This window comes from Chaetodon trifascialis, chromosome 2 (genome assembly GCF_039877785.1).
Source record: "Chaetodon trifascialis isolate fChaTrf1 chromosome 2, fChaTrf1.hap1, whole genome shotgun sequence".
Lineage (NCBI taxonomy): Eukaryota > Metazoa > Chordata > Actinopteri > Chaetodontiformes > Chaetodontidae > Chaetodon > Chaetodon trifascialis.
Window position 1 is genome coordinate 18,987,056 of NC_092057.1, and position 143,856 is coordinate 19,130,911.

The window sequence follows — 143,856 nt, forward strand, 5'->3', positions numbered from 1 at the left end:
AGGATACAAGAGTCTGTGTCTTACGAACAATGACGCTGAGGAGCAGTTTGCTTTCAAGGCTATGACACGTGGAATTATTCCAGATGTGAAGGTTTGGTATCACGTAGTGAAACAATATTTGTGTGTGTGTGTGTGTGTGTGTGTGTGTGTGTGTGTGTGTGTGTGTGTGTGTGTGTGTGTGTGTGTGTGTGTGTGTGTGTGTGTGTGCGTGTGCGTGTGCGTGTGTGTGTCAGGCTCCAGCTTTCCTAGATATACTGAGCCAATTCAGGGAAAGTCAATGTCCAATTTTCCCACAATGTAATGAGAGTCCAGCATGAAAAATAACATGCTAAATTTTTAATTCTCATAGTAAATGATTCCCTTTGCCTCTAACTTACAAAACTCTTCAACATCACCCATAATTTAAAAAAAAAAAAAGTTGCCTGAGATTTAACCAAATCTTCAAACAGATGTCATTATTTAACCATCACTGCACAGCAGGATGATTATTTTTCACAGATATCTAATATTTCTTGTTTTTATCCTCATGTCCCAAACCAAAAAGGTCATGTCGACCAGTCATTAGTTTAGTTCAGTGTTTCTCACTTCCGGTCCTTGGGCCCCCCTGCCCTGCATGTTTTAGATGGTTCCTGCTCCAACACACCTGATTCAAATGAGTGGCTCGTTATCAGGCCACTGCAGAGCTTGACGACGAACCGATCATTTGAATCAGGTGTGGTGGAGGAGGGAAACATCTTGAAACATGCAGGGTAGGGGGGCCTGAGGACCAGAAGTGAGAAACACTGGCTTAGTTGTGGGCATTAGTCACAGCTTTAATTAATGGTACATTGGTATGTTTGTAATCCTGGTTTTTAAGCATTCATTGCCATTTTCCCTTCAGGGTGTTTGTTTTATTTTTCTCTATTTTTCTTTTTATTTCTGCAGCTAATTACTAAAAATGTTGGTAGTGGCAGTTGAGGCAATTTGTTGAATGAGGTGACTCACACACGGCCCTTACAATAACGCACCACATGTATTTTTACTAGCACTTTCAGTAAGCTGTACATTTCTGAGCCTGTTTCAAGTGTCTAAGCAATAATAGTTGAATGTCTTATTCTTTAATTTCCTTTTGAAGTTTGGACTCTGAAGTGCTGTCAAGCTAATTCTTGAGAGGGTGCATTGAAGATGGCAGTTAAGAAGTGAAGCACAGATATTTAAAACTCAATAATTAAAACAGCTAAGTCACAGTGAGATACTTTGCTCCTTGAAATGTCGAGATGAATTTATAGCGGCTTTGCTTTGACTGCAGCTGCTATTTGGCTTTTCTCAACTGAAAGTTTGCCAATCTTCTAAATGAATTCACAAATTCTGCCAAAACAGGCTGAAACTATTACAATCACACAGTTGTTGAAGGCAGAATGAATGAGATTAGTGGGTTGCCGTTCGTAAACACAAATATTCAATGGTGGCCTCAGCTCAACAGCTCCTCTTGGATGCACGCTGCTCATCATCTGGCACCTAGTTGCTATGTAGAGTCCCGCCCTCTCACTCTGCACCCGGTTACTGGCTTGGTGCTACATACCCACTGCTCCAAGGTCCTGAACACAGCAAAACAAGAAAATAAAGGGAAGAGGGTAGATATACAGACACAGCCAAACGTTTTGTGGGTCATAAGTGATGATTGACAGGAATTATTTTTGCATGAGTCTACACATCGTTTTTTTAGGACAGCCCTACTCATTCTGTGTTTAAAATAACACACTGTAGCCAATACAGTGTAGCTGGAGATTTGTGCTATTAGCAGCTGAGCTCCCCTGAACTGACAAAGTGACAACTGTGGCTTTAAACTAAATACATGAAGGCATTCATGGCTCACTCTATAGTGTTGTTCACACTCAAACTGTGTGCAGCACTCCCTCTCTGTTTTTGACAGTGGATGGATGGAAAAAGTCACCTTGTGTAGCCTAGTTGTTTCTTCATCTGTAATCTCTAAATCTAAATGAAAACATTTAGATGCTGGCCAGAGCAAATCATTTCCATATTTTCAGTGCATTTTCCTGAGTGCTTGTCCAATTAAAGACAGGTCAAAGCTGAGTCAGCCATTCAGACATCGCAGATAATCATGGATAAACTGACTTGTATTCTGTTTTTCTTTGAGGATAAAGCAGTCGAGAACAGTTTATTTGTGAGATCGATGCTGTGTTTTAATAGGGTTTGAAGTTCTGTATCTATTTTTTATTTTATTTTATTTCTTTTGGCTTTTTAGCTCAATCCAGTTGTGGCCACATACACACAAAGTTTACTCTGACAAACTGAGCACTGTTGTTGAGTGTTGACACAATTTTTGTGAAATATGGATTGAAGATGTTTTTATATGCAATTTTTCTACATTAAAAAATCTGTATATTTGTGGATACACGCAGAACTCTGTGTGTGTGTGTGTGTGTGTGTGTGTGTGTGTGTGTGTGTGTGTGTGTGTGTGTGTGTGTGTGTGTGTGTGTGCGTGCGTGCGTGCGTGTGTGTCAGAGAGAGAGAAAGAGAATAAGAAAGCGTATTGTTCCTGACATCATGCCTGTGGGGTGTAGTGATTTAGGAATAAGAGGCCGAGCTATTTAACTGAACTCACATGCAACGTATTCCATGTTTTGCATAAGGGTGTAAGTCTGCTTTCACTGTAAAACAACAGTTTCTGCCTGAACTGTCTCCTGTACATGATGGTATATTGTTTTTATTTTTCAATACAATAAATAAAAAGGTACTATTTATGACTATGGCCTTCAGTCACTAATTACTAATGAAATTAGTGAGTCACTGAGTTTTGGTGTGACTATAAAGTTTTACTGTACATGAATGAATTTAAGTATAATTAAAGTATGACTTTAATGAAGTAGGTATAATATTTGCCTCTGAAATGCAGCAAAACAGAATTAAGTGCAGTACTTACTCTGTATGTACTTATGTGTATATATGTGTGCCGTTGATTAATCAATTTGTTCATTGCCGGAAAATTGACTGATGGTTAAATTCCTTACAGATTCAAAACTGAGAATTTGCTTCTTTTCTTTATCATTTATAAAAATTGCTGAATTTCTTTGGGTTTTAGACTGTAGTTTGTAAAAAGAAATCTCTTTTAAGGAGGACATAACAGTCATTTTTCCACTATTTTCTGACATTTCTAGATGAAGCAATCAACCAATTAATCAAGTAGATAATCACAATATTAAACCTGCAACAAATGGTATCTTGTGGGAGCTTGGGTGCAAGACAAACATGCTGTGAATACAACACTGACAAATCATCATGCATACATGGCGTCAAACAGCTACCGTTCACACATTCAGCACTTAGGGAGCAACATTACTGTAGCTCAGCTTAGCTCAGCTTTTGGTCTCCACTAACTTCCGAACTAAATGTTCCTCTATATTCCCCAGCTAACTGTGTTCATGTGTCTGTTTGGTGCTGAGCTGTGGGTCGTCAGAGCTATTTCAGCGAAACAGGTATAGACCAGACAGCGAAGCAATGAGCTGAAACTCATTCGTTCTCTAAAGCCAGAGGGGAGCTCCAGAAACAGGCCATAATTCTTTAAGGGTAATCACAACAAGTGACCCCCTGTCATTTTGTTTTCATAAAAATAACAATTACAGCCAGTTAAATCAACATTTAAAAATAATAATTAGCTGCACCCCTAACTCGCTCTGCACCACTGGTTTAAAAGTCATTTACATTATATAGGAAAGCACTATCAACAACTTTGCAGCTGTTTTTTTGGCTTTGTTTTGGCAGAGACTGCAGCCCATAATCCAGTTCATGTTTCAAATACAACAAATCTCTTGATTACTTTTTACTGCTCTTAGTAGCCCTAAAAGAATTAGGATGCAAAGTGTTTCGAGGAGCCATACAAGAACAGGGATGCAGAAAATGAAGCCCAGCGGATCTGGAAAATGCAGCATCAGTATCGCCTGGGAGAGATCGCACATCTCCTGCAGGCACACACACAAGCACACACAGCAATTAGACTGCTATTGTGGCTGCTGCTGCTCAGTTCAACTGAGGTAAAGATTGGTGTTGAGGTTGGCCAGTAGCAAGTAATTAGTAGTGCTGAAGTGCAGGAGAGAAATAGTGGTAACATGTAGAGAGTGTGTGGATTTTACATGAAAGTTAATTTGAGAGCTCACTTCAACTTTGCACTGCTACAGTCCCTCCACCAGTCACTTCCTTCCTCATGAGCAGCTGTCCCGCTTCATTGTCAACGAGGTGCTAAATTTGTGTTTTTCTGGTATCTAATGATGGATGCCTGAAATGACTTCACTCATATGTTGTCAGGAGCTGCTTTGGCTATGCTGTGTCCCTCATGAGGCACATATTCAAGGACTGAACGATCGTTAAGTGGCTGTTTTTAAATGCATACATAATTGCAAAATGATGCAAGTTAGTTATGTTGGCAGCGTTCTCCTCCTTTAACTCCCACAGTTGCTCGAAAACGGCCTCATCAGTTGCGTCAGGCTGTCTTGGTCTCCTGCTGGGAGAACTGGAGGATTAAGGCGATGACAAAGGCTAAGAGGATGTGGTCGTTGTTGGGGATGCAGTGTTGGGAGGCGGGGGGGTACCAGCAGCGTCTGCTGGGCCTCAACTCTCAAAATGACAGCTGTTTCTCCTCATCCTGCTCTTCCATGTCCCTGCAAATGACGGAGTCATTCTAGACTTCCGATACATTTCCTTCAACTGATAAAGCCTAGTGCCATGAAATTAGCTTTCAGTATTTTTTGAATTGTTCCAATTCAACAGAGTTCAGCAACACAACATAGTTTCAGCTGCCAGACAAAAGGTGCAATGCGGGAAACCCTAATTATTGTGGTTTAACTGAAATGCAAGTACAGTTTTTTGTCATGATGATGTTCAAAGCAGCTTCTTTGTCAAAAGTTTGTTAAAGAAAATATGAATAATACTCCACAGAACATCTTTAAATGGAGTGAGTGTGAGTAATGGTGTCAGGTAGATCAGCTGATGAGCTAGTCTGAATTGCGCTAATGACTTGCTTTTTGTGGAACACAGCATTCCCCTTAAACTGAGGAGATTTTCATGGTACATCCCTGCAGAATGTCACTGATCTCACATCATCCCACCCAATAACATCCAGCTCTGATACTCTATGGTCAGCTGCAAGACTGGGAAAGTTCTTCATTGCATTCACTTTGTGTTAACACCTCCGTCACATCAATTGTTTTAAAACTGTCAAGGCTACAGTGTCAGTAGAAAAGTTTATGTGAGAGTACAACAGCATACTTGCCCAGAGACATTTTGTTGCAAAGAAGGCCTGCAAACGTAGTTCAGTAAAACACACTCAGCAAATGAACACCATTATGCATGCACACAAGTGATTTCTACCTCCCACAGATGTGCAGACTGCTATCGAATTTGACAGATTATGGATTTCAGAGGTTGAGTGTAAAACACTCTACAAGTTGCCCCATCACCCATGGGTCACTCAGTATGCCTATAACTATTACTTTAGCAGCAATCCATTCTATTGTGCAGTGTTTCCACAACTCTTTGTTTATGCATGGCTATGTGTCTCAGTTACTGTCATGACTTTTGATGAGAACGTCTGTAGGTGTGTCAGTCCTCCACTGTGCTTCAGATTGAAACATTTCAACTATCTCATGTATTACCATGAACATTTGTTCAGACATTCATGATTCCCACAAGGATTCATCTTAGTGTCATTGGCGAGCCCCACGATACCTGACGATGTTAAGGCTTAAAGCTATGCATAATTATGGGAATGGCAGGTTCAGCATCCAGGCTTCACTTAGCCCACCTCAGCTCCACCCACGCTCCACCTCTTTGCCCATTTTCGTATTAGCTGGGAGTTTGGGATCAGGAGCTACCAAGATTGGGTCACTGACACTGAGCTTCACAATCGCTCTTCAGAAACCTACAGGTGACATCACGAGACTATGTGGATGTATGCAGTCTATGTACGAACACCACACACATTCACACACACCACAAAGCATTTGGGGACTCAGCAGCTGAAACCAACCACCTGCATGGCCAGACACCAACGAGGGTAAGTAAGGAAATGTTTTCCTTTGTGATTCGGGTGAACTGACCATTTAGACCATCAGTTTAAAATAAGATCTTTTATTACTCCACACTGTGTTATGCGTCCTTGATGTTGGCATAAAACTAAGTATTCAGTATTTGATTTTTTGCTGGTGTAGCAGTGAACTTTAGTGTCCTCAGAGGGAAATTTGTGCTGCTGCTTCAATTGAAAAAAAGAAAAGCATCACAAAAGCAAGAAAACTTTTGACTCGGTGCTCGACATTTGCTCCACATTAGGAACTAATATGTAACATATTGTGGTGAATGTGGGCAGAGTGGAGGATAGTGAGGCATGATTAAAGTCACCAGGAAAAAGAAGGAGGGCATGCGCACATCTGTAGCCTGCTTGTAACTGAGTGGAAGACATCACAGGCTGTGGATAGACAGCGCTATTGTGATAACATGCAAGAATTCTCTTGGTAGATAGTATGGTTTCATGTTAACAGCTAACAGCTACATATCCTGACTGCACAGTTGTTCTTCAAGGGTGATGTACTGAGATACGCAGTCTATCGTTATCAGTCAATCATAAGAAATACTGCCAGCCCTCCTCCTGTCCTCTTACTGCTCTCCTTCATCTTGTCCACCTGCATCACCTTGAAACCGTTTGTCTGTGTTCAGGGGTTCAGCAGAAAGACCAGCGCAAGTTCCCAGAGTAACTGCACATGTAAAGTACTAAAAAAGACAAACTAAGTTAGGGAAACCTAGAGAGAAAGCCCAACGGTGAGCAAGAGCTACTGTAACAGGCTGCCTCTCAAGTTCTGACAAAAGCTATGAGTACTAGACTTGTTGCAAAATGCAGTATATTCCCAATATTCAGAGTAATGCATGAGAAATTGCATCACTCTGCAGCTTAGCAGCTACTTTCTTAGAACTTCCCCAGTAAGAGTATGTGACCATGTCATCTTCATTCTTCAGTCTCAGTCAGGATTGTTGTGGTGTTGCAAGCTTTCAGAAAAAAAAACATTACTGTTGAATAGATCAAGTAGAGGCAGCTTCTGTTTCCATCAGCTGAGGAATATTCTGATCAATCAATCATCAGGGACCACTTGAGGAGTCAAGTCAATTTTATTTATATAGCCCAATACAAATTTGCCTCAAGGGGTTTTATGATCTTTACAGAATACTACACCCTCTGTCCTCCAGACAAGGAAAAAGTCCTAGAAAAAAAAGAGCTGTCTGCTTTAAATCCAAAACTCTGACAAATGGCTCAGCAACAGAAAATGGATGTTATGCCCATTTAGCGACGAGGCTGCAGAAGAGTGTCCGCTGTCTGAAAAGGCCCCCGACTCCCTGTCAGGACACATGAAACACAAGGGGGTGTGTTTCATGCATGTGACATACTGGATGGGTTTTCAGGCACTGAGCTGACCGCAAAGATAATGGAAGCATCTTTTATCATTCACAGCTGTGTCTCTGAAAGTGTCCAATGATGGAACTACACAGCAAATACAGAGAAAGGATGAACCCCGACTGTGAGACTCGCTACCACTGTAATGTCAACAACAGGCCCGCTGTGTGCAGTTCTCCAACCCAAGACACTGCATTATTATTAAAAGAAAATTCCAAATCCTCTCTCCACCACTCATAAAGGTGGCGGTTTTCTTGAACTCAAAATGAGTTTCAGTCCGTTGCGTAAAGGATGAAGGGAATGTTGTTAACAACGAAAGAACCGCAATTACATCAATATTAAATAGTGTGGAAAAATGAGTCACATAAAAAAATGATTTTTTTTAAGTGTTTTTTTTTTAGTTTTTATACAACAGTCTCACTCATTTTCACCTCTTTTGTGTTGTTTTCTACTACAGTTTTTATATGAGCCTGGGCTGAGCGTCTAATCCCTTCTGAAGATTAATGCTGAATTTTTGAAGGCTCACCACCAGATCAGTCTGTTGCACCCTGCTGTCACAGGTGCTGACCAGTGCTTCGGACTAGATTTGTAATTCTACCTACACTGTCAGTCCAGTCTAAGCCTCATCCTCTCTGGAGCATATTCATTCATGATGCGCCTCTTTCCGGTATTAAAGATTCAAGGTTGTAGAGCTCATTTCTGAGCTTCACAGCACAAGCAGTAACGAAAGCTGCTATGTATGCGATGAGAGGGTAAGATAATCTCAACTGATTATTCCCCAATCAGGTGTTATTGCCCCCTGTGATGATGACCTCATCTTCCAAATGCTGATGTTGCTCCGTCATGCCATAAAACTGCCTCTTTGCCAACGAAATAACTGGCGTGCCTTTAACGAGACTTCTTCCGTTTCCCTTTAGTGTCAGTTAGTTTTTCTTTGAGCTCGTCATCTCCTCCTTACTTTCACCCCAGTCTCTTTTTGACTGTATAAACTGAAAGATGAACATCTTCACATCCTGCTAGAAGAATCACTGCTCAGCTTTGATTTGGGGAATATCACTTTCTACCATTTTTAACCATTACTTTGAGAAATTAGATTTATATACAACTAAAATGTATTTAAAGTGAAATCATAGGGCAAACAAAAAACAGTTGTTTGACAGATCCATACAAATTTTAAATATCTCTGTCATAGGATACATATCAAGGATAATATATATTGATATATTAGGCTGTAATGAACAAGAACAACGGTTACATCAGAGTTTCTCATCCTTGATGTCGGGACCCTACAGGGTGCGGTTTGATAAGCAGGTGGGGTAATGGGGGATTTCTAAGACTGACAAACAGCGCGTTCAATTTATTTTTCTCACTTTTAAAAAGGGGTTGAAGTGTATCATCATTTCTGTGTTCGAGCCTTTCAGAGCTTTCTCTGTCCTTTTAAAAATAGAATATAAAAGTAGGTTACTGTGGTGACAACCTAATTGCTGTCATCAAAACTGTTTTGAGACTGTGAAAACTGGCTCACAGGCCACAAAAGGTTGAGAAACCCTGAGTGTCATATTCACTAAGATATTTTATATTTACATGAATGACATATAATTTCTGCATTTTAATTGTACATACTAAAATATAACATAACCTAATATCAATACAATAACATTAACGACACCTCATTGGCATTCTTTTACATATTTGACATATGAGCTTATCCAGCTGTTCATTCATATTTGTGCTTTTGAATTGCAGACTCAGTCGATACTGAAAATGCAAGAATGTCCACTGCTTGACCGATAACCATTTAACTTACTGCAGAGGTTCTTCAGAAGGAAACTCCACAACTTGTGGACGTTTGGGGATGTAAAATCTGTGTAAAAGTCTGTTGAATTTTTACTCGGATTTTACGCTTGTAAAAACGGCTCTTTTTTGCATTAAGATACAGATGCTAAATGTGGTGAGTCAAATTTATAAACAATATTTTGTGAGTAGCAATTTCTGCAGGAGATGCACAAAACCCTGAGCTGTCACAACTCTTATGCATGAGTTTGATATTTTTTGTTTTGTCATCATTATGATCATGACATTGCAGATTCCTGGAGTGTCTGCACCACAAACTACTCACGGCCTAACGTTACACAAAATTTCACTGAACAAGCAAACAGACAAGCAGGACAAAATCCAAATACTAAATCAGCTGAAAGCACAGCTGGAAAAGGTACAGAGAGCAACAAAGGCAAAAGACAGCACAACCTTTTTGCACATCTGTAGGCCTCTACTGTCCGTTGCCTAGTTAAGGTGAATGGCTTTGGATTGGACCAAATTCTACATTTTTAGTTTTACAGTATTCAGAGAAGATAATAATAATAATAATAATAAGAAGAAGAAGAAGAAGAAGAAGAATGACAATAATGATAGTAATAACCCCTGGTTAGAAGTCACCCCCTTCAAAATAAAGCATTTATGCACACGCTTTACATTAGCCTTCTCTGTAGTTAATTACAAAGAGGTGAATGGAGAGTTCCAAATATAACACAAGCTTTGTGTTCTTCAGCTTTTATTATACAGTGAGGAGACAAACAGTCAGTTGGTTGAAAGCCATGGCAGATACATCACTCTCTTTTTTCACAAGACAGGAAAAAAGGTCTGTAGAAGGCTAATGTGTTGAAGGTATGCGTCCTTGTACTTAACATCTTATGATCTAAGACATCATCTCCAGTCTCAATCTCCATCCTTATGTTCTTCAGGGGTTAGAGTCACAGAATTCACAGAATCACAGACAAACACAAGAACAAAGAAGCAAGTGTAACAAAACCTCAGTCTGCTCAAGTCTTTATACACAAACTCTTAATGTTCTTAAAGCTCTCAGCTCGTTTCTCCATCATTCAGTAGCATAGTACTGCACAGTAGATGGTATATTGCACGCATGCACACAGTGACAGTGATTATATTGAATGTGCACAATGATGTGTATCACTTAGTGTATTGTACATAATGTTTGTCACAGTCTCCTTATATTAAACATATTTGTGTTGATGTGTTTATTCAAAATGTACTATTTACTATAATTTTCCATTTTTAAATGCCACCCTGAGCAGCAATTATTTATGACATTTACTCCACAGATAATAACATGACAGCCGGGACCCACTAAAACGTCTAGTTAGAATTTTTACAATACAATGGAAGGAAGGAAAAGTCCCATGTTGAAATGTTGAAAGGACAGATCACTGTTTTTCAACTCGGACCCCTAATTTACATTCATGGATGCCACAGCCTCACCAGTAGTGAGTAGTTTAGACTGAACATAAAGCAGATGTTACAAAGTCAGTGGAAAGCTGTGAGTGAACATAAAAAGATTCACTCTGGCCGGCATGAACTGAGGTGATGATATTACCCTTTAACATAAATGTGTGATTATCCAAACTGTATTAATCTAACTGAAGTCTGAACTCACCTTAAGTATTGAGAGGCCACTCAGACTGCTCCACCCTCTAATTGGTCTTAAACACAATCCAGTAAGACAGTTCTTGCCATAAAAGCTCGCTGGTTATTTTCAAAGGGAAGATCACAGGATTGCGAGACATGAGTATGTTTAACTGAACACTGGCTTTTTGTGGCCACACATATGTACAAGTGTAAATCAGTTAAAAGGATGGTTTGTGGTGATTTCAACAAACAGGCCTGACTATAATGTGAACTTTCCATCTTTGAAAATATGTGTTTTTTGGCAGGTTTTAACTCGATTAAACTGAACTGTGCCCAGGGCCACGAAGAGGCTGCAGCAGCAGTTAGTTTTTCTGCTTATCAGTGATGTTGTGCTTTGCATGATTATGAATGATCAGAAACTTTTTTCAGGTCTTGTTTGAAAAATTGTGAATATATACACATTGTTTGAGTAGAATGGTGATGATGTGCAGGCATTACTGTTCAGAAAATACAGCAAATACTGAAAGTTTGAACATTTTTTGAATGTTTCAGACTCACCTTGAAATGGATTCTTCCTCATCGAGCTGCACACAATACTCCACAGTGATAAAACAATAACAGGTTTTTGGAGTGTTTTGAAAATCTATCGAAATAAAAGACTGACATATCCCACTTACATACGTATTCAGACCCTTCACTTAGTACTTGGTTAAAACACCGCCATCACAGACTTGAGTCTTCTTGGACATGATGCCACAAGCTTGGCACAGCTTTCTTTATGGACATTTCTCCCATTGTTCTTGGCAGAATCATCAAAACTCAACCAGGTGGCATGTGGAGCATCTGTGCAGTCATTTTCAAACCTCTCCAGAGACCTCCTGGCTTCAGGTCTGGACTCTGACTCAGGTCTAGCTAGGCCATTCCAGGACTTTCACAGAATGTTCCTGAAGCCGCTCCTGTGTTTCCTTGGCAGTATGTGTTTGGGTCACTGCTTTTCACTCAGGATTGCGCTGTATTTTTCTGCATCCATCTTTTCCTTTATGCAGTCTGCCAGTCCCTGTTGCAGAAAAACATTCCCATGCATGATGCTGCCACCAGCGTGTTGGACTGCATGGATGGTATGAACAAGATGATGTGCAACAAGCTTGCACAGCAGCAGCAAGCTGTCATGTGCCTTTCAGTGTGAAATGGCTTCCGTCTGATGGTTCTCCTTCTGTACGATTCAATCATCTCCACAAGGGAACCCTGGATTACAATCATAGAGACCAATGTCCTCTTACTTACCAGTCTGACCGAGGCCCTTTATCCCGATTGGTCAGTTTGGCTGACCGGCCAGATCTTCCACACTTCTTCCATTTGAGAATGACTGACTACTGAACTCTTAGGCTTTTTCAGTATCCTTCCTCAGATCTGAGCCTTGATACAATCTTGTCTCACAGGTCAACAGATTTTTTTTCTTTGTCCCCATGCCTTACATAAGCACCAACTGTGAGACCTTATACAGACTTTGTGAGACCGTATATGTGTGTCCTTCCTAATTATGTCCAGTGAATTCAAGTAGGCACTCCGCACACAGAAGTAGTATGCACCAGAGTTCAATTGTTTGTGTCGTGACCCTTTTTTTATACTAGCAATTGAGCTAGTAAATGGGCTATTTCAGTCTTAAATTTTTAACGCATTAACAGAATATTCCAAAAACCTTCCATTGTGGAGCATTGTGTGAAACAAAACTGAAAAATGTACAAAACTTGAAAGGGTCTGGAAACTTTCAGTATGCACTGTACTGTGTATGATTTCTTCTGCTAATGCCCCATTCATTGTGCTTGTCAGTTGCACACTGCATTAAAATTATTATTATTATTTTTTTTTTCTTATTCACTGTGGGGCCACATTGGATGGTATCCTCTCCCCAGAGTATGGCTCTTCCTGCTGAGCCCCTTCAGGTACCATTCTCACACTTACACTGCCGCCATCTGTGGTGCTCGGGTTCACGCGGAACTTTCTATTAACCGGGCGTACGGCCCTGAGGAACTGCCTCTTGAAGGTTTCACTTAGGATAATGTAGAGAAATGGGTTGATGCAACTGTTAGCATAGCCCATGCTAATGGCTATATTGTAGGCATAGGAGAAAGCAAGGCTTGGGTTCTGCACACCTAGGTGGACCAGCTGAAGGATGTAGTAAGGGGCCCAGCAGATGAAGAAAGCCAGGCAGATGGCCACTGCCATCCGCGTCACCTTCCTGGTGCGCACCTTCAAACTCCGTGGAGGCAGCGGTGCCACACTGGTGGACATGTGCTGGAGGATCTTGAAGAACACCAGGCAGATGATGGCTAAAGGTATAGCAAATGCCAAGAAGAACTGGTAAAGTGTAAACCAGTATGTGTCAGTGACTGGGTCAGGCAGAAGGAGAGCACAAGCCACCAGGCCATCTGGGAGAGGCATCAGGCCTGCGTACATCCACACAGGGATGATAGTGAGTAAGGACAGACTCCACACCAGGCCAATGACCAGCGCTGCCACACAAGGTGTGCGGACATAGTTGAAGCGAATGGGATGGACCGTAGCCAAATAACGGTCAAGAGTCATTGCGGTGAGGATATAAGTACTGACAATCTGGCTATTGGAGTCGAGAGCAGTGATGACCGTACACATTGCAGCTCCAAAGTGCCAGGTACCATTGCCAAGCAACTGGTGGATGAGAAATGGCATCCCGAGGAGAAACAGGAGATCTACAATTGACAAATTTAAGATGAAGATGTCCGGAACAGTTTGTCTGGCACGGCACTTGGTCTTCTTCATGATTGTGTAGATGACAATACAGTTCCCTATGATACCCAGAAAGCAGATGATGCCAAAGATGACAGGGAGGATGGCACTGCAGTGACGGACCCCATCTGCAGCTGGAGACAAGAAGCAAAAACACTGAGTAAAATCATACTGTTTTGTACATTGTATTTAATCATGTTGTGAGATATGAAATGTTAGATTGTAATTGTATGTAACACAGTCATTTTGTCCCAATGTATTGGTAAGAGCAGCAGAATCATACTAACTGTATTCTGGTTGTTCATATTAGACAGATCTATTATCAGACATTTTCTGCCTCTTGTTTTTAGGGTGTTGGATAATTACAATGAGGAAATAAGTAATTTGTGTGCATGTATGTCTCCATGTGCGTGTGTGTTTGTTGGCTCTTTCAACACAGCACAAAGCAAAGACATGATGATGATGATGATGATGATGGGGAAAAGATGTAATGATTCATATGCTGTTAGACCTTTACACATGGATAGGTGATAGCACATTTTAAACACAGAGTCACATAAATGTAAAAAAGAAAAAAAAAGTACGTGAAAAAAAAAAAAAAGACAGTTCACTGCAGCCTGAATTTGTGCAATAGTCTATGAAGGCTTGTACAGTTAAAATGGATACAAAACAACTTCAGGAGATAGAAAGAAAAGAAACGAAAGGAGTAAACAAATACATCCATTTGATCTGTGTAGTTTAAACTCATGTTGAATGCAGTTGTGATGCTTGCAAGGTGGTCGACGAGGCTTTAATTAGATTACATGACCAGTGCGCTGCTTGCTCGACCTACCTGTTGTTGAATTCGTGCGTCCGAGAGAAAAATTAGAATCGTATAAAAAATCCATCGGAAAAATCTAAAGTATCCAAGTTCAGGGGGAGCTATTACCAAGTGTTTGCTTTCCAGGAAAAACGCATCTGAAGCAGCATGGAGACAGAATGGTTTTTTTGTTTGTTTTTTTCTTTCAGTGATCCCAGTTATCCCGTTTGAAATAGTTCAATCTTTTCCAGCTCAAGCGTTTAGTTTGACTGTGAGCAGACCGGTGCGCTCTGTGCCTTCAGAGATAATAAAGGCGCTCCGCGGAGAGAGACGGAGAGAGAGCATCTTCCACTCGCAGTCTGTGGCGATCCGTGGAGAGGCTGCGCTGCGGGTGTCAGTCAAGCTGGAGGAAAATCACATCAGATAACTGACAGCCTATTGATGATATTCTCTCCAGAAAATACAGTGTTTGTGCGTAAAAGTGTTTCCTTGGAGACGTTTGACCCAAGTGTATTATTTGCTATAACTAGCTTTTCACATAATGTCCTTGGGGTTCAGAATAACTGTTCAATGCAAGTGTAAAGAGCGCTGATCAGGGGAAAAGAAGTCAGAAGTGTTTTTCTTCCTCTCTCTCTCTCTCTCTCTCTCTCTCTCTCTCGCAACAGGTGTTACTACTTAGCAACAAATGAATTAACGACTTCCTTGCAAATTACTAGCAGGTTTGAATCATCAGCCCCAAACACGCCGTTCCCACTTAGAACCACTAGATGGCCTTGCTGCCACTCATTTGAAGTCCTCACACGTCTCCGTCATGATAATTGAATGTGACTATGACAGGAATTGTGGGTCATAATGGGCTTCTGAAGGAGCCAAAGACTATATATATATATATATATATATATATATATATATATACAGAGAGAGAGAGAGAGAGAGAGAGAGAGAGAGACACACACACACACACACACACACACACACACACACACACACACACACATACATATCTGTCCCTCTGTGTGTATAGCTTCTATATCTTCTTCAAGATTATGCACTCTGTGTGTGTGTGTGTGTGTGTGTGTGTGTGTGTGTGTGTGTGTGTGTGTGTGTGTGTGTGTGTGTGTGCGCGCGCCCGCGCATGTGTGTCCATACCCCTCCACAGGATTATCACATTCTGGGTAGTTTGGCATCCGGTGTAAACAAAACTTGAAAGCTGGCATGCATGCTTGTGTGCAGTTCAATATTTGTAATTGTATTTTAAACACTGTATTTTTGCCCTCCATGAAGAAGGTTGGGAGGATTTTTCAGTGAAATCTTGCTTCATGTACTCAGGATGAGCAGCCTGTGCACTAATGTGAGAATGAGATAAATGTACATGTCATAGATATGTAGATATAATGTAAACTAGTAGAAGTCTGCAGAGTTTTACTTCATTGAAACACCTGATTTGGGAAGTTGTTTTAATGAAGACCTGAGTCAGGAAATGAATAACTTTCTGGAGGATGCTCATACATAAGCAGCCTTTGTTTGCTGATTCTTTTTCAAATCAGGAGAATGTGCGTCACCCACATTTCAGTTTGGGTCTTTATCAGTCAGAGCTCATTTTCTGAGCCTAAAACAACCTAATCTCATCCTTGAACCTCTAATGAATCCCCACACTTTAAAGGTCCAGTTCACACATGGCTGCATCGAACCGTATCACCTGCTCTTTCATTCATTTTCTCGAGCCTTCTGCCACGCTCGAACAGCTTTATGAGGCTGAGGCATTCTGGTGGCCCATACTGGAGTCAAATCTGAATTGCTTCACTTGAAATTGCCTTTTTAGTTCTTTCATCAGCTCCTTTGTTCCCTTTTCTCCATCATGAAGCCCACTTTGCAACAAATTTATTAATTTTCTACACTGTCAATAACGCATGGTGTCATTTTTGGTTTTCCTTCATTTCGTGCAAATCACTGCATATCATTCCTTCACTTGGCTTCGCTCTTGGCTTTGCTGTGTGTTGACGTCTGATCAGGGAGTCTCAGCCCCTTCCTGTTTTTGCATATAAATGCCACTTCTTCACTGAACGGAAGCCTAGTCTCACCAGTATAAATCATTAGATGTCTTCCTCCAGGTGTCTGGACACTGACGGAGTCCCCCAACATCTTTTGTAACCAAATCTGAAATGCACACTGGATCTTTTCCTGATCCTCCCACAATTTTCAAAAGACGTTTTGTTGAAAATTTTTACCTATGATCTTAATCTTTTGTCTGGGGATTTAGCTGACAGTGCTGACGACCCATAGGCCACACATCCATAATATCATCCATTTTCAGACTATCCTTTCCAGCCCTGCAGTCAGACCAAACGTTATTAACAGTCTTGCTCACAGATGTGACCTTCTCTTGTTCCACTACACATTCTCTCATCAAGCCATACTCCCAAAAACAGCAAATGTTTCGACTCCATCAAAAGAAAGTTCCCAACGTTAATCAAGACTGATTTGGAATATCACATATTTAGTATATCTTAATGTTCTAAGCATCATTTAGGCCAATAAACCTGACCAACGGGCTTAAGGATTTGCTTCAAGATGCACTACACAGAAGATTCCTGCTCTGTTTTCTCATGGCCCAACAGCACATAGACTCAAGCATCAGCTGCAGCTGTAAATAACACAGGGCTGATAGCATAGGGGGCACGGTGAATCAGTTTTTTGAGTTGTCTCCTCACAATTGTCTCCTTTTTCAATGTTTCATTTGACTTAACTGAGGCACTGGCTTAGAACTGGAGTTGGTCCCTTGGTGATGCAGTGGCAGCCCAGTTCCTCCTAACACTTTGGATGAGTTAAATGCAGATTTCCCCATGAGGATCAGTAAAAGATTATTTATTTAAAAATCCTTGCAACTGTTTTCTGCTGCCTCATCAGAAGTAACACTGTCAACTCTATCCTGAACAGTTTACTCACATTAGAGCTAAACATTTGTACCCTCATTCAAGCCCTATAGGTTTTCTACATACAAATTCTTTATTTGCAATAATTCAAGTTTCGAATTAAATCTGTAGTTTGCCTAAACCCTCACCAGTTTAGCCCAAAATACCCCGACATAACATCATGGGAGCCAAAAATGTAATTTTTTTTCTAACAATTGAGTTTTGTTTTGCTTCTTCATTGTCAAAAGAATAAGGACACACAATGGGAAGTGTCCAATTTGCATCCCAATGCCTGCAACTACAGCAATGTTTCTCTGAAGGCTGTACTTAACAAATGTTGAATGTAGTGGGAGCTTCGGATTTTTTGAGAGATAGGGAGAAAAAGTCCCATCCAGTATAACATTTTTTCATAACATTTTTTTTTCTTTTTGACTCAGAAGCAGGCTGGAAGCATAGGAAGAGACAGAGGGGAGTATGACTTGTAACAGGGTCCCTGACTGGAGCTTATGTCTTTTTTATTCAGCAAAGTTCACAGTATCCATCTATCCAAAATTAGTCCTAAGTCATTCATATTCAGTGGCCTGGAATAAATGTCTGATTGCATAGTTTTATGACAACTTGACATTTTTGGGGGTTCTGTAATTATAAAATCAAGGATAAACTGTGCAAAGCAGAGAAAGATGATGCACTTTATATTTTAATTCTTAAAAGATACACCAAAATAACACATAAAAAAAAAAAAAAAAATCCAACTTACCCCAATAGGAACAAGTTTCTCAGCAGGTGAGTGAAATGTGTTTGTGCTGCTAAGAACGAAAATAACAACAAAACACAGCAGCAGTGAGACATTTCAGAATAAAATGCCTCCTTTGCTTTGGATAATTAGAGGAACACACTGTGAGCACTTTTCATTTCAACAATTCATTCAGTAGAAAATAGTTGTAATAACCAGCTGCAGACAGATCATCAGGATGCTTCCCTGAAGTCTACCTGTGGAGGTATTCTGGGCAAGTCCCAGTGGAAGCGACCCAGGGGCAGAGCCAGAACACACTTTTTTTTATGTTATTTGAGTTTGGACTACTTTGTATGCAGTTTTGACATGGACTCCCCATTAAATTCCTCTCTCCACCCATAATTCCTCTCTCCATCCATAAAAACCATCTATGCTCATCAGAATTACATACAAGTTCTTTCCCTTCACACCTGGAAAATGGCTTACATGTAACTCTACACCTTTGCCTTCATTCACAATGTGTGGATTATGCAACAACAACAAAAAAAAAACTCTGCAACCCATAATTGTGATGTGACTGGCGAGTGAAAACCCTTTCTTACTAAGATAGTAGGCGCAGGATGTGCTGCTATAGGGTGGATTATAGAGATGGGAAAGATCATAATCAGATACTGATGACTATGTTTTATCTATTGAATGAGGGGTTAATTACTTTGAACGATGGACTTCAGTTCCGGTTGTGTACACTGTGTACATATTTTTTCCTGTGGCTCTGCAGTGAAACCACCACGCATGCTTACCAGCTACTCTTTAACTATTTTATGCTGAGCAGTTTAATATGAAATTATGGAATAAAATGTTACTGAATCACTGCTCGCATCGTCGTTTAGCCTTGCAGGTGCTGTGGTAGAAGACTAACAAAGTGCAGGTTAAGAAAGGGTGGCCATTCTTATCAGCGCTGACATTACAGCAAATAATCGAATAATGATGCGATCAACCTTTTCTTTTTCATGACTTGCAATTTCTATTTTGAAAGTGCTGCACATAAAAACAAAAACACACAATCAAAAAAGATTTCCAAACCTTTCCCACTTCACTCACAACAGAATAGTTTTCTTAGGACGAATGTAAAACAGGAAAAAAGAGAGGATTTCCCTGTCTTGTCGCACACCCTGCATCACATTTGCCTATGGAGACACAAATGAAGTGAACGCTGTCAAAACGCACACGCCCATCGCGCTACTTCCTGAATTGATCTTCTCTCTCTTAAGCTATTGGCTAATTAATGAGCGCGCGCCCTGTAATTGGCAGAATAAAGCGCCAATCACAGAGCTTTCTTCCTCCACATTAACATTCAGTGGGGGCACATTCAACACGGTAAACGCCCCGTTTGCGCTAGTTTATCCACATCCAGAAAGTAAACGAGCCGAGTTTTTTTTTTTTTTTTTTTCGCCGACATTTATTTTTCGTGAAGTGACCTGTCGCTCAGTGTGGGAGAGAAAACGTGTAAAGTTTCAGTGGACTTCCAGCATTGTTTATGCAAGAATAACTGATCCAAACTTCTAAGGCTCTGTCCACTCCTCATTCATCCGTCTTTGAAAGGTGTTTGCAGTTGTTTTCTCCATGGAGGCTGTAGCCATTTTCGACTTTACCGCCACAGCTGACGATGAAATCAGTTTCAAGCGTGGATCAATATTAAAGGTAAATCTGTGATTTGTTTATGCGCCTGGAAGAAACGCTGCATCTCCACCGGATTCTGCTTGCTTTTAGTTTACATTTGACTTATTAATGTTTCCTTCCCGTATTATTTATTATTTATTTAGTATCCTGTAGCTTTGATTTTCTATTTGATTGCTTAATTGTAAACAACACATTTGTCATGCTGTGCGTATACATTGTGTGTTGACCTGCAGAACGCTGGAATGCAATCAACAAGCTTTGCTGGCAGCAAATAGTTTTTTGTGTGCAATGTAATATAATCTTTTTCTCAGATTTGTGTGTTTCAGCCAGTGATCTATGAAATGTGAACGGGCCTGTCGTGGAAGTCCGCTTAAACTTCTGTCTAAACTTTGCAATGCTGCTGAGTTTTTACTTGTCCTCAGAACTTTTCTTTTATCGTGACAGAGAGACAAGGAGTCGCTTGTATCCTCCTGCTTTAATGACCCACTGAGGAAAAGCAGTGGGTGTGTGGATTTTAAAATTTGGCCATTCCCATTTCCCTTCTCTGGGACTCAACAAGTCTCTAATTTGAGGGTCTGTCAGAGCCAGTCTTTCAGCCCAACATCAGTTATGACAGAGTCAGTGTGTAAGAGTGCTGCATCTGTCCAATCAGCCTCATTCAGGCTGATGTGGCTTTGGCCTCAGCATGCTTTGCCCTGATGAAAGCTTTTGCAGTAACATACATTTAAGTTATAGTTAATAAGCCACTGCTGCTTTTCTCTGATTGTTAAAAAGAAAACTGGATCCAACAGTAATGGAAAATAAAATAGAAATCTGTGTGACTCCTTCTGTTGTTGCTATTACACGAAGCTGGAGTCTACGATAGCAAATTTTATCCTTGTGTAGAGTGTTGGGTTCACTGACCAAACAGCTGTTCTTTGTGCTGTGCTGTTGACGTTGCCATTTGTTGAAATAGTGCCTTGGAGTCCAGTGTTCAGCCCTGTTAGATGTAGTAGCATCTGCCTGTTGGCCTGAGATTCACTAATTGTGTGTTATCTGTTTGGTGAAAAAGTCTTAATAATTTGTGTGGTCATGGTCGTCATTCGTAGTTCTCATATTTAAATGACTAAATAAATAATCTGTCACCATGTGAACAATTAAAAGAGAGTCTTGGGCAAAAAACACCTTTTTACTAAAGTCAGACTTTGTTCTAGTAAAACACTAATCACACCCAAATTAGAATATAGACAACACTGCATCTGGGTTTTTAATCCCAGGTCATTTCCCAGTCAGAGTGTCCAGTAGAACGTTGTGTTTTGCAGCTTTGTCCCAGCCACCAAAACAAGTCCAAACGTGCAACTTTATCAGCCACAAATATGCCAAAACTGCATCCATGCTCTGCTTTTCTCTCACTTAAAAGACCAGTGTTTGTGGGATTTAATGACATCAAGTGTTGCAGTTGCAGATTGCAGCCAGCTGAATATACCATGCCTCACCTTCCATGTAAAGAGCTCATTCTAAGGTACTGACAACACAATCATTTTCAGGTGATTATACACTAATGAAAACATAATTATGAATATTCCTGCCAATAGATCCCCCCTTATCCTATGCACTGCACCTTCAAGTCATCTTCAGGGTAGTTGATATTGTAATATATAGTTACTTTGGGTACCTGTTCCACCCACAGTAGGCAGACCAATGCGCCTCAGTCTGTCACTCCATCTGTTATTTAGTAAATTATGGCAGCTGCATTAATTTCAGCAAACAAAATTCTTCATATCCAAACTATTGGTGCCTACTTGACAGACATGTCAGACTGAGGACTAAATATTCATCTTTGTGTGAAGTTTGTGTTTTGTGCAGCGACAGATGGCTTATAAAAGCTTGTCTGACTGTGACCCAGATCTGAGAGCTCCACTCCGTTTCCAGTTGTGTCTGTCAGACGACTCTCATTTTGAACAACTAGTCAGGCCAGATTTCTGGGATGGAGGGTGAAAGGCGGTCGAGGTTAAAAATCAACACAAAGAAAGTAGGAATTATCGGAGCGGCTTCAGCAATGTTGCCTCTCTTGTTCCAAAACTGGATAACAGGCCGCACAGGATTGGGCTGTTTGGTTGTCCCTTTCCTGGATTCATTGGAGGCTTCTGTGTGTGTCCTCTCAATAACCCCATTCAGAGCTGCCTGGTTTGGTTTTGGGCAGCAGTGGATTGTGACTGCCCTCCCATAAATGAGTATTGATGATTTTGTACCATTTGATTCAGTTATTCTCAAGAAAGACCTGAGGTGTGCTACGCCCCAGTCTAGGAGAGCAGGGATGCAACATAAAAGAGTGGAAAAAACAAACTTTGTCTCCAAACCAACAAATGCTCTAAACCACAACTGGGTACAATATTAAATCACAATTTTAGTGTAATTAACAAAAAGAGACCTGATGTACAGGCAAAAATGGTCACATCCAAAACAAAACAAAATAGTGCTAAATATATACAGTGTAACAACCTATAACCCAAAACCCGGAGAAGATCTACAACCCACCACCAAAAACCACACTACTAGAACTAACACTATCACAAAATGCACCAGAGATCTGGGGACAAAGTTCTCAATCCAAAAACGCCAGAAACCACACACGCCACTGCTGTCAAGCCGAGTCTCCCGATGAATGAAAAATCTGCGGTTTAAAACAGGCTGGATGCGACAGCAGGGACCAGTAGGATAGAGACACCACTTGCTGTGTGGAGGAGGGCAGGACCAGCATAGCTGCTAAAAAAAAAAAAAAAAGAGCACACACAAAAACAAGGACCAGACAAAAAGACACCACAGGACCACACAGGACAAACAAACAGTGCAGAAATAATACGGCCAGGGCCGTAACAAGGTGATGCACTTCAATGCATGACTTACTAAGAGGTGTCAAACAGATGAAAAATAATGAATTCCTTGGACTTCCATACTTCATTTGAAGTATTGAGGGGTGTGCCATATATAATAATCATCTTTATGCAATCAAATTTTTAATATGGTACAGAGATATATTGTGATAATAGCAATATTTAAAGCACTGTGATATGTAAGATGCATAGCATAGCATTGCCCAGTCTTTGGCAAGTTGTACAAGCTGTACTTGATATTTATATTTTTGGGAGATACTGCCCACCCCACAGGAGTATTTATCATCATAAAGTGTTTTTTGTTTTTTCTAATCAATCAATCAATCAATCAATCAATCAATCAATCAATCAATCAATCAATCAATCAATCAATCAATCAATCAATCAATCAATCCACTGAAAAGAGGAGATGTTCCATAAAGCAGTTGTAATTAAGGTAAGGATTTTTTTCCCCCCTAGATGACTAAAAAGTTTAGCGGTCTGGAAATCACTGTCTGGCCTCTCAGCACTGCAGCAACAATATTAAGAAAAAATATTTTCCTAGAAAAAGCCAGAAGTGGGCTCTGAAATAATTTCTTTTCTGTCTTTTTTTTCACAATACTGTGAAGCATTGAAGCATTTGTTTTTGCAGAGGTACCCAAATTTCCCAGTCAAAGTAAAGACAGTGATGGTACTCACCCAGCCGAGCTCTTGGGACAGTCCAGACTGTCTTGTGGTGACAGTATGTCATTAAATATTCATTTATATTGAACAATTCAATGGTGCCATCCTGGTCACCATAAAAAGAAAACCAATATACCAGAAATATAAATTGTGTGGCTCAGTCAATACTTCCTTGTTCACTCATGAGATATTCAGCTTTGCTGCAACTTCTGTTTCTGAAGCTTCTGAAAGTCAAAGTCAACGTGAACTTATTGTTTAACTCAAACCATGATCTTTTTCTAAACCTAAAAAGTAGTTTTTATGCACGAACCTAACCAAACTGCGACCATTTTGCAATGTCAACCACGTGTGAGAAAGGCTTCCAGGCAGAAAGGCTGTCTGGCAGGATCATGCAGACACAAAAGAGCCCTACTGTGTCTGCATGAGAGTCCGAGGGATGTGACAGAAATGGTATTTGGTAACCTGGGAATGAGGACGTGTTGGTAGCTTAAGAGAGGTGGTGTTTTTCTATTCCTTTGTGATCAGAGACACAAAAATTCTGCATTAAATTCTTACGGTTCTGTGCTGTGTGAGGATGTCCGTCTCCATTTGTTGTTAGAAGAGACTGCCAAAACAATACAATATACAAAACAATGAACACTGACACAGTTAAAGTTTGCAGTACCTCATTGTTTTAAGCACTCATTGCCTGTACCGCCCAGATTCGGTCCCTGGTCCTTTTGCTGCAAGTCAGTCATACACAGGAACAAAATAGACTCTTAGACTGATGCCTCTGGCACCTCAGTCCAGCACAGCAAAGGAAAACATTATCCCTGATGGCAACAAATGAATGTATTTGATGCCGACACAGACTTCCACCACTGATGGATGGTGTAATCAATGGTGGCAACTTAGCCCTCATCAACAACTACACGCGTCTTGTCAAACTGAAGATGGCACTGCATTAAAAAGAAAACACCACAAGTCTGCACTGATTGGTGCATTGATGTGTGGCTGTAGGTACCCATGAGAAGATTATTTAAAGTCCAGGAAGTCCAGTTTATTACAGTCATAATACGGCACATGAAGGACCACAGGAGTACCTTTCTTAACCATTGTATGAGCAGCCCTTCTGTCTAACGGCTCATTCCTATGTCTGACTGACACCCTTTTACTTTATTATCTTGTGTGAGACCACCTTTACCTGCTTAGGGTTGTCTAAACAGCCAAATTGTTACCTTGTATAAAGGAGACCTGGTCATTATGGCAAAAGTACATTCAGTTACAGGCAGGATGTGAAAACCTTGGACTGTGCAGAGCTTCTGAGTGGTTCCTGTACCTGCCCATTATGATCCACTCTTAGTGTACCACGAGTACAACCTCCTGTTTCTGAAGCACTTAATCAAAGCTTGCACCTGGTGTGGTTTTCCACAGGAGAGGTACATCCAAATCACTTTCAGGCATGTATGGAGTGGGCTGCATACAACGTCAAGGATTTAATTCTGCACTCTAACAGCCACTTTTAGTTGGCACTACTCATTCTTTCTCTGAGGCGAGAGCAAAAAAAGATGAGGAGGGCAGCCGCATTCAGCTGCCAGTTTCCTAGCAAGGATTTCTTTTTGCTTCGGAACATCAGAGATTTTCCTCTTTTGGCCTTGCTGTTGGAAGAGCCGATCAGTTCATAATAAACCAGGTGACTCCATTCCTCTCCTAATGATACGGTTGTAACGCCTGCCTCTCAACACCTGCGAGCACCCAGAATGCTCTCAGCTCTGTCCTAGAATAACAAAGTCACCTCCATCTCATGACACATTTCATTACTGTGAAGCCGTTTAATTCTTATGCTATTGAGTTCTCAATTATAGAGCTGAGGCCGCCATTAAAGCTGGCTTTTGAATCCATGAACAGGTCCAGTGATATTCAATTGTAATGAAGTGAACCATGGATTCTTCAACAAAAGATGACTGTGGACTGAGCAGAAATGAATGGAAACACTGAAAGCAGTGCGAAATAAGTGGTTTAATTGATATTTGGTGAGCAGAAGTCATTCTTCTCTCTCTCTTCTGCTATTAATTTCTTATTGTGTGAAGCAGCAGTGAGTTAAGGGCTGACGTCAAAGACATCTTAAAAAGCAGAACCCTGTCAGGCTATTGGTACAAATTGAGCTTTATCCCTCTTCTGCCTGACAGTCCTGGGAAAAAATCAATAGCGCGTATTAAACTTGAGACAGGTCTTACGAAATTAAACAGTGCTTGAGTGCAGCAGCAGCAGCAGCAGCAGCATAGGAAGGCATGAGACATTCAGTTGCATCAGTATCATCTGTGTTGTGGTTTTGAACTCTGCCAGTGTTTCAGACTTCAGATTTCACTTGAAAGATTGTTGTCAGCATCTTCACTTATGTGTGTTGTGGTAAAGTGGACAGCAGACTTGTTTACTTCTCACCCAGAGGAAGGAGTGAATCATCAAGTGTCACAAGCTGAGAAAATGGCACATCGGTGACTTGAGGTTATGATTGTGGGTTGTCTTGTCCATCTGTTTGAATTGCCATTCACTGTAAATGTGTCATATTTGTATCGAAGATGCAAGGAAGATTTGATGAGTTTCTTGGGGAACATTCATAATTCATCATTTGTGGTGAACACAGATTGCATACACAAAAAAGGTAGAATTTTCTGAAGGGCTGCAGGCTCAGTCGGGTTTACAGGCAGGAGAGCATCCATTTACTTGATGGTGTGGAAACGGACATGTTTTCTGTCCTATCAGACACCTCTTTGCACACGCTGAACAGGGACGGTGTTTCCACTACACTTATTCACTCATGGCAGCGTTCCATTCCTGAAATATGAGGGCTGCAGACCCTTGTTTATAATACTGCATTATTTAACAGAGAGTGTCTTTTTCAGAGAAACAGCAGCATTTGTGGTTTGCTACAACAGCTTATTTAATGACCTGTGTTAATGTTAAGTGTCGGCGTGGGAAGTAGATTTTTGTTGTTAAGGTCAGGATGGTAGATGCTCATCCAAAGTTTTTCACTTTCACATCTGAGTCCAGATTTTTTTTATCACATCTCGCACCAAACAGTAAATGGTGGTTTTCCTTAAAGGCACTGAGTTTTGGTTATTTTTCATTAGAGATATCTTTCTGTGCTGTTTTGTCTGATAAGGTGATGAAGGAGGATGCATCATACGGCCAAGGACTGATGCAACACAGGAACAGATGTGAGTTTTTGCCAACTGGAGTAAAACAGTTGCAGGAGCTACAGCGCACAGTTTGGTTTTAGTTTGTGAGCATGAAAGAAGTGTAGTGATTAAACAAAAAGGTGCTGATGGTGTAATAGCATATTTGGGTAAACTGCTAAATTCTAACCTGTAATGAATATGTGTGAGGCTTTTTCTTTTATGAACCTGTCAAATGGACAAAGACAAGTCAGCATGCGATGTGATCATAGCAAGCTCGCTGTGGCTCAGGGCTGTTTGTTTTTCACCTGAAAACATTTGCGGCAGAAACACTTGAGAGGACGGCGAAATTAGGCACAGAAAACAATCCGGCACAGCCAGGAGTGTTTTTTTGACTCACCCTTTGAAGAAGAGTCACACTGGGTTGAAAGCTGGTTTCACAGGTCCCTCTCTAAAACAAGTGATGTGACCCCATCAAATGACTCGACCTTTTCTAAGTGCACCAACCTGTCAAATCAAACCACGGGCACCACTTAAGTTATACAAACTGGTACAACAATGTCATTCTGTTTGTTCCACCATGTCTTTTCCAAACAAAATAAATGAGTTTTATCAGGGTATATGCGTAGAAAAAACAAAAAAGAAAAACAACTTGTCAGCCTTCTACAATAAGTAAATGCTCCATTTGTTTCGGTTGAAAGACAATTAGAAGCATTTTCTTCTGTCGGCTCCTTTCAGCGGCCCTCTGTATTTAAGGTCAGTGGCATTTGATTTCTCCAGCTGTCATAAACAAAGCCTTGACTGAGATTTGTTTTTATGGTTGTCTTATGCTCTACAGCTTCTAGGTTTTAGATTAAGAAAGGACAAAACCTCTCAGTGGGGACGATCATCATCATCATCATCATCTGCTCTGTAATTAAGAATTTCTCACAGACAGCCTTTCACAAAGTTTGTAAGTTTCTCCGAGCGCTACATCTCACCAAGGCAGTCTGGGAACTTTCTCCATGGGCGATAAAGAAGTAGCCTGTACTGGTTACTGTTTGCTGTATTTCTAAAATGTGACATGTTTACCGTCAATAACATGGTGTCCATTTTCATAAATTGAGTGCAAACAGTGGCAGCTGGCTGCTAAATGCTGGCAGGTAAGGTGCACTTTAGATTACGGTTGAAATCAATACTTTGGGGCTGCACGGTGGCGCAGCAGGTAGTGCGCGTGCCTCACAGCAAGAAGGTTGCCGGTTTGATCCCCGGGTCAGGCAGGGCCTTTCTGTGTGAAGTTTGCATGTTCTTCCCGTGCATGTGTGGGTTCTCTCCGGGCTCTCCGGCTTCCTCCCACAGACCAAAAACATGCTCATTAGATTAATTGATGACTCTAAATTGTCCGTAGGTGTGAGTGTGAATGTTTGTTTGTCCTTGCATGTGGCCTTGCAATCGGCTGGCGACCGGCTCAGGGTGTACCCCGCCTCTCGCCCATTGTAGCTGGGATAGGCTCCAGCCCCCCGCAACCCCGAAAGGGATAGGCGGTATAGATAATGGATGGATGGATGGATCAATATTTTGATGCTTTTTTGATACCACGTGTTTAAAATCATACCGTGTCCATACTTTTGATCGTGTGGAAAGTAGCTATTTAAAAAAAAAAACAACAGATCTAGAATCAGATTTTCAACCCGAGGCTGCACCGTTGAAACACTGAGGAAGACACTCAGCTGACCCTCACCCTGTGGCTGCTAATGTGTTGTATGTGTTGTTTAAAAAAAAAAAAGCCTCCTCTAAGACTTAAATGTCCTTGACAAGCGGGAGGAATTCTGCTCACACATATCTGGTTATGGACCCTGTTTTCCCATGTTTTTTGTGTCCAAGTGACTAATGGAGGCAGCAATTTTTGAATTCTTTTCAGCGTTTAGCGCGAGTGCTGCAGCCGGCAGCCACTGCAATTTAGTCCCTCTGGGTGTTTGCGCACCATCACTGTACGTCCACTTAGTGTTTGTTTTTCTCACTGACAGACTCAGATTGTCATAATAAGCATCTGACAACATCATGGAAAAGATTCCTACAAAGACACGTCTTGTTAAAGAGTAAGATCCCTTCTGTTTAACTGCAAGCAGCCGTTATATCACTCTGGCCGAAGCCACCAGAGTCCATTTTCAGAAACAGTGATTTTATCATCACACTTCATACAAACATGACAGAAACAAAATACAACTTAGTTCATCTTTTCCCTGCTCCAACAATCATCACTAACTCTGGTTTGGTTGCGATAAACTCTTAATTCACCGAATCTGGAGAACAGTGAGAGAGAGGGTGGACATCGGAGAGGCGGAGGGAAACAGCGGCAGAACATTTATTATTTTCACAGGACATTATGACAGGAGAGACAAAAAACAAAACAAAAAAATAATTACTGGTCAATAGAAACAGTTTTTTTGGCTCTTGACCATCATGCAGTGCTGTCAATCCAGCCGCTGTGGCCGTGCTGCTTTTTTCCCCACATTCGAACATTCATTTCACAATCGAATGGATTTATTTTACAATTCGATCATAAATTTGGATTTCGCATTTTGTTCACAGTCCTTATTCACACCTGTACATAGAGCTGTCCACTGGTGATCAGATCACCCAAGATGCATACTAATGCTAGGTGTAAACAGGGCCGTTGTTTCCATCACCGGATCTCAAATGATGTGTGCGTGTGCACAAGCTACAGACATCCTACCAGGGTTGAGAGTAACGCATTACATAATTCCACTTCTTTTGACTGCAATTTAAATCAATAATCCATTTACAGTAAGTGAAATGAATCATAACTTGTGTCTTGAGTGGAAATTGTCGATACATGAAAGCATAGCAGACATAGTCAGCCTATTCCCCGAATTTTCTGGTTTAAGATTGAATGTCACCGATCCTTACGGTGGAACAAGACAGTTCAGGCAACGTGAGCTTTTTTTTCATCATAGTGAGTCTAATGTTTCTAATATAAACAGAAGAAGAGTGTGTTCAGTTGTTATTCTAGTTGTTGCTGCCCTCTGGTGGTTGGAAGTATTTAACTCTGATCACAGCAGTGATAATGGGTACTATTACAGATACAATGTTGTCCCACACTGTGCCACAGCAGCACTGAAATACATATAACTGTGTGTGCATTAATAAGAGAATCAAAGCAGAGTGTTAAAGTTATGTAAAAGATAATTTCCTTTTAACTAATTACTTTTTTATGCAGCAATTGTGAAATAATTATTTTGAGAGAAATGACTATTAACTGTAACTGATAACTAATTTTTCAGTAATTTGTGCAACACTGCAACCCATGTGTCTACGTGTGTCTACGTGTGTGTGTGTGTGTGTGTGTGTGTGTGTGTGTGTGTGTGTGTGTGTGTGTGTGTGTGTGTTTGGTGGCATTTAAACCTGAACACTTTAACAGGGTGCTCCACCATCAGGCATTAAATTAGAGCCTTTTTTCACTTGGACGTCACAGCACTGCTGCGTGCTGTGTTAACTTCTTTGGATAGGTAAAAGGGTTTTGTGTAAAAAGGTCTCCTGTGTAAAACCTCTACTGAATTTGCTTCTGTTTTTAGCATGAACGTTTTGGATGCAAACCACTGTGTAAACCTTGACTGTGTGTGTAACAGCTGACCTACAGCTGTGTCGATGCGTAGCAGAATACAGAACAGCAATTAACCCATCTAATGAAAGCTAGCGCTGCTGGGCCACGTTTGTAAATGCGCTCTCTCACTTTAAAGACTGCCTTCTCGTTTCAGTGGCTGTGTGATGCTGCGGGAGTTTAATTTACTCTAAAGAGGGAATCTGACACACAGCCAGCTGCAGACGACAAACAGAGCAAGAGTACTGATGTTTCTGCCAAATCAGTGCCATTGAACAATATTATTTTAAGATTCAGATGTGAATCTAACACATTTCACACCTGCTTCAGTCACCAGTCAGTTTCCATGTTTCATATATTGAGTCATTACACACCTCAACTTAGAGGCTCGAAAATGTCTTCATGGCTCACTGTTGGTATTTTTCTAGTCGACGCAGCAAAAAGTTTAAGGACTACAGAGTGGGAACCCGAAATTACATTGAACCTATAAATAAAGTGTCACGACATGGTGTCCACATGAAGGAGGATCTGACAGACTGACTGACTGATTTAATGAGATCAACCATTAGCTCCCACTCTGAAACATTTGTGCAAAGCTTCTTGCTGCATTAGAGACAAAATACATACATACATACATACATACATACATACATTCTGATCTGATGTCCCCATTGGCAGGATGACATCTTTGCCTGTGCTTTTCAAAAATGCAAGTAATCCCTGTTGAAAAATTAATGCTAAATGATGCGACAACACAATGGTGAAGGTTTGTTTAGGTTAAATAATGATATATGCATTCATTTATATTCATTGTATTCATTATTGGCCTCGTCTATTTTAGTAAAGCCTTTTCTCTCCCACAAATTAATTAATGATGAACACCGTATGATTTCAAGTGGAACCCTGAACTGACACGCCATGCTAATGAACTCCTGCCAAACAGTCACTAATTACTTACTGTGGGGTCATTATAATGATCAGGTGACACAATGTTTGACCATGAACAAAACATCTCCAATGTTACCAACCGAATTGTCAGACAATAATAGTGAGGACGCTACCTTGGGGTCTCCAGCTACCCACTGAGAGGGTGATTCACGGCTGCAGTTCTGACTTGAACTAATGATGCTAAACGCCCACCACAGGAAAGAGTCGAAAGCATGCAGCGCCACAAAGGACCTCGCGCAGAAGTTAAACCTGCATTAATTGTTTCATAGTTGCAGCGCATTCTAAATAGAAGCAGAAATAAAGAAGTAAAGATAATGATAACAGTTAATTGATAATGGAAAATGTAGAGTGCAGGAATCTTTGCAAAAGTCTGGCTTTACATGTTGGAATGAATGGCTATAATTCCATCCTCATCCTCTGCTGTTTCAAGATCAGTATGTGCATATGCATGGTAACATTTAATTGTGAGCATGCTAACGCACAACCCACAAGACTACTAGTGTGACTGCAGACCCTTAGTCTTGTTTACTTGAAGCGGTAGCATTAGCTCACTCCATTCTTTGACCATCCACCTATTTTCTGCCACTTATCCGGCACCGGGCTGCTGTGGCAGCAGGCTGAGCAAGTTATCCTAGAGATCCGTCTCTCCAGCAGCATCTTCCACCAGGGATCCAAAGGTGCTCCCATGTCTGATGAGATATACCGTGTAATCTCTCCAGTGTGTTCTGGATTTACCCTGAGGTAACAGTTGAGAGAGAGAGAGGACTCGTCATGGAGATGTATGCAGACAGAAGCACTGTTGGTTTTGATTTTGCTTCTTAAAAATACAGAACAGGATCCAACTCCGTATGTGTTCTCAGTACCTATCTCCTCCTCCAGACTCCCCTCCTCTGTCTGTCTGTCTCTTGTTGTCAGTGCTTCTTTGGTAGAATCGCATTTATGAGTTGGACACTGAGCTCAGTCGTTCTCTCATTTGCTCTCCACCACAAGTGTGTCAAAACACTGTGAGCCAACATATATGTCAATTCCTGGCCGTCTCTGAGCCATCACGATCCAAAGCCCTGCAGCGTGACGCTGTATCAAGCTGCAGAGCTGTGGCTCAGACGTGTGTGATGAATGACGGTCCTGCATGATCACCAGTTTAAGCCTCCGGTGTTTCTAATGTGGGGTGTCATCCCTCCAAAGACCCCATCCAACTCATTAGAGCTCCTACATGAGAGACTGGGTGAGTCACCATTTCAGGTGGTCCATAGTGGTCCATAAATGTGTGTGTGTGTGTGTGTGTGTGTGTGTGTGTGTGTGTGTGTGTGTGTGTGTGTGTGTGTGTGTGTGTGTGTGTGTGTGTGTGTGTGCACGCGCTCATTCTAGAATGTATTCAAGTTTAAATTTGGTTCCTACATTTTTAAATGTATTCAGGAAGCTGGCGACACACAAAAGCATCCAATGCAAACACTCATGCACACAGGGAAGTCTTCATTAAGTCGAGCCCATGCCATTACAGAAACTCAGGGGAAATAACCCATTTCAAGACATCTGTTAATCTTTCCGTAGGGCCAGTCTTAGAAATCAAAACCACCCTGTGCGCAGTTGGATGTCATTTTTCAGAAAGAGACGGGCTCTGATATGCACATGATACATGATAATGCTCGCAGGAGCAGACAGGCGTCTCACACACACTCACACACGTGTTACTCAGTGAGACTGCACTGCAGGTAGGCTGTAAACTCAAAAAGTAAACGTGCAAGTGTATTTCATTTAGTGAGTTAAATTTAAACAAGGGTTCAAAAAATAGTAAAGAGATTAACTTATACTGTATATCCGACAATTTCACTCTTCCTACTCTCATGCATCAACATGTTTAAGTTGTATATTCTTCCATGGGGGTGGGGGTGGGTGGGTGTTATCACTGCTGTTTATATAATCCATATTAACACTCACTTAAAATGAAAGTACTGGCACTTACTCTTTAATGATGTGTGGAATCTACCTCACTTCAATGCAGCCTGGAAACTGTACAGGTTACAAACAGCGATCATCATAGCTCATATCTCTTGGCAGAGGATGCTAATGCTGCTTTGTCACAGTGTGTGAGTTGATATGTGTCCATTAAAAGTCAGATACAGAAAGTGAACTCTGTAAAATATTGGCTATATAAACTGTGATGCACTATAGCTCTGTGCTGTTGGAGTTTCATGCACAGTGCTGAACAGGTTGATACGACTTCAATTTGCATCACAGCTGGTGTTGGATCACTCACCCTGACTCCCTGCCAAGTGGAGAAGCACTGAAAATGACTCATTTGAAGAGATGTGCTTTTTTTATTATTGTTTTATTAATAAATTAGCATCTGTGTGAGAAAGAAAGAAAGTAATGTTCAGCATCAATACAGCATAATCCGACCGGCTTTTAAAATGTTAGGCTTTCTTTATGAGCTCTTCCCACACACAACAGAAAATCCTCAGCGTCTTGGTTTAGGGTGTGATGATAGTTGCAGATAGTCAGATACTACTGGATTAGAGTTTGGAGACTCAAGATGAAGCCGTTCGGGTTGTCTGACTTTTTGATGGCCACACAGTGCTCAGGACTGCCTCGCTTTGCCTTCTAGTCTCACAGACACACTCGTCAGAACGACACCTCCAGTGCCAGCAATGATTCAAACTCCAGCAGGGGATCTGGAGTGGAACTGCTGCTGGAATAGGCTGTCTGTTTTGCAATGGCTTTGCAATTCTTAGGAGGTTAAAAATGAACCACCTGTTGGAGCCATCATGTGACATTTTCTTTGTTATTTTCTCTTAGTTTCAGTGTATTTACTTCATCTTCTTTTCTGCAGATTTTGAGTGAAGATTGTGACAAGAACTGGTACAAAGCACACCTGAATGAGAGAGAAGGCTTAATTCCCAAGAACTATGTCACAGTTAAACCACGAAGGTAAATCATTATTATTATTATTTTCATTATTCTTTGTTTTGTCCGGTTTTGTACAGTGTAAGACTGTAGTGACAAATTCCCTTCGCAATTTCTCAGAGAAGCCTGAGGTAGCGCGTTACTTGTGTCTAATGAACAGTCCAAAGCTAAAAGATTTGTGATGATATAAAGCACCAAAAAGCAGCAAATCTTCACATTGGAGAAGCTGGAACCAGAAAATATTTGGCCATTTTTGCTTGATAAATGACGTTATATATATATATGTGTGTGTGTATATACACACACACAAACACACAAACACACACACACACACACAAACACACACACACACACACACACACACACACACACACACACACACACACACACACACACACACACACACACGCAAAGGGTGTTCTAGTTCTATATATGTCTTTCTGTGTCCTATGTTCCCAAGGATCTATATTGAATATATTGACTATTGGCAGTGGGGATTATGGAACCATGAGAACATCGGACCCTGAAAACAGACATGTCCTATTTGTGCCACTCATGTAAAGAGGGAGGACGTGATGTAATAGTGTGGTCAGGAAAAGAAGAAGCATTCAACATGCAACATTCATTTAAGTACTAGCTAAAACACTTCTCAGCAGTGCAACCCAATTCAGCAAATCACTAGTTTGAAACTAGTAGTTAGTCAGAAATCAGAAAAACTTGCTGGTGCAGCCCAATCCAAAAGTCAGTCGTGTCTTGATTTTCCCTCTTAATCATTGTGTTTTGTGTAATATAACCCTGTGAGCAATTCAGGAAACGGACAATTGCAGAGCAGCTTGGTACCATGTTATTAGAGAGGAAGTCATTTGTTTGCTGTGTGGTTTTGACGGTTTATGTTTAATCAGTGACACTCTTAAATATACTGCAGTACTGTAAAATAACCCCAATGAAGACAGACAAAGGAAAAGCCAGCTGCACTTCTGTTAATAGCAAATCTCATAAAAAGACCGATTTCAGCAATGAGTCAGCCCGTCTCTCAATATGTTATGACGTCCTACTCTGTTTGTGACGCTCAGCCCCAAGTCAAATGGTTCCCACTGACTTCTTGAAATCTTTAAAAATGTGGCCCACAATACACATTTTCATTTAATAAAAGAGCTTAATGCTTACAGCTGGGCACTGAGGTTTTCAGCAAGCTTGAACAGGAGTACAAAGTGCATTTTTTGGGGACTGTTTTCGCCCACGGATTTGATGTGCTAGTGAATATTTACAGCAGCAGGATGGTGTGTGTGGAACCGACTCAAAGTAACTTAGCGTCCATGTTGGTGGTAATCAAGGAGTGTCTCGCTGTGCAACAGCGTGGCTCGTTGAGTCGTTTTCAGCAGTTTGTGGGCGAGGTTTTTTGTCAGTATGATCAATTCATTGTTGGTTTTGGTCTTTCAATGGTGTTTATTGACAATAAGAAAAAAATTGAATATCACCTGAAGACCGCAATCCAATTAATCCAAATAACGCACGTGCATAGCTGAACCAAGACATGGAAGATTCAATTTTAGTCATATTACTGAAGTTGATCCAACTCTCTTTGGAGCTTTCACAACGCGTCGTGACACATGTTGTAACTCAAGGCTATCTCAACGCACAGCATCGTGCAAGATCTCCACAAAGATAGACACAAACATATCAAGTGATTATTCATGACATCGAGTACAGCTAGCTGAATGGGAATATGGATGGTATGGCTCTGGAAGAAACCTAACATCCTAATTTAAGGGCTGTTTTCTTTCAGTATTATAGCAGTTTGTGCGAACATAATCAATGTCTTAAAAAAAACACATTAGATTGATAGAAACGTACAAGTAATTACCAGCTCAGAGATCCAGATTCATGTGTTGTGTCTCAAACACACTGGCAGCTTAGGTCAGCCCCAGTAGTTCACCTGGTAGACCACATGATCTAACAAGGCTGAGTCCTTTGTGCAGCGGCCCATCTGTTTCATCCCAAGGTCCTTTGCTGCATGCCATCCTCTCTCTTTCCCTCTCTTTGTCTCTCTCGTCTTTCCTGTCTCACCAGCTTTCACTATCCAAATAAAGCAGTGAAAATAAAAAGACTGTGGAATTTCTAAAGTAATACGACTTTGACATTGTGTTAAGAGTCAGACACAACTAATGAAAAGATAGTAAAAAAAAAGACCAAAAGATTTTCTCTCAAAGGAGTTGCACCCTTGACTGACCTGGATTTTCTTCACAGTAGCAATGCAACGGTACAGCAGTTGAATGAAAAGTCTCACCCGTATTGATGCGACGTTTTGATGGTCCACAACCACTGACACACTGAACAGTAGGAGTGAGCATCAGTGATTGGCCAGTGAAAGCATTCTGTGCTGAGGTGTTTTTTACGGAGACTGACCTTCTATCAAGTCATATCTGTAGTCAAGCACATAAATCAAGTAATGTAATATTAAGAAACTCACTCCTTTGTTAGTGCAGGAGTAGCATTGTCATTGCGAGGGTGTTAGCATGCTGACGTTTACCTGAAAGCACCACTGTTCGTAAGTACAGCCACAGGGCTGCTAACATGGCTGCAGACCCTCAGTCTTGTTAAAAATACAGACATTTCTGATGACTGACCCACATCTGTCAAGCTACAAGCTGTGCTTGCTCCGGGACGGTTAACTTGTCAAGTGACATTCACTCAGCCGCCTCCCACGATCATGTCTGCCTGTAGTGACGGTGCATAAAGAGAAAAAAACTCTCACATCATCTGCTTGGAAACTTGAAGTAAAAGCTGAAAGGCACATTGTTGGCCATGGAAGAAAAACCTTTATTGTACAAGATGGGCAATTACGATAAAAGCTTGAGCTCTCTATAGTCTGAGCTTGACGTTTGAGCTACAGTACTTGTACTGCAGGTACAAGAGCAACTTTCAAATCTGAAAAAGAAAAACTGCCTTTTTGATTGATCTCAGCTGCACTTATCTTTCCTTTGTTGCATGTGGGGCAAATTACAACATATTTTTGCACTGTAACTGCACAGTAACTGCAGCTCTGGTCTGTTCCAGTTATACGTGATATCTGTGCAGGTTGTCTTTCTAATAAAGGGATAACACAAATCCACATTTCAAGGCTACATGCAGTATTAAAGGTGGATGAGGTTGTACCATCAAACTCCTACTCCTAGTCAATGACAGTTTTATAAATAAAGCCAGGTCCTGGCTTCAACATGCAATCTTTACCTCCATAGTATTGCTTGCCAGAGCCATAAAGAGAGTGCAGCAGCCATTTTTTGTTTTTTGGTCACAAACATAGCTGTAAATTCCCATCATCTCACCAGACAAAGCACACATAGCCCAGAAGCAAAAGCAAGAAAATCACTTCTCATAGGAACCTTCATGAAACATTTTCTTTCAGCTTATGTCAAGATGTCATGGAAGTAAGTTTAATTACCAGTTTGTCAGCTACCATCCAAATGCACCTTTGTGTTGGTATATAGAGTGTCTCATTAGTGCACGAGTAGCAGGTTCAGCTTGGCCTTGAGGTCCAACAAAGGACACACCTTCGCAGGCTGTGTCCCTTGAAGAACTCTGCGCCTGAATTGCAGGTCAGCTATGGATCAACAAACAGCACTGGTCAGTGCTTCTGAGGACGCAAAGCAACAGGAAGCTCCAAATCAATAGTTGAGAAGTACAAGAAAACAGGCAACAGGAAGCTATTAGGCTATTCAAGTGCTGTTTACCTGTGAGATGCAATTTTCTGTTTCCATCAAGACAATCCATCCTTACTTCCTCAGGAGTTCGGAGCTGAAATATAATGGCTTTATAAATAGCCGTTTAGAGTTTTATGCTATGTCCGTCTCAGTTCAGTTCTTCTTTGTCCCATAAACTGGATCAAAAATCTAACCTCTGAACATAATAACACACCAGAGTCCAGACTATCCACTGCCTGAAAACCAGTACATTTCAGTAAATTTCATTTAAAATCAGTCTCATTGAGTCGAGTCAGCTCAACTCAGTTCAATTAACTATTAAATTTCCCAGAGGTGTAATTAAAAACTTTTAACTATTTTATTTCCTGTCATCTGTGGGCAGACATAGCGGTTCAGCATAAGCAGCAAACATAGCAGCAAAAAACAAATCATTCTTTTCATGCTAATATAATCAGCTGCCCTTATGAAGAGCAAGAAATTCTGTATTCACTGCAATTTATTTATGGATGTTGACTTTTTCTTATTCTATCAACAAAAACTAGCCTGAACATGTCTATAACTGTCTCATAGGTAGCTGTGAATGTCTGCTTTTTTGTCGTCAGAGGAAGCTACTGTTATTTATTATATATAAATATCATATCGTTTCAACTTTAAGTTACTGGGGTTTTTTGTGCCACTGAATTTTACAGCTGGTTTCACGGGAACATGAGGCGAGTCGAAGCTGAAGAATTCCTGAACAAACAGAGAGTGGACGGTGCCTTCATCATCCGAGAGAGCGAGAGCTCTCCAGGGGATTTCACCCTCTCTGTCAAGTCAGTTGTCATTTCAATTGCTCCTCTGTGAAGGGAATTTTCTGTTGGCTGACACACACACACACACACACACACACACACACACACACACACACACACACACACACACACACACACACACTTTGCTGATATTTCTCACTATTTTTCCCAATGCCACTTCACATGACACCTTCTGAAAAGGCCTGGAGTTTGGGGAAATGCATTTGCATGTTGAAACACAATTCTCTCTTGACTGTTATCATTTACACTGACATAGTTTCCAGAGTACATCTTCAGACGCACTAAAACACATCTTCAGTGATGTATCATGGGGTCATCAGACACCCTCTCCCAGGCAGCCTAGCTGGAGCTAATCAGACTCTGGCTCACTCCATCTTGAGACCCTCTCTGCTGCCTCTGTGCTGTGCTTGATGGCCTGCTTCAAGTTGACACCTGTTGTGCCCAGGAGATGTAATGACGAGGGATCGACCAGCAAATCCTCTGCAGGCAACTTCTATTGCAGGCACCATGGCCTCCACCCTCATCTGTGACACTCACCTATGATAGCGGCCCTCTCCCAGGGCTTTCGGGCAGCAGCTGAGAGTGTGCTCCACTGTCTCCCGAGATCACAGGGAGCAAGGTCTCAACTTTGCCTCAGCGGAAGAGGTTTGAGGGAGTTGGAAGCACATCGTAGACTAACTGGACAAGGAACCTGATACGCTGGGGTTTGGATCACCATAGCTCATAAGAAAATATCCTGTGGTCCAGTGCCTGGTCCCATTGTGTCCAAGCTCCTTGTTGATGCATCCCCACAGCTCTTGTGCCATGCACCTCCTCCACACTGGCTCTCACTTCCTTCCCATCCTGACTCAGTACCTGCAGTGGATACTTTGGGGTCACTGAACTCTATACCGCAGCACATCTCTGGTGTGGGTTACCATGAATTCCTCTGTCACACTGCTAAATAGAAGTGTGAGCTTGTTCTTGCGTCAGTACAGACCTATGCTGCCTAGACTCCTGGGAAACCCCAGCCGCCTGTGGAGTTAATGGGTGCTCTTCCATTAAAGCCCTCAACTGTTGCTGACACTGGGATGTTGTACAATAATAAGGACCACAGGATCTGTGGGAGAATTGCATGCTGGTAGATCCATGCCTTAAGCTTGCATTGATGAATTCAGTATCCTTCAGTGAACTGTTGAATACCTTACCAAGGCTCTTTACCGGCTTCTCTGAGATAGATGGAGTCAGAGTGCCTCCCAAGGAAAAGCGGAACTTGTCAGCCATTTCCTTAGCATTAAGGACGTAGACTTTGCTAGTTTGAAGCTCATCTGTTCCCATGAGATGGGTTTCTCAGCAGCCGTCCCTAACCTGGGACTGATTTTGTTGTCACTGTAAGGTCATCCATAAATACCTGTATTGGTGGCTGGCGGACATCAGATCTGGACAAGAGAGACCTTTGCACTCTGCCTCATACATTCTGTATGGCATACGAGAATTGGAGGAGACGGGGAGGCCACCACCGTGCCACCTTACAACACCTCAGACCCTCGATTTAGATAAGGAACCCCATCCCATCCCACCCACCCCCACCCCCCCCAAAAAAGTTTTTAACAGGGGGAAAGAATGGAAGAAACTTATGGAAGCGCAACAGAGGAGGAGTCGTGCTTACAGAATAGACCATACACATGAATCCATGGCTCGCACTGAACAAAGAAAGCACTGAATTGTCTCTGTCAACACTTAAAAATATGTTAAAAAGATGAATTTAAACATTACCACAGCATCATCTGCCAACTGCTGCTGACAGAGATTTACAGTAGTGTCATAAGTGCTGCCCCAATGAATGGGCTTTAAAAGGCTGCCCTTCCTGCTTTTTAATAAGCGACTTATTACTGTGGTCAAATGTCCAAATTTTCCTTTTCATAAGTGCAACAATGCTAAAGGTCAGACTGGAATTTGCCCCTCAATTATTTCAGTTTCCTTTCAGAGCTTTTTGTGCCTTCATTAGAGGGTTGTTCGAAGAGAGCTGTCAGGAAACAAGGTGAGATACACATGAGGAACGGCATGCAACAAAGGTCTTGGCAGGACTCAAACTAGGGGACATGGTGATTACGTGATCTGTGCCACCATGGTGCAACCAGTCTAAGTGAACATTGACGCATGAAATTGTGAGGCTCTCCAGCGTCCAGCCAGTTTAAAAACAGGTGTGGGCTTTTCCTCTCTTTCCGTAAATACTGATTATTCAAATTCTCACTTATGTAGTTGCATTTAAACAGTGCAAGCGGCAGAGAAGGAGGGTCGCTGCTCGGCTGCAGTGAGTGCAAGGACAGTGACAGACGTCAATGACAGTGGAGCGTCTGATAAGAAGCTGTGTAATGTACAGCTTTGTAAATTCCTTTTCATAGCCGTGCTAACCCCACAGTTTATGCTTACAACCCTACTGATGGTATTTCCTGTCCGCTATGTTTTTCACCATACCACATTATTTCATCAGGTGAAATCTGGTTGAAAACACGTTTGAAAAGGAGAGCGAGGATGCTATCAATCTATCGCCTGAGTGTGACCACATAGGCTTGAGACAGCCGACATTTTGAAAAAAAAAAATAAAAAGCACAGGTGTTATGAAAAACATTAGCAATCGCTCTGTTCTATTCAAGTGTCCCAGTAGGTCATGACAGTGTGCCACGAGCCAGCATGCAAAACACATTTAGATGGAATTCATTTTATTGTTTACACCTGTGCTTTTCCTTCTGTCCTGCTGTGTTCTGTGGAAAAAAGTCAGGCAGCCTACCTGCATGTGTGGAATGTGGAGCATTTTTATCCACTGCACAGAAATTGTTGGTTTTCTGTAGATAAAAGAGCTTGGTCTGTACCAGCTCTACATGGAAAGTGTCCTGAGACAACTTCTGTTGTGATTTGGCGCTATACACATAAAATTGAACTGAATTGAATTGAATTGTAGTGTAAAGACAGGGTGCTGTGTTCACTTTCTCGTCTACCTTGTCCAAGGTGACTTCTCTTTGACAGCTCTGTCAGTCTGACAGCTTGATCATTGACCTTTCAATGTTTTGTCAAAGCAGGCTGTCATTTTCTCCTGCATGTGTGTGATGACAGAATATGAAAAAGACATTTCATTTGAGTTCCGACCTCCCTTGGTCTCGCCGTCAGTTATGATGTAACCTGATGAAAGACATGTTTACACCTGCCAGGGCTTCATTTTCACCTTCTCCCATCCAGTGCAGCCAGAGTTTGAAAACTTGGCTCCTGCATTTTAATGGTAATAAGGTAACTAATAACTGTATTTTCTTAAATTTATTGTTCCCACTTCCTTTTTTGTTCATTTTGGTAGCAAATCAATTTCTTGCCATTTGCTTAATGAATATATTTTATGCATCCCGGTACCCATTGAAAGCTAGATTACAATCTCAATCAGACTTTATAATTACAACAAAGTTAATAATGAGAATATAAAACATGCTAAAGGTGCACAACACTATCTTTAATGTGTGATAAACATTTTGTGAAAATGGTTTTATTCCAGGCAAATTTCTTAAGATCTATTCAAAGAGCAAGCTGTCGGTATGAATGTCCCTTAGAATGCAAGTGTACAAAAAGAAAACTGCATTGAGGGAAGAGAAAAACTTACAGCTGTGCAAAAAAAATCAAATGTGAAATCAGGGCAGGAAAAAGGACTAGTTTTAGGACAAAATCAAGACACCGCTCAGGATGAATAATTTGGGCACCGTCTGGCTATCGTACGGCTCAAGGTAAAGTACAGTGATGTAGAGCTTAAACGCTACAGAGCTCACCAGCAAGATTTTTATGGGAGATTTCAAGACAAACTCTGAAGCTCAGCAAAAGTGTCCGTTATGAGTTGCTTATTGTTGTGTTTTTCTTTTGTTGTTCTGTGCCTGTTTGTTGTTTTTTCCCTCTTCTCCTGTGTCCGCAGGGGAGGTGTGGCCTGGCGGTGCTGCGGGCAGTCAGCGCACCGGAGACTTATTCCCGCTGATTGCACCTGCATTTAAGCAGCAGGGCGGCTTCGCCTCGCTGCCAGATTGTCTATGGTTGTTGCCTGACTTTCCAGCCATTTCTTGTCTTTCCTAGCGTCCTTAGATCTCTAGTTCTTGTCATAGTTGCCTTGTGCAGATTTCTGTTTGCTTCTTAGCGTTTGTAGCATTTTGTTTTCTTGAATTGTTCCCTTGTGGTTCCAACCTTAGTTAGTTATCCTTAGAGTTTGTATGTTTTGCTAACCGCTCGCCACGGTGTAGTCGATAGTTTTAGTTTAGGGCTGATTTTGTGTTAGTTATACTTTGGGATTGTTTTGTTATGTATATGTAGTTTTGTTGGATTGGAGAAACCGTTTGTTTGTCAACGGCTCCCTTGGTTCTAGTGCTGTTTTGTTTCTGCCTTTTTCTTTGGGTCCAATTTAAAACACTCTTGACGTCAAGTCATAACAGTGTCTTGTCGACTCCTTTTTAATCTCTTCCTTCAGAATGTAGTGTGGTCAAGTGTTTCAGAGGTTGTTGACCAAGTAAAAGCCCAGGCCCAGATCATGTAGATAGTTATCTGCTTATCATATGTGCAGAGCAACTAGGTTTGATTATATCTTCCAACTGTTGCTTACTCATCAGAGGGCTCCAGCTCTATAGAAGCAGTCTATTGTGGTGCCAGTTGCTCAGGGTAACCACCCCGGAGCCCTTTACGACTTCAGGCCTGTTGCCTAACTTGCCAGAGGAGAGGTAAAACTGAACCTTTGTCAGTTTGCTTATAAAGACAAGAGGGGTGTGCGAGATGCTACCATCACCTTACTGAGGCTACGTTTACAGGAAACAATCTGAACAGAAAATGCAAAAGTGGCGTTGCGTTCTCACTTTTTATTCCGCATTTAGACGAGTGTTTTTTGGGGGGAAATCAGCATGCATACGGTGATGCAAAAGTGTGTGGATTAGGGACAGGCTCTGGCAGATTGGAGCACACTTTTGCGTTTTTACCCTTTAGACGGGTGGAGTGTATTCAAGATTTCCACTCCTGAGGGGGGGTTTCACTTTTTTGTGTTTTTAAGCCCCAAAAAAACGCTATTGCTGTATAGACGAAAGGCTCATGCAATAAGATATTTTGTCGTTTTCACCTGCAAGCGTTGTGTAAACGGGGCCTTAATCTCTTATATCAGGGCTTCTCAAAGTCTGGACCTCAGTCCGCATGGGGACCAAAAGGCAAGCTACGTCCACCCTGCAGAATATTACTGAATTCAGAAAATGTGTGCATCAAATGTATCTCAACAGTGGAAGAGGCCAGTGTCAGCATTAGAACAAATATCCAAGGGGGGCATGAAACTTATAGCAAGGAGGGCAAGTTGTAATGTGCATAGTGAAAGTGGAACCATGAAGTGGTAAGCTCTCCAGGAGAAGATTTTCAAGGGAAAAAATCACAGAAATAGTATATTCTTGTAGTTTTACTAATAAGCTCATTTAAACACAGGGAGATTTAGGTGTAAATACGCACATTTTATGTTGTATGAAAACTCACTCTTACTCAAAATTTTAGATGCAGCACCCCCGAAAAACCAGGCATTATAAAAACCATCAATTGATAAAAAGATACTGTCTTGCATCAGAAAGCGAGAGGAGAGAGAGAGGAAGCTCAAGCATATCGACAGAAGTGTCGACATGATATAAAAACTTTCTTTGATCACGAAGCCCAATGTTACTCTACAGTTCTGTGGTCTATGAGTGAAGTGTATGAGCTACACTGCGGACTGGAGTCTTTGTTAACAGTGACATACAGACAGGTAGATTCCTGTTATCATGCTCGTCTCCTCTACGAAACATCTGTGTCCTCACTGCTGCATTATTTTAATCTATGATGTAACCCGCATGCAGCCGCTGTCTGTCCCTCTTCATCTCCTTGCAGTTCTCATGCATTAGTTCAGTGTGATTGAGTGTACAGTTGCTGTGGCTGCTTTGACAGTATGTTGGTGTTCAAGTTTGCTGTCTGTTGTAGTGTAAAATGTTCTCAAATTGTTGTCAATAACTTTTAGACCTGAGTTACTATGAGCAAAAAACAGGAACAAGGCACACCGTTTACTATGACGTCATTATGTATACTGACCTTCTCTTACACACAAGGTAACACACTGTCACACAAAGTGTAACAAACTTACACTGATGATGGACAAAAACACTGACATGCTCTCATACAAGTGCCCCCTCTTGGAGCTGAAACTGGAGAGGCCCAGTCCATCCTGACAGAGACCATCAATTAGCTTGCTAGCCCATGGCAACAAGCCTAAAAGTCATAGTTCACCATATCTGCAGAAAGGGATTATTCTCCAACTCCATACTTTCTACTCTCTGGACCCACCATGAAACTGCTCAGCCCCCAGGCTGGACAATCTTTGGAGCCCACAGCAGGTGGCCTGTAAGATAGTGGGGGTACAGTTCAGTAGCTTAAATCACATATCACTAAGCAGGCGCTTAATAAAGCTGTAGCCATTTTCTCCACCTGTACCCACCCCCTCAATTCAGAGTATAAGCTGCCATGTGACCAACACTTAAGCCTCCCTAGTGCCGTGAAAAATAGTTACAAGAATTCCTTTATTCCTGTCTCCATTCAAGCCCTGAATGCTAATGGCTGGAAGTAACTGCTGCTGTGGTTGACTAGACCGTTACCTTAACGATGGCGTTGGGAAACATTATAATAATGAAATAGTGACAGTGACAATTGCACTTTAAAAAAAAACAAAAAAAAAACAAGCTGCAGTACATTATACCTGTAGTGTTGATCTTGCATGTTGGTGTCAGTGTCTACAACTATAGAGATGAGTTGCGTTCTATTGATGGTGATGTTTGTTACATTGATAATTGTTCTGTTGTTAATTGATGTTGACAAAATTCAGTGTACGTTGTCAGTTTTTTCTTTTTATAAAGAAAGTTCTGTTGCTTTACTCACTCGCTTGTACCACAAAAACTCTTCCAGGTTTCTAAAGTGTCATTTTACTCTCATTTTCATCCTCCCCAGGTATGATAGTGGTGTTCAGCACTTTAAGATCTTGCGTGACGGTGCAGGAAATTATTTCTTATGGGTGGTAAAGTTCAGCTCATTAAACGAGCTGGTGGAGTATCATCGCACGTCGTCAGTGTCCCGCAGCCAAACGATCTTTCTTCGCGACATGGAGGAGATGCAGCAGGTCAGATGTGACAAATGTACACACACACACAGGCTGTAAACATCCATATTCATTTCGAACACTGATTGAAAAGGCTCTTGGGATGGTGCATTCATGTACACTTTTCATATATAATGGCATTCACACATTGCAAATGCCATTATAACAGTACTCTGACAAGAATTGATACCGTGTGATATTTAATTATAAATCCCTGCAAAGTTAAAATGACAATGATACCATCAATTGCAAAGGAGATTTGAAAATCATCCATCACTCACTCACTGAATTTGAAGAGGCAGTAATGTCACAGTGCAGGGTTTTAATCCCAAATATTCTGCTTTAATCAGTGAGGCGTTATGTGCCATTTGAAAAATCAGGAATTTATGATGATAACTCACTCTCTGTCTTTTTCTTATGCAGAGTATGTATTGTAGGGCGCTGTTTGACTTTGAGGCCAAGGAGGATGGTGAGCTGAACTTCAAATGTGGAGAGATCATTCAGGTCCTGGATAAGTCTGATGCCAACTGGTGGAAAGGAATGTGCAATGGACAGACTGGCGTCTTCCCCCACAATTATGTCACACACTGTGAGAAGTAACCATGCCTGACGAAACAAAAAGGAACAGAAAGACATCTTGAATTGTGACACAGCAGTGCGACACCACCGCACAGCGAGCCGAGCCGAGTGGGCAGGCGGTTATTCCCCAACTCTGCAAAGGTCAAACATGAAGTAAAGAGGGTTTAGTGAGGGTCTTTTGTGTGGATGAATCATACTGCTAACTGAATTAAACTCTGCTTTGGGATGCTGGATAGGTGTTTCTTTTATTTTTTTTATTGTTATTATCATTATTGTTATTATTATGTAATATAATGTACGGTGTGCTGCATCAGTTTTTAATTATGGGGTCCTTGTTGGGCTTGTATGTTGATTGAATCCATCTTGTCGTCTTGAGCTCCTTTTGTTTTACCAGGAAAAACTGTCTGTGTAATTGTTTGCTTCATTTGATTTTGTGTGCAATACAGAAAGAATTGTATACTACATTTACGTGCAGTAATAAAATGAAACGTCAAATATAATTGGGGGGGGCATTACTTCTTAGTGCATAACATTATATGTAACTGCAATGTAATTGGTGGTGTCACGCAGTCACATATTGCATGAGATTTACATGTGTGGAATGTGTATAAAGTAGATTATACCAGCAGTTTATTCATTGCACAGCATGAATCAACATTTTCTGAGCGGGGTTCCAAGCTGAGATGAGACAGTGTCTGTGGTCCTTTTAAAAAACCTTCTTATCAGACTAATTTGTCTAAATTAATAGATTAGAATTGAATAAACCCCATTAATGTGTCACTCTTCAAAAGATGTCAAAAGACAGACAGTGCTGAGGACCGCTGCAAAAAGTTGTGACGCACACACTCAAAATGTTGCTTGATTGACAACACATTAAAAACGGACTGCGGATCCCTGCTGAGCTGCACCACCACAGGGCCACAATTGACATGAGTGGTCAAGTGCTGACAGGCCGACTGTTCCTGGCAGCAAAGCCATTAAGCCAGAGTATTTACTGAACGGTTCTCGATGTACACTTCTTTTAGACGAGTGGAAATGGAATTACATACAAAATGCATCAGTATTCATCGAGCAGCATCATGATGAACTTTGTCTTCTCTCAAGGCGATGCTGCCGTCCTGATTCAGCCTTGAGCATGTCAGCTCCCTGAGGGGGAAACCTTAACCAGTGACATCAAACACCGGGCGTGTCCGCAGGCCATTATCTATGGGTCTTTGAGTTCATCGCCACCAAGAGACTATAAGACTAAACTACTTAAAACACAGTCAGTGGAACCACATATGAGGAAGGTGTGCAGCAGACCCACAGTGACTCCTGTCGTTGCCATGTGAGACTTCCTACAACTAGGACAAAAGGTTGGAATATGTTTGAAATGAACCACTATGTGCAAAGTCTTGTCCTACAACATATAGAGGGAAAAGTGTTTGTACGTGTTGGGATTTGTCACCCACAAAGGCAGCGTGACGAGCCTGCAGTCAAACAGAGGAGCAAGAAGACACGGCAGTCATCCCAATGAGGTTAATGGCACACACTGTTTCTCCCCAAAGCCATTCATGTGCTGAGATGAAGGCTACATACACAATGCGACAGGAGTAGCTGTGTGAAGAATGAAAAACAGGCAGCTTGAAAGAAAAGTTCAGATCCTGCACACTTTCTCACCTCAGCTCACCCGGCCAGTCACGGCGTAAAGTGGGCATGACTGACTGTACAGAAATTGTTGGACATCCCTCTGAATCCTCCTCCTTTCAGACAATCCGACAAGCACTTCCTGTTCAGCATACAGATGTCTTAAATCCCATTGTGGTGCTTGTGATTAGGCTACACTATATATAGACTAACATATATGATTATTTCTGTTATTGTTGTGGCTGTTATTTTTGTTGCTGCTGCTGCTCTCTCTCTCTCTCTCTCTCTCTCTCTCTCTCTCTCTCTCTCTCTCTCTCTCTCTCTCTCTCTCTCTGTCTTTCCCTCTCTCTCTCTCTCTCTCTCTCTCTCTCTCTCTCTCTCTCTCTGTCTTTCTCTCTCTCTCTCTCTCTCTCTCTCTCTCTGTCTTTCTCTCTCTCTCTCTGTCTTTCTCTCTCTCTCTCTCTGTCTTTCTCTCTCTCTCTCTCTCTCTCTGTCTTTCTCTCTCTCTCTCTCTCTCTCTCTCTCTCTCTCTCTCTCTCTCTGGAGGCGGATGCTGCTGGCTGTGTTTGTGGCTCTCTGTAAATGAAAGAATATGATCTAGACTTGCTCCATGTGAAAAGTGTCTGGAGACAACTTTTGTTGGGATGTGGCTCTATTTAAATGGCAGTGAATTGAAAATTTAACTGCCCGCTGTCTCCTGACTCTTCCGGGAAGCATTTACCAAAACAAAAATGTTTTTTTTTCCCCCCTCACATAACCTCTAATGACAGGAAGATGACTGTGGGCAGAGATGTATTTATATGCACTACATATGTGAAATAAAGGGTAAGAAGTGGTAAAATGTTGTAGAAGAAGTCGTAGGAGCTGAACTACCCAGAGAGCTTCTCCAATTTTTCTCTTTTGCCTTTTGCTGAAAAAAGGCAGAATCAAACTGTGAAAATGCATCTCTGTGCCAAGGGAGTTGCCAGAGCTGGCCTGACAATGGCTGCATCAGTGCTGGAAATCACGACCTGTTGATGTGCTTTGGAGCCATCTGAACAACTGACACAGTCATCCTGGTGATCGTGATCTCGACGAGCTCTGAATATGCAGGAGGAGAGCAAGGGGAGACGAACTCGCAGGACTCCGTTGTGTAAGTGGGAATAACAAAGGCAAAGAGAGTGGATGGACGAGTGTGATTACACGAGGCGAAGATGCTGCTCTGCTAGAATATGAAAGATAAGAGGGGATTCTGCTGCTGATGTGTAGTGAGGAATAGAATAGATGGATGAGTATGACTCACGCCTACAGAGGCAATGGAGGAGAGAGAAGTTTTAGTGGAGGAGTTTGGTGGGGGGGGCTGATGCGGAAGCGGCAGGAAAGCAAAGCTCACCTGACTCAGGTGAAGAAGTCAAAACGTGCCTTTAGCTTCCCGTGGTCAGATGCTGCCTCTGTGGTGAAGTGGTGCAGTGTCAGGAACAAGGCTGGAAAGAAACATACCACAAAACATAGGAGGGCACCAGCATGGCCATCCTCTAAATGATGTCCAGGAAAACTGCCAAAACTGCTTTGTTAGGTTTCGGAAAAGATCTCAGGGCATGTGTTGTGTTGTGAAGTGGGTGTGTTTTGTCAGGGCCAATTGTAGCTTTTTGGGGCCCCCGTTTTGTGAAACTATGGTGGGGGGGTTCCAAACTCTCAAAGGTGATCTGGAGTCATGCATTTAACATTCAAATACATCCATATAAGAAGAATAGAGGCCAGATCTGCAAAGAACTTTTAACATCTTTTTTTCCCTCTACTCTATAAATCAAGGCTCTCAAGTTAACCCCAGCAGTTTAAACCTGCAGAAAAGGATAATAAATGGGAAACACTGGGGCTCCCCTACATCAAGAAACTCCTGAAAACCTAGAGGACATCTGCCAAACGTCCGTAAGTGAGACAAAGCCATGCAATCTGAGAGACTGCAGGTAAACCCTTCTCAATTTAAATGTTAAAAACCTCTGCGATTACGAAAAATATCCTAGAAGATTTTCAACTTTTATATTGTATTTAAGTTTAATGTACTGTATGTAAAATATTTACTTAATCTCTGCCAACTGCTAAAAAAAAAAAGAAAAGCAAGCACAGCAGAAAGGTTGATTGGTGTAGCAGCAGCAGACTGCACAGAGGAAGGAATGTCCTGGCCTGGTAGTTGTGTGTGCCTAAAATTTAATTAGAAACTATTTACCAACCACTAACATGGAAATATGACATCAGCATAAAAGGTATAACATGGTTCATATCGACACATCTCGGCAATGGAGAAATTCCAGACTTTATCGTACTCTATCGTACCAAACATATCAGCGGGTCTACGAACGAGCAATCACCGACTTCCATTTGTCCCACAGCACGTGAAGGCAGCGGACGTCACGCGTTGTTTGTTTTACAGAGCAAATATGGCGGACGATGGAGAGTCGTTGGAGTCCTGGCTCAGTAAGTTTATCCTTGAACTCTGTTTTTGTACGTCGTGTATACATATGAGAGGTGTGCGCTGTTGTGCTGCATAACCGTGGGTGTCAGAAACGTGAGCTGGACTCACATGACATCGCTGAATCTGTGAAGTCTTATGCTAACTCGCCTGTAGTGTCAGAAAGTGGCTAACGCAGACAGCTGCTGGCAGCTACACCGTCGTTAGCCAAAATAAGCTTGGATGTTTGATCGTACTTGTGTGGTGGACTGACAGTCGGCGTGCTAAATTGAAATGTGATTTTTTTCTCTTCCACTGGTGACCCACAGTACGCCTTTGCATTTGCTCCTTGGAGTTAAAAGACGCCGGTTGCAAACACCTCCAGGCGTTATCTAAATCCGAGTTCAAACACTCAAACAGCAACAAACGGGATCAGAGAAGTGTCCGGAGGCACCTGAAGAGAGAACCCATAACGTAAAATAAGTCGAAAACATTTACAATAACTGTCTGAGTTGTTTGTAAGCTGGTCTCGGCATAGATAGAGCTTCAGACTGGAGGGCTGACTTGATCTTGGTCAAGTTCATGCATCACAACAGTCCAGCCTTCCTGACCTTTCCAGGACAGGACAGCCTGTTTTAAGTGGATCTAGTGGCAAAATCATATCTTTCTCTTTTTCAGACAAAGCCACCAACCCGTCCAACAGACAGGAAGATTGGGAGTATATCATGGGATTCTGTGACCAAATCAATAAGGAGCTCGAAGGGTATGGTCACGTTGTTTCAATAAACCCAATCACACCCACCTCATGCTGCTGTGTGTGTCCTCATTGTGTCAACCCGTGGAGCTTATTATGCAGCCTGTTATAAGACAGACTGTGGAATGCTTTTATCATTGACTGTGTGTTGGATTGTCTCTTTCTCTCATATTTTTCAGTCCGCAAATATCCGTTAGACTGTTGGCTCACAAGATTCAGTCACCTCAGGAGTGGGAGGCGACGCAAGCGTTAACGGTCTGTGGGACACACTTTCACTGTGTTTTCATTCAGCGTGAAGAGTTACAATTACAAAGTATTTGTCTCGCTTGTTTTGGTTTTGCAGGTTCTAGAGGCTTGCATGAAGAACTGTGGGCAAAGGTTTCATAACGAAGTTGGAAAATTTAGGTTTTTAAATGAACTAATTAAGGTGGTTTCACCCAAAGTAAGTAATACAAATGTTCAAATACGCTCGAATGAGGATTCGTTTGTTTGAATTGATGCTTGGTGTCATTGTAAGCTGTGCATCTGTTGTTTTTTAGTATCTAGGAGACCGAGTGTCAGAGAAGGTGAAGACCAAAGTGATCGAGATGCTGTACAGTTGGACTGTGTCTCTACCAGATGAAGCAAAAATCTGTGAAGCGTATCAGATGCTGAAGTCGCAGGGTGAGACACCCACCACTTAAAAACTCTTGACAGTTATGACTGTGTTGTGCTAAGTTTGTCACCTTGAAGTCTATAAACAGTCATTTCCACATTAGAATAGCTGTCTGATATCATTTTCCTTTTAGGTATTGTGTCGATGGACCCGGAAATCCCTCTTGATGCCACACTAATACCGTCACCTTCTCCACGACCAAAGAATCCTGTGTTTGATGATGAGAAGAAGAGCAAGGTACGAAGGTTTATACTGGGATGTGATTGGGTGAAAATCGCAACTCGTTTTATCTCAGTGTCAAACACAGATTTTCAGTCAGTTGGTTTATTGGCTTCAGACCCTCCTGCAAATGACTATGAAAGGAATAAGTAGCCATTTTTGGACCGAGCCTTGTTCACTTTCTTTCTGACAGTTAGATAAGAGGACCGATACCACTCTCATATCTGTCCATTAAGTATGAAGTTGCCAGCAGGAGATGGCTAACGTAGGTCACTGCTCTCGGCCAAGAAGCAGTCCAGCTCATAACATGACATAAATCACAGATTGATGTTTTTACTTTGGTGTTCGGAGGGATCAGACAAACCAGATGTAACATCTTAATTAATGAGCGGTAGAGGTGTAGCGCCTGTTTCCACTCTTCCAGTCTATGTCTATTAAGTCTATTAAGCACAATTTATCATCACAAAGAGTGTCTAATTGTGGTGGATGAATAAAGTCTCTGAGAGCGACCACTCTAACGTCTCGGCAGCGGTCCTCCCTGTTCACAGTGAAACAGCTGAAACAGACAGCTGGATAACCTGGAAATGAGAGAAAACGTAAAATGTCCTGGAAACTCTTGTGTTGTCCTGGAAAATGATTTCAGCATCTTCCTATTTTTCTTGAGCTGAGAATGAACTACTAGGCTATCTATCAGCGCGCCCGACAAACAGATAACATTGCCATCCAGAAGGCTAAGTTATGTTCCCCAAGTCACATCAGTTCATGGCACATGCAGGTTGAATAATATTACAAGTGGCTGAAACTCAATGCAAATATTAGTCACCTTCCTTGTGGGGACAAAATGCAGGTCCCCAAATTGTAAATTGTTCAATTTTAGGGTGAAGACTTGGGTTAAGGTTAGGTTAGGGTAGAGGTTGGTGTTTGGCAAGTAGTATTTATAGTTATGGTCAGGATAAGTCTCTAGGAATTGAATGTAATGTGTGTGTGTGTGTGTGTGTGTGTGTGTGTGTGTGTGTGTGTGTGACAGCAAAACATAGCAGCATAGTTTTTTTCCCTCTTCATTTAACTTAGATCCTGTGAAAAATGCTTTTAATGCTCAGAAAAACCCTGATTTTAGTAAATTACATCCACATTTCAGCATTTTTTTTGTGATATTCTGCATTTTCTAGTTGGTTTTGATTCGTTTTCATGATCAAATTCCTCCATTCTGCCTGTGTTGGCTGAAATCTTATATCCGTGTAAGAGAAATTAAACATAATTAAAGAAATCACATAATTAACGAGTGCTCATAGCAGCCCGCTTTCATGCTTTCTGTCATTCTCTAATGTGAGTTTTGATTGCAGAATAGAATGAAGTTTTAAGAATGAAAAGAGGAAGAGAGTCTCTCTTTCCCTCTCTTTCCTCCCTTCCCTCGCTCTTGCATCACTGACCTTGAAGCCCTTGCATGGTGGAATCCCACAGAATGCCTCACTCAAATACCCCACTGCTTACAGCGTATCAAAACAGGTCACGACTGCATGTTTGCTTTGTGTTGACTGCACTTGATCTATGGATGAAGCTTGTTTTTTCAGGGTCTGGGAGCTGGTACGGCTTTGTGGGAAATGAGCTTGAGTGTTCTCTCGCTGATGGTGCTCTCATCTCTTTCCAGAGGTTAGCAGACCTGCTGAAGAGCAAAAAGCCAGAGGATCTGCAAGAGGCCAATCGGCTTATTAAGAACATGGTCAAGGAGGTGTGTCAGCGTCACAATGAAATGGTTACGCTAACTCATCCTCAGTACTGGTGGCTTTCTTCCAGAGGAATTAGAAGCTTATTACTGCACATTTGTCTCAGTTTTCATGTCAAAGTGTCTGTTTAAACTGAATGTTTTTTCTTTTTTTTTAGGATGAGTTAAGAACACAGAAAGCAACAAAGCAAAAAAGCACACTGGAGGCAGTCAACAACAGCGTCAAGCTCCTCAACGAAATGCTCACTCACTTTAGCCCGGAAGACTCCACAGACGGAGACAAGGAGCTCATTAGGGTTCGTTCTCCATGAGATGGGACTCAATTGACCTTTTGAAACAACTTCACGTATTTCTTTGGCATTAATTGGCCTTTCTGGAAACACTGTTGTATTCTTAGTGCAAACCTTGCCCATACAGCCCCAAAGCAGTGTGAAGTGACTCACTGCTGTTTGAATTACCTTGGGGGAAGCAATGAAAAGAGACAAACCAGTCCTTCATTAGGTATCAAGTATGTTTCAGAAGAACTGTGTATGTCAAATTTCCTCATCAAGTTAATACATACACTCCACAAACAGCTCAAAGTAGCTTATTTTAAAGACAAACACAAGGACTCTTCGTGCTGCTGGGATCCTCACCATATGTGGAATAATAACATTTTAGTCTTAACTGACATTTGCTATGTGTGAGGATATTTTTGTTTTATAATATAGCAATACATACACTTTTTGTATAGCACCTTTCAGACCAGAAATGCAGCCTAACAGGCACAGAATGCCTTCATTGTAAAATAAGGAAATGGAAATTAATTTTCCTATGTGATAATCATAAAATGCATAAAAACGTCATTTTTTATTTTATATCTTTATATCTTTTTCTCCCACAGGAGCTGTATGGTGACTGTGACAGGCTCAGACAAACAGTGTTTCAGCTGGCCACTGAGACTGAAGATAATGACAGCAGCCTGGGTAAGAAATCCTCTAATTTGGCCGTGTTTGTTGGAGAGTTTTTCATAAACCCCAGCAGTTGATTTTAGATCTTTGTTTGCTGAAGGGTGTGGGGGAGACACTGATTTTTAAAATAAAACTGCTTTATTCAGTATTTCTGCTGGTTTTAATCATCGGGTGCATTTGGAGGAAGAGGGGGAGATCTCTGTGGACATTTCAGCTCCCTGCAAAACCTCCTGAACAATGAACACTGAAGGAACCCTGAACCAAAAAATAAAAGCGCAATGGTGATTGTTAACACTGAAGACAGCAGCTCCCATGATCCCATGCTTCTTCACAACGTGAACTCTGTGTGCCTTACATTAAAAAAAGAGACATAAAATCATCAATAATAATCAACTCAGGGCCATGATGTTGAAAATAATAGCTTTAAATGTAGATAAGCTTTTCATAGATCACAGCTCTTCAAAGCATTCCAGAGGGTCAGGTCCTCAGTAAATAAAAGCACCTTCATCAGGTCCAGATCTTATTCTGGGTTCAACCAAAAGCCGCTGCGTGAAGGCCTGAGAGGTCTGAGGGGGTGTAGTCAGAAATATACTGGGAACCATGCAGTGCTATAAAAACCAACAGGAGGATTTCAAAGGGAATTCTCTGTTGAATGGGGAGCCAATGAAGTAGTTTAAATGTTTAATCCTGTATGAATTGAAGTCTTCCTATTGAAAGGTTTGATGAAGCAGTGAAAGAGCCCGGATAGCTCAGTCGGTAGAGCATCAGACTTTTAATCTGAGGGTCCAGGGTTCAAGTCCCTGTTCGGGCGATAATGTTTGCTAAATTTCCCTGGTGTGGGATCAATGAAGTCTTATCTTAGAAGAGCACTGCACTAATCTAACCTGTTCAAAATGAATGCATGAATCAGTGTCTCAGTCGTGTGTGAAATGAATCTTTTTACTTTTGACATATTTGATTTTCGTAGTCAAGGTCAGCATCCAGGCTGACACCCAGGTTTCTGTGTGAGAGACCCCTAGTGGCAGAATATTCCACATTGTGTCCCCATGTATTTTTATTCCACCCGTCAGGCTCTCAGCGGTCGCGTCCTCTTTCTTGTGTGCTATTGCCAAACACTGCTGTTGATGCTGATGACGTGCTCTCACTATCCTAATTTAATCTTGAAAAAACTGGGCCATGATTTAAGGAGGCCGTGTACTCACATAAGATTAACATCAGATCTGAATGGCTACTAAAAACATTCTGCTCACACAGTTTCCAAATTTAGCAAACACTGTGGGAAAACTGTTTTTTGTTTTTGTTGTTTCAAAGACCGCATCAGTCTCAGTCTAACCTTTTCAAATGCGCTTATCAGGAGACATCCTGCAGGCCAGCGATGACCTCTCCCATGTCATTAACTCCTATAAGAAGATTGTGGAGGGACAGACCATCAATGGAGAGACTGAAGAAGCACAACAAGCACTGTCATCAATCAGACAAGGTACATTTAACTGGTGCGAGCAGAGAATTGTATATCTGTGTTTTTGCAGCATAATGATAGTAAGTAGGCCATCTGGCTATCCACTTTCCAGCAGATTCTCAGTAAAAGCTTCTATTTTATGTGATTAATACACGTGTAAGTGTACTAAAAGCTCATAGGCAGAGAAATGTCCATAGATCATGCTTGTAAATATGTGCAGTGTGCAAAGAAGACATGAGCCGAGTCTAATCTGAACAACTGACCAGTGAAAACATGGGTGCTGCTGTGAGAGACTGCACCCGAAGATACAGTATGTGAAGATGCGAAACGACTGCAAAACAGTGCATTTACAATGATTTTGCCCCCTGCAAATTGCAGCAAACATTTTCTTACAACATGACACACAAACATTTCTTTTGAGAAACTGTGCCATAGTTGTGGATGGCGGCTGTTCACAGCGAGGTCCGTGATTATCTTGAGCGACTGGGACATTGTGTCTGGAAACAAATGAAACTCTCGAGCTTGTCAGATGTTTCTTTTTGATTTTCCTCTCCGCTACATTGGGATGTGGCAGAGGTCTCACCAAAAGAAAAAAAACAAACAAACCCAGAACAATCCGCACATCTTGGCCACTAGAGAAAACCACTCTGTTTTTGGCTTTGCTTTGTTGTGTGTGTGTGTGTGTGTGTGTGTGTGTGTGTGTGTGTGTGTGTGTGTGTGTGTGTGTGTGTGTGTGTGTGTGTGTGTGTGTTCAGGTGAACTGACACTTTGAAAATGTGCTTGACGGATGGATAACGTTTCTTTGAAGATGAATTTTCTTACTGTCTGTGTTTTTCTCCATCTGACAGGCACCGGCCGCACAGAGGTTCTGATTGACCTGGTGGGTCTGGACATCCAGAGCGTCTCTCCACAGCAACAACCCCCCATGTCGTCCATGTCTATTCCTGCTGACCTGCTGTGTGGGTCTGCTGCCACAGACCCTCAGTCCCCCAGCCCCAGCGCACCCTCTGCAGCGCTCTCACTGCTGGATGAAGAGCTGCTGTCTTTAGGTAACATTATGACTTAGCCAAACAGTTCTGTGCACAGACCTTCATCAGACATCACTCATGGAATCATGGGAAAAATATGTAGACCAATCAGGTTGCTCGACAGACTAACATCACTCATTGAATCAAGCAGGTCTCATGTATGATCACCTCAAGGCACCACAGGACAGTCGTGTAAACATGAAAGCAATTTAACGTCATATACTGAAAAAATATTTAATATGCAGTTCAAATGTACAGAAATGAAGGAAAGCTACCATGCCAAGATAGATACAGAAAAAATGACCCAAATGTTAGTTGGAGCTTAAAAAAAACCATCCTCTGATAAAAATTGCAGACATCTCATAATATTAAATTAAGAAGTAGCTCATCATTCAAACCTCTGGGTCTGCAAAGTGAAGATCTAATCGGCTGCACGACTCTTTAACAGCAAGTAAAGATCGCCGCCTCTGGGCGGCACACTGACCTTTTCAGTACCACAAGTGGGAGAGCACAAGTAATAACACTTTATAGAAAATTGTTTGTGTGAAGATAATGACAAAACTGCTGGTTTTGTGAGCGTTAATCTGTGCACAGCTACTACAATGGTAGTTACCGTTGGGTAAGGGGTTCGCAACTTCTGTTGCATAAGCTGCGTGGGCTTCTGATCAGCGTGAACCAAAAAGTCTTTCAAGTCCCCCGCGTCTGAGTTTTCGTTCAGGAAATGATTTTAATACATGCCAGTGTTTATTTCAATAATGATTTTATCTGAGTGAGGAGAATTAAGTAGTGATGCAAGTCCCAGAAAATGTTTTCAGTTTTTTTTTTCCAACAGTTCCAAGCAGAGTTTTCTCAGTGAAACGTCGTAAAAACCATTCAGTCTATTCAGCAGGGTGCCCTCGCTGGACAAATCTGGCTTTCATGCCTTCAGCTTTCTCTTCTTACTCTGAAAAATGGCTTTTTGGGAGACCTCTTTGGATTGCGGTCCGATGAAAAATGTTTCCCAATAAGAGTTTTGTTTTGTTTTGTTTCTCGGATAGGGTGCTATTGTGTTTTGTTTTGTTTTGTTTTGTTTTGTTTTGTTTTGTTTTGTTTTTTTTGTTTTGTTTTGTTTTTTTTGGGGGGGGTGTTGACCCCCATATTTAGAAAGGCAACTCTGTCCTCACTGTAATCCATTGTTAAATCCAGATTACAGATAAAACTATTCAGTAACTCAGAACTATCGATCAAACAATATATATATATATATATATATATATATACACACACACACACACACACACACACACACACACACACATATATATATATATATATATTTTTTTTTTTTTTATCACTTTATTTATCTTTGGCATGAGAGCTTTTCTTTATTAGTATTTGTGCATTTTAAATTGCATATTAAATGCTTGTCAGTGTCTGAGGTTACAGATTGTTTCATGTTTATAGTGTTGTCCTGTGGTGCCGTGAGGTTATCATATATGAAACTTGTTTGATTCAGTGAGTGATGTTTGATCGCTCCACGTGTGTCAACCTTCGAGGGACAGATCTCCTTTTGTTAAATAACCTAATGAAGGTCTGTGCACTGAATTGTTGTTCTGAATGAAATGTTTGCGAGTGTCGGTGTGACATGTTTGACACACTTGTGTTCATTTACAGGCCTCAGTGAGCCCACTCCTCTTCCAAGTAAATCAACACATGTAAATCTGAGCAATCATTTGCCACCTTTACAGGTATTTAAATTAATTGCACCAATTTATTCTTGTCTCAAGTACTATCTTCATGGTAATAGCAGTGTTTTTATTAACATGTATTCCAGGATTCCAGCCAAGATCTGAGTCTTTTCGACACCACCTCGTCTTCAGTTCCTGCGTTCTCTACATCTTCGCTTTTTCCAGATGCCCTTTCTGTGACAGTAGCCCCAGTTAGTTCATCCAAGTCTTCAGGTACAGCTGCCTCTGCCTTGAGTTTCTCCGGACCTGTGTTCTCCACGCCTCCAGTTTCTGCACAATCTGTCTCAGCCACGTCAGCCATATTCCCACAGACCCTGAGTTCAGCACTGTCCACCACCATCCCAGCTGCTCTTCCTCAGTCGTTCAGCACGGCCTCGCCCGCTCCCTCAGCAACCCCCGTCACTCCACAGCAAGTCTGCACTTTACCTGGAGCGTCCCACTCGCCTTTAACTTCTCTCAGTCACAATCTGCAGGACCTTGCCTTGCTGGATCTGGGCAGTCCTCAAAAGTGAGTGATTCTTGTGCCACGAGGTAAAACTGGGGAGGGAATGTGGATCAAGTGCCAAGATGTCCATCTGTCACACGTAATATCTCGATTGCTGGATCTCAGCACATGATGCATTTTGTAAAAAAAAAAAAAAAAAAAAAAAAAATTCCACCATTTGGCCCTGAATGGGTGTCCAAACACTCAAGTTTAAGGGCACTTCTCTTTTCTGCCATATCAAATTTCAAGTGCATCTCAACCACTAGTTTCCAAATGGCAGATTGATCCGCAGAGTAGCATTAACCTTTGATAGAAAGTCATCCGCGTGTGACCATACAGCCACTTAAACTGCATTGTTTTGAAGAACGAGCTAACCAAGCTGTAACTAAGTAACACCGCTCAGAGCGAATAGTGAATAGAGATTGTGATTCTGATCCTTTTAAAGTGGTTGTGCCAATTGTCGAGCTGCCACTCATTCGAATTTCAGTTCGTGTTTCTTCCATCCTGCTTCTGTTATCAGAATCAGAATTCCTTTATTGATCCCCGTGGGGAAATTGTTTTTGTTGCAGGTGCTCCACACACACACACACACACACACACACACACACACACACACACACACACACACACACACACACACATATATAAAGTGCCACAAAGAAAAAAACTATGTCGTTTAAGGTGAATCATGCGCTCGATTTAATTAACGCGTTTCTACAGACAGGCGGCAACACATCCCACGTCTCAGGGCAAGAGCAACAAGAATGTCATCATATGACATTCGGAGGTGAAAATAAAAGTTAATTAGCTGAGTTCTTCTCTCCATTATATCGCGTGTGTAACTGTTAACATCTGAAGTGGTCACTACAGAGAGCCGTATGTACGGACAAGTCAAAGCGTGGGAAATAACTGTATTTCGAGCGCACGTTTTAGTATCTCGTGCGCATGATATAGTTTTTTTTTTTTTTCTTTGTGGCACTTTAGGGGTTCTGTATAAAACTATATATATATATATATATATATATATATATATATATATATAGAAAAACTATAAGTATACACATAGACAAATAAACAGAGTGTATACAGCAGGATGTGCTTGTATATTTAATTTGGTCAACAGTGAACTGCAGTATAAATATCTTGTTGTTATCAGTGTTTATGTCTGTCATTACAAGTTTAAGCATTTTGGGACCTGTAATGTCAAAGACACTTCAATTAGCCACACAGTGCACCCAGTGTGATGGACTTTGGCAGCTTGCTGGTCAAGAGTGAGGACCTGTTCGCTCTTGCTACCCTGTCTTCCAGGCTCAGTGTCACCTCCTCCATGTCCACGTCACTGCTCCTAGGAGGGACGCAAGGAGGGTCCGCTCCCCCACTTTCCAAGAGTCAGGCAGATGACAGCCCTTTGTTACGCTCTCTGTCCCCCATCCTGCCTCTGAGCCAGGCCAGTCCATGCAAGGGACAAGAGGTGTCCCTGGCCAATGTCTTTGTCCCTTTGGATGCCATCAAGCCAAGTGAGTTCCATGAAATAGGCTCTGTGTTGTTTTTTATGAGTCTTTCACTTGAACTAGTTGCTTTTCATAATTCTATGTAGGAGACTGTGGACAGAAAAATGAGAAAAATATTTGACACAAAGAAGGACATCGAGTCAGATTTCTCCAGACCATTGCTTCTGCTCACTCTGCCGAATTCAGTTGACTGATTCTTCAGAGTCTAGCATCGTGACATGAAATCCTGGTTTTTCATGCTGAAAAAGCAGATGATCCAGGCGGCACCACAGGGGGGACTAATGCTGTTATCAAGTGTTGAAGATGGAAACTAGACTAATGAGACAATTCTGTCTGATATCAGGCAAATGAAGTGGATGATCTCATTTGCCAAAAATTCTAATATAACTTAGATTTTATGCATAGATTGCATTCTATTTATAACAGTTCTACTACATGACAAAGAGGCTTTATATTCTCAACAAAGGTTGTCTAAAACCAAACTGATGCCTGACCTCTGAACGCTCTGTAGTGCAGGTACATAAGTTAACTTCAGTTATCTTCTAGACAGAAAATAACACATTTCTCCTTATTGAGAGTGATTGTGGTTGGAAAACGTCAGACATTACTGCCACTCAGTGGTGACAGTGGCAAACTGAGTGTTATTTTCTTCCGGTACACTTCATATTGAATAGAAACATTTTTATTACTGGCTAAAAGTGATTATCGCAACATGTGCCAAAAGAGGGACGTGCATGGCTTCAGTGCAGATTACATTGGGAACAATAAGAGGTGGCTTTTGATGATGTTCCTGGATGATCTCTGTGGTAACCACCTTTTTCTTTTCCCCTCTGTGTGCTGTATTTAAGGTCAACTGTGTCCTGTGACAGCTTATGACAAAAATGGGGTCCGTGTTCTGCTGCATTTCGCCACCGAGTGTCCAACAGGCAGACCTGATGTACTGGTGATGGTGGCGTCCATGCTTAACACGGCCCCGCTGCCTGTCAGGGACATTGTTCTGCAGGCCGCTGTGCCCAAGGTAAATCCTGCTGTGCCTCTGCGATATAAGTGTCACTGCATGGGAAGCTACATGGTGTGCTTTTATTTTTAGCCATTTTGCTAGATTTGAAGCTCTTTAAATCACACATTTGCCTGAAAATGAAATTTAAGTGGGTTGCTACTTCTATTTAATGTTACATGGATGTCTGTTCTGCCAATTCTTCAGATGATGAAAGTGAGACTGCAACCACCCTCAGGGACAGAGCTGGCTCCTTTTAACCCAATACTTCCCCCTGCTGCCATCACTCAGGTCATGCTGCTTGCCAATCCTCTCAAGGTAGAGCTCAGCCTGTTTTTTTGGTACTCATACATGTATTAATGCATTAAGTCGTGTTAAATGATAGAGTACTTACTTCATTTAGCAGTGCTTTTACCCATGTTTGTATACTCAGGTCATACAATTACCCTTTCTTACAGTCTTGTATGCCAACCACTATGCTTTGAAAGTCACTGACACTGACAATACAAAAGCTTGTGTGTGCTCCAGCTAGCTAACGGAAACTGCTAACCTGAGTGTGTGCATGTGTATGTGTTTTGCAGGAAAAGGTTCGGATGAGATACAAACTGACTTTCATGCTCGGAGAGCAGCCACACACTGAAGTTGGGGAGGTGAATGAGTTTCCACCAGCTGACAGGTGGGGGGCTCTATAGCCCTGACCTGCTCCTTTAAGCTGGCCAGACAAGACTTCTTTAACAGCTGAGTTTGCCAGTGCAGCTCAGAGGTCGAGAGAAAGGGCAGGATTGGAGGGCTTTTAGGGAAAATCTGAAGAATATGATATAAACTTTAATGGACCTTGAAGGAGTTTTTCTGCTTGAGATGGACCACCGATGTAGCCAAAGTCTTGTAGCGTACATCCAACTTAAACTTCACTGCAGTGCCAGAAGATGAAAAAAACTTAAACTTCACTGCAGTGCCAGAAGTGGTCAGTGTGGTGCAGCAGCAAACGGTGTGAAGTTGATGAATGTGGATGACGGTTATGTGGGGAAATCATCAGTAGTGTTAACTATTGCTAAATTATTATTAAGTTTTTATTATTATTGTACAATTTTTCTCTCATTTCAATGTTCATATTTACTTCTGTCCCTCAATCACGTCAGAACTGATTAGAAAAAAAACTTTTAGGTGGCAGACAGTCTTAATATGCAACAAGCACATGTTGAAGAAGAGTGTGAGGCCAGAGTCTTATGAACATGTGACCACAACCTCCACACGATTTGCTGCTGAAGATGTATGATAACAGTGTTTTACACTGAAGGCACTGGACCGAACAAGAGAAGAGCCTCTCTGTGGCTAAATAAGTCACTCACAGATTGGCTCATTAACAGTCGGTTACTCCCAGATGACTACTTCTAACATGCCTCATAATTACTACTGAAATCTTTTACTTGTCCTCTGGGTCACATACTAACTCGCAGCTCAGACTCGTGTAATGCTTTGTAGTCTTTCAGTATTTATTGTCATGAATGTATTATTTATTTTGGTTTGGGGAGGATGGTATCAGATCTGTTCATTTCCCGTATTGCAGTTGACAGCTGTATTCTTCTGCGTCACAGTGAAAAAGGCACAAAGCAGTAGTGGTCTGTCTAAGAGGCTTTAATATTACAAAATATTCAGACAGGCATTTTATATGTGTTACATTATGTAGCAGCGGGTTGGATTCTGATGAATTACATGTTAAGGCTGTGCACTCTTGATAGCATTTTAATATAAAAACCTATTTCCTGTAAGACAGCAGCCTTGCGCCAGAGAGATATCGCATTTTCCTTGGCAGGTACAGCATGACCTAAGGTCAAGGGTCAACAATAAAGGAAGCAGATATAGGTAAAACAGGGATAGGTTATTTCCTCTGAGTCAAATGGAAATGATAATTCTTCGAGTAAGCCTTGAGAAAATGCATCAGTGTGTAATGCATGAGGTTTACCATGTGTTCATCAAAAACTGACTTATTTATTTTTGTCTTTTTGGGGCTATTAGTGCTATACAGAAGATTATCTACATATTTCTTATAAGATTATTTATTTGTCTTAGATTGTTAAATGAACTTGTCATTGCATATTTTCTGAAAAGCTGTTTATGTGCATGAAAAAATAAAGAGTGGGATTGATTTATTTGTATTACAATTTCCGCATGTTTGTGCCTCATTTTTCAGCATCTAAAGACCAACATCAGTGCAGAAGCATATCAACCAGAACAGTGTCAACGTGTATTTTCATTCAATCGTAATCAGATTCTTTGAAGTGGCAATGCCACATTGGGGGAGAAAAAAAGATCAAGAGTCTTTCATTTAACACAGCAAACAAAGCATGAAATGTAGAAGAACACATGCAGCAGAATGATCCCAGTCATTGTTATAGTGTTTGCTACTGGATTGTTAGAGCAGATGCATTCAAGTGCAAGCAGTGTATTATTGTTAAAGCTAGTCAAGTTGAATCGATTTTAACTACTTCATTACTGTTGGATAGGCGAAAAGCTCATCATAGGTTTTACATGTAAAGTCTGTATCTGCAAATTAATTAACCAACTATTGCTGTCCCATAAATGTGGTGAAATGGAAATACAACATATCGCCTTGAAATGTTAATAAGTAGTATGAGATTGAAATACTGTGAAGCACGAGTTCCTCAAAGTAATGGACTTACGTCTTTAGTACAGTGGCTACATTTGAACAGCGCTCAGTTGATCTGGCGCAGCTGTGTCTGCTGCAGCCGACGCAAAGTGGCGCGCCAGTTAGCGCAGCCGCAGAGCAGAACAGGCGCGGACAGACACAGCAGCAGCCATGGCAGACGAGAAACCTAAGGTAAGGAGCTGGTTTTGATCGGGGTTTCTTACAGTGTTTATCTTATCCGTGTGCCGATACTGTACAGATGGCACCGCGAAAAGCCGACCAATGCGTCATAGGTCGCGTTATTACAGAGAAGGCTTAACGGTACAAACCGGAGCCACCGCGTTAGCTAGCTAGCAAGCTTGTGAAGTTAGCATAATAAGCTAACGGGGCTAACATTCTCGGACCCGGTCGCTCTGAAAGAAATGAGCCTTTCTGGCATTTTTTTTAATACAAACAATCAACACTTCTTAAATGCTACCGTCAGTACAAGCGATGCGCCGGTAACACGTAGCGATACGGCCATTGCGTGTCCAGGTAAGGTTAGCGAAAGCCGCTGAAAAGTGAGTAGCTAACGTTGAGAGACAGCAGTGTTCAGCAGCAACGGGCCGCGATGAATTGTTTGAGCAAAACCCGTTAACTGTTTAACTGATCCCATGTTAAATTGTCTATTTATACTCATTATCCGCTAACGCAAATGTCTCTGGATAAGATGGGTTGTTTTTGTCGTGCAAGTTGTTATTTCCATCCTGACTAGGCCGCTGTGCTTTATTATGAGTGGTAGGCCATTGTTAATTGATTTGTTCAAAGCTAATGCTAATGCTAACGCTAACGTTGATGTTGTAATGTTGCTGCTTGTCTGTATTTACTCGGTAAAAACACACCGGTCCTCCGATCTGAGCTCACCAGTGCAGATGTCAGACAGATGTAACTGTGTGACTATTACAACTGTTAAAAACCCAGTTCACACACGTGATGTGAACAGCTTATTATACTTTTGCAGTAAATCATTGAGGTACACATTGCGCTTCATTCCTGCAGAGTGTCTGACCCTGACGGATGGGGTTTTGTGGTTAGGGGCACATGCATGACACATGTTGGAGGCCACATTTTACCAAAGTTCTTGTGTTTCCTTGCATCACTTTTTGAAAGCACCCTTCTACAAACTTTTTCTTTCTTCCAGGAGGGAGTGAAGACGGAGAATAATGAGCACATCAACCTGAAGGTGGCAGGCCAGGATGGCTCAGTGGTGCAGTTCAAGATCAAAAGGCACACTCCTCTCAGCAAACTGATGAAAGCTTATTGTGAACGGCAGGTAAGGCTACTGCACACTTACTATTTCTTCCCAAAAGAAGTGATCTTGAAATTTCCTGTAATGCTAGTTGGATGAGTAGATGGTTTTCAAAACCAGAGAACAGGGACTTGGCTGAGGGATACAGGGTGATGAGGATATTGCTCATCACACTTCTGTTGATCATACTGTCATGAAATACTGACATGTGGCTACTTTGACACGTGTCTTAAAACTATATTTTAAGTAATTTCTGTATTGGCTGGCGATCCAGTCTTTTGGAGTTTGCCGGGCAGTCCAGAGGACCTTTTTTGACTTTTTGCTGGCACTGGGCATCTTCTGTGAAGTGGTCTGCTGGGTCAGCGGCATCTCAGCTGCTGATAGGAAGAGACGTATCAGACTAGTTAAGAAGGCCACCTCTATCTTGAGATGCTCCCTCGGCCCAGTGGAGAGAGAGAGAGAGAGAGAGAGAGAGAGAGAGAGAGAGAGAGAGAGAGAGAGAGAGAGAGAGAGGATTGCTGAGCTATCATCTCTGACAGAGAACATGTCCCACCCCGTGCAGGACACTCTGTCAGCACTGGGCAGCTCCTCCATTGACCCATGATGTGTGAAGGAGAGGTACCGCAGGTCCTTCCTTCCTGCTGCTGTCTGACCTTCCAGTCAACACTGCACCCAGTAGACGACACACACTGGAGCTAGCAAGTTCACACGTGTCCAATAACAGTCCATACTAAACTGGGCAATATCAGTATTTCCCATATTTCCCCAATATTTTCCCATTTGCAATATTTGTGAATTCCACCTCTGTCTGTTTGACTTATTATATTGATTACTTATCATATCTTTGTTCACAGAGCACTTTTTTCAGGGGCTGACACTCTCAGAATCTCAGAAAATGAGGAGAGAAGGACATGGGGACACAAACCTGGAATATTGCTGTTTATTTGAAGCATATTATTTCTCTGTTTGTTCACACAGGGGCTGACAATGAGGCAAATACGATTTCGATTTGATGGGCAGCCAATCAATGAAACAGATACACCCTCGCAGGTAAGGCTACCCCCTCTTGTTCAGCGTACATGTGAGTACTGCAGAGACACTTTTTGCCATCATGGATGGCAGAATGAATGCTAACCTCACAGTATTGCTACCTTTTGACATTGTGCATGACTTAAATTTGACACCTTGTTTCCAGTATATATGTTGTGAAGTATTTCTTCAAGCATTCAAAGAAGGCTTGTAGGTGAGACAGCAGGATCTTAAAAAAAAAGAGTCAATTTTTAAAGTTTTTCTGAAACCAAAACAATGTTATTGAAATTGCAAAATGCTAAAAAATATAAAAGCATTTCTTCAATTTTGATTGATCACAAAAGAAGAAAAGATTGATAGTGGTCTGAATTCATGTTTAAATCATCTGAAGTACATTTAAAATCTGGAGCAATGGACAACTGTGAAACGATTTTAAAGAGCTGCTTCATGTAAGCAAAAACCACTCTGAAGCCTGGTGTAAAGTTGTACCTGAGACTGTCCTGAGTGTAGTTAAACTCTCATGTCAGCCTTGTGCAGTATATGTCATATGTTACAGTGCTGCTGCTGTCCTCCTGTATAAAACACAGCCTTTCCAAACAGTTGTCAGATCAGAGTCCACGCTGCTGCTTTATGGTCCATAGAACTGGTACTTAAAGGATGAGGCCTTGTTTACTTTCATGCTCAGGTTAGCTGAAACTCTGCCAAGCTTCTGCATAGGGCTGGACCAGATAGTTTGAAACATCATTCACCATAAATTACATCTACATAGCCACAATTACAAAAAATGTATTTTGGCTCTTGCTCGTTTAATCCGATGGAATGGAAAATCTTCTGTTTCTGACCTCCTCTGCTTTGTTGTGCTTTGTAAGAGGTGTAATAAAATAATTTTTCTTCTATGTTTAAAACCAATTCCTCAACAGAAAGTAAAATGTCTAAATCTATAAATGTATAACTGTTGAACTGACCTTTGCTGACCCAGTTGTCACTGTTAGCACTTCCTAAGTGGCTTCACGGTAAAGACCAACCACTGTCTACTCAACGAAAGGCACTTAGTGTGATGCAGAAAGTGCTGAGTGTGTCATAACAAACAGGAAAAAAAATGAAGAAGAACAGAGAACAAAAGTGCCCTGACAGGCATTTTCACAGTCTGTCATTCAGTTTGAGTTACATCTGTCAAATGGTGACAAACAAGGCAATATTGTGCTATTAAATTCAAGCATTGTGTGCGTCCGTGGCTGAATGAGTTTGGTAGAAGCACTGGAATAAGGTCATGTTTTTTGTCTTTCACACAACGACTTGACTGACTGACACTTGAACTTTTTCTTACAGCTAGAAATGGAGGACGAAGACACGATCGACGTGTTCCAACAGCAAACCGGAGGCTCCTCTCTTTAAAGACTGTTTCCTACAGACATCCCTACCTCCCCTTTTCGTCCCTGAACCTGCCCAGTCTTCAAATGCTCATGACCAGTGTTGACACCATCCACGTTTTGCAAAATGCTGAAAGGCAGCAGCACAGTTGGTGTACCTAGATTTAATTACACTGTCATATGTATTTTAACATGTCTGAACTGTGGAGTGTTGACACCTTGTAAGCTGCAGTGAGTCTAATGTTCTGAAGAAATAAAAGACATCATGATCTTTTTTTTTTTCCTCGAAGTTTTGGAAGAAAACTCCTCGGTCCTTTTTTTTTTGTTTGTTTTTTTGTTTTTATACTTATGCTGAGGTTTTGATTCAGATGGAATTTTGTTATTGTCAAGCAAGCCTGCATTTAAATTCACATCTGTTGTTATGAAAATGTATTATTGGAATAAATTGAGTCTTTTTTTTTAAACATATGTCCCTGTATGTTTTATGAATTCCTTATCAGACTAAAGCAACGGATGTAATCAGAAATAGGTAAACTGCTAATTTATATCAGCTAATTCTTAGCCTACAACAGTAAATCAGAGCTGTTTAAAATAAACATGTCAATCTAAGGTGGCTGTCATTTAGTTTTAAATGACAATATTGCTTTAAATATCTTTACCAAGGTTGCAGAGCCTTGAATAACGGGGAGCACCAAGTGTGTTTGAGTGGGAATATATATGTTTAACCTGATGGGAGAGCTATGCAAGCCAGCACTTCTTCCTTGGACTGCAGACAGGCCTTTCACAGCCCTGTTGCCTGTTCAGAATCACTCTTGCTGTGAAGGAGAAAACAATCCTTGCTCACAACATGAGGACATGTGTGCAGAAGTGAGGGTTCATGGGAGTTCTCTTTTAGTCAGTCACTGTCTCCAAAATAGGCGTATAATACCCTCATCTAAATATTTGCACCATTGTGTTTTGGAGGTTTCATGCGCTGCTGCATTCAGCTCTGGCAGCTGTCTTCTCACTGCAAATTGCTTACTTGAAACTTTTGTTGATACTGTAAACAAGATGTGCTTTGAATCTTTTAACTGACCTTTAATAACACACTGCATGGGAAGTTCTGCTCCTCTGTGAGGCTGCTGTTTTCCAGATGTCTTTGGATTTAACTTTTAGTATTTAGTCTAGTTGCATTTGTATATTGAATGCAGGTGCTGTTCTGTCTCCTATGGCAGCTTTGTGCTGTGTAGTGGGCCACTTATAGCACTATAATATTATCTTTCAGTCTTTACTTAAGATGGAAATAATGTTAAAACTTTTCAGCTGTTTCAGCTATTTGTCCCTTTGAAACCGATCAGCTCAGAAAAGATGGGATGAATTTGGCAGCAATTTGGCATTATTTGGTAAATAATGTATTCTTGAATAAGATTAAAATATACAGTAGCTGTTTCAACATATGATGACAACTGATGGCAGACTTCTGGGTCAACATCACCTATAGTATGTGCATTCCATGTAAGTAATTTCTCCAATCACAGACTTGATTAATATGTCAGGATCCAATCATATAAGGTGCTGTTCACTTGTGGGCGGTACTTGGGCTGCAGAATCGCCCTCACCACAATGGCTTCTGTAGCCCCCACCACCACCTCTCTGTCACAGACATGGATGTATTAGGCAGAAGCAGCCAGAAGGAAGCAAAAAGACCGGAAATACAGCTTTTTGCTCTAAAATTACACTCGAAATATGTCATTTCTACTTAGGTACGGGGTCGTAAAGAACGGAAACCTAAACTCAGATCATGTCCTCCTAAAATAAATAAATTATACGTGATTTGATTTAACTTTGATATGATATTTAAATCGTCGCAATCTTTGTTTGTCAAGGTAAGATATTTTATTTTGAAAATGAGACCGGAAGTGTATAAGATCCTTCTGGTCAGTTTGACACTGCTCCGCTCAGTCTGGAGGCAGGTTGATTATTGGGAACCACTAGGATAGACAATGATGAGGCGGTGAAGCACTACTGATGAAAGTGTAATTCGCGTGTATCTTCTCAGATTTATAGATATTTTACGACTTCTTGTGCAAAAATGACGACGACCACTACATATCAAGGCATGGAGCCCGGATCAAAAAGCAGCTCCAGGTAAATGCGTCGTTCTGTAGCCACCATGAAGCCACAAGTCCGGCATCCTCTGATGTTAGCCTCTATGCCAACGTTACACAGGTTAACCTAAAACCTCAGATATCAACCCCGGCCCGTTTTGTGACTCAATCGCTTCGAAATTGTCGCCGCTAAGCATGGGACGACGATGCTTGGCTAAAGCTCGGTACCACACCTTCCTGTTTGTGTGATGGGGTGGACCATTCCCATTTCTTAACGCTAGCTAGCTAAAGCCCCCTCGTACCCTCCCTTTTGTAGCTAGAGAAGCTGCTAAGCTAGCAAGTGCAGACAAGGCAGCTCGGCATCAGACGTTAGTGTTAAAGGTAGGCCATTTTTGGCCTGCTTGTATATTCCCTGTTTACTTTATCGTGTTTATTGTTTGACAACGAAAGATTTATCACATCTGTCATGTCGGTTGGGCGGGGCCCCCGTGGAATTCAGAGCAGCTATCGAGATGATCAGTGTGGTACAGACAGACATCCTCCAGCCTGCCCAGCATATGGCCTCATGGAGGCGAAGGCCATGTTACAGATGGCTACACCTGACAATAACCCGAGCAACATGGACAATTTTCAGCATGGAGGTGCAGTGTGAGGAAAATATGATATTAATGCACGTTTGAAATTCACAGTGATTTAATGAACGGGTTTCTCTCAGTCGTGGTTATTTCGCTAAATTCCATCGTAGCGCGAAAATAATGTGATTAATGCTGAATACAAAATGCATTAGAGCAGTGTATTTTCCACAGTGTGAAAGCTCAATCTAATGTAACCTATCACTTTTAGAAAAAGACACAATTAATATGGACACAAATCAGTGTAAATAGTACCATAAGTATCCCAAAGGACTGAGAAGTCTGGATCCTGAAACACTGGGGGCTCAGCCCAGACCAGAAACCAGTAGATTTCCACTTAAAAACTGCTCCATGCACAAGTCATTTCATAGTAAAATGAATATAAGGTGTGCTCCATCCAAAAAGATCCAGTCAGATGTGTGCACTGGCTTTCACAACATGAAATCACACTAAACAAAATGAGTGCAATCTGAGTTCCCATTCAACTTTATCATCCTTTTTATTTCCAGCAGCAGGCGTAAGATCAGAGCGTTGACATGTGTTGTTGGTGCTTTGTTAGAAAGTCGACCAGTCTCTTCGCCTCTGCCTCTTTTGTGTGGCATGGCTCCTGAACAGTGTCTGAACTCTGGGCCTCATCTGACTGGCTCCTCTTTTCCACTTGTCCAGCAGCTCTCTTGGTGTCTCATCTGTCCGTCACACGCTCCTCATCTCCTCCGCTCTCTCTCCTCTTCTTTTCTCCTTGCTCCTGTCCTGCTCATAAAAAGGATACAATCAGCATATGCCAACCAGCAGTGTCACTGTCAGCCCATATGGAATAACGAGCACTGATGACAATTACTCATCAAATGATCATTGGAGTAGATTAATATAAATGTACTATTCCATCCCATTGGGGCTAAATCTTCATCAATGCTCGTTATCCCATATGAGCTGACAGTGACACTGCTGGATGCCGGCTACAGGCCAACATCTGCACATCAATCAGCATCCTATTGCTCTTTAAGACTTAACCCACTGCCGAGGAATCGGTGCCTTCTGTGCGCTCTCCATCTGATAACATCAATCTTCACGGCCTCATCCCTTCCTCTGTTCTGCCCCTGTTGCTCTTTCAAGTTCTGTCAGTCTCTCTCACATCCGGAAACATTGTGAGCCCCTGTCTCCTCTGTATCTCGTCTGACAACCACTGAGCGAGCGTAGCTGGCTTTAAAGCGCCCTCTTCCTCGCCAGCATGAGCTGGCGGCAGATAACTCTTCCTCCACCTCCTCGAGCCTCTCCTGCACCTTGTTGCCTCTTTGAAAATGCTTCTCTTCAAGTTTCGCTTTGGTGAATTAGCTAGCTAGCTACCACGCTTATTCCAAGAACGATGAGCCCTGTGTGCTGTCTCTCTCTCTCTCTCTCTCTCTCTCGGTGTGAAACGCTCATGTCATTGTCTGATGTGGCCTTTCTGTCTCAGCTCGGTCCAGCCGGTCTTTCCTTGCCACTTGAATCTAGCTGTCCAGACAGCACAGAGACACTCTGCAACTGCTCTGATGGGTTGAAATTGAAATTGGTTGTTGAGCTTTGACACTTAAATGAATGAATGAAGCTTAATTTCCCATTGATTAATTCTGTATATCTCCAGTCTGAACCATATTTATCATTATTTTTAATAAATCATCTTCGAGTGGAGAAAAGACGTACGACCCAGCTTTCAGTGACAGTGTTGACCATCTCTCTCTTTCTCTCTCTCTCTCTCTCTCTCTCTCTCTCTCTCCAGGGTTTTGCGCCCTCCTGGTGGCGGCTCCAACATTTCACTCGGTGCAGATGAGGAGAAGCCTCCCGTCCGGAAAAACAAGATGGCCTCCAGTGTTTTCGCTGAGCCAGAGGACCCCTATGCTAATCGAAGGAACAACCCACCAGGTACAATCAACCTCATCTCCAAATATTTGTTGCTTTAGTGTGAATAACTCAATTATTCATATCCATGGGAAGAAACAAGGTTTTCACTGCAGGTTTTTCTTTTGCTGCTGGACCAAACTGATCCTCTGCCTCCCCAGACGACTCAAAGCGTCAGACAGCTGTGAAAACATAAGAATAATATTTTTCGTCTCCAGTGGTGCTGTTTTGCACAACTGAATGGGTTTAGATGCCAAATGATGAATTGATTTCTCTTTCAGACCACCATTACATATTCAGTGACTGGTGTTTCTCCACTAATCAGGATGGTCTTAAGCCTGCAGAGAACTGAAATATTCATGTAGAATTGAGCTTTCCAAGTCCCAGGTAGATCCCAGGTTTTATTATAGAATTGAAAGACTGTGTTTCTAAGAGGAATAAGAAACCAAACACACTGCTGTGTGGCTGGTGCTGGGCTTTCCAGACCCTCTTAAAATGTGGAATGATACACAGCCAAATGTTACTAAAAGAGGAAGTGAAACTTAATAGGAAGTAAAAGTGATGCTGTGTATGCATTTTTGATCTTGTGAAGTGGTTCCCAGTTTTCTAGAACCCCTTTTCACATCCCTGCACCACACACACACACACACACACACACACACACACACACACAAATATACATGTTTAAGATAAAAACATTTGTTATAAGAGATGTCTCTGTTGCTGCATTTGATAGCTTGTCCCTGCAGATGAGGCATTCTGGCATGCAGGACGGGTGACGGCGAGCCATAACCCAGGTCGCTGTTATTGTCCTGTGCGTTGTATTGACTTGGTCTCAGACTTTGTGCTGAGATGGGTCAGCAATTTGTTTCCATTTCCTGTGACTAAGATCTTATTTGTCACGTTTGCGTTTGATGTGAATAATCTTAAATGTTTGAAGTTTCAATATGAAAACTGTATATACATTGAGTGTATTTGTATATGCACTGAAACATTAAATATAAACAGCAACAAGAAACTTCGTGACAAGAAATTTAGTGGCGCCCTCGGTCAGTCGTTACCCTTTCTATTAAATGGTGAAATACCTGTAGTTGATGTTCCTCGTTGAATATGGGCTGGGAATGTGATGTAACTTTGACAGCACTACCTCTGGTGAAGACTCCAGGTTATAACATGAATTTAACCAGTATGAAAGGTTGGTTAACATTACTAACCCAGCATTAGCAGTGGGCAGCTCTTCAACACTGGCTCGCCATTTTGAACCTACAGGGTTCAGGGTGTGCAGTGAACGCTTTCGATGTCTGGTTATGTGGAGAACTAGCAATAATGGAAGTGGTGACGGCAAGCACCAACAAGCTAAAGTCACGATTATGATCACCACGCCGCTGAAGTCACCGCCGCACAATGCTGAAATGCTTCTTTTGATTTTTATCCAGTGTCTGGGAAATGAGACGCACTGAAGTGCGTCATACCAGTGTGAAGGAGGACGAAACAAATGTGCCGCAGAAAGGGAAACAGCAGCGTTAACAGCTGTTCAACATGTTTGTGTCTTTTGGGGAAATGTCCAAAAGTCGACTGATTTGGTGTAACTGTGAAAACTCCACAGCAGGTGTCAAGTTGGAAATGTTTTGGCGGCTTTAACTACATCTGTCCTTCCCAGAACATCATGAAAGGAGAGGTGGATTGAAACATGTCGAACACGTCGGCTTCTCTGTCACCGCCATGTCCAAAGTTGGCTGACGTATCGGCTTGGATTCTCTATGACCAACCAGTCAGCCTGCAGTACATCAGGGAGATTTGAGTTGCCATTCAAGTGGGGAAAGCAACCAGTTTTGGCTGCAGGACATCTTTCAGAGTCTTTCCTTTTTAAGGATTTCAAGCAAAAAAAAGAAGCCTCACTTAAAACAGGCAGATCTCAACAGTAACTTCATAATTTGATTAATTTCCTAGCATAGTTTTGTGTATTAATATGTGTGTTTATTGAGACAGCGCAGTGTTTAACAGCCTAAATACATCAGCTTTTCTTTCTAAAGAATGTCCTCTTCTCAGTCACCAACACAATATCACCTACAGAAGATATTTAAAGAAATTCTACGTGGCCACAGGCTGAATGCATATAGAAGCTTTCATACATTCTTCCTCTGAAATGTCCCTCTTCCTCCTTTTACTTCTCACCTTCAGTGGTAGAAAAGAGCCGTCAGTCTGCAGTCCTTCCTCCTCCACCAAAATGTGACAACACCGCATTCTCTAAAAGTCGCTGACCGTCCACTCGCCGTCATCATGTGGGGAACCATGTTTGGACTATCTGAAATAAGAGCTTCATGAGGTCCCCTGGCAGCAAAGTTTGCTTTTACAGTGTGTCAACATCCCAAGAAATTCCTGAAATGTCTCCTGCAGAGTAATCTGCTGCCCGTTTGTGTGCGTACAGGTTGTACGAGTGAGCACATTTCATCTGAAATACAATTCAGTATACAAGGATGAACCAAGCATGCACATATCACACAGGAGTTACATTAAATTGGTGGATTGGTACAACAGTAGCGTATGTGTGGTGAGCATCAAAAGTGCTTTGGTGGTGATGATTAGGTGGCGGCTTGCCTTGCTTTGCAAAGCAGAGCAGACAGTGGTCCAAAGGGAAAAAGCCTACTCAGCACAACATGAGTGCACATTTTTGTTCCAAATTAACATCAGAGTGAACAGAAGTATTGTGAGAATGACATTTGGTGTGAAAAGTCCCAAATCTGAAATTTCCCCAGTGCCCCAGAGGAGGCTATTTGCAAATATGTCCAGAAAAAGAGACATTTTCAGCATATTGTGGGTCATTAGGTCAAGCCATGACATCAGTGGACTGCAGTGGTTTTCCCCTCTGCGACCTTCATTTCCCATTGTTGCCTTTCAATTCCAGTGTTATGACTGAGACCCGAGGGACCCAGATATGTTTCCATCCCTGGAAAATCCCACGCACTCTGCCAACCCTGAGGTGCTTTAGCGTCAGATTTTAATATTTGGATTTAGTCTGAGTGCTCTTCATATTTACTCTGAGTTTGAAGATTGGAGCCACTGATCATCTGTTGACCAAAAACTTCCTCTTGCTGATTGAGATCAAGCTTAAATGTAATTGTTGTATATGTTTGTGTTTCCTTTTACTATATTTACACTCAATTTAGGTTCCAGTGGGCTTTGTAAATTGTTCCGGTGTTTTTTGTGGAGGATGTGCGACGTGTGGCAGGATGCTTAAGACAGCCTTTCCTTCAGCTTTCAGTCTATAATCCTCAGGCACTGTTGTTCAGTGAGGTATATTAAATTCGGGCTCAGTGGACTACGAATGACAGGCCTATCTATCTGAGCCATGATGTCTCCTTGTTCTTCCAGGTGGGAAGCCCACAGGAGTGCTGTGTGGTGAGCCGTCAGCCCCCCTGAGGAGAGGAGGGAACCCCGCCACCAACCACGTTGCAGATGCTCCGGCCACAGTAAGATCACGCCTCAGATCATGAGTTGTGCTGGGAAGAAATGAAGTGAAACCTGAGAGGAGACCAACATACAATAGGGAAGCAACTGAAGTTCAAATTCAAAGTGTTTTTTTTTCCCTTGATGTCTCACAAAGGTTATTACAAAGGGAAGAAAGGATGACATTTAAGTGCATTTGGGACTGATGGTGCAGTGCAGAATTTCCTGTTTTTTAGTTTGTGAAGGCTAATGAAATTCTCTCTTTTTTTTTTTTTAGGATGGAGAAATTTCTGTACGTGATATTGGTAAGCACCTGTTCCATCTTGCATCTTGCATTTAGCCAAACGTGCTGTCTCTTCTACCTTTTGGCATAAAGAACAAGGAAGGACAGACAATAAAAGCATGAGACAGGGGGGACCCCACCCCATAAACCCATAAATCCAAAGAACAGACTTATCATGTTTTTAAATGTGTTTCAAACAACTGACCATTAAATGCTAACACTCTTGTCCTACAACATAATATTACATACCACTTGAAATTCTTCAAGTGTTCTTAAATTCATTTTTAAACAATAGGTCCTTGATGTCAGATAGTGGAAGACAAAAGCAGCTTCTCATTTCTACCCAGTGAACATCCGCTTTGCCTTATGAAATGACAGCTGCTGCTGGCAAATGTCGTTAGCTGCAGCTGGCCAGCTAATTTAGCTAATGCTAGATCCTTGCGTTTTTTGAAAACATAACTGGTTTCCACCGGACTTGTTTTAAAATTAGGTCTTAAATGTGCAAGAACAAAGCATTGTTCTTGTATTACAGTGGAGCTAGGCAGTCCTAGTATGGAAATTTGTTCAGGGAGGGGTGTATTTGTTTGGCTGTTGAGTTCAAATGTCCACAGTCTTTCTTGATAATCGGTCACACCACCTCTTAATTCAATATCAACTTCACTTTGGCAGCAGTCATACCAGCGAGGCTGAAACAATGCAGAGAAGCAGATCAGTTTAACCGTGTGACCGTGAGGTTTGGATTTAGACATAGAGGCAGGAAAAAGAAAAACACTTTCGTTAGTAGCAGATAACATGGCTGAGGCTGTGTGAAAGCCAAAAGACTCTGACTGTCGCACATCATGTTTATATGGGCCTCAGGACAGCGAGTGCATTTAAGAAAATGATTTGGCTGAACCTGGCGAGCGTCCAAGGGGTGAGATGATGACTGTTTCCAAATGTAACTGATAGTCCCGTCTCTCTGCCTCTGTTCAGAAAACAGTGTTGCTGAGCCTGAAACAGCTTCTGGGCAGCAGGAGGAGGCCCCTCCCGCCGAGGAGTCCTCTGCAGGACTACCGTCCGGCCGCAGGAATCCCCCCGGCGGCAAGTCCAGCCTCATACTGGGTTGAATCCCAGGCACATGCCCTTCCTTACATCCACTCATCTCTGAACTTGTCTTTTTTTTTTTTCTTTTGGTTTTTTCAAACAAGGAACCCCAGCCCATTTGTCTGTACCACAGGAATCGTATCTGATGTCCAACAGACACCAGTCTCCTCCACATCCCCAAGTGCATTGTTTTGATACCTCTTTTTTGAAAACCGTTTTGTACTGTTTTTATTGTTTGTTTGTTTTGACAGAAGCACTTTATGTATTTCTAATTACATGGTTCAAAGTCTGCCTTTGCCCTGTAATACATTAGACCTGCTAGAAAGGGTACAAGGATCACATTTCTACGATCAACCGGTGGTAAATCTCTCCCATCACAAGCTGTAGGTGATTATACAAGCAGTTTCTAGAACACACGCAAAGAAAAAAAGCTGTCTTCTTTTGCACTGTGTTCAGTTTTGACCCATCTTGCATGCACGTCTGGTCTGTAACGTACGAATGTGAGAACATAACTGTGAAGATTTTTTTTTATTATTATTATTTAACCTGTTTGTTAGTTGTTTTTTGTGGAGTAATTGTATTGTTGTTGCATGAAGTTGAAATCTTTCTACTGATTATGTGATTATTATCCACATAGGAGCCAAATAAATTACTGTCATTGTGGTCTGAAGGATGCAAACATTTGTCTTCAGATGATTACTGTAGGTCCCACGTCAGGTAACAGAATTCGAATAAGCCTTTTTTATATTGTAGTCTCAAACCTTAGATTATTGTAACCCCAGTGCCGGTTTTGAGTGCCCCGTGTTTTTATAGGTAAGACTAAAATAAAGTGTGCCTGTTTGTGTGTTCGGCTCCAACATCAAACAAGGTTGGGTTTACCCGATTGCATCCCATGAGTATCATCAAAGGCTGAGTCTTTCCACTGCATGTCAGTGGAATGTTGTTGGTCCTGATACCCAAGTGCTTCTGCTAAACCCATCCTAGATTTGACAAGTGACCTTATGACAGCCTTTTTTTCCCCCTGTGTTTTCCCCCCTTTTCCATTTGTTAATGATCCTGCTCACTGGAACTATAGAAGTCTTTTTTTGTACATTTCACGTCACATCCTTTATACCAAAATTCAAACTCCCTCCTGCTTCTGTCTTGTCGAGTCACGTGTGTGACTGCTGTGTCAGCCAGCTGTCATGCAAGAGCACCTAGGTTTCAGCTACATGAAGTGTTATTCCTGTGGTGTCTATTTTTAACGTGTGTTATGATGCAAGACATGTCTGTTTGCATCCTTTACCAATTCCTGTTGCTGGATGTAAGTCACTGCAGAAACCTGAATTCAAGAAATGGCACAAGTGGAAATGAACATTAAAAATCAATTTTGACCATGGCCCGTGTTTGCTGTGTGTATTGTGTGACTTCGAATGATTGCACAGTATCAGGAACCATCACTCCTCTGCAGCTCAAGTGGGCGCAACATAAAGAGGAAGTTTCCTGTGAAAAGACTAGACTGTAACTTTGGATTATATCCACTTGATTTGACTGACTCAGACTGCTGAAGCCTCACGTTAACCCCAGGTAAGCTTCTGATGATTTCACCCATCACTGATCACTGAAAGTTACTTTGGGATGAGATGGGATGATTATAGCAATTAAAATTTTTAATGTTCACATGTTCACTGAACCTCTCCTATTAGAGGTATGAGGTATTAACAAAAAATACCTAAAGCATCATGTCAGATTTTATAATTGCAGTATTTAACGCCGGCCGGGTGACAGGAGTAAAGTAGACAGAAGTGTTCCATTGAACTTGTTCTTTCATTTATATAAAAACTGATGCATTAAGTCTCTGTGTCGAATGTGAGCCGCCAAAAATGCGCCCTCAGCGTGGCACAGCCTGCACTGCCGCCCACGCGCCTCGTCGACTCATAATGAAAGTGAAAGTAAGCAGGAACCGGGCTGGAAGTACTCGTCGTCCCACACATCAGTTTATCAATCCCTCCACCGAGAGACGTCCCGACATCCCGCAGAGGAGCGTGTAAGTCTGCCATTACTTTGTTGTGATCCTGGCACTGAGGTGTGCCATACAGAGGCCAGTCAGTCAGCCGTGTTGCGACGTATGGTATGTACAGCAGACTGATGGTGAGGTAGCGCCGTGTGGCAGTATGTCTAACTGTAGCTGAGCTGGCAGTGTGTGGACATGATTTTATGAATGTATATATAGAATATTGTACTTTGATGACAGGCTGTGTGTGTGTGTGTGTGTGTGTGTGTGTGTGTGTGTGTGTGTGTGTGTGTGTGTGTGTGTGTGCGTGCGTGCGTGCGTGCGTGCGTGTGTGTGTCTTTGAGTTTTAGTGTTTGGAAAAATGGCTCGACCGTCAACAGTGTAACGATCTGTGCTCTCAGCCGTGCTTGTGCACTTTACATGACCTCGGATTTTCTCTCGTTTAACAGCTGAAAACGCTTAAATTGGAGGTGTTGTGATGTTTTGACAAACTGACTTCCTCTTTCAGAACGTATACGTGTGAAAAGTAAAAAACAAACAAACATTTAGATGTGATGTTTTCACAGACGCAGCGCGTGCTCTTTGCACTGTTTGTCGCGCAGCCGTGTACGTGATAAGACGACGAAGTGTTCTTTTATCCGGCTGCTGCACTGTTTCCCTTCGGTGAGTTAGATCAGCACAGACCTACACTAAAAGTTGAACCTGTCTCCAGGAAGGAAGCATGCACCGTCGGTTCACGGTTGTTTGCATTGTGATTACCCAAATTCAACAGAGGTGGAAGGAGCTGGTCAAATCAATACAGCGCTCATGCATCAGTGAAAGTGCTCATTATGCAGAATGAATGTATATTATGTTATAGGGTTATATTTATTGCTCTCTAATGTGTTCATGTGCTGCTGTTAAAGTTGGTTTTACTCTTTTCTCTTTATCTCGAATCAGTAAAGCGTATAATACTTGCCTCTGATTTGCAGTGGAGTAGAGTACTCAAGTAAAGTACAAGTACCGCAAAACTGGAGGCTAGTTAAGTACAGTACTTGAATAAATGTACTTACTTTCCACCCCTGGATTTCAACAGACATCTTGAGGCACTTTGGGAAGTCTGTGCTGAAACAAGCAGGGTTAGTCGCCCTGAGGCTTTGTTGTCTGGTAGGTGAATTCTTGTGTGATACTACAGAGCAGACTGCAGACATCATTTTAGCCTTGTTGAAAACACTAGTATTGCCACAGCTAATGATGTTATTGAAGTCAACTTAAAGTTTAGATAGTGTAAAGGGCTTGCAGACACAACATGATGCAATAAAACTGTTGATATCATACATTTTTGATATATTTAATACTGAAGGGGAAAAGTCACACAATAAATACATTGGATAGTCAGCCCAACCATTCTTGTAAAATATGTTGGATTTGTTCCCATTTATAGAAAGAAAATACTCCAAGCATGTTAATTATGGGGACCTCAGCTCCAAGTCAAAATTGAAACCCCTTGCTGTACTGGCAGTACATCTGATATGGACTGCAGCACAGTAAGAAATGCAGGCATTGTGTAAACATCGTCTGCGTAGCACTTTCAAAACTTGCAGCAAAGAGCGCATTTAGCATTGGTTTATGTGTAATGCATACACTCACTCATTCCTTCACTGTATATCTGCATTCAAGTGAGTTGGAATTAAGGACTTTTTGAGGGTGAGGTAAGTTAGTGACTCTCTCTATTGGCAACCTCACTGGACAAGTCAAAGTGGGTAATGCAGGGGGTGCATGTGTGGGCTACCAAGCGTGTGTTCATCTGTCTGTGTGGTTCTTCTTTTCTGAGTTGCTGCAGGAAGAGAGGCTGCGTTCTTGTACACACCATGTGAATGATTGAGAAAAACGAGAGACGTAATCTGTTTGGATGGCAGTGAAATTCCACTGTCCAGAAAAGTGGCTGAGGTTATCAACTAGTGCTGCCCACCAATGTCAGCCTGGCACCTATGTCAACCAATGTTAGCTTATCACTGATAAATTGGTGTCATCACCAGTGTTGCGCAAATTAATGATGAGAATGAGCTCAAAGTTCAGTTCCCAGAAATCAGAATAACTAGGTTGTCAGAATCATTTACAGTTTTGAATTTGAAAGTTTAAAGTCCACAGTTCCAAGAAATAAACTAGTTAATTTCTTTTTCTTCCTTTTTCCCCTAACTGAGCTGCAAAAGCTGCAGATCTCCTACGATGTAGTCTAGTATAAGTCTGTGTACTACTGTAGGTAAGCAGTCCTTAGCTGCATCTGAAATGCCATTGAAGTCATGACCTGCCCTGCTCAGCCCCTGATTGGCCCATACTTGTTGCCTTTGTTGGAAGAGTTGCGGAAGAGAGACAGCGGAATTGTGTGTAAAACAACTTTTATGACACACAAATTGTTAACTTTACAAATACGAAACTTTTGTTATGGACACGTTTTTTTGACAGCGATCTTACACCATAAACTTGGTGCTACAACACAGTTCCTTGACCTTGCAGCTTATTTAGAACAGCTGCTGTTGAAGAGGGGCCATCAGGACATTCACACACTGGCGTGTCCAGACAGGAACTGTACAGACAGGCCAGGCCACCAGGGCCGTGTTACCCCTCTTCTCATACTGAGAGAAGAATTGTAATAGAGCACAACCCAAGGGACCACGTCAGTTTAAAACAATGTAACTGGAGTTATAACCACAACCATCAGGTGCTGTGGTGGGATTGGCCTGTAGTCTCAGTTGGCAGTTGAGCGGGATGTGAGCAGTTGAACAGTTTTAATCAGGAGAAATTCATGGATTAAATCCAGATGGATTAAATGATAGTTTGGAAGTGTAGATGCTTCCTGTCCAAGAGTTTCAGACAAGTATCCACCACCACACAGCTGCAGAGACTGAATTACCCTATCGAGACTGCATGTGTGCACAAAAGCTACATGCTTTGTGCTCGACTTCTTGAGACTGATTGCCCAGACTGTATTTGAACTTTAGATTTGTCCAGTGTACAGATTAGCAATTATAAACACAAATTGGTGATAATAATAATAATAATAATAATAATAATAATAATAATAATAATAATAATAATAATAATAATAATAATGAGAAGAAGAAGAAGAAGAAGAAAAAGAAGAAGAAATCCTATGCACTGAGGGCTTTTCATAAAAAAGACAAAATGGACATAAAAACAGTTAAAAAAAAAAGAATTTAAAATAAGATGGAGACTAAAATCCACTTGATAATGAGGATGAAAGTAAAAATATAGACAATGCATAAAACCACGCATGGAGTCTATAGCTGCAGCATCATTTGGGTTGGCAGAGATGTAACTTTGTGTGTCATCTGCATAACTATGGAAACAAATATTGTGCTCTCTAATATTGTCACCAAGTGGCCGCCTGTATAGTGAGAACAGTAATGAACCGAGGCAATTTCTCAGACACATGATCTTCAAGACTGATGTTCGCTTTGACGTATGTTTTAAAAGCAGTTTAACACATAGTCAGAAAGACCAGCCTTCCATGAGCTCATATTTGGCTATTGTTTAACTTTTTAATTGGTGTGAAAAAAATCTCCTGAGTGGACTTTCTCTTTCAGTATGACTCCTTGACTCTTCATCTATTTGATGAACGGGTCAGAGTAAATACAGGCGCTTCACAAGTTAGTGGACAGCTGGTCAAACAGGTTTCTGAAGTGGTTCCAGTCAGCAAACACACACGCACACACACACACGCACACACAGATGTTTGAGGCTATTTTATGTGGTTAATACAGCACACATGGCAGCACCTAAAATCATCATCCGCCTAAAGATAATTATGCATTGCCAGAGCAAAGGTGATCTACATTTATGGTTTTTGACTCAGTTCCAACATGACTTTTCAAAATGAATCACTGCTGGGACGCCAGAATCATTTCGAGATAAAACAGATCTGATAAAGCAATTAGGCAAGTGCTAATGCTCAGATCAGATGTCTTAAGGCAGGATCTCATCTACTTGAAGACTGCTTTGTGTTTTCTTGTGTTTGCGTATGCATGTAAAGAAAAACCTCAAGGGACAAGTGTTGGAAATGAGTTTGAGCTCTAAAAAGCAATCATATGTGGACTTTGTGTATTAGTGACTGGGACAGTGTTTAATTAAGATTAAGATTTACTTTATTGATCACAGCACACATGTTACAGGAGGGAGAGACTGCACACATGCCATGCTTAGTGAAATCATTTCTCCTCATTTGCCCATTCTGGAAAGTCCTCCCTCCATGGCAGACCAGGAGCGGTGGGCTTCAAGCCGACAGCGGTACCTGGGGACCCAGTTCCTTTCGTCACCATTGGTCAGGTGGTGATCTTGTTGCATGTTTTTAGTGGGGCTACATTTATGGAGGATACCCTAGGTGAACACGGGGAGAACATGCAAACTCCATACAGAAAGGCCCTTTTTTCCTCGAGCAGCGGGCACTGAAGGCATGGTGGAGGACTCGCCACCAGCGCCCACAGTGGGATTCGAACCAGGACCTTCTAGCTGTGAGGCCGCTGTGCCACCAAATGCTAATGCTTGTGTATCTAGTCCTGTAAATATAGACAAACACACACACACAGAAGAACGCATTCTCCTGAGACCTTATACTCAACTGCAGTCACTGGAGAAAGCATGTTTCTTGGTTGATTATCTCTTAATTTCATGAAAAGACCTGTGTTTCACTCCTTCATGTCACAACAGAATACAAAGGTTGTGCGAAGATAAAAGTATTTGTTTCTAAAGTAATGGAATGCTTTGCTTTAATGTGCACATACTCCAGTACTCAATCCCAGTGTTTTACTTCAGCCTGCTGGGTTTCCATGGAGCGTAACCTTTAAATCATTTCATCCAAAAATAAGACGGACAAAATCTACTTTGTTTCTAAATGAGCAGTTTCGTTAACTGCTTCTTGAGAAAAAAACTCACCCTCGAGATAGATGTCAGATTTTCAGAAACAACGAACAACAGCTGTGAGAACTGCGTGGTTGTAAATAAGTTCATGCTGATGTAAACGCTGAGCCAAGGACCAGGACATAAACTGTCCCAGTCAAAAGAAACGTGAATTATATGACCCAGCAGCAAATAAAGTGGACTTTTGCCTCCCTTTACCACACTGCTTCACAGCCTCAGTCTGCCTTTAATCTGTGCTTTGTGTGTGCGAAGTAAGGGCAATTCGCCCTCTCTTCAACAAAAGCACACATGCGTGGAAGATGTCTATCGACTTGCTTTTCACCTGATTGACACGATTAAGTCACGTTGCAAGAAATAAAAGAAGCAAAGTCAAAGGAGTTGCGATTGCTGGATGGTTTAAGGAAACGAAAGGGGATCACAAAGGTTTGGGTCAGCACGAGCTAAACCACCAGCGAGCTCTGCATAATCTTATTGCTTTAGCAGACCAAGATTAACGAGTGCCAGGAACACTGACTGCTGTTAGTGAACGCTTAAAAATAAGAAAAAGAAAAGTCTTTCCTTGGTGACACAACTAGAACCGTCTTATTGACAGTTTTGTATTTATTGTTGAAAAGGTGTCAGGTTGAGAATTGGGTTCTCCGTTCATGATCTATGCAGACGCTTTTTATGCTTGAAAGGAACCATTTCCCATTTTTTTAGAACAGGCTGAGTCATTGTAATTCTCAGTAACAAATTGTTCTCTGTTCATTCGCTGTTTCGTATCATTTGTCGTAGTCCAATGAAAATGCTTTCAGGCAAAGTAGCCAAACAAACAAAAGTGTTGCTCACTTGTTTCAGCTCCATCTTTACTTCCCTTTTTTGGTTTCATTCATCATTCTGTAAGTAATAGAGCTGGCCACCATTGATAGACCTTGACAGTTAAAATTTAACTGTCAACTTAAACGTCACAGAGGCAGGAAACTGTGTTTGGGAAATTTTTGACACTGCTTCCTTGTAAAGCTTTTACTCAGTCTCTATTTTCATGCAGTTACATACAGTATGGTGCAGGATTTCCCCAAGGAAACCATTTAGCCAAGGTGGTCTGCAGCTCGGCTGAGATCAGTTTAATGCTGAGTGAAGTAGCTGCTGTACTCGACCCCTGAAGTTAATCTTGTGTCATTGCTTTGTATGATGTTAAGGAAGGTGGCCTTTGTGTCTTGTGAGGTGGATAGCCAAACATGCAGCTGGGAGCTTTGCCAGATTCTGCACCACTGAGGGGTTATTTTTCTGAGTTTCTATGGTGGTATAGTCACTGGCAATCTAATCCAGCAGCACTCTTTTTTGCTGTTTTGATTGTCTACATTTGTCTGCTGCTCACTTGCTCAGACTAGGTCAATGCGTGTAATTCCCACCAGCATTTGTCATTCACAGCAGATGAAGGCCTCTCCTGCAGACTGATGATTCCACATACAGTCATCTTAGGGCGGCAGTTACGAATTCTGTCTGCAATCTGTAGATTGAGTGACGTCCATTGCAAAACCACAGTTACGCACAGTAGACCTGCTAGTGATTATGTTGTGCAACCTGCAAAGACGGTTGTAAAACACACCAAAGGAGTGCTGCATTTTTAGTGGATACTAAGATAGAAATTACTGCTTTATCAGAGGGTAAACAGACTGAATGGAGATTCAAAAGCAATAGATTTGTCCTGATTCCACCACATATCCAAGTGAGGCTCAGGTAGGCATGTCACATGGAACTTCTTTTGTTGGACAAAATATTGTCCCAGAAATAATTGCAATAATCATCAGAATCTTATCAGGCTTCCAGTGACGTGCTGTGCACCTCTGGCCACAGAAATACCCAAAGTGACCAGTCAAGTTTTCCACTGGAAACTTGACTGATTCACAGAAATAGATCTGCCATGAGTGGAAACATGTATGCGTTTGTTGCATTTTAATTGATCCCCACATTAAGCATTGTTTTAACTCTCGTTTCAGGTAAACGAACATGGCCTCCACTGGTATCCTTCTTATTTTCACTGTCATCTTTATCAGTGTGGGAGAGGGAAGAAGTAAGTTCTGCCTTAATCTCAGAGTTTTAAGCCTAACCTCCTGCTTGCTTCTGATGTAGCTTCTCATCCCTTTTTAAAACAATCATATCTTCTTCTACAGCTTTTATAAATGTAGAGTGCAAGACTGAAAACAGAGCACTGTATGGCCAGTCATCGCTGCTGGAGTGTGTCGTCAAAACCGCTCAAGATGTGACAGACGTACCACAAATCCGAGTTGTGACTTGGAAGAAAAAGGGAGTTGAGAAGGCTTTACTGGTTTTCAACAGAGGGAGAATGGAAGACAACTCAAATTATTCATTTGCTGAGCCGTCCTGGAATGACAAGAACATGAACGTATCGCTACTCATCGCCAACACTACTGTAGAGGACGAGGGAGTTTATGACTGTATGGTGATGACAAACAGCGGCGATAACACCAACCACACCAACCTGAGCGTCACAGGTGAGAGCCGGCAGCCATGGTTGACCCCTGAAACAGTATGACTACTGTTTGGCACCAAGTTTGGAATAGTTTTCAATTTGTTTTTTCTTTATGTTTCAGTTTTTACTGAAACTGTGAATTTTAGTTTCAGAAAGGTTTAGTGTTAATTTCCTCAGATCTAGTTTTGCTGTAGTGTGTGTGACATGTAGCTACATACATAAAAAACACTTTTAGAGAACACACTTCTAAATGTCTGGACCTAAAATCTTTGTATGTGTGTTCGATGTATGAGTTGCATGAAGGAGCTACAGCTTTGATTTCATTGTGCAACCTCATGTTACAAAATGATAGTAAATGAACCTTGATACCTCCATTCACCTTTATTCATTCATCATACCTAATTGGTTTTTAACCAGGCAGTATCGTTTCAATTTAGTTTTAGTTTATCTTAAAGGGAATCATTTTTATTTAGTTTCAGTTTATTGCCATTTTTTATTGCCATTGCTCACTTTCATTTCAGTCTCAGGATTAGTTTACAATAATAACCCTGTGTAGCCCAGTTTTATTTTGAGTGAAGAGCTTATCTTCAGACCCATCCCTCCCGACTTATCTCAAAGCTAATCCATAAGTAAAGTTGTTCCTGTTTTGATGAATGTCTATGAATTCTGGTGACAGACAGATAGATGAACTCGCTGAAAGATTTAGATTTAATTGTGGTCTTGATGGAATTGTGGTTGTTTGGAGAAGAGGGGACTTTTCTGGACCGTCAGATTGGTATTTCCCTTAAACACTGTCAGCTGTCTCTCTGCTGGCTTTACTTTCTCTTTCATTGTGACAAATAATCCAAATGAAGAATGCCTCCATTATTTATCTTGCTCACCACGTATTTCAAATATCGTGGTCACTGATGTTGTGATACTGACGTCATGGTGGTTCAGTTTAATCATCATGTTTGCGTTCCATTTTCTCTTTTCAGCCAAATACAGCAAGCCTACTATAAAGTCCATACCTGAGAATATTACCCGAAACACAGACGGTACCCTGGTGTGTAACGCCAGTGGTGGCTACCCGCAAGGTCAGCTTCGCTGGTTTGATGACAACAACGTGGAGTGGACAAAGAGCATTGACATGGAGGTGACGAAGACGGGACATGGTCTGTTTAATCTCTCTAGCAGCCTGAAAGTGATGCGAGAGTCCCCCTTCTCCAAGTTTACCTGCGTCGTGTTCAATGCCAGCGGAGGCAAAGAAGATGAGGACAGATATGAAATACCAGACGAACCAGGAAGTATGTGTTGTTTTAGGCCTTTTGGCTCCATCCTGCTTCACACAATGAAACGTAATGCTAATAATCATACACACACACACACACACACACACACACACACACACACACACACACACACACACACACACACACACACACACACACACACATACATACATACTTACAGTATTTTGTTGCTAATGACAAGCAACTTACTTTGTACCAGTACCCGCTAGAAAGCAGTAATTATTATCAAGAAAGAGTTAATTAATTTTAACCACTATTGAGATTTTCCCTGACTGAATAATCAGATTCCCGTCAGTGTATTGCAGTAGGATAGAATGACACTGGCACTGAGTGGCATAAAGTAGCTCTCAGATGTTCTACATATTACTATATTATAGAATATCATATACAAAATTACAATATTAGTATGCATACTGCAAGTAGTATGTGCAGACCTGCTAAGTGTTCTAAGTCAGTCATCAGAAAATGCACGAGTAGCCTACACCGATGATCTATGGGGGCCCGGTGCTGTTTTCTTTCATGCCCCTGAATGTGTCTACAGTTACATAAACACAACTTCTTCTAGGATTGAAGAGGAATTTGAATCACAAGCCAACTGTAGCATTTTTTGTTTGTTTTTGCTTTTGTTTTTTCGGTGCAGGAGGTTGTAGAGAGCTGAATCTTCTGACAGAAAGTTGTCGAAGCTGCTATGTACCATTAAGAAAAAGATCATTTCTTATCAGTCCAATCATGGACCACATTGTTGCAGTCCACGTGCTGCCGGCCTGCCCCTAGTTTACTTAATGCTTTGTCAACAAGGGTCGTGTTTTAACTCAGGGCTGGTGTCCAAATTGTGCAGACCCCCTGTGGGAGTGAAAGAGAAAGTGAATGTAGATTGCTAACAGGATTACATGGGGAACTTCCCACCAGTGCGTGCAGACCTCATGTTAACAAGCTCTTCCACTTTCTTTACTCTTTTTGATCACAACTTGAAGTATGAGAGCATTAACTCTGTATTTGTCGATCTTATTCATTCAGCAACATCAGAACATGGGTCGGATTCAGCCTCCAGAATAGTTGCTCCCGTGGTGGTCATTGGATCGCTGATCGCAGGACTGCTGCTGGTGCTGGTGCTGTTTAACAGAAGGCGACATCAACGTGAGTGCCCACACTGGCCCTCGTTTGGGTTTTATTCAAAGTGAACCAATATTTTTGAGTATTAACACAACATGTACAAAAAGTGCAAGAAAGATGAAGAAACTTTGCTGGTTTAATGCAGTATTTCTTGCTTCTTCGAAGAAAAGAACAAGACAACAGCTTGTGCTAGCCCTTCCTAAGGTCTTGTTCATGACATGTAGCTCTCGTGTGGAAGAGCTATGGGAAGGAGGCATGAGATGTTGCTTTGAGACAATCTTGAAAAATAGTGAACTTGTCCTTTAAAATGCAGAAAGCAGTAATGAACAGTAACCTGCAGTATTATTGAAAGAATATACAATTACAACAATGTCACTATAAGTAAGAAATTTCCATTTATAATGTGATATTTGAATTGTTCTCAAATGTGGTGTCGGATTACTTCAGTGGCTTTCTGTGAACAACGAAGAGTTAAAAGGAAATTATTTAACAATAGATGAAGGTCAAAGAGAAGAATGGCTGCAAGTGGAAAAACCTGACCTGCACCTGGCGTGCAGCCATGTTATTCAGGCTGGGAAAGTACGCTCTGGTTCATTGTTAGGTATTGGAGAAAGCAGTCAGTGAAAACACTTTCTGTTGTTAGACAAGCATCTGACAAGTTGTCTCAGAAAGACAGGTCAAGTAAGCAAGTCGTTAACCTGCAGTGAGCGTGGACTCATTTTCAATTTCTTTCTTTACAGAGAACCGGAGGCAGTCTGCAACACCCCTTATGGGTACGTCCGTCTTTGGACACGCTGTTGCTGCTGTTTTTGTTCTTTTGAATGAGGTTTAAATAAGGCTCTATCTACTTATTTTTCTACCAATCATCTAGTTTTTGCTACCTGAAAACACTGAATATCTCCTCCAGACCTGCTGTCAGATTCATTTTTTCTTGATCTTTCACTATTCTTTCCTGATTAGCTGAGTCAGTCAGTGGCTTCCTGGACTACATACTTGGAAACAGCGTGATGCCAAACTCAGTCACCGCAGACAGTTTCTGATCTCATTCCGAGCCTGTTTCTCTATGTACTCCTACTAATGTGTCTTGAGCTCGGCTCACAATTTGAGTTAGAGCACGTGTCAATCACTGACCAAAAAACTTTCCTGTTCCCACACTAACTGGGGATCAACATATCTGAACGGCTCACTGCATTTCCTCATACTTTTAAGATGTCCTGGGAAGTACAGTGATATGTACTACACAGGACATTGGTTTTATTGTTATCAGTGGTGTGTGGGAAAATGGGCTTGGTTACTGATCACCAGTTTTTCTGCATCATAACATAACCTGACTCATGATTAAGACACTGGGGTTCTGCCTGTGCCTGCATGCCAGCATTCGGTTTAGTATGGTCCTTGTTTCACACCTACCCATTGCAGCCCACAGTAAAATCTTTAATTTGTTCCAGGTGACCATCGGGAAGTTCGTACATGTGAATCATACGCTGAGGGAGGTATGTCTCAATGACAGTATTTTGACTCACTGTGTCTAACTAATAAAATATTTTATGACTGTTTTGAAACGCACGCAATGAGATTTCAATTTCATATTGAATCTTTTTGCAGGTGATCATCAGGAGATGGATACAAAATGCCCAGACAGCCTGGCCTGAGGTAATTTCAGGGTTGAGAAGATTAGTTTCACCTCCAGTTCATTAAGTGTATGTTGATACTCTGCTCTAACATCAGATGTCTAAAATGAGGCTCTCTCTCATTGTCTCTCTGCAGGAGGCACTGTGTGTCACACAACCATGCAAACTTACTGGCAGCCTCTGACATCAACACTTCCTTGTTTGCTAAATTCCATTCTGTCATTGCACTTTTCCCACTGCGAACAGCCGTGTGTATAACCAGGAATAACTTGTATTACTGTGATTCATTAGAGGCTCTGTAAGCCTCTCGTTCACCTAAGCTTAATAAGTAAACACTCTTCAACGGAGCTTAAATCTTAAAAGAAAAAGATCTCGACTGGTTGTGAATCAGCCCCGTGGCCTGAAACCTTAAACAGCCACATCTTGATAGCGACAGTAGCATGACAGTGAATGCCTGATACGGTATGTGTGTGTTGGTTGGTTGTTGGAGGAAAAGCTGTGTTTAATCTTGTCTTTGTTCCGCCCGTGCAGTAACTGTAGCCTTTGGCAGGAGTAAGTTCCTTCTGACTTCCTTTTCTCACGTTGTGTCACTGTTACCACAAAAAGGTTGAATGTGTGTGTGTGAGTGTGTGTGTGTGTGTGTGTGTTCGTTCCAGGTAAATGTCAGTGATACAGACTTTTATTTTTTGTTTTTCACTGTCCACATGACTTGAAGTTTTGTCAGCACTGTGCAGTCAGCAAATCCCATGAAAAGACCAAAAGCATCAATGCATTAGTCCATCTCAGACCTGCCTACCCTGTCTGTGGCACTCCTAACACAGACAAAAAGCGTTTAATTTATGTAATCCCCTTGCAGGGTGCTAGCCTTTTGCAAACATTTCACAAATGGGAGTAAATAGTGTGTTCATCAGGAGCCCAGATTAACAGGCATTGGTTGCACTTGTATTTGTAGCAGCAGGTGGGATTGACTCAAAATGAACATATTCAGACTGCCATTTAGTCATTTAATTGACGATGACATGAGATTCATCAGATGCATGTTTGGTTTGTGTTAAATAATCAGACCAGCATGTCGCACTGTCTGGAACAAATAGAGGGTATTCAGCTGTGGGAAACTCAGGACAGGTATGGAGGTCAATGGGAAAGAAGATAAGCTATATCAGGCAACACTGTCAGGAGATCAATTCATTGCTGGGCTTTGTCTTTTCATGAGATTTGTAAAAAAAATTAAAGAATATCCACAGCGTTCTACTTTAAGGGTCCTTGTTCGGAAGCTTTGCATGATTTTAGACCTCTTTGTTTAATTTCAGAGCAAAAGTGAAGTTCACTGGTGTAACTTAAAGTCCAGTGTTTCCTCTCACTGTCCTGAGAACATTGAGCCCCCACAAATCTCATATCCTGTTTCTAACCACAGAGAAAGTTCAGGAGATAGATATGGTCCCGCTTCCGTGTGCCTCCATGATCTTCTGTTGTCCCTTGTGATTGTGAAATAGTGTGTCGCACACAAAAGCCCTCATCACATGTTTGTGTTCCTCTAAATGTTCTTGGCGAGACTGTGTTTATATGACTTTTGCCAGGAACCTGTAACTTAAATGCCAAGTTGAGGCTTATCGTCACCATCTCAGGCTGGTTTTTGACTTCCTTTTTATCCTCTGATACCAACCCTCAGGAAAGATGGGTGCCCGTATTTTCAGGCTTCTGAGTTTCTGATTTTTGATCTGAGACCTGCTTGGTAATGGATCCGGTTGCAACCACGTATCTTGTACTTAGAAACTTTGTCCCGACGCCACCAAAACAAAGTTAGGTGTGTTCAGCAAAAGCACCTTATCATCGTCCAGAGGTAAATGATTTATCTGTGTTCTGTCGTCGGGGTTGAACATTGGTTTACTGGACAGACAAAAACAACACCAATAAAAAATGTTTTTAAAGACACGTCAAAACTCCATATATGTGCCTGTGACTGTTGTTTTGTATATACTGTTTTTATTAATGTGTGAAAATTTAAAATTCTGTGTGTCCGCGTGAACTGATGCTGTTTGACCCAGTCAGGTCAAAATGAAATCTGTCACTAAACTACAGAGTAAGGACATTTTAATTACTCTGTATTTGTTGCCTTTTTATGATTAACACTCACTGTGTAAACTGTGATCCTTTTTTTAATGTAATAAAACATTTTTCAACTGAAAAATTGAGGAATGTGATTTTTTTTTGTGTGTTATTTTTGCTGCACACTCCCATAGATAGTATTTCACACACACACACACACACACACACACACACACACACACACACACACACACACACACACACGTCTGGACATGATAGATACATGACTTTTCAGGACATGCCCTTCAGTTTCAGGTGAACACAGACATGACAGATCATTTCCAAGGAAAAGTTTCATTTGCTGGGCTTCCATGGAGCAACAGCGGCACATTAACGTCCTACCACTCATGATTTTAAGACTCTGTGTAGCCCCTCTCTCAGTTGGTGGCTGTTTTTCAGATGTCTTGATGTCTGTGGCTGGTTTCTATTTTTTGCTCCTCAGATGAGCTTATTTGATAACAGAGCGCTGGATCACAATGATGTAAAATGATTGCAATCGTCCCTGTTTCTCTTTCTTTCTTGAAAATAGCCTCAACTGTGCGTACAGCTGAAAAGCTTCAAAGTTCTTGCACACATTTGAAATGTTTTTGTTCCCTCTGCTAAGTAGAGTTATGTAGCATCAAGTTCAAGTTTGTGTTAACTGCCTCATGGTGGGCAATGGCCTGTGACACTTTCAAACAAGCACTTTCTGATTTTTCTTTTAAGCCTCTGGCTGCAATCCTGCCATCTACATTCAAGGGTCTTTCTTGACAGGTTGCATTTATTTTCCCATTATATTAAAATCGGTTATTGTGACATTTAACAGCCACAGATTTTTTATTGTTGTTGTCTTTATCATCCTCTGGCTGTGACTGGTTTTTCCGCTCATTATCAGGCTGACCTTGTTAGTCTTTTATATCAGTAAATAGAAAGTCAAAGTGATATCACTTGCGATATCATGAAACAGATTTTCAATGAATTTTGTGCAACTCAAATCCTGCAAACCTTAAATAGATGACAATCCTGCCATCTACTGGACAAATAGCATGACAGCATGAGAGGACACAGCAGCACAGGTGAACTGCATGACAGCTAATTTGCAGTAGATAGTTTCAAAATATATTTCACACTGACATTGCTGAGTGTCATTTTGTTGTCAGCCTCCAGCAGCAGTGGCCCGACTTAAAAGCAAACATGAACATGGACATCTGATTGTCTCAAGAAGTCCCAGAATCAGGAGAAGTTCGACATTTCCACGAAAACTGAGCAAACCCCATCGATTGATCGTCACTTTGGATGTGGTTGAGAGCTCTGAAGCAAGCAAGCAAGCAAGTGGACTGTGAGTGGTCTCTTGGCCCTCTTCTTCCTCATCTGCTGAATTTATTCCTTGTGCATGTTTACATAAATTGAGATGATGCGAAATGTAACAGCCCAACATAAACTTTGTTGTTGTCACTTTCAGTGATTTTTCTCCTCTCACAAACAAAAAATATGAAGTTACAGAAATTAGTCACATTGTGGAGAATTCATTGCATGACAACACTGAAGACTATGGCCTCAAAACTGACAGTAGCACTGAGTCAACATCTCTGAGTCAACAGCAATTAAGACACTTTCACAAAGATAGCACAGATATGTACTCTCAGTTGCCAGTTTATTAGGCACATCACGCTAAAACCAATGAAGTCGAATGCAACAGCTCAAGACTGCATTAGCTTTAGATTATTGTACCTAATACACTGACATCTGAGCATGTAAACAATTCAACCCTTAAATGCACTCAGAGAGACTGAATAGGAGCTCAAGCGAGCCAAATTGGCAATTTAAAAACACCATCAGTAATCTAAGCATTGTGTCAATAAGATGTTTGTGGTCTAGATGAGTGCTCACAGTCAGAGCGCCTCATTATGAGGATGTGATAGGCAGCAGCTGGAGGCTTTGAGGGTTGATGCATACTTACGAGACATCAGGACTGCAGGAAAATTGACTTCTGCTTGTCTGTACTCCAGTCATCCAGTGTCATGATGCTGAGATTCACCATTAATTTGTTAATCAGTTTTCACATGGTTTTAAAGGACATTTTCAATTCAATTCAATTCAATTTTATTTGTATAGCGCCAAATCACAACAGAAGTTGTCTCAGGACACTTTCCATATAGAGCTGGTACAGACCAAGCTCTTTTATCTACAGAGAACCAACAATTCCCCCATGAGCAAGCACTTGGCGACAGTTTTTACAGGCAGAAACCTCGAGCAGAACCAGACTCTGGGTGGGCGGCCATCTGCCTTGACTGGTTGGGTGAGAGAGGAAGAGTGAGTGAGTGAGTGAGTGAGTGAGTGAGTGAGTGAGTGAGTGAGTGAGTGAGTCAGACAGACAGAGAGAGAGAGAGAGAGAGAGAGAGAGAGAGAGAGAGAGAGAGAGAGAGAGAGAGAGTGGATGGATGTAATAACAGCAGTAGCAGTTGCAGTGGATGTCAGGCAGGGTCATGGCAGGAGATGCAGCTGAAATCCACAATCCAGATTCAGCCACTGTCCATGGGAACCTGCAAGACGACAAAGCACAGAGACTCCGGGGAAGGAGCTAAGTTAGTAACACGCCGTGGTAGGACATGAGAGCGTGCGGATGGAGAGGGACAGAAGGACAGAGGAGCTCGGTGTATCTTTGGATGTCCCCCGACAGTCTAATCCTATAGCAGCATAACTAGGCGCTGGTCCAGGACAAGCCTGAGCCAGCCCTAACTATAAGCTTTATCAAAAAGGAAAGTTTTAAGCCTACTCTTAAATGTAGAGACATTTGTCATCAGTCTAGATTTTGCAGCTAACAGTCGTCATTTCATGGACGTCCACTTCATGTCAGTGCATCCAGGCCCTCTTCTGGACATCATGTCAAGGACCAGTTTAATATGTGTATGCTCTGCCATGCTCAAGAGCACTCTGGACTGCCTATGGATGCTCAGGAAAGAGTCCACAGGTTGGTATCTTTTCAAGACCACATTTTGAAAGTCAAAGGATGATGAGATGTTTTTATTGCAGGATTATTGTATTGTATCATACTGTAGGGTGTTCCTGTTATTTTGTCCATCACCTGTGTGAATCTTCATACAAAGTATGAAACAGTTTATTTAAAATGGATGGAGCTCAATAACATGCAGTTGTTATTTCTTTATATATGATTGAATTCACAGTACAGATCAAATTTGAAGCGTGCAGTAAAAGTGGGTTCCATTCAAGGGTCTTTCTTGACAGGTTGCATTTATTTTCCCATTATATTCAAATTGGTTATTGTGACACACAACAGCCACAGACTTTTACTGTTGTTGTCTTTACCATCCTCCACAAGAGGGCGAGCTCATCCAATCGTTCCTTATATGAGGCCAGTTACAGCCAGAACACACCATGTGCCATCTGTTAAATACTGTACTGTGGGTTCACTGAGACATTTTGACCAAAGCAGGAAGAGAAAGACGTTTTGTTAACAATAGCTCAGTTCCATCAAGTGTGTGCAGTGGTTACATGAAGTATAGTTTTTCATTAAAAACATGCATTTTCACATATTTACTTCAAATTCGTTAGTGACACATGCAATAGCCAGAAATAGTAAAAGAGACCACATAAACGAAAGTAATGATTATTATTAACTAATAATAATTTATCTTTTATATTTATTGTATTCAACACCTCATTTAGAGGGTCTTCTCGTGTAGTAGTTCTATAGTATAGTGACATGCAGAGAGACATTTATCTAATTACCATGTCTTCAATCTACACATTTTCATCACCTGGTTTTCAACATCATGACACTGTAGTCAAGCTCCAGAATAAATAAAGAAGTGATGGAAATCATATGCTTTTTGTCTCACAGGCTGCACGTGATCTTCCCACATCAAACAGTACAGGAAGCATGGTTTGCAGTGCTGTCTCTGCTGTGTGGACCTGTATGTGAGGAACACAGCCAGTATGCAGTCAGTGCTTCAAGATGATGCCACTCTGCTGGTGCGCACTGTTGCTCTGTATTTCTGCCAATGCAGGTATGACTGTTGACTACTTCCTCAAACATTTTCTGAATGGTTTTGTTGTCGCTGGAAGTCTGTCACAATGTTCACTAGACCAGCCGGGAGGAATATTTTTAAACCTTGCAAATCAGCTTCAGGTGCTGCTTTCAGAAAGACTGATGTCTGGTCAGTGTTTAAATAAAGCAGATGGCTGTGTCTGGTGGGTTCAAACACACCGTTTGTCTCTTTTTACAGAAGAGACCATCACAGTGTACCGAGCGTCTGGCCAGAGTGTCACCTTCGAGTGTTCCTCTGCAGAATGTCCCAACAGCATTGAGGAGTATTCTGGGATGTATCTGTATTGGGATTTTAAGGAGCGGAAAGAGGTGCTTTACTATAACTCCCAGGCAAGATCAACTGACGCAGTCAGCCCACGACCGGGATACGAAAACAGGATTCAGACAAACGGATCTCTGGAGAGCCACACCATCACCATCAGCAACCTCACCATGCATGACAGTGGTCTCTACAGCTGTGTCTACATTAAGTTTCCCAAAGACAAAGTCCAGTGCCATGTCCACCTACTTTCAGTAAGCGGTGCGTTTTTCCTTTTTCTTTGCAAAAACTACACAAGCTGTTCTGTCAAGGGTAGTAAGGCAGTGGTGGAGTGTAGCTGAAGTATGGTACAGTGCATTCATACACTAAATATCTTTTTCAGTTGCTCCATTAACTCTATTTTATGTTTTCAGAGGGAAACACTTCACAGACAAATGTACTTTTTACTCCACTAAGTTTGATGGTAGTTATCAGTGACTGGTGGATTAAAAATATTGATGTGGTGAGTCAGCTTGCACATTGGATGAAGGTGATAAAGTACCAAAATGGCCAAGAAATGACAGTGAAATTTGATCTACATTTTCCGCAATAGTTAATTGTTTTGAGTTAATTAGACTGCAGGGAGGTCAGACTCTCTAGTAGACCTCTTACCATCATAAAACTCCAATAAAAGAAATCCAAATAGACAGTTTATGAAAAACCATTGTATTACTTATGTTTTACAGCTGAGGTCTCTGAGAAACAGAAGTGCAGCATTTTTCACAGATTCCTGAAGCGTGCTATCACTTCAAAATCATGACTTAAAGGCAATGAAATTAGGAAAATAGAAATCACACCAGTAAAACGATGTAGGTCGTGTTTAGTTGTTGAAGATGACTCAACCCAAATATAAAATATACATTTTGCTGGTAACACTTTCTCCTCAATTAAATGGTCAAATGCAGGACTTTTCTATGTTATTCAACATTTTTCCAACGTGGTAGTTCTACTTTCTTTAAGTAAAAGCTGTGAGCGCTGAATACATCTCAGCAATCCACCGCTGCATCTTACTTATTTGGAGCCATTTCACGTGTATTGACTATTAACATGAATATCTACTTTTATTGCCAAGTAGGTTGTCACATACAGGAAATTTCTGTCAAGTCAAGAACAATGAATAGAAAACAAAAATTTGTAGTTTTGTGCAGGGACTGTGCAGAAGTTCATACCGAAGTATAAAAAATATTTGCAATGTGCAACATAGTCATCTAAAAGATGTGTGTTGTGTATTAAATTGGGTCAGGTGGTGCAGACTTTACGTTAACATAAGCTGTTGTGACGGAGGAGCGGGATAAGGGACCGTGTTGGTGGTGTGAAGGAAGTCTCTATCACATGCCTTCTCTTTAGTTAGGAGCCCAAGGGTCTCAAGGTTAGGCCACGCAGAGACCTCAGACAGTCACACATTAACATAATATTTAGGACCTTTCTAGCAGATCACAAATAGTATGTTTCTGCCTGTCCCAGTTACCGTAGTAACCGAGGTCTTAGAGATAAACTGTACACATAGAGAGGACCATTCATGGAGGATTGCTCAAATATTCACATTTTTAATAAGGAAGTAGGTCAAAGTGTCTTCAGTCAGAGAGGTGGGAGTCATGGCATATGTAGGTATGGTACAACAAAAGTACAAGACAGGTGTAGAATATGGAGTCATTTGAGGAGTTGTAGGGAGAAACATGTAACATTAGGAGTATTACACCATCATCCAGAAGTGGGTGATGATGGTGCCCAGGGAGAGGAAGACTCCACTGTGTCAACTGTGGAGTCACACAGGGTGTCGGGGGTGGGTGGGGCTCAAGTCCAAAACCAAGTTGTTCTGACTGCACCAGGTCACCAGATGATCATTATCCCACCTGCAGGCAGACGCGCCCACACCAGAGGTGATTCCAGTGAGAGTGGTGCCACGCAGAAATTGAAGGAGCCTGATGTCTGCCAGCATCTGTCCTCAGGTCCAAACTCATTGTCCCTTTGAAGACTGTTAAAAAATGTAGTTGAAGCTGTGCTACAAATGCCATCGCTAGATGCAATGCTGCAGGAACATTTGCATGAAGACGACGGTCCACTTTATTTGGTGTAACGGATGTTTACCTTTTCGTTATTTCTCAAAGGAGTGTCTGAGTGCCACAGTCCACTTTTGCTGTTAATCGTCATCGCCACCGGTGCCATCAGCACGCTGGTGACCGTGATCTTCATCCTGCTGATCATCCCGAGGGTGAGTTCAGTCATTTCTCACACTGCTTTGTGCCTGAACTAAAATATTTAAGTTGCTCTGCTAGCTTCAGCAGTGGTTTTCTCACAGATGTTATTTCCTCTGCGTGTGCACCTTTATCAGTCTATCACTCTGCATCCCACCAAAACCACCTTACTCTGTAAATGTGAGGTTTGCCCCCTGAGATCTTCAACACATGTGCTGTTTACACAGAAGGCCACTGCATACTCTGTCTGCAGGATGTGGGTGTAGCTTCTTCGAAGTCACTGCACTTTTCTACATTTTTCCAATGTTGCCTTTACATAAATAACATTTCACTTGATAAAAGCAGTTTCCTTAAAGGAACTGAGACAACTGATTTTTCACTTGGCTCTGCTTGAAACACTGGTTTTATCATAAAGGAAATACAGTAAGTTGGTTAACATATCAGTGCAGAAACATACTCTGCAGATCCTTCCAGATAAGAAATCTTGAAATCTATGATGTAAAAATCAAACATTTCAGTCAACAGAGCTTCATTCCAACATGAAACGTTTATTATATTCCTCTTTATTTTGATCATTTTTCTCAGAATGATTTTTTTTCCTCAGACAAATCCAACATGTTCTGGTTTTCCCCATCAGTGACACATTTATAGAGCTGGAGCCCTTGAGTTGGTTCCTTTCAATCCACTGCTACTATTAGCATTGTTCAAGAACTCTGTCGCCAATTTCTGTCTAAAAAGGTCTTGTGATATTTCACTACAAACAGGTGAAGCAATGGACTCGCAGCAGAAGAAGACCAAGAAAGGCCCCGCAGGTCTCCAATGATTATGTGTATGAAGTTATGACCAAGAGCGGCCTCCGCCCTGTGGACGCTCCAGAGCACTCAGGGCCGAGCCCGTATGATTTGGCATAGCAGTGCGCATCTAAAATGACCGGCTTGTTGGTCGTCTTCCTCTTGAGAGTTGTTTTAAATTTTCCTTTTACTGCTTCTTTTTCTCTTTTTGGCACTTGCTTGAACTTTTTGAGTGTTTGCATTGAACACACACGAGACAAAATATAAAACATGTAACATGTTAACAGCTAAACACTCCTGAGAGTGTTTCATAGTTGCTAAAGTATCACTAACTAAGATGTCACTGTCTCAGGGGAGGCAAACGAACAAAACTAAGCTAAGGCTGTGCAGTGAACAGGCAAGAAGAAAAGAAACATGGTTAATAAGCTTAGGAAGTGTCGGTAATTTGACATGAAACATGATTGGTGGGTTTATTTAGCTTCTGCGGCTTCCCGGCAAATGTAGCTTTTGAAACCTTAACGGTGCAAGATAACGTGGCACAAACCACATTCCCCGGGGCAGGGGGGTGGTGGGACATGTGGGGGGCTTTTAGGCTAAAGTGTTCTCACATGAAATATTTGTACAAATCTGATGTAATCCATGCATTCAGAATGAGACTAATTTGGTACAAATACGCAAACAGTAATGCTAATGTTTTAATGTTAATAACTGATTGTGTGTCACTATTCGAAAGGCAATAGATATCATCTTTTCACATACTGTGATGCTTCTTTGTGATTCGGTTTTTTTCCGATTAAACAAAGCCACTGACCTTGATTCCTGCTTTGTATTATGCAACATTTGCGGTATGGCGTCAGCCTCCATACTGATATTTAAGAAGTGGTTTCCAAACAACGTCAAGGCAGTTTTATCTACATCTGTGGTATGTCAGCATGCACACTGGTTTGCAAACAAATGTAGACTATATAATAGAAGCAGCACAGATGAACTGACAGCAGTTTTTGTTTTTTTTTTAACCCACATCAACACCAGAACTGTGTTTCTGTTCAACATTGCTCCACGTGTTTTAATTTTATTATTTATTTTTGACTTAGTAACACACACATTTACCAGTAGAAGGCAGGAGGTGTGTGTTAAACTCAACCACAGGCATTGCGGAAACAAGGTTGAATAGACTTGAAAACACAGTTTGGTCATTTAAAGGTGAGCTCAGCACCGTTACCCCCTGAATAATTTAATCAAACAAACTGTTGATCTTTTATTTATTCAAGAGTGCATGGTCTGAACTTAATGTTGTTCACATGACTTTTAGGCCGATTCTGTGACATTTACACCTCCATAATCGACCACCGACCCAAATAACTTGGTGGGATGTAGTTTTTTAATGACTGTGAGCTTGAGCCATTAGAGGAATACATACTGAAAGACATTCACAGCTGGATGACACCTGATTCATCTGAGGTTCACATACAGAAAAGCTCTAATACTAAGGCTGACATTTTTCCAAGCTCTCTTCAGCCAACAGCACCCCCAGTTCTAAAAAAAAGTTGGGACATTGTGTAAGATATAAATAGAAATTTACAGTTTTACAAAGTGTTCCTGAGTCCATGTAGTAAACTCCTTCATACAATCATGTGTTCACAAAGTGGTGAACCTCACTCCATCCTCACTTGTGAACCACTGAGTCTTTCCAGGATGATCCTTTCATACCCAATCATGATACTATCACCTGTTACCAATCAACCTGTTTACCTGTGGAATGTTCCAAACAGGTGTTTTTGGAGCATTCCACATCTTTCCCAGTCTTTAGCTGCTCCTGTCCAAACTTGTTTGAAACATGTTGCTGCATCAAATTCAGAGTAAGCAGATATCGATGAGTTAAACATTAAATATACATTATCTTTGTGCTATTAGCAAATGATCATATTCTGTATTATTTTTTACACAGTGTCCTAACTTTTTGGGAATCAGTGTTTTATATCTAATCCATCATGAATATTGAATGCTGCTACTCACTGTTTACAAATAAGTACAATACAAATGCAAATGAATCCCCATTTTCAAATAGCCCTGGTTATTCTGAAAAACAAAATGTGCAATACATCCATATATGAAGTCTTTGAGAGGCACATAACTAGAAGTAGAATGAAAAATGATTATACTTTTAAATGCTGAACTTTGCTGTTACATCAAAACTGCAAGAATTGTTAATGAACATAATATTATCCATCATACCGTGCTTGCTCCAGTGAGGCATAGCATGATTTGGCATAGCAGTGCGCATCTAAAATGACCGGCTTGTTGGTCGTCTTCCTCTTGAGAGTTGTTTTAAATTTTCCTTTTACTGCTTCTTTTTCTCTTTTTGGCACTTGCTTGAACTTTTTGAGTGTTTGCATTGAACACACACGAGACAAAATATAAAACATGTAACATGTTAACAGCTAAACACTCCTGAGAGTGTTTCATAGTTGCTAAAGTATCACTAACTAAGATGTCACTGTCTCAGGGGAGGCAAACGAACAAAACTAAGCTAAGGCTGTGCAGTGAACAGGCAAGAAGAAAAGAAACATGGTTAATAAGCTTAGGAAGTGTCGGTAATTTGACATGAAACATGATTGGTGGGTTTATTTAGCTTCTGCGGCTTCCCGGCAAATGTAGCTTTTGAAACCTTAACGGTGCAAGATAACGTGGCACAAACCACATTCCCCGGGGCAGGGGGGTGGTGGGACATGTGGGGGGCTTTTAGGCTAAAGTGTTCTCACATGAAATATTTGTACAAATCTGATGTAATCCATGCATTCAGAATGAGACTAATTTGGTACAAATACGCAAACAGTAATGCTAATGTTTTAATGTTAATAACTGATTGTGTGTCACTATTCGAAAGGCAATAGATATCATCTTTTCACATACTGTGATGCTTCTTTGTGATTCGGTTTTTTTCCGATTAAACAAAGCCACTGACCTTGATTCCTGCTTTGTATTATGCAACATTTGCGGTATGGCGTCAGCCTCCATACTGATATTTAAGAAGTGGTTTCCAAACAACGTCAAGGCAGTTTTATCTACATCTGTGGTATGTCAGCATGCACACTGGTTTGCAAACAAATGTAGACTATATAATAGAAGCAGCACAGATGAACTGACAGCAGTTTTTGTTTTTTTTTTAACCCACATCAACACCAGAACTGTGTTTCTGTTCAACATTGCTCCACGTGTTTTAATTTTATTATTTATTTTTGACTTAGTAACACACACATTTACCAGTAGAAGGCAGGAGGTGTGTGTTAAACTCAACCACAGGCATTGCGGAAACAAGGTTGAATAGACTTGAAAACACAGTTTGGTCATTTAAAGGTGAGCTCAGCACCGTTACCCCCTGAATAATTTAATCAAACAAACTGTTGATCTTTTATTTATTCAAGAGTGCATGGTCTGAACTTAATGTTGTTCACATGACTTTTAGGCCGATTCTGTGACATTTACACCTCCATAATCGACCACCGACCCAAATAACTTGGTGGGATGTAGTTTTTTAATGACTGTGAGCTTGAGCCATTAGAGGAATACATACTGAAAGACATTCACAGCTGGATGACACCTGATTCATCTGAGGTTCACATACAGAAAAGCTCTAATACTAAGGCTGACATTTTTCCAAGCTCTCTTCAGCCAACAGCACCCCCAGTTCTAAAAAAAAGTTGGGACATTGTGTAAGATATAAATAGAAATTTACAGTTTTACAAAGTGTTCCTGAGTCCATGTAGTAAACTCCTTCATACAATCATGTGTTCACAAAGTGGTGAACCTCACTCCATCCTCACTTGTGAACCACTGAGTCTTTCCAGGATGATCCTTTCATACCCAATCATGATACTATCACCTGTTACCAATCAACCTGTTTACCTGTGGAATGTTCCAAACAGGTGTTTTTGGAGCATTCCACATCTTTCCCAGTCTTTAGCTGCTCCTGTCCAAACTTGTTTGAAACATGTTGCTGCATCAAATTCAGAGTAAGCAGATATCGATGAGTTAAACATTAAATATACATTATCTTTGTGCTATTAGCAAATGATCATATTCTGTATTATTTTTTACACAGTGTCCTAACTTTTTGGGAATCAGTGTTTTATATCTAATCCATCATGAATATTGAATGCTGCTACTCACTGTTTACAAATAAGTACAATACAAATGCAAATGAATCCCCATTTTCAAATAGCCCTGGTTATTCTGAAAAACAAAATGTGCAATACATCCATATATGAAGTCTTTGAGAGGCACATAACTAGAAGTAGAATGAAAAATGATTATACTTTTAAATGCTGAACTTTGCTGTTACATCAAAACTGCAAGAATTGTTAATGAACATAATATTATCCATCATACCGTGCTTGCTCCAGTGAGGCTCAACAGTGTTGTTTGCCTGCTAGCTTCAGCATTTTTTATAGCTTGTGCACCAGCATAATGTTTTCTCTCCTCTTCTAAAATGCCTTCCTAAAATAAACTCTTGACATTAAAAATTTTAAAGATCTTCCATCCATGTGTTTACTTTGTGTGTAAAAGCCATTAAACTATTACACGCTTAATTTTGGCCACAAGAGGGCAGCAGTGAACAGTCGTTCAGTGGCAGCTGTGCACATTTCTAATGAGCACCAAACACAAACTCTGAACGGTAATGTGGCTGCTCAGGGAGTCTGTCTGCAGAACATTTACATGTCTTTATCTCATTAGTCTGTCAGTATCTGAGCAGAAGTGTCTGCTGAGAGGTGCGTTCAAGGTGAAAAAGGGGAAGATAACGTTTCCATATATACACAGAGTAAAGGCCTCTAACAGATACTGTCTACTTCGCAGTCAGTCATCATCAATCAAACAGTCAATCAACCAATCAATCAAGCAAGCAAGCAAGCAGTCGGTGCTCACTTTTTTCATAAGTTCATCAGACACAAGTTGAGAAACGCAGGATTAACGCAAAAATATCAGAAGAGTTGAGCTTCTCACGGAAAGGACGACTGTTCAAGGCAGCCTTTATTCATTGTTATGTCTGAATGTGAATAGTAATTATTTTTCTTTGAGTAAGGAGCCAGCTCTGGAAAGATAATGTGCTCTCTCTACTTGGGATCCGTGCGTAAAGGCGCGTCAGTGCCCCCCCCCCCCCCCCCCTTCTACTCGTGCGCTCACATCACATTTCTTCTACCATGGTCGTGCGGTCTCGAGGATCTCAGTGTACCACTGAAGCGCACATCACCGAGCGCAGCGGATCACACGGCACTTCTGCATCTGCGCTGCCTGCAGTCACACAGTGTCATCACGCAGCGGGAGCGAGCTGCACAAGAGCAAGTGCAGCGAAACTCTGACGACAAAGTCGGCTCCGGTTTTTGGACGGCGGGACCGCGAGAGACAGACAGTCCCGGGTTTCCTCTGAGGGCAGAAGCGCTGCTTTTACTGACGACTGAAAGAAGTGGAGCACCTGCAAGCCCAGAGCATGAAGAAGACTCCCAATTCAGGTACAGATGTTTGGAACAAGCATGCTGAAGTACATTTAATATGGTGATAACATAAGGTTTCATTTTAACTTATTCAGCCAGATGAGCTGAACTCTGCAGAAAATTACTTTGTGAATCATGCATAAAAGTGTGGCCTACTTTCGGCACATTCTGAATCTATGAAATGCTAATGAATGCATGTCAGAGTAATTCTGCACGAGCTGTATGTGACTGCAGTATTTCTGAAATAACTGTGTAGTTCAGATGAATTCTTTCTGTGTGGAAATGGCACCTCTGAGTGTTCTCTTTAAACTTTATTTCTATTTGTCTTTAGCTGTCTTTTTATCCCTTTCCAACTTGCCAAACTCTTTCACTCTTTCTTCGCCCCCTCTGTTGTTTTGGGCCACTTCGCTTTGCGGCTGAGTGTGCAGCACCCAGGGGAGCACCTCGGGGTCCCCTGGCTATTACAGTCTGATGTGCATCATCGTCTGTCCTTCTCAGCCTGACCTTCTGTATGGATGCACTGGCCCCCGCAGGCTGCGCTTGACTCATAGTGCTGTGTGTGTGTCTTTGCCTTGAACGGGCATTTTAGACATTTGCTTGCTCATGATGTCAGTGTTCACGTTGTCGTGTGTGCTTCTGCATTGTGTGCTCGAGTGTGTGTGTTTGTAATGCATCTCTGGCTTTGCTCAGGCCCCATCTGTGCATTAGCCCTCTCTCAACATTTAGGAACACGGCACGGGCTCTGGGGAGAAAAATTAAAGCGCTCTAGATTAAACAGAAACAGGAATGTGGCACAAGCTGATGCTGCACTGACTTGTGTTGAAAACAGGACTCATATGTAACAATGAGTTTGAAGTAAAGCTTGTCGTGTTCATTTGTGGAATAAAAGACAAAGCTAATAATCACACTGGATATTATTAAGTAATTGGAGAAAAGGCTGTGTCAGATCTTCATAGGAAACCTTACAAAGTTGTGTTAACAGTGTTTTGTTACATTCCAGGTGGGCAGCTATCAGTGTCTTTTATCAGGTCAAACCTGGAGACTTAAATGTTTTTGCTTTCATCTCACAAGTAAATTAAGTTTTAAACAAACGACCTTGGAACTGTTTGTCTGTGCTATTGATCCACGTTTTGATTCACCAGATTTAAAAAAACAAAAAAACCAAAAAAAACCTGGTCAGTTGATGATGTGCAGACAGAGAAAAGCCCCTTTAAGTGTGTGCACAGCGAGTGTGTGTTTGAACGAGCAAACAGCAGAGAGTGACAGCGAATGTGAGCGGAGCAGAGGAAACGGTTAGCAGTGAAGTTGTTGGTTTTGCATTAAAAAAGCTGCAGCTTCTCAAGATAAAAGTCAAAAAGTTGTTTCCCAACTGCTGGAAAAGTGAAGGCGCCGCTGTGACGATCAGCTAAGAATCCTGCCAACTTCGAGGGGTGTTATCTGCAGTGGAAAACTGAGAAAATTAGATTACAGTACCAAAGGCGAGTGGAGCGGAGTCCAGCCGTACCATGCAGAGGAAACACGGCTTTACATTTCACACAGTCCACTTCTGATCTTCTGTCATCTTATTTCCAGAAAATCCAGATTAACTATGCACACAGCAACTATCACAAACAGAGCAGCAGTCTGGAGCCTGAAGGAATCAGTGCTTGACCTTTTACTGACTAGAAATGTGGGAAAGGTCTTGCTTGGAGGTAAGGGATGGGCCTGTTTCGGGAGCCTTATCACTAACTGTCACTTTCTATCTCTGGACATCCTCACCGCTGCACCTGCATTGACACAGCACTGTGCAAACACCCTCAAACCACTAGCTGTTGTCTCTAAGCAGCGGTGGATCAGTAGCTTAGTAGGTGGTCAGACTGCTGGAGGCAGTGGACATCAACAGACACTTTCAGGTGTTGTGTCATTGTTTCACACTTCTCCCGGAAAAGAAGAAAGTCTGGATGTGATGTAGTGTGTACTAGAAGAGAGAGTCACTGTTTACTGAACAATGGCGACTGTTTTAACTCAGAGCTCTTAATGCACTTTGATCTTTAGTTTGACTGGTAGTCAGATCTCTCTCCAGGCAAAGACAAACCATCAAACCGGGCGGCCACACTCTCTCCTCCTCAGCTCAGCTCTCCTCCTCGTCGAGACTCCAGCAGTTTCTCCGTGCAGCAGCTTGACCTCAAGGTGTCCGATTGTCTGCTGGGCTGGAGCATTTCATGGCTGAACTGAGAGGGAACCCAATCAGCAGGAACAAAAAGATGCTTTTAATAGGGAGCCTTTTTAGTCTTCTCTCCTCTATATGTCCGCCAACTTATCATCCCAAGCAGAAGTTCTGGTAGTTAGAGTGGGCTGTCTCACAGTGTGATAACGCTGGAGAAAGCAGGGGTTTGAAGTTGTGCAGATGTGTAATTGAGAGCAGCTATCGTCTATTAAAATGGTCTGGACAGACCATGAACCTTGGCTTATGTTGTTGTGCATATGTATATATATGTACACGTGTCATATCCTGTCATCCCTAGCAGTTTTTACCTGTGAGCATTGTGTTGTTCCTTAGATCACTAACAAAAGTATGTTGGTTCCCATTTAGGAAAGTCCGGTGAGACCCAGAGCTTATTGGGCTTCATTAATTTCATGTACCCATGTTGTGTTGTTTTTTCAAGTAATGTGACCCTGAATGAACAGGGAGACCCAGTGGAATAAATGCACTGCTTTTTTCTCTGCCTCCATTTTTTCTTTCTATCTTCCTACGCATGAGAGATTCCAGTCAGCTGTGTTATATATTCTCACGGTTGGGTCATTTTTGAAAACAGACTCGTCCTCAGCTTGAATAGACTCCTTTGTGGTGAGCATTTGCTGTGGGGGCTGGCTATGTGGATTTGATGGACTTTTCATGTTTGATAGAAGATTTGATAAAAACTCAGGGAAGCCATTCTTGATGTTGATTTGTGTGGATGGAACTGACGGATGCAGTGCCAGTGAAGACGACTTTGACTGTAAACATGTTTTCATGACTTTTCAACAAATGTCTTAAGTATTTTAAGGTCATCGTGTTAAAACTGTAGACTTTATAGAGAACATGCGCTGACTACCACGATGCTGGATGTCTTGGGGAAACATTCTCATCTCTGCTCTGCTCAGTTTTACAAGGAAATGACTCAACATCTCGACACAGCTCAGCTCACTAGAGGGCGTGATGGCCAGGATTTAGCCTGCTGGATTAGATGTAGTGGGTGACGTGCAGACTTTGGCCCACATACTATAATATTTGTCTTGGCTAAATTTGGTTATGGCATGTTTGACAGGGGATGTGCTTCTAATGAGATTAGGTCTCTTTCATAACGCAGGTCCTGTCTGCATCGACTCCCAAACGTCCACGCGTCACCTAGAGATGCGTCAGAATGATCGTTTAGTGAATTTCAGTGAAATTGTATCATGATGAAAAGATCACAGTGGACTTAAAACTTAAAGCTGCTAACTGATAGTGTTTTGATATTATAATGCATCTAAATACAGTGGGAAAACAATGTCACTCGTATCGAAGAACCCTTTAAACCGTTTTCTGTGATGAATAATAACCTGAATCTGAATCTGAAACTCCATTCTGAGCTTTATAGAGTTTCAGTTCATTGTTTAGCTATCTGACCTGCAACTGTACTGTTTTGGATCACTCTCACTGCTCTCATAGTGTTATTTTCCCATTATACACTACCTGCTCAGCACCAAACAGCAACTAGCAACTAGCAGTTAGCAACTAGCCAGATATTTCCTTCTGGAGTTGGTAGAGACCAAAAACGGAGCTGACAGAGAGAGAATATTGGACTAACATCCACTAGGTGGTCAGAAACAAACACCAAATGAATTATTATGTTGTTATCTATCTTGTTGCTATCTGCTGCTTGATGTGTCCATAAGCAACTGTGCTTGAAAAGGTTAAAGCCATCAAGTTGAAAGATGATCAATACTGTGTTCACAAATTGTGTTTCAAAGTGCTTCAACCCATGTAGCAATGGATAAATTGATTATATTTTATAATTTACTTATATTAATTAATCACACAACCGAGAGAAAATGGAGAATATCAAATATCCGCCAGATGTTCACAGAGTCCACGGTGACTTAATACTTCCAGACAGAAAGACAGAAAGTTCCCAGATTTGAGAAGCTGTGAAAAGTAAATGTTTGGCTGATTATTTAAATGTTATCAGATGAATTGCTCCAGCACTAAACTCGTCCAAATGAAAGAAGTATAGGTCAATGCTAATCTGTAGGCTATCAATCACTTTCTATCGCTATAAAACTCATGACAGTAAGATGGAGGTTAAACTGATCACAGATCAGCGCAGTCATTCATTCCTCTGTTGCACAGATGACTTTAGGGGGACTAGCCGTGTCTCACTGGTTTCTTAAAAATGCCATGACACTTTAAACTGCAGCATCCATCATGTCATCCGTCCTCCCACAAAACCACACCAGTGGGTCCCATAGAGAAGCAGCAGTTGAGGGGAGTCAATACAGCTCTTTATTTCACTTCAACAATAGCTCTTCAGTGACAGCTGAGCTAGATTCCCTTCAGTCTGAGTCATATGTTGGCCTGGACTGCCACTACTACTCCCTCTGATAATAAAGCTGTCTTTATTACTCTGCTATTCATCGGTGAGCATCTATTTAATTCACTACCTTAGAGTCAGGCTGCCAAGCTCTGCGGTTCATATAATCCTTATCACATTAAACCCCTACTTGAAAGCCTCCATGAGTATTAGACTACATTTATCAGTCTTCTTTTGTAAGTGCCAAGTACAAAAGCTCACCATCTCAGGCCCTGAGGCCTGCCTTAGAAACCAGTAATTCAAGCAAAGTTTCTCTCATTGAAAACTTTTTTTTCCCTTAGATAAACTTTCCCTCAGCGATTAGCCTAATCCTTCGCCTCCCACTACAGGAAGTGACATATGGGTTTTGCTCTGTCTCTCATGGTTTCGTCTCTCACTTCTTCTCCCTTCACAGCTGTAATTCCAATGTGATTAAACGCTGGGCTCGGAAATGCTGACCCATAATTCAACAATGAGTGCGTACACAGAGGAGACCTCTCTCCCTGCTGAATATGCCCTCGCAGTCGTGTGCACATGCATGCACAAATGCAAGTGTGACATCATCTGCCACTGTGTCAGAGTTTGACTATAAATAGAGACGGTCGATGATGACGTCTTAGCTTAACAAAGCCCCCCCCTCCCATGAATAACATAAGGATGAAAACGGGCCATGTCACTGCTGCTTATCATGATGAGCAGCCAGTCACTCGTGAATGATATTGCTGCATGCTCATTAAAGAAACACCTGATGTTACAAGCAGATGCCATTAGTGAAGCATGGGCTGATCATAATGAGATCACGTCAAATACTTTGCAGTTTCTGTGATAATTTGATGGCGTACGTGGAATAACGCGAGGTTTTGTTTGTGCACACGTGTGTTAAAATTAATAGTCATAACTCTGAAACCACTCATACTTGATTTCTAGAAATTTGTTCCAAAACGATACAACAATTTTCCCATTTATCTGAATTTTTTACATGTCCAAATGTTTTCTTTGGGTCTTCAGACGAGAGGCTGTCCTATGACATATCTGTGTCACTGACACCTTCTTCACTTTAAGCTCTAGATACAACGACAAGAGAGAAATGTTGTGGAGGACTGGAGATTGAATGATCTTTGACAAACGATATTTCAGAGAATACCAGCGACGAAGATGAAACTTTGTCAAATGGTCACAGGCACCAAAACTCCTTGGTTATGGTTAGATCATGGGTGAAAATACATATGTTACTGTGACGCATGTGACATGATGTTGACTTTCAGTTTCACACTGGACATGACCCATCCAGCCACCTCACCTTCCTCCATATCAGGACATTCTGTCTTTATACTACTTCACTTGACTTCCTGCTTTGCTCCTGTCAAAATTAGTGTCACCACTAGAGGTCACTTCCTAAAATAAATGTAAACATGGGTCATAATATCCATTTTGAAAAGTATACCTATACCTCATTTTTCTGGTGTGGTTGAGCTCGTATCGACATCTGTATGGGGACAATAGTGTTCATGTTATGTATTTTTGTCAAAAAATGTAGATCGGCCGATTTATCCATACCAGATATCAATATTGGTCATCTAGTGTCAGTCCAGCCCTACCAAGAAGTTTATTTACTTATTTTTCTAATCTCAGTTATTATCTATTTGGGAAATCATAAAACTCAGATGCTAATGAATTTTACATGTCATGGCTCAGTGTGAGACTGCATAGATACAGATTCACACTCAGTCATCTCGCATTTATTTGGGACGTGCTCGCCGCAGGGCTCATGTGTCAGGAGCTCGCTCTGTGCGTGTCTGTGTGTATAGAGTATGTGTGGACTGTCTGGGTCCGAGTTGTGGATTTAGACATCAGGAGCTTGGCATGCTGATTACAGAGGTCTGAAGCCACAGGGAACCACAGGAACTCTCTCCTCGTTCTCCCTGCTCGTCTCTCTTCTTCAACATCCCTCCATCAGTTCAGGCTAATTTGCAGAGATGGAGGTGAAAGCAGAAGGCCTCGGGCAGATGTGGCTGGCTTCTTTACCTTCTGATAGTCAGCCAAATCACATAGCTCTGCTCCTCTCATCCATGCTCTGTCTAAGCTTACCTTTACTCAATTACCTAATGCACAGTTAAGCAGTGTGGTGTGTAATAGCACAATGCACAATGAGCTAAATTACACACTGTGGGAAGCACTAAGCACTGCTGACAGACTGTTATTGTTCCAGCTTAACTAATTTCATATGGATTTGTGAAGGCAACATTTCAGGCTGTTTTGATTCTTGCTTCGGTGCCACTCAAAGCCACAAAAGGAGTTCTTTGAAAAAGCCTTGCAGAATGGATGAAAGGTGCTGGGACTTCCACAGTGGCTTCTACTCCATCTGCAATATCCACACAGTGCCCACACACTTATCAATTGCTACAGCAGACCCCTTCTTTCCTACCAGGGATCTGGAACTTTGAGGATATCCCATTTTACGTAGGCTGCTGCCAGCTCCCCCTCACATTTAATGATTACCTTATGGTGAGGAGATAATAGCCAGCAGTATTACCACAGCCATGCTGGGACAGACAAACTGCACTACTAGCACTTTTACAGCCTCTGACAGTCCAAGTGACCTGAAAAAGGGATTTAAATTGTCATAGGACTGGAAGAGAGGAGCCTATATGAGTTATTTGTGTATTTTATAAAGGGAGGGGGCTTTTCTGTGAGCTGGATTTGACTGGACAGGACCTCGTGAGTGTGCTTCTTTACATATGTGTGTGCTTGCACTGTGTGTGTCCTGAGTAACAGGGTCATGTATTGGTTATTGTCGTGATTTTTTCTGGTTCTCGCAGCCGATTGGTTGAGCGCGCTTAAGCGCTGACTGGAAGTCGTGCCAGTTGCTGACTCAGCATCAGTAACGACTTTGGCCATGAGTTTTGCTCTTTGTTTTGACTACCAGTTTTATGAGCTGTGAAACATCTTCAGTGGTTGAGAGTTTGTGATGGATTGTTAGTAATTATAGAGGTCAGTGTTTCTGTGTGGAATTATTCACAGCACAGGGGGACATTTAGGTCCTGCTTCATTTCAGATTCTGTTGTATTTTTAGCCACGCTAAAGGGATGGTGACCACTTTGGTCCAGACTGAAATACCTGTTTGATGGATCGCTATGAATTTATTTTTACCGACATTCATGGACACCAAAGGATAAATCCTTCTGACTTTGGTGATCCCCTGACTTTTTATCCAACACCACCAGCAGGTCAAAATTTTGATTTGTTCAATATTTTATTTCCAGATACCTGCAAAACTAAAGGCATTCCCATCAGCCTCAGCCAATTGTGTTTAATGCTAATTAGCAAATGCCACCATGCTAACATGCTAAACTAAGATGGTCAACATAGTAAACATTACATATACCTTTTTCTTCATAGGAGAACCATGAATGTCCACCAAGGACATGGTGATCTCAAGAGTGGGTTTCATGACAAAGATTCAGATATTGCATATAAATGATATGTTACCAATTCTCAGACAATCACTCATACCTTTTATTGAATCCAGGCTGCCTCTGTTCGCTTAACCCAGCAGGTCAGCAGTTCTGAATCTGCACGGAAATGCCACACGAGTGAATGGGAAGCAGACTGAGAGATATGGCTTTCATTTTCACCTGAAATGCCTTGTGTTGATCATTTTTGATTCAGTGTAAAAAAAGAAGAACAAACTGAGCTGTTGAATTTGAATTAAAGAACAAGAGCAGACCGGCTCTCCCGTCCATTTCTCTCCCTGAGCCAGATTCGCTGGAAACTACCATCAAGCCAGGCTGAGAAGTCTGATTGGAAAATGGAGATACAGTCGGGTCTTCTTATTGCCAGATTGCTGTAATGATGTGTACTTACTGTCTCACAGTCTATGAATAATGCATAGGCTTATGTTGGAAGGTACATTATGTTTAAGAGGATTGCTTGTCAGGTTTAACCTCATAGCTGTAACAGGAGAAAAACACTGAGAATCATCATCATCATCATTATCATCATCATCATCACTGCGGTCCATACAGATCACTCACATGTTGGTTCACAGTGTTATTTAGAAGATTGTTTCACCATTATTTGGCACTCCCCAAATTCAGTAAATAGCACTTAGAGAAAGAAAAGTGAAATCTTTCTGGAACAAGCCATGGGAGCCCTTTGTGTGTACTAAAACACATTTCCTCATGGTTTGCATGGGAGCATGGTTTTAAATTTGGCTTGTGTAGATGAGTGATGTGAAGAGTTGTGTCGTCCCTGTACATGCCCCAGGTTGGATGTGTAGGCTGGAGCAGCAGGGGACACAAACGAGGAGGACAGCTCCTCTCTCTGTCTCTCTGTGTGCATGTGTGTGGGTATGATGGAGACCAGGCAGGGGGAAGATGAGTGCCGCGTAGCGCTCCAGTGAGGTCATCGGGCTGTGGCTAACAGCACCACATCGCACTGTTTTCTCTTCTTCATTCTCCACCGTCTCCTATTTGCAGACGGGATTCTTGAGTGTCTGCTGTTATTTCTGGAGCAAAGAGGTTTTTTGGGGGGACTTGAGGGAATAAAGGCAGTGAGCAGTGCATGTGTGTCTGCAGTTGAACGCGCCTGTAAGTGTGTCACATATGGATAGTGTTTGCACCACACTGTGAATTTCAAGTGTGAATTACACTGTTTTTCTCTGTTTTGATAGGTGCATCTGTGTATACTTGAAGCCAGATTTGTCTTTTCAGGAGTTAGCGCAGCAACAGAGCTTTTGCATGTACACCTCAAAGCTATGCAGAAGGCTATACTATACCTAACCTCAAAAAAAAAAAAAAACCTGTGATTTGGTCAGTTTGGGCTGCTTGTTTTCACCTGTGTGTTTCTGTTGATGTTAAAAATGGAGGGAAATACCAAACAAGTAAAATAGAGACTGGCTTTAACATCCACTGAAGCATTAGTGCCACTGACTGCTTGTCAAGACAAACCAGCTCCTAATATTCTCATAACAGCAGTGGATTGAAAGCTGGCCAGTGAGCCTGCTTGCGCTACACCAGGTCCCTGAAAGCACCTAAATGTACCCGTGCTTTTGTCATGTCACAGTGTGACATGTATAATTCTCATGTATAATTCCACCTTAAGATAGCGTGTAAGAGTGGTTTGCTATCATATATGTGTTTTTCACCCCTGAAGACACAAGCAGCTCTTCCTCATCTCCTCCCTCACCTTCGCTCCTTTCTTCTTCCCCTCCATTTACCTCTTTCACTACTTCCCTCACTTGCTCCTCCTCTTCTCCTTTTATGTTTTATCTTCTCCCCACTGTTCTTTCTCCTTCATTGTGCATCGCTGCCCCGCAGGCATCCCTTTAGTGTTGGCTGGCATGCTGGTGAGTTTTTTTGCTCGACTGTTATATAACTAAATTTAGCATGTTTGAGTCACGCGTTTGACCATAGGTCGTGCTCTGAAGTGACGGCTTACATTAATGTGCACCCCAAGGCTCACCATCCACCCTTAGTCAATGTGTAATACACATTTTTTTTTTTTTTTTTTTGTCGGGTGGGGGGGTTGGGTGTGTGTGTGTGTGAGTTTGCCTTGCATGAGTGAATAAGCACACATGCCCGTCTGTGCCTTATGACCATCTGCCTCATCGGGTGCAAATATAGGCGGCGTGTTTGAAGTATACATAGGAAAGCAAAGAAAGAGAGAGGCTGTGTGTGTGCATATGTGTGTGTGTGTGTGTGTGTGTGTGTGTGTGTGTGTGTGTGTGTGTGTGTGTGTGTGTGTGTGCGTGTGTGTGTGTGTTGTCTGTTTACAGGGTGTACGGTCATGCAAGAGGAATCTGCTCTGATAAGCCTTTGTGTCTGTGTGTCTGATTTTAAGTGGATGTTCGAGTGTTCATGCACGTGTGTAAGTTTGAGTGTGTGCATATGTGGGTGTTTGTGTGTGTGGTGGGAGGGTCTCTCTGTATCTCAACAGCAGGTTGAGATGATAGAGAGGGAAGGTGGTGAAAGGTATGAATGAGGGAGGCCTGTCCCTGTGCATCAGGTTTGTCTGAATTATGTTCTCTAATGGCTCAAACTCCATAGTTTAATGTGAAAAGGCAGCAAAGAGTCGCCTTTTGCACCAGGAAAACACAAACGAAATCCTTGTGAAAAGTAGTCATCAAAAATCTGATGGCATATGTAGTTAATTTAAGATGAAATGGATAAAAAAAAGGAATGATTCATAGAAAATCCTTTTAAAAAAACCCCAGAGGATACACAGCAGCTGTAAAGTGATATGAGGCCAAATCTCAGGTTTAGTCACTGGATAGATATAATGTTACGAAACCATCCTAAAATAAGCTCGACTGCATGAGCTTTAATAAGTCCATGTCTTTATTAAGTTTTAATTTGGACTTTGTGGAATTTATATAAACAATCTAAATATAAGTATAATTTGATAAAACATTTAAATAAATAAAGTAGAAAGGTCAGTGTCACTTTAGGTAATACTCTGAAGCACTGGAGCAAATAATCTACTGGAGACACATGGATGAATTTTACCGCCCCAAAGAGGATTATGTGATATTGTTAGGAAAATGAATAATTATGAAATGAATGAATGAAATAATGAAAAGTCAGAAATACATCCTTTAATCATGATCCTGATATTTATATTCGCTCTGTCATTCCCTGAGTGATTTATTTCATTGAAAGTCTGATATATCCAGGTGTGTGTGTGTGTGTGTGTGTGTGTGTGTGTGTGTGTGTGTGTGTGTGTGTGTGTGTGTGTGTGTGTGTGTGTGTGTGTGTGTCTGCTGCTAATCTGGGATGTATGGAAAGGCCAAAAAGTGAATACAAGTGTACGTGCAAGTGAGGAGGCCTTTATTTCAGTCTGGGTCACTGCTCTTTGTTCTGAGGCCAGAGGAGCTCACAGCTCCTGGAGCGCACGTTTGAGTGTGTGCGTGCGTGTGTGTAGGTGTGTGACGATGCTGGGGCAGCAAAGCCACTTGGCTTCATCCAAAAAAAACTTCTTTGCTAACAGCTTTGATGCAACAGTAGCAGTGTTTGTGTGCGCACACACACATTAGCATACATGTGTTTACATGTATGCGGAACACGTGTTTGTGTGTTCTGCATATGAGAGAGAGTTAAAAAGTGCATAAGCACATATTGTGTGTTTCACATGTTTTTCTGACCCTGAACCTGTGATTAACTGCAGCTTTTTAAGTCTGGAAAATGATTGCGAGACAGAAAGAGCCAGCGGCCAAAAGAGACACGTCTCTATTTTTAAAACCACACTTCTGTCACACCACCAGCGTCCTGCCTTCCATATGGATTCAGCACCAAAGGGCCCATTTAAAACTTCTCTGGTTTTCTTCTCTGACTTCCAGTTTAATTTATCACCTTGATAAGAGCTGAGGTTTTGGTCACTGTGTCCACATGGTTGTACTTCTGCTGCATTTTTGCACAAATCATCAATAAAAGGAGGCATCTGATTTTATTTTTCAAAAATACTGCATCCAGATAACAGACCATCACATGCACAGAAGACTGACCAGGCAAATGAGAAACACTCCAGAGTAGTTTTTTTTAGCCCTTTGGAAAATGTAATTGTAAGTATTTGGGTCACATTATGAGGAATGATCTATGATCTATGTGCGAACTGTATGTACAAGCCAATATGCCGGCATGTAAATTTCCTAAGTGTCCAGATGATGTTAAAACAGCCCTTTTTTTGAGCCCACTGCCCTCCGCTCTATGCAGCCCGTCTGTGATGCAGTTATAGTCGAGCCACAATGAAAAGGCTTCAGGTGGCTTTTAATGATTGTTTTTTAATCTTGCTCAACTCCCATGATGGGCAAGTGCAAGTCATGTGTTTGTGATGAGTGATTTTTCCAGCTTCCATGCCGTGCAGAGGAATTTTTTGCACAAGTTTATGGGTCAATTAACGGATTAGAAAAAAATGGGATCATAATGGCCTTAACTGAGCCGTAGACACACAAGGTCCTCTTGTTTTTGGAAGCTTTGCAGCAAAAGGCCTGTTTGTGTTTAATCACTGTGGACCTGTGAGCTGCAGTGACTGTATCTGTGTCTCAATGTCCTCCTATTGTATTTATTATTTTTATAGTGGGGCTATGAGTCTGAAATAGAGCTAAGGCCTGTTTGTGTTTAATCACTGTGGACCTGTGAGCTGCAGTGACTGTATCTGTGTCTCAATGTCCTCCTATTGTATTAATTATTTTTATAGTGGGGCTATGAGTCTGAAATAGAGCTAAGTTGAAAAAAAAAAAAAAAATTTGTCAGGCACCAAAATGACAACTAAGTTAACTCAGTACAATTCATCCATCCATCCATTATCTATACCGCCTATCCCTTTCGGGGTTGCGGGGGGCTGGAGCCAATCCCAGCTACAATGGGCGGGAGGTGGGGTACACCCTGAACCGGTCACCAGCCGATTGCAGGGCCACATGCAATGACAAACAAACATTCACACTCACACCTACGGACAATTTTAGAGTCATCAATTAACCTAATGAGCATGTTTTTGGTCTGTGGGAGGAAGCCGGAGTACCCGGAGAGAACCCACGCATGCACGAGAAGAACATGCAAACTTCACACAGAAAGGCCCCGCCTGACCCGGGGATCGAACCGGCAACCTTCTTGCTGTGAGGCACGCGCACTACCTGCTGCACCACCGTGCAGCCCAGTACAATTCAATTAGACATTTTATATGGCATGATATCAATGCAATTGCATCTTGTCCTGCACAATAAAATAGCCCAATTCCAACAAAAAATTGAAAGAGATCACACTAAATCACACTGAATAGCCTTCTGTAGATACTGTTTTCACTCTGATGTGTAGAATTAGCCAGAGGGCCTGACTGGGGTTAAATCGACTCTCAGTGCAGCTACTCTTGAATATCTATAATCTGCCTCCTCTGCTCTGCTTCTCCTCACTTCTCTATTGCGTATGTCAGAAACGGCCCCAAGACTGCAGGGGAGTGGGAGCTGTGTGTGTGTGTGTGTGTGTGTGTGTGTGTGTGTGTGTGTGTGTGTGTGTGTGTGTGTGTGTGTGTGTGTGTGTGTGTGTGTGTGTGTGTGTGTGTGTGAACCACCTAATCTTATCTACCATTTGTGCTCACGTCATAAATATGTACCGTAAAATCTAAAATCATTTATATTCTTCATTTTATGAGCTCTGAAATCTGAAACACACACAGGAACATACGTATCTGGAGTCAGCGTACACTTGTGCGGGTGTGAGAAACAGTTTATGTTTAGCTTCCTGCTAACCCTTGTGTTGTCGCTAAGTCTGGAAGACATGGGTTGAGGAGGGATGTTCCTTTTAAGAAAAAGGAAGAGGAAGTGATCTGTTGAGCTCTCCTCTCTTCCTGACACAAAAACAAAGATGGGTGTGTGTGAGATTGTGTGTGTTGTATTTTCTTGGTCGTTTCTCACCAAGGCGGCGGCCCTTGGACTCGTCAAGCTGCAGGTTGAGCGTCACAGGCGTGACGTGTGTGTGTGTGTTTGTTGCTCCAGTAACACCAGTGATTTTTGCCATTCTCTCTGAATAATGATGCATTCAGACTGTGAGCAATGCGATGAACAAGACATCAAGTGTCCAGTCGTTTCCTGCACAGCTGAGGATGAGAGACACTCAACGCTGATGTGCAGGAGGTCAACTAGCTTGTTGGCTGAGATCTTGTAGCTGGTTATAAACACGCCTCATTGAGAATATATGTTGAGAATTATACACAAGACCCTTGTTTAGACGAGGATTGTTGAAAACATTCAGTCCACTCATAGCCAGTCATCAGTTGATTGGATGATGGCTTTATGTGGGTTTCAAGAGCTTGATAGTGCTACATGTCCTGGTGGACTGCTGGAGTTTGTCTCTGTAATAAATGGGCTGAGTTTATTTTCATACCAGGACCTTTGCTCAAAGGGTTAAGGATCTATTTCAAAGGCACATTACAGCTTCAGTGTAAGGGAAGCGTGTTTGTGTGTGAGGGAGAAGAGAAAAAAAGACTTGCACTGGCATCAAGGGAATAACTGAAAACATTGGAGCAAGAGAAGGGCGAAAAATAAGAAAGTGTCACTTTGGATGCATGTGGGCTAAAGTCCTGCATCATATGTGCGCAAGACAGAGCCAGATCTACGAGAGAGAAAGCAAAGAAAACAAGGGGGACTCCATATGACTAGCACATGGCTGCGGACGTCTGCTCCGCTCACTTGTTATCCTGACAGACTGAAGACATTAAAACTTGGAGGAAGTAAGAGCAAGGGAGACATGAGGGAGGAAAAGGAGGGAGGAGAGAGGGAGGGTTGATGGAGGGGGACAGGGTGACTGAGTCAGGAGAAAGGGGAAGTCTTCGTGAAGAAAAAAGGGAAGGGAAAGAGGCAGAGGAGAGAAAAAGGAGAGGTTACATGTGGCTATTTGAGGGAGCCGCTGAGTTATGGAGCGAGACAGAATAGCCGGTGAGTTTCCAAACTTATTTCAATAATTTAACACTGAGACGGTTTTTCCTCCGGCGGGACATTCTTTGACTATTCTTTGTTAGACTGCAGGAGAAGCGGCTTCTCAGTGGCAGCAGTCAGCTAGAAGCCACTCTGGTTGTGTGTGCTTGACTTGGTCAGACCTCTTTGTGGCTCTACCTCTCTGATTTGCATCTCATGTGGTGTCTGAGCTGCCAACTCACGTCTCAGACATTCTCTCAGTGTCATTGATTGGACAGCCACAGCTGAGCTCACTGCGAAAGCGCTCACACTCTTTCTGAATAGCTACCATACGCAGAGCGGCGGAGAGTAAACCTCACATGATGGGCTGTCAAAGATGACTTCCCAGGGTCAGGAAACGTAATCTTCCAGAGCAAAGTGGCTGCTGTGCTGTGATCGGCAGCCTTGGGTCGGATACTGACTTACAGCTGACCCGCATGCACATCTCGGTTCTGAGAAGGACGGAGTTAAACCTTCTTGCCGTCATCACATGATTGGACTTTAAGCTGAGGAGTCCACTTGTCAGATTGATTCTGACTGACACAGATGGTTTATTTTAAGTTATCGGGAAGTGGAAGCAGAGCTCATATGTCAGCTAGTATGATTTGGTTTTGGACAGACAGCAGACTCTTTTGAGGAATGCTTAGCGTGTATCAGTCTGTATACTGTCGTGCATCTGAGGCGTCCTACTCAGCAGCCTCTGGCATGTCTCAGCAGAGATCCTTCTTATTTCCTTTAATCAATTATTCTCTGCTTTTGATGTGTGGTTTGTTTAATGCTGGTGGAGATTTAGTGGAACTTCTGTTCAGGCCCATATGTGTTCAGTCTGCACCAAGACGATAAGACTAATCTAGCATCTTACAGTGATTAAGGCTGGACATCAAGCTGAGCGACGCTCAGCAAATTAGCCATTAATTCGACTGTTAATAAGGTGGCTGAGTTCAGCAAGCCGCATTGGTGCATAGAGACACACCGTGCACCCATTTCTATGACCACTTGGTGGCAGTGTTGCAGTGTCATTTTGTCCTCTTTGTTGCAGCCACCATTTCTTTAAGTTCTGTGCAATGTTCCATCTGGATTATTCATATTTCGCAGACAGGGGGATTTTTTTCTTGGGAGGTGGAGGAGTTTAGTAAAGCCTGAGTCCAGTGGGGGTGAGGACCATGCAGAAGAAAGGTGAGGTGATGGTGCATTATTTTCCACCAAGAAAACACTGCTGTCAGGCACTTCCTCTCAATTGAGGAAGTTCTGTATGGGCCAAGCGACTTCCTGGTTTTCAGCCTGTGCTGCATAGCTCTGTTTGGTCATGTTGTCTTGACTACAGCCATCGCCCCCTACCCCACCCACCCCGGATCCCTTCAAACTTTGTTTTAATAATGATAGGAGCTGTTGTGCATAGATGGCATTTTCAACCTCTTGATTGTCGACCCATCTGCGCTTGACTTGGAGTGACTCCGACTTTCTTTTTCCAGAGCCTGTTCAGGATTAAAATAATATGCTCAATGAGACATGTCGCCTGCCACGAGTGTCCCGTATGGTCACCACATTGACTTGTTATAATGTCAGATCGTTGACAGGCTGCCATTAAAATACAACAAAGGGAAATTAAAACAAAGGATTCAGTCTGGAAATGAAATAGTTGTGTCATGTCGCTTGAAGTTCTGCCAGTTCAACAGGAAGAAAATCAGCGTACTGTCTGCTGAGAAGATGCTAATTGCAGCATTTGTGTGGCCTGTTTAGCATCAAACTGACAACAATAAACTCAATGATTCGGTAGTTGGAGTTGGGGAGTACAAGTGGGACGGTTACATCCCTCTTTGATAATGTTTTAAAGGACCATTTGGTACACTCCCTCTGGGAAATAAGTAGATTAAAACCTGCCTGCATTTGTTAACATGAAGGGGCCCTATGTTCTTATATACATGACATTATGATTGATTACACAATACTTACAATAGGACGCTGTATTTTTGGCATGTTTCTTTTTTATTCTTTGTATATAATATACATATTCTTTTGTCGTTGATTTTATTTTTTTTTAATTGTCTTTTTTTTCTACTTCCTACTTCTCCTTTTTTATTCTGCTGCTGTAACAGGTGAAATCCCCAGCATGAGATAGATCAAGTCTGGTCATAAACGGCGGCACATAATGTTCAGTGTTACTTTTAAATTGGCCTTTAATTTAATGGTATGTGAGTTTACACGAGGTCACAGTCTGTAACGTCTCTTTCCCTTTAAGTCTTTCCCTCTGTTTGCGCCTACGGTTTTAGAAGTGCTGATGTATCCACCCAGATCCCTGCATGCCCTCACCAAGAAACACACGTGCACAAAGCCCCCACCCACTTCCACAAACACACATGAACCCAGAGTTAAAGGAACTCAAGGAAATCACCCAGCTCACCATGTTCCATAAAAGAAGTGTACAGGATATCCTCTATGAGTGAACGCCCTGCAGGTCTCCTCCCACTACCCTCCCAGCATCACCTCGTATTGTTTCTCGGATTATTATTTAGTAATGATAAGAGAGGGAGCCATGAAAGCAGAAAGCACAAGGAGTTCAGGAAGTGGACTGGGAAGCCCCACCTTCAGTCCTCCTATGGGAGGATCTCTGACAGGTGAAATTATTCAGCATGATGGAAACGCAGGTCAGGCCAGGGGTGATGCAACAGAGACAGATGGACTCTTCAGTCACAGCTCAGTCAGGAGATTGTTTACAAGCAGTTGTACTTGAGGTCAGCGAGGTGCAAAGCAGGAAATCAGCTGGTGTCAGAATGTTCATATCGAGGCAAGCCAGGAGAAACATTTCTGTCCATAATTATAGCATATTACCTTGTAAACATCTGATAAATGCGTTTTTGGAACACGTTTACAGAACTTCATGCAAAATATTTCCTTTTTTTGACATATTAATAAACATAACTGGCCAGCATTTAACTCAAATGTTACAAAAAACTGTTGGCTCAATTTTACTAAATTAAGCTAACCATATTTAACAGACATGCATTTTTAAGCCATTATAATAGAATAAAGTAGTAATAATCATATTATGGAGCATTTTAGATGAATGAACTTTGGCACGATAAGGGACTCTTCAAATTATACATTTCATGCAAAGAATTTTTTTTTGCATTTGCTCAGAAATTGCAGTACAAACATCAATGACGTGCATATTAAATCACTTTACACATAGATGCAGATGATGTAATGAAGAGCTTCATCTGCACCTTCATCGTCTCTCACATTTAAACAGACAGAAAACCTGCAGTGCAAGCTTTAATCTTCACCTCTGCAGATGTGCAGGTTGTCTACAGATGAACTTCCATGTGACACTTTGATGTTTGCTCGCACCAAGATACCACAGACTCAATAGATTCCTGTTATAAAATGACATTTGGGCTCAGTATAACAATTTCCCGCACAGTGAGTAGCTTCCAAGTGTTAAAACCACTGCAGCGATAATGCTGCCAGCATAAATTGTCCACACAGCTTTTAAGCCGATTTAAAACACTTACTATGAAAGAGTCAAGGATAACAATTTTTCCAAAAACTGTCATGTTAATTAAAACATTCGTATTGTATATGAGCAGTGGCACAGACTTGAATCGAGTTAAAACAAGGCCTCGTGTGCTGCAGATGCTTACTCTCTGTGAACTCTTTCTAGCCCTTTACCACCCTGTCTCACTGTTCTTCAAACTGTCTATTGCTTGTATTATTTTCTTTGAATGTGTGCAGCGTTGTCACTGCCCTGTTTAATTGCACGATATTTCTGCAGTGACAGCGTGTTATTTAGGCTCTGCTGGAATAAGTGAGTTTATTCCACCAACAGTCAGAAGAGGAATTTTGTCAAACTTCCTGGACATATAGCACAATGTGATCGTCTTTACAAGGTGTCACTTAGGTACACGTTGAAACCACACACATTAGCTTATTTGGACAAATAGAAGCAACACTTAAATAGAGAGGTTGGCTTTGACCAACTTCCTGCCAGTAAATGTTTGTGGTTGTGCTGAATTCCTGTTTGTCTTAAAATGACTAAGCTACAAAACATTGAAATCTGTGGTATAGTAATGTCTCCTCTTTTAAGCCTCAGGTCAGTATATAAAATGAGGGGATTTAGTGTCTGGTGTATAGGTTTGTGACAGTTTAAACATTATTGCATTGTCAGTTTAAACATTATTGCATTGTCCCAAGGGTTAACCCACACTTTCACACCTATAATTGTTGTTACTGATGCGATACTGACAAGGTACGAAACAAGCACAACTCACTCAGCAGCAGAGATATGGTGCTCACTGGCACTGGTTTAGTAGATTTATTCTACAATGTGCAAAGGCCTCTGTGTTTACAGTGCTATTTCAGGGGCACTGAGATGCACACAGACACACACACACACACACACACACACACACACACACACACACACACACACACACACACACACACACACACACACACCACAGTCAAGTAACCACACGAGCACATGCATGCACAGGCGCATATTCACATAATGTTAGTCACATTGCCAACACACATACACACACACACACACACACACACTTCTCCAGATGTTGTTTTGGAGCTTTCCCTCATTCTGTCGCTCAACTTTGCCTCGGAGCCAGCCCAGAGTGTGTATCCATGTTTAGATAAATACACACTGGCTGGGGGAGGTGTGTATTTCACACACCGTGTGTTTTGGTTTAATTGAGTACTACACAGGCTTGTGGCATATGGTTTACAGTGTGGCCCACTTTGGCCTCCATGGGCACTGAAGGGCCACACACTTTGTTATGTATAGTACAGTACATTCAGTATATATATGTGCCATGCATGTGTGAAAGTGCACTAATTCACATGCTCATAAAGAGACAATCGCACATGCATGTTGAGGTGCACTACATCCATAATCATGCATGTACAAACCAATAAACACATTAACTATAAATGTCCATACACAGCTGTCAGGATGCATGATGCGTACTGTGTGCACTCAAGATGGAGTCAATGCTCAATTGCACAACAAATGACAAGAAGCATCTCAGGGGACAGATATTCGACTCAGTAAAGTTACGTGATTGATGGATTGAGGATATGGCAAAGGCTGTGTGTGCCACACTCTGCTCTTTATCCGAAGACACCTTTGCAGGACTTTATGAAATAACCAGACTGCGCTATAAAAGCACAGTGTTATTCTGTGTTACTATCGACCTCTCAGGTGTCAGGGTTAGGGGCCACTGGGTGGGCTTGGCATCCTGTTAGTGCCCCTTAGAATGGAGCTTTTCATTCAAATGGGATTTTCCAGAATACTCATAGGCTATAAAAGTGCCAGGCACTGGTGTTGCAGCTTTTTGCCATCACAAAGGGTGAAAATCTCTCTGATTTGTGATATCTGATGATATCATGGCAGTATCTCATCTGGAAGTGGCCAACTTCCTGTGGCCCTTGCTTTAGTTTTAGGTTTCCTTTGAATGCTGATTGTGGGCCAGCATCTATGTGCACTGTTATGACCTTCACCATCAGAGTGAAAATGGCAAAACTGACCTTGAATCAGGGACAATTCATCACAAACCTCATTTGCAGTCATTTCTGGCTCTGAACAGGAAGCTTTGAAAAGCCGCTCACTTGTGACCAATCAGCACTTAGCGATAGCATCACCATTTGCCTGTTTCTGTGGGAGATTCACGGATAAGAAATACTGCAGCACATCCCACAGGGACACAGTGGATGTGGTTAAGTAAATGCGAGGACGGCTTTGATATGTCATCACTTTGAATTATTCTATCAACATCGTTAATGAGCTTTTCTCTGTCTCCCCCAAAGAACACTCTCTAAATTGGCCACAGCAGCTTCAAGGACAAGAAGTGTAAGCGGACCCACCGCATCAAAAGCCGGCTTGTCGTCAGTGTTCCTCCCAAAAGAAATGCTGCAGTGCTAGATTACCTGGTCAAATTCCCATGTTCTGCCTGCTAACACAGGGGGCGGGTCGGTGCACGAATCACCCTCTGATTCCCCAGAGGCACTCGTATATATCCCTGAAGTCAACTTTCTCCAGGAAGCCTTTTGAGTCTTTCTTTTGCAGGAAAGCAGCTACTACAGAAGTGACCGCGCTTTAATTAACATGCCACCACTCTGAAGAAGTTGTTTACTCAAAACTGAGGCCTCAACCTCTCACTTAAACTGCAGCCTCGCTCTGCGGCTGTGACAGAGAGAAACTGGCCTGCCCTTCTGAGGGCCACTGGAGGAGCCACAGTTGTAACCGAGGATCTCGCCTGATTGCAGGTTAACTTGTTAAAGCGACTGTGTGACATGTCGTCCACTTTCACTGTCAGAGCCGCTCAGGCTCACTGAGGAAATCAGACCTGAGAACCACTTTGGCGGAAAAAAAGGGTCTCGGGGAATGACAGGGGCTGTTGTCTGCGTGAATGCTTGCGCGTGCATGTGTGAGTGTGTGGGGGCAGGGGAAACACACACACACACACACACACACACACACTCACACACTCACAGGACATGGGGGGGGGCATTCTAGAAGGGGAGGAGAAGGGAGGAGGCTTGCCTTCTCGCTCTCTCTGACATCTGAATGCAGCGATATAGAGAAGTTAGTGGGAAGTCAGAGAAAGTAAGTTGCTCCTTTAAGAGAGTTGTGGACTTGTTTCTCATTGGCTGTATTTTGGAATTTGTTCAGAATTAACAGGGAGCTACTTGAACGTAGAAGTCGCCTGAAAAATGTCTGATTCTGGAGTCAATCCACACTTGGAGGGAATTATTTCTGATTTTGAAGGTCTGTAATTTTGTTTTTTTCCTTCTCTGTTACTTATAATGTTCATGTTGACAGTTTATGATCACCTCGGTCAGAAGTATGCTGATTGTGAATTGTATTAATATTAACTAACATCTTTCCACGATGTGTACCTGTGTGGTACCTTAAAGTACATATACAGCACGATTCATGACTGTGTGTACTGTGCATACTTGTTACTTATTATAAACAGGGTGGTGGGCATTTTTTAGCCAAGTCCCTGTGGCCTATTGTCTGTTATTGATTATACCCAAGTTACGTCAATAATAGAAACAAACACGGCACTGACACCACACTATTCCAGCACCGGAAAGCCTTCAGCTGAAAGCACTGAGAGGGAGACAGTGGAAACCTCAGCACTAAGAGCTAACATCTGTCTAACCCCTCATACAGCATTCACAACTGTCTCTCCTTTGTTTGCTAAGCCAGTGTGGAGCTGCCATTAATTCCCTTTGTCCTCCTCTTCCTCTACTACTCTGCTTCTCTTCCTTCCACACTTCTTTCCTGTTCCTCCTCCCGTCAGAATGGGTCCCTCCAGCTGGTCTTAGCTCACTGTGAGATGCAGAGAGCAGGAGCCAGAAGAAAAAGTGTAAATTCTTCCTCATTATTGGAAGCTCTCTCCATTTTTAGCCAGATTTCTCAGTAGCTATTAAAGTCCTGCCTTCATCAGGTTAAGAGCCAATTATAAAACAGAACAATGAACTCTGTTTTGATCCGTTTTTATTTTGTTTACAGTGTTAAAAAAAGCTGTTGATCTTCAATTATGTGAGCTGGCTGAGACGCGTGGCTATTTCCATATTAATTTTTACAACGTCTGTGGATGCGTCAGTGGAAAATGTCCTGCTTTCACTAGTGCTGAGTGAAGTAAGGGTTAGACGGTCAGTATGTTTCTAACAAAGTGCATGTTGGATCAGTGTCTGAATCCCCCTCCCTCTGTACCTTCCCCACATCAGACCTGAGTGCCTGAGTGTGACAATTTTAGTAATTTTCTGAACCCAACAGTCTGATGGCACGTCCATGTGGAGGGAGAGGATATGAAGGGTTTGAACTTCTCTCTCATGCTCTCTTTTTCACGCTTCACACAGCTGCTTTTAGCGCTTTCTGTTTGTACAAATGCGCAGCACCACGAGAAACAGTCCAAAACTGTGTACCCTTAACCTCGTTTGAACAATCCTCGTCTCACCTCTCTTGCATCTTTTAGCCCCGCCTTTGAGCGTGGCACTTTAAGTACATCTGCCGTCAGTCGTGGTCGGACAGCTCGTCATATGAGCTAGTTCATTTCAAGCACACTCTGGCATTCTGCCATTCACTCTGACATATTTTGTCAACAGAACACGTCACATAGGCTTCATTTTTCAAGTGCTGGCCAGCCGCTACCATATGCTGGCATATTTCTGTGCAAATGCGAATTAGCTTATTCAGAGTGACATAAAAATGTAAAGAGCTTATCTCCAAATGAAGTTAGAATAAGGTCAATATAGGGTTCTTCCCTGTAAGTATTGTCATTTTCACTATATTACTATCTACACGCAGAAAGCACTTGCTGTATCTAGTAAAAACCATTATATTCTGCCCTCCACCAGTAGAACAAACTGGTCAGTATGTACTATTTTAGTGTTCCCATCCAGGACAGGAACAGCTGTCGAGAGAGGTACATGGAAAACACTAGACTGACTAAATCCCGATTTTATCCCAGGTCATTATGTTTTCCAGTACATTGCACTTCACCGTATCTCACACTGAGGAGGAAATATGCATAGAGAGGGAAAGCCAAAGTAATTGGTGAGCACACTAAAGATGTAATAATGCCTCTTGGATGGACTCTTGTGCGGGACCATTATGGAAAATGGATGATAGAAACCACCAACTACACACTGAAACAATATTATGATCCTCTAAAAGGTAGAAAATGTGTTTGCCGAACCTAAACGTATGAGTCACAAGAGAATCGACCCAGTATAAGCCCATATTTGTATATTCAGACAGACTTGGTACGGTCCTACATGGCTCCTGCTTATGTTTGCCAACCTAAACTGAGCTTTGAGTCCAATCCAAGGTATTTTGAACTGATTGTCCACTTAAAGGTGCCATGTTGTTGTTCCAGTGTGGCATGTGGACACAGGGAGGAAATGAACATATAAATGGAGAGAGTGCATGTGTGTGGTACAATTTCTAAACCTGGCAGAGGGGCCAGCGTGCCATTAAGTTAGTTCAAGTTGCTCATGTGCGTAAATACAACACTTACACACACCCTTAACAGCTCTCAGTGGTCTTGTTTGTTCTGAGAAATATATGAAACCACGGGTGGCAGAAAAAGCATGTAAGGTATTGCTTGTACGACTGTGTTTAGAGCCAGTTACATAAAATCTGGATTTCTATATGTACTGTTTGTAATTTTCATTTCTCTGAATCTTTTGTTAGTATCTGCTCCTTCTACCATCCTTATACACATCAATAGACACACACATACACACACTCTCTATCTGCACCCAGAGGCTGAAGATAGAGCTGACAGCTCTGCATCATCATGTTCTCTACCCAGTAATTTACTGGTAGTTTCAGTGTCTTCTTGAAAAAAGCATTTTTGCTGAAACATGTTTTTTTTTGTGTGGGGGTGTGTGATTCATTCAGTGAAAACTGCTTGTTCCGAATCTTTTAATGTCTGCTTTGAGGTCACTGTGCTCTAATTAATCACAGGTTTAATCTTTAAGCCAAGAACTTTCTCTCCCCCACACCCACTTTTCAGCATAACTTTACTTAAACGCTGTGTGTTAGCAGGTGTTAAGTGGAATGCAGCCACTGTCTTTATACCACCACTGGTCACTGATGTAAATCAATCTGTCCCTGAATGGATAGTTAGCTGCTGCTTGATCAAAGGAACAGAACAAGGCTTTACCTGCCAAAGGCTGAGGCCTGAAAAGCCTGAAGCTAAACACCAGACCAGCTATTCACCAGCTGCCTGAAATGACTCTGTGTGTGTGTGTGTGTGTGTGTGTGTGTGTGTGTGTGTGTGTGTGTGTGTGTGTGTGTGTGTGTGTGTGTGTGTGTGTGTGTGTGTGTGTGTGTGTGTGACTGCACTCTAAAATCTCCAATCAGGGATGAAATTGCCTCTTGGTTCTGATTAGGAATTGGATCCTCCTTTTAAACATCTGGCACTTCGACATTACTGAAACAAATGAAACTGCACTTACCTCAACTTACCTCCTCTGTCACACGTCTTCCCACTTTCCCAAACACCTCAAACACTCCTGAATTCCTACGTGCTGGACACAGGGTGTCGGCCAGACCAGGAGGGAACCACACAGTAAATCTGACACAGTGAGCTGCACTGCTGCTGGTCAGCATTAGTAAACCCAACACCATCAGTGGGCAGGAAGAGTGTGTTTGACAGCGTAGCATTAAGGTTTCGTCTGACCGAACAAAATACCATAGTGCGAAATTCAGTTCGTTGTTTGGCCTTGTCTTGTCAAATACGAAGTTTTTCCTGGTTTGACCACATCGACATGTAATCTACTGCTACTGACATCAGAAAAACGTTTTGTATAACCAGTCTTTGACAGAGTAACTATTTTGATCACTTGACTTATTGCCGGAGTCTAGAATTGCAAGATGGATTCGGAGTTCAAGGCTGTGTACAGTACAATGCATCCTTTATTAATTAAAGTAGTGTGGTTTGTGTTCTGAGTTCTCCTTGAAACAGTTACAAATTTATGAGAATGTCTAACCAAATTATTTGTGTTACAGATGCAAAGTAGAGCCTGGAAAAATGACAAATTATGGTCTAAACTTTTATTTACAACATCAGACGAGAGAGGCAACCTTTTATTTGGAAAGGCCTTTATTTCTAGCTTTCCCTGCTTATAAAGTTCTAGTGAGAAACCTTCATGGTTTCTGATCTGCTCTTGTTAGCCTTGTTGATTTGGAGTTGATGCTGTTTGCTGTTAATTGCAGAGTCAACACTTTGTGCTGTACATCTGTTTCACATTGAAAAGCCTTCCAGCAGTTCATGCACTTCACTTTCCTGGAAGGCTTTTATTGTGAAACATCTGTAGGAAGTGTTGAGATTCATTGTCAGCATCTTAACATCAATCCTCACAATTAATGACTCCACAAAGTTTCTGTACAGTATAGTAACTCAGAGCAGCAAAAGTCTGTCATTACTATGTTATTATGTAGATTATGTTGAATTAACTTTGTTTCATGGCCTTTATTTTGGCTTTTACAGATCCATTATAACATTGAGAACAGAAATCGTTCTTATTTTTTCTGATCTTATCTGACGGTCCAAGATCTGTGAATAAAATATCAGTGCCTCTGTTTGTTTGGTCAAATCCACATTACTGGAGCTTAACCTTTAAAAACGTCATATACTCTGAAAGAAGAGTGGTTGTAAAATATTTTCATTCTGTAGAGATGTAGAGTGATAGTGAAGTATTTGGTCAAGAATATTTGAGCAGTGGTGTAAGAAGTCAGATCCTTTACTTGAGTGAAAGTACCACACTGTGACTCCACTAGAAGGCGCTACAGGTATCAGTGTTTCACTATCGGTGATGCATTAATGTGTATGTTGCATTTTACTGCTGTACAATAAGAAACAGGAGCGGGACATTAGTGTACTTAATCTTTGTTTACAGCTGTCAGGCCCACCTAATATCAGTGACAGCGATCACACTAAGAGGCACCTTTGTCTTGACCTGTTTTAACCTCACCATGCAACCTCTTTGCCTCTACATCTCCAGTCTTATTCTCCTCCTTTCCCTCCTGTCTCTCTGTTTTCCTCCCTCTAACTCTTCACTATCTCCTGGGCTGAGATGATACTAAATGTTTGTGTCCCTTGGTCAGGATGTCCTTGAGAGAAAAGTGATGACGCTGATGATAAAGAGGCAGCCTAGCCTCACACCTGGGCTGTATTAGGACAAATGACCAGGAACCAAAAATAAGGATGCAGCTGCCTCCATCCTTGTTTTTGTTGCAGCAATAATGCTGTGCTCTAATTTCTGTGCTGCATTATCTTCCCACATGAGACACTGTGAGATACCGGCTGTGATAGGTAGTGGAGGGACGTCGGGACAGGAGGCTCCTGCCTGCTGTTAATGAGGTTCCTCTGAGCTAGACTGGACCTCTCGTTTCCAGCTCATAGTCTGGGAATGCTGTTTCACTGGGAACAATACTCCTTCATCCATCTGTCAGTCCCACAAATACTCTTCTTAATGCTCCATGATCCCACCCTGTACTTATGATATTCATGCAACAAATACCCTGGATGGACATAAAAAAACCCTTTTTCCCCTTTTGCTTCAACTGGACAAGAAAGACCTGGGAGTCTATGGGAAGAAGCGTGATTCTTAAAAACGTGGGATCATCTGAGTGAGTGATGCCCTGAATGCCTTTTTCCATTCTCTATATTCACAGACAACATTAAAGTGCAGAGATTCAAATTCACTGCTGCTCTTGAATCATGTGCCCTTGAATGCACAGTCTCTAAATACAAACAAATGTCTTGAGAGGAAAGCACTCAAGTCCTCTGCTGTAGTCCTGTGCCCGAGGGCATATAATAACAAAGCAGCCAAGAACAGAAATACACATCTAAGATCACTTAACAGGTCACTGGCAAAACAACATCTCGGTTCAGCTCTTATTATGACAAAACTTGCGAATATGGATCCTCATACCCCTCCAGTGTTCAGCTTCAATTCTCACATTTACAGCTCTTCCGAAATGTAACTTAAGTCTACAGCAAGTGTCAAGAGACGTTAGAGTGTGTGCGCTTTCCTAAAGTGTTCTCAGAGGAGGTTAAAACAAGCGCCTCGCTCGCTACACAGTGCAGTCTTCAAGCGTGCATCGCAGCCTTTCAGCTCCTTGTGAAATCTGCAGACCAATTTTGGCAGACCAACTTATTCTCTGGCCAGGGCTGAAAGTAGCCACAGTCTTGGACTCCCTATCAGCAATCATAAAACACAAGACAGAGGAAAGCAGGGGTAAGAAGGACACGGTCCACTGGCAGTATGGGTTTGGATACCACTTACAAATTGCAAGTTTATTGTGTAGGATTTTTTTAATGTGTATATCCATCAAAGGATGGATTTTTAAAGCTGTTTTATGGAGCCTTACTGGATAATGAACCCAAGAAATAAGTGACAGTAGTGTGAGAAAATGTGAAAGTGGATATGAATGGCTGTTTAACACTGAGACTGGTTTTGTGCTTATTATGCTCATTATGGCTTATGTGTGCCATTTCATGCTTTCTACACATAATGCATTTACTGTCCAACTATCTGCACTGGCTAAAGCTAGCTACAGCCTTAACAGCTATAACACCAGTCTTCTGTAGTGCAAGAATGCCAAAAATGAAAGGTAACCGCGCTTTAAGGTCTAGATAAAGGGTTTACAGGGAGTGGTGGGGGGTTAAGGAGATTTGTAACACAAATCACCATGAACTCCAAGATGTGAGTGCAGATCCATTTATTCCCACGGAGTACAGGGACGTCCTTGGTGTGTCCGGCTAACACAAAAGAAGAATAATACTTTGGCTCTGGTCTGAATTTTTGTCGGGGGGTAAATTGTATCAAATGTCCACCATGTTGGAATGAAGCAGCTTATAGCAGTAAATTAGATTAGTGGTGCTGGCTGGTGTGTGTGGGGAGACGCTTTGATGTGATTGTGTTGAGCTCCACATCTCCTAACAGAGTTTCAGCTTTACACAGAGTGCAGTGGGGCTGGGGCATGGTCCCCTCCCTGTGGGTGTAGTCGCTTAAAAATAAACACGTATACTGTACATTCCCGTAACACGTACTTGTTCGTTTTTACAAGCACTTTGAACAAAACGGCATATACTTAAATAAAGACACGTGCACATGCAGACATGCCACAAGCCACAAACAGATCAAATAATCTGCACTGCCTTTTGGATTGTAGGAAACAGGAGATGTTCTTCAGGGTGTGCGTGAGCGGACTGGTCTAACTAGTGTGTCATTATGATACCAGCTCCTGGCCTTTGGCTTGGCACAGCAACTCCACGATGGGAGTCAAATTCAAGTTGACTTTGAGCCAGTGCACTCTTCCCAGGGGGTGATCCCATCCCTCAGTATCTTCCTCTTGGACAGTGCAGCGATACTCTCACGTCACAAACTAACCAAGGGGAAGGATGTGCCTCTATCTCTGTGCTCATGTTGCTCATAAACTTGCCTAAACGCTTGGCAGTGAACAATTCTTGGCTGATTTACGTGCATTGTAACGTTGTGAAATGCTTCAAATGGCTCTGACTAAAACCCTGGATTTTAATTTGTAGTGTACCGCACACGTAGCATCCCAGTCGTGACAAAAGAACCCATGACTCGACTGATGCATGCTGCACAGAATAGTGAAAAAGCTGCTGCTAGTGATGAGGGGTGTAATGAAAATAGATAGGTATGACTTAATTGCTCGTGCATGTTTCTTTTGTGTTGACACCAAAATTGCTTCTCCAGCCGCCCCACCCGCAAACCTCAGGCACTTTACTACTTGGATGCTGTTCATAATGTGTTTTAAAAAACACCAACCAATTCGCTTTGTTTACTGCTCAGTTAATTGGTATGACCTTTTTCATGAATATTTATTATATTGTTCCTACGTCCTATAAACAGCAATCTTAACTCATAAATGGTTTATAGGGGAAAGATGAGCTTGTTTTGGTTACGAAATTGAATCAATGTGCTTTCAATATATTGCATTCTGTTTTCTATACTGGTGAGAAGTAACTAAGTACATTTGCACAAGGGTTGTGCTTAAGTACAATTTAGAGGCACTTGTACTTCCATTCCACTACTTTCTTAGTTGGGAATATTGTAATTCTTACTACATATCATTTATTTGACAGCTGCACTATTACGTTACTCTTCAGGTTTAGATTTTACATTTAAAAACATTCTCAGAAGTCTATAAAATACAATGTATTGTCAAAGATTAGTGGTTCCCAACCTTACAAGAAAGCAGTGTCTACTTGGGGTCCCTAGTCATGTTTCCCAAGTCCAACTGTCCACAGGTTAGCAGTGCCACCAAAGCTCCACTAAACAACCTGATAATGCAATTCATAGTGATATATCAGTCGAAGGCGGCATTTTTCTTTTGCATTTTGCAGATGATACTTCTGTACTTTTACTCAATGTATGCAGGATTTTGCATGAAGGACATTTACTTTTCATTGAGTATTTCAACACTGGTGTACTGACACTTTTACTTAAGAAAAGCATCTTATTGCTTCTTTGACTGCTGGTTTTACAGTAAGTCACCATGTTTAGTCACAGCAACAATTAACAATTATCTTCCAAATTTGATTTGGTGTTTTTTTTTTTTTCTTCTTCGATTAAACAATTCATTGGCTTGTAAATGTTAGAAAAATGTTTGGTTAAATGTTTATTTATGTAAGAATCTATCCCCTTTTCCAAAAGCCCAAATTCCAAAACACAATTAAATTTACAATTATATAAAACAGAGAAGGTTGTGACACTGGACACTTTACATGTGAATCACATGAGAAATAAATGATCAAAATAGAAGCTGATTAATTTTTTGTTGATTTATTGATGATGGTTTTTCAGCAAATCAACTCATGTTTTCAGCAGTCAAATGACCTTCTGACTGATCTGTTGTGTTTGTCCCTCACATGCAGCTCTGAAGAGGTCCTTCGAGGTGGAGGATGTCGACACTTCATCTCACTCTTCCCCCGGCTCCCGTCGGACAACCAACTCCCCACACCGTAACGCCATGTCTCCCACCAGCATCTACTACCGTGACCTGGGCACTGCCGCCCCGGCCACCAACAACAACAACCTCAACTACACCCAACCCCGCTCCATCATGGGCGGAGGAGGCTCCAAGACCCCCGAGCCTGTGTCACGCCGTTCCGAACTTTCCATCGATATCTCTTCTTCCAGCAAGCACGTGGATAATGTCACCAGCCCTGCTTCCATGCGCTTTGCAACCAACAGCGCCCTGAAACGCCCTGAAGTCCTGGGCCACTCCAAGACCCCTGAGATGAGCCACAAGAGGGAGGTCACTTTTGCCAAGACGCCTAGTGACTCCCCAGTGATACGTCGCAATGAGGGCAACAATAACAACAACGGCACCAGCCGGACCCCTGAGCAGAATCACGCTCGCAAGTTTGAGCCTCCTAGTCCCGGAGATGTCCGCAAACCGGAAATCAGCATCACCAGAGCTCCCCCAGAAAACAACGGGCACCACTCAGCGGTCCACCATCCACACCACCCCAACCCTCACCACAACACCATCGTCACCACCTTCCGCTGCTCCTCGCCTAATCATGGAGGACGAAAATCTCCCAACCCTGACAGTAAGTCTGTTTCCTCATGACATACCCCTCGGTCCAAAACGTTGTTTATGCCCATTTTTACTAGGTAGCAGACTTCTTCTCACTTGTATTTGCTGTGTATCCTGCCGAGTTATTGCCCCCTATTGAGCAGGGAAATAGTGTGAAACCATTGGCGCCCCGCTGTTACAGTCTAAGTAAAACAACCAAGCAATGACGCAAATCCTGGTAATAGGCTATCCAATAAAAGGCTATCATACCTTTAGAATAACGGCCCATTGATTGACAAAATAACTGGCTTCAAGTGGAGCTACTTAAATTACAAATTTTATACCAGACAACCGAATGTTTTTATATACTTTGCTTATTTCTATGTGTTAATTCATCCTTTCCTTTGGATCTCAAGTAGAGTCTCATGAGGTTTTTGGCTTGTTGTGTAAAAGCTATTTCAGTATAGCAGTGCTTTGATGCTGAGATTTAGTTCACCAGCCCATTACTGATTACTTTAGCACAGACTTGCCAGTTTGGTGTGACAGTGTCATCAGTGGAAAAGAGAATGCAGTCAGTCTAATGGGCCATCTTAAACTCTAATAAAACCAAATTACATTTTCTTATGTCATGAGGACAAGACAACCTTTCACTCTTGGCTGTAAGTTAGTTTATATCCACTTCCCGCTGGGTTAAAAAGAAAGTTCACATTTTCCAGATTACATTTCGTCTGGACTGTGAATCATTTTGGACTTTTTCATCTGACTTCACATCTTCCTGCTCCGTCTCCCCTTGTAACTGACTAACCCAAGCATCAGAGCTCTCACTCAGATAAAAAGGCAGTAACAGGAGTGCCTTGTTTGATTAGCCTGATGTATGAACGTCTGTCAGTAATATAAGTAACCATGTCCTTGGAGGCCGGTCAGTCTGTAGAAACAGCAGACTGAATGTCTGTATTTGTGGTAATGCATGTCTGTTCTTAAGGCAGTACTGGAGCCGGGGCTGTTTTTGTTATGTGATGAAAGCCTAACCTTGGCAGCACCAGAACAGTAGTATGGTAGTTAAATAGTAATCAGTGCTATAGTTGCAGTAAAACTCCAGATAGATAGCTTCACTGATGCAGTTTGTGACATGATACAACAAACAGAATCTAATTTTCATTTATGCTTGTGTTCAGTTGGAACTGAATGTGTAATATGAAATAAGATTTACCTGTTTGTTCAGTTTTCTCATGGTAAGCTAAAGTGGTCAAGGTCAACATAAGGAACGAACCTGCACTAAAGATACTGCATGCATGAACACACAAGTACACACGTTTCTTCCATTTACTCTTCTCTACGTATCAAGCCCCATCACATCTCTCCAGCTATTTCTGTAAATGTGCGGGAATTTAGAAGTATCATCAAATGTTTTTAAAGCTTTTAAGCTTATGCAGTGAAACACTTGCTTATTTAAATCCAGCAGCTATGGAGTCATGTTTGTGCCCACCCAATGAATGCAAAGTCACTTGTCTTTTAGCTCTTTTTTTGGTCTGCACCAACTTCTGAGGCAAATATGTGGAGCTTAGCTGCTATGATTGTCTGCTCTTTGGTGCCGGACACGTAGTGTACAGTGGATTTTTAAAACATTTTAGCTCAAAATAGCTGCTTATTGTGGTCGGAAGAACGCGACGAGAGAGGTGAGAATGAGCCAAAACAGTAATGTTGCAGAGAGCTGGTTCCTAATAACAAGCAACACATCATCATTTGATGTTGTTATGATAAAAAATAGTAATTATAGTGACTTTAACTATTGCTGCTCTGTGTTATGTGTGCCTTCAGTCACGCACATAACTACAGTAAAAGGGTGAAACTGTTGTGTTGGACTGGATAAGCCAGTATCCCCCTACCACTATTAACCACACTGCCAAATACTTTATCATGAGCTCTTGATGAAATATAATAATGGGTGTGCTTTCCTGTTGATTTAGGCCATTTGATGTCATATATTCCTGGTTTGTACTTTGTACAGGCAGTAAGCTGCACTTCGTCATTTGGCAGATGTCTTGCAGTCAGATTTCCCACAGTATATTTACTATCCCACTGTCTGTTTCTGTGTGTCCGTGCTTCAGTTAATTAAGCTGTACCCGTAGTGTTTCTGCTTCATTTGATGATAAATTTCTAGTCTGTGTCTGTGCTGACATTTTTACATGGTTCTCTAGTAGATTATGGGGGTTGTAGCCATTTATTTGTCCACAGAGAGAGGCCCTAATAGGGGTCTAAATGAAGGGTGACCTGCCTTGAGGGCCTAGGGGCTCAGACCGGGCCCACCCTGCTCTGCTCCAACACATTATCAAGAGAGCTGGGAAGAAAACATGACAGCAACACAGTCACAGATTGTAGTATAACGTACCTGCCACTTTGGTCCGAGTTATATCCAAGGCATGAATACATGTTGTTCTCTTGGTGTGTGGGAAAGAAATAGGCCTATTGCTCTGGTTGTAGAGGCTGTTAATTAATTTTCTTCAGTGGCATGAGCATGTAAAATCAGATGCACAGAGGAACAACACTCCAAGCAAACATTATTTGTGTTGTTTTACTGCTTTTCCATATGGCTGTCAGCTGTGTTTTTTGGAGTCTATTAGATAAGCTGCTTTCCTGCCCATTCAGTTTTTCCAGGAGGAAATGACATCACACATTGTTTGTGCGCGCGCACACACACACACACACACACACACACACACACACACACACACACACACACACACACACACACACACACGTGGAGTATCCTGTGCTTCCTTCCGTGTTCTGTCAGCGTGATTGTTTCCCTGCTGTGTGACCTCACTGCAGTGCACTTCCTCTCTCAGGGGTCATGTGATCTAAGTCAGTCAGCTTCCTAGCAAATATCCCTCCGTACTTTGATCTAAGCATCACAGAGAGTCAGATACGCTGGGGTGTTTATGCTAAAGGTCAGCATGGAAAAGGTTGCGGACACACATACTATAGAGTCAACCGCTGTTGTTGGAAGATCACTGAATGCGTCATGTTCTGTGGCTGAATGACCTCAGGCAGTGAGGGTCGCACACAGACTAATCAGCTAACTAGAGCTGAAACTATTAGTTGATTGATCAATGACTATCAACCAAATATACCAAAAATGGTCCGGGTCCTCCTGTGTGGTGATGTGCTGCTTTTAAACTAAATATCCTTTGGATTTGGACTATTAGTTGTATGAAACAAGACATTCGAAGATGCTACTTTTTTTTTTTTTTTTTTTTCATTTTTGTGACATTTTACGAACAGCTAAATAGTGAATCAATGAAAATCACAGGTGATAATGTATGTGACACTTGCCAGTGTTTCTAAATATATTAAATTGTAAGTTAGAATCAATGGCAGAGAAATGTTTGTTTAATTTCCATTTGATATAACGTAAAACCATAAAACTGGATTTAATATTTCACTCAGTTTAACGGTGACATGGCTTCAAGTGCTGGCACTGAATTTCTATTGCTGACTTCAAATGGACGTGATAAGTGATGTCAGATTGTAGCACACGCAAGGAAAATGACAAAAAAAACCCTGACCATCAGGTTCACTTCAGGCTAAAGACACCAGACTCATTCTGATTGGTATCTGCTCAGATCCTGCGTGCTCAGCCAGACAGGGACCCTTATCTTGACAGGCAGGCCTGCTGTTCATCAATCCATCAAACACTGCAGAAAGGGCGCTATCTAACATCTCTAGACAGAGAAGCGTAGACCACCTGGGGTCAGAAATAACACATTTCTTATCACTTGTCAGACCGGCGTTCAAATCTGACAAACTTTGTTTCACCTGCAGATACGAATTTGTTTTGTTCTTCTCATGTTGAAACATGGTCACTGAAGACACTTATTAATGTAGGGCAGCAACTAACACTTATTTTCATTAAAGATGAAGTCCTTGATTAATAAAATGTCAACCAGCTCACAACCAGCAGTCTAAAACCCAAATACTTTACGTTTGCTATCGTATGACAAGAAAAGCATCAAATACAGACAAATTTTCTGTCAGTCAACTACCTGACTAACTGTCGGAGCTCTAGATTATATGGAAACCATTGACAGAATAATTGGGCATTGTAGCACCAAAGATGGGCCTTCTTCTCTTTTACTGTAACCAGACTCTGGCGATCATTAGATCTACAGGTTAACCATAAATAGTGTAGTTATCACTGGGATCATGGAGCTGGTAGGTCAGGTTATCATTGGGGTCACATCCAGTAGCTCCTTGAGTGTTTTTATTGTGATGTGAGGAAGAAAAAGACTCCCCATCTCGACTCTTACTGTTAAGACAGAGAGTGGAAAGGAAATCAAGGCTGCAGAGCAGATCGTGCTGCTTTCTGCTACACAGGAAGAGAAGTGTATTTAAAGGGTGTCACTGAGGAGTCAGTGCCATTGTGTCCTGTAAAAAAGAAAAGAGATCTCCAAATTCAATGCAGCAGATTCTTTCAACTGAACTGGAATTGTCCTCATGTCGCCTAAATAAACATATTATCTTGTAGTACATGTTTCCCTAATTAAGGTGTAGTCATTATGCAAGAAAGAGCAAATGAAGCCATTCGTTTCTTTGGATTGACCTTCTGAGAGTGGGGAGGACGGGCCAGCGAGGGGCGGTGGGCGATTTGTCTCTGCCTGTCCATAGGTCAGGAGAGGGCACACACACACACACACACACACGCACGCACGCACGCGCGCGCACACACACACACACACACACACACACACACACTTTCTTCATCTCAAATTTTTTTGCCTAACTTTTGTTGTCTTTCATCGACACACCTACACAAGCACGCACACACATCCAGGGAGCCTCAGGCGAAGGTATATGAGAGGTCAATCCTCTCTCAGTGTAATTACTCTGGACTGATCCCAGACCATTACTCAGTGTGACCTGTCGGCTAATTACCCAGAAAACAAGGGAGAGAGAGAGGCAAAAAAAAAAAAGAAAGGGAGATTTAGCCTCCGTGCTTGTGGTGGTGAAATGCTGACTGAGTTGCATATGTGGCTCCAAAACTCTGAGGCTCTGCAGTGGTCATACCCGTTAAGATGTAGTCTAAGGAAGTTCAGAACAATCCAAAGGGTTTAGTATTCCTACCTTATCTTTGTCTGTCCCTTTACTTGTTCACACAATTAAAATATTAATACTACTAGACTTACAATAACAGAGCATCAATGGATCTGTGCAGGGGATTAGGAAAGCCAAAGGGCTCATACTAAGTCTCCACAATGGAAAACAATTCAGTCAAGTGTGATCGACAAAGATAAATACATAAATAAAAATTACTTTAATGCATTTTTTTTTCCAAGGAATTACTGCTGCTTTAGAGCACTTTCCATTATGGTTTGGAAATAATTCATCATTTTCTTTTATCAATGTTCTCCAAAATAGTTTTTTGACTGAATGATTCAGAGCAAGCTGTAATTGAATAAAACAAAATGAGTTATTGAAGCTTTGCCTTTACGTGTGAAGATTCTGGTGTCTTGTCGTACATAACAGTGAAACAATTCATTGCTTTGAATCCTCTTTAATATTGTGATAATCATTTCAATCATTTCACTAAAAATGTTGATGTTTTTAAATGCTGTCAAAGCAACATGGGGATGATCATGTTGGACTTCCCTCACTCAGTGACCATTTGAGAAAAACAAATGTTACAGCCATCCCTCAGAAATGCTAACTGTGAAAATATCCATCTCAGAATCAGAATAAGGGGCATTCTGTACAAGTTTCAATTAAATCAGTGGATTGGATGATTAAAGCTGATTATTAATTAATTACATAAAATGTAATAAGTTGAAATAGGCCAGACATATGTCTTTCTGTCCCTTGAGGAGCTGAGCTGTTTGATGACAGATCAGGTGATTAGCTCAGATGTGAATGTTTTGTTAAACATTTAAGGTTCAGCAAGCGAAATTAGATAAAGATAGGATCCCTTTTTTTGTCTTTGCCTCAAGATGGTCACAATATGTTCTTACAGAGGCACAGATTGTCCCTTGCTGTCTTTGACTTCGCTGCCAAATAATTTTGAGTTTTGCTCACTTGAAGTTCGTGAGCCTCCAGACTATTACATCTGTTTTTTCAGTCGAAAAATGTCCCACAGTGATAACAGTGACAAGTGTCACTTCTCATAATCTTGAATGTGACTCTCACTGTTGGTGTGCTTCCTGAACAAGCCACCAGGAGGCAGTGTGTGACAGGTGAAATCTTTTTAGTCACTGAACCAGGTCAAATAAAGCTGTTTTTCTTCCCTTTTAAAGCCAGCTTCATCTACAAAGGAAAAACTAAATGAAGTGTGTTAACTTTAGTGCTGCTGCTCTTTATGCACATGATCAACTAGTGTATTGTTGCAGAAATGCATCCAACACACAGAAGTCAGCCTTTTTTTCCATTCATATTTTATTGAAGCTTTTAACGCTCCAATTCATCACCAGGACAGACACTCATTCAAAACAATGTTGTACAACTCTTTGAAGTGTGTGGACACTAAAAGAACTGGACATGAAAGGTTTTCCTTTTTTTATGAAGATCATACATGGGAGGAGGAAGAGGAGGGTGGAGCTGAGAGAAATGGGAAAAGATCAGCCCTTCTGCCCCAGATAGACTCTCAAACACACACACACACACACACACACACACACACACACACACACACACACACACACACACACACACACATACACACACACACACACACGCACACACACAGAGTTCCCCTCTCCCCCAGATAAGGCTTTCGGAAGTTGAAGTTTACATTGAGCATCTGGGGGAAGTCAAGGGTTAAAGAAGTTTCCCACCACTGCAGAAAGACCTTTGTCCTCTCCAGTCATCTCGCCAAATCCCACAACTGCAGCAAACTCAGCCCTTTTCATTCACTTTCTCCTGCATGCTGTGAAGCCAACACATTCATGCATTTCATATCTACATGCACATAAAAGCTCATGCATGTTC

General features: G+C 41.8%; 7 protein-coding genes and 1 non-coding gene across 11 annotated transcripts in view; 7 read left to right on the forward strand and 1 right to left on the reverse strand.

Moving 5' to 3' along the window:
* Nucleotides 1–12,733: 12,733 nt before the first annotated feature.
* On the reverse strand, nucleotides 12,734–14,789 carry mchr1a (melanin-concentrating hormone receptor 1a). Its single transcript, XM_070987319.1, has 2 exons — nucleotides 14,457–14,789; nucleotides 12,734–13,758 (listed from the first exon to the last, which is right to left on the reverse strand). The coding sequence occupies exons 1-2, from the start codon at nucleotides 14,509–14,511 to the stop codon at nucleotides 12,734–12,736; spliced, it is 1,080 nt and encodes a 359-aa protein (XP_070843420.1). The 5' UTR covers nucleotides 14,512–14,789.
* Nucleotides 14,790–19,691: 4,902 nt separating this feature from the next.
* On the forward strand, nucleotides 19,692–46,165 carry grb2a (growth factor receptor-bound protein 2a). Of its 2 annotated transcripts, XM_070984706.1 has the most exons (5): nucleotides 19,692–19,769; nucleotides 33,819–33,916; nucleotides 38,283–38,405; nucleotides 45,402–45,570; nucleotides 45,973–46,165. In XM_070984706.1, exons 1-5 carry the CDS (start codon nucleotides 19,692–19,694, stop codon nucleotides 46,147–46,149), a joined length of 645 nt encoding a protein of 214 aa, XP_070840807.1. In that variant the 3' UTR covers nucleotides 46,150–46,165. The 2 variants fall into 2 exon arrangements, with proteins under 2 accessions (XP_070840807.1, XP_070840815.1); XM_070984714.1 differs by lacking the exon at nucleotides 38,283–38,405.
* Nucleotides 46,166–50,154: 3,989 nt separating this feature from the next.
* Nucleotides 50,155–63,851, forward strand: gga3a (golgi associated, gamma adaptin ear containing, ARF binding protein 3a). The gene is made up of 17 exons (XM_070985860.1): nucleotides 50,155–50,208; nucleotides 50,861–50,945; nucleotides 51,116–51,191; nucleotides 51,280–51,378; nucleotides 51,476–51,599; nucleotides 51,725–51,828; nucleotides 53,459–53,539; nucleotides 53,692–53,829; nucleotides 54,417–54,498; nucleotides 55,838–55,963; nucleotides 56,791–56,991; nucleotides 58,624–58,697; nucleotides 58,784–59,205; nucleotides 60,490–60,698; nucleotides 61,541–61,710; nucleotides 61,897–62,007; nucleotides 62,271–63,851. The coding sequence occupies exons 1-17, from the start codon at nucleotides 50,172–50,174 to the stop codon at nucleotides 62,379–62,381; spliced, it is 2,250 nt and encodes a 749-aa protein (XP_070841961.1). The 5' UTR covers nucleotides 50,155–50,171; the 3' UTR covers nucleotides 62,382–63,851.
* Nucleotides 55,222–55,294, forward strand: trnak-uuu (transfer RNA lysine (anticodon UUU)). The gene has a single exon. It is a non-coding gene; the product is annotated as a tRNA-Lys (tRNA).
* A 589-nt stretch (nucleotides 63,852–64,440) lies between the features above and the next one.
* On the forward strand, nucleotides 64,441–68,294 carry sumo2a (small ubiquitin like modifier 2a). The gene is made up of 4 exons (XM_070989315.1): nucleotides 64,441–64,528; nucleotides 65,517–65,648; nucleotides 66,603–66,674; nucleotides 67,983–68,294. Exons 1-4 carry the CDS (start codon nucleotides 64,508–64,510, stop codon nucleotides 68,046–68,048), a joined length of 291 nt encoding a protein of 96 aa, XP_070845416.1. The 5' UTR covers nucleotides 64,441–64,507; the 3' UTR covers nucleotides 68,049–68,294.
* Nucleotides 68,295–69,942: 1,648 nt separating this feature from the next.
* Nucleotides 69,943–78,808, forward strand: jpt1a (Jupiter microtubule associated homolog 1a). Its single transcript, XM_070989294.1, has 5 exons — nucleotides 69,943–70,150; nucleotides 72,499–72,641; nucleotides 75,990–76,087; nucleotides 76,342–76,369; nucleotides 77,320–78,808. The coding sequence occupies exons 1-5, from the start codon at nucleotides 70,095–70,097 to the stop codon at nucleotides 77,451–77,453; spliced, it is 459 nt and encodes a 152-aa protein (XP_070845395.1). The 5' UTR covers nucleotides 69,943–70,094; the 3' UTR covers nucleotides 77,454–78,808.
* Nucleotides 78,809–79,395: 587 nt separating this feature from the next.
* Nucleotides 79,396–91,271, forward strand: LOC139337111 (CD276 antigen). Its single transcript, XM_070971515.1, has 9 exons — nucleotides 79,396–79,540; nucleotides 86,320–86,393; nucleotides 86,494–86,835; nucleotides 87,791–88,099; nucleotides 89,123–89,242; nucleotides 89,959–89,991; nucleotides 90,667–90,711; nucleotides 90,824–90,871; nucleotides 90,986–91,271. The coding sequence occupies exons 2-8, from the start codon at nucleotides 86,330–86,332 to the stop codon at nucleotides 90,868–90,870; spliced, it is 960 nt and encodes a 319-aa protein (XP_070827616.1). The 5' UTR covers nucleotides 79,396–79,540; nucleotides 86,320–86,329; the 3' UTR covers nucleotide 90,871; nucleotides 90,986–91,271.
* A 14,210-nt stretch (nucleotides 91,272–105,481) lies between these two features.
* Nucleotides 105,482–143,856, forward strand: part of septin9b (septin 9b) — a 74,495-nt gene continuing 36,120 nt past the window's right edge. Inside the window, exons 1-2 of one of the 3 annotated variants that reach the window (XM_070976288.1) lie at nucleotides 105,482–105,794; nucleotides 136,235–136,915. In XM_070976288.1, the coding sequence (XP_070832389.1) occupies nucleotides 105,773–105,794; nucleotides 136,235–136,915 (703 nt within the window). In that variant the 5' untranslated portion in view covers nucleotides 105,482–105,772. Of the gene's footprint in view, nucleotides 105,795–120,704; nucleotides 120,774–127,423; nucleotides 127,570–136,234; nucleotides 136,916–143,856 lie in introns of those variants that run through there. The other 2 variants (XM_070976279.1, XM_070976271.1) reach the window with 2 other exon arrangements.

What these genes read in the sequence shown, in the direction of transcription:
- mchr1a (XM_070987319.1), bottom strand. Translation starts at nt 14,511, where the DNA reads ATGGATTTTTTATACGATTCTAATTTTTCTCTCGGACGCACGAATTCA. An exon ending in ACGCACGAATTCAACAACAG is followed by an intron (nt 13,759 to 14,456) that starts GTAGGTCGAGCA and finishes TCTTGTCTCCAG; the next exon opens with CTGCAGATGGGGTCCGTCAC.
- grb2a (XM_070984706.1), top strand. Translation starts at nt 19,692, where the DNA reads ATGGAGGCTGTAGCCATTTTCGACTTTACCGCCACAGCTGACGATGAA. An exon ending in GTCACAGTTAAACCACGAAG is followed by an intron (nt 33,917 to 38,282) that starts GTAAATCATTAT and finishes TGAATTTTACAG; the next exon opens with CTGGTTTCACGGGAACATGA. An exon ending in GATTTCACCCTCTCTGTCAA is followed by an intron (nt 38,406 to 45,401) that starts GTCAGTTGTCAT and finishes CATCCTCCCCAG; the next exon opens with GTATGATAGTGGTGTTCAGC.
- gga3a (XM_070985860.1), top strand. Translation starts at nt 50,172, where the DNA reads ATGGCGGACGATGGAGAGTCGTTGGAGTCCTGGCTCA. An exon ending in GAGACAAGGAGCTCATTAGG is followed by an intron (nt 53,830 to 54,416) that starts GTTCGTTCTCCA and finishes TTTCTCCCACAG; the next exon opens with GAGCTGTATGGTGACTGTGA. An exon ending in TGCAGGCCGCTGTGCCCAAG is followed by an intron (nt 61,711 to 61,896) that starts GTAAATCCTGCT and finishes CCAATTCTTCAG; the next exon opens with ATGATGAAAGTGAGACTGCA.
- sumo2a (XM_070989315.1), top strand. Translation starts at nt 64,508, where the DNA reads ATGGCAGACGAGAAACCTAAG. An exon ending in TGGCAGACGAGAAACCTAAG is followed by an intron (nt 64,529 to 65,516) that starts GTAAGGAGCTGG and finishes TCTTTCTTCCAG; the next exon opens with GAGGGAGTGAAGACGGAGAA. An exon ending in AAGCTTATTGTGAACGGCAG is followed by an intron (nt 65,649 to 66,602) that starts GTAAGGCTACTG and finishes TTGTTCACACAG; the next exon opens with GGGCTGACAATGAGGCAAAT.
- jpt1a (XM_070989294.1), top strand. Translation starts at nt 70,095, where the DNA reads ATGACGACGACCACTACATATCAAGGCATGGAGCCCGGATCAAAAAGC. An exon ending in GGATCAAAAAGCAGCTCCAG is followed by an intron (nt 70,151 to 72,498) that starts GTAAATGCGTCG and finishes CTCTCTCTCCAG; the next exon opens with GGTTTTGCGCCCTCCTGGTG. An exon ending in AATTTCTGTACGTGATATTG is followed by an intron (nt 76,370 to 77,319) that starts GTAAGCACCTGT and finishes GCCTCTGTTCAG; the next exon opens with AAAACAGTGTTGCTGAGCCT.
- LOC139337111 (XM_070971515.1), top strand. Translation starts at nt 86,330, where the DNA reads ATGGCCTCCACTGGTATCCTTCTTATTTTCACTGTCATCTTTATCAGT. An exon ending in CAGTGTGGGAGAGGGAAGAA is followed by an intron (nt 86,394 to 86,493) that starts GTAAGTTCTGCC and finishes CTTCTTCTACAG; the next exon opens with CTTTTATAAATGTAGAGTGC. An exon ending in TGAATCATACGCTGAGGGAG is followed by an intron (nt 90,712 to 90,823) that starts GTATGTCTCAAT and finishes ATCTTTTTGCAG; the next exon opens with GTGATCATCAGGAGATGGAT.